General features: G+C 40.0%; 6 protein-coding genes across 12 annotated transcripts in view; 2 read left to right on the forward strand and 4 right to left on the reverse strand.

The window, feature by feature from the left end:
* Positions 1–5135, forward strand: part of asap3 (ArfGAP with SH3 domain, ankyrin repeat and PH domain 3) — a 22468-nt gene extending 17333 nt beyond the window's left edge. For both annotated transcript variants that reach the window (XM_042388906.1, XM_042388904.1), the window contains 9 exons: positions 202–287; positions 407–522; positions 618–685; positions 1652–1759; positions 1901–2123; positions 2502–2790; positions 2950–3160; positions 3315–3446; positions 3583–5135. In XM_042388906.1, coding sequence (XP_042244840.1) covers positions 202–287; positions 407–522; positions 618–685; positions 1652–1759; positions 1901–2123; positions 2502–2790; positions 2950–3160; positions 3315–3446; positions 3583–3657 — 1308 coding nt within the window. In that variant the 3' untranslated portion in view covers positions 3658–5135. The remainder of the gene's footprint in view (positions 1–201; positions 288–406; positions 523–617; positions 686–1651; positions 1760–1900; positions 2124–2501; positions 2791–2949; positions 3161–3314; positions 3447–3582) is intronic.
* A 4788-nt stretch (positions 5136–9923) lies between these two features.
* On the reverse strand, positions 9924–11846 carry LOC121881403 (syntaxin-4-like). Its single transcript, XM_042389169.1, has one exon. It carries the CDS (start codon positions 11703–11705, stop codon positions 11070–11072), a length of 636 nt encoding a protein of 211 aa, XP_042245103.1. The 5' UTR covers positions 11706–11846; the 3' UTR covers positions 9924–11069.
* Positions 11847–20399: 8553 nt separating this feature from the next.
* On the reverse strand, positions 20400–71717 carry rps6ka1 (ribosomal protein S6 kinase a, polypeptide 1). 4 transcript variants are annotated; one of them, XM_042387886.1, is made up of 22 exons: positions 71574–71717; positions 58015–58059; positions 29348–29464; positions 29114–29195; positions 27938–28018; positions 27697–27776; positions 27434–27540; positions 26655–26692; positions 25935–26077; positions 25777–25847; positions 25567–25655; positions 25338–25402; positions 25132–25234; positions 24654–24784; positions 23890–24015; positions 23530–23619; positions 23279–23437; positions 22823–22984; positions 22568–22644; positions 22354–22471; positions 22106–22243; positions 20400–21333 (listed from the first exon to the last, which is right to left on the reverse strand). In XM_042387886.1, the coding sequence occupies exons 1-22, from the start codon at positions 71715–71717 to the stop codon at positions 21211–21213; spliced, it is 2289 nt and encodes a 762-aa protein (XP_042243820.1). In that variant the 3' UTR covers positions 20400–21210. The 4 variants fall into 4 exon arrangements, with proteins under 4 accessions (XP_042243820.1, XP_042243822.1, XP_042243823.1 ...); XM_042387888.1 differs by lacking the exon at positions 71574–71717 and adding an exon at positions 65129–65799; XM_042387889.1 differs by lacking the exons at positions 58015–58059; positions 71574–71717 and adding exons at positions 32710–32763; positions 34238–34397.
* cnksr1 (connector enhancer of kinase suppressor of Ras 1) lies at positions 71681–100554 on the forward strand. 2 transcript variants are annotated; one of them, XM_042387883.1, is made up of 21 exons: positions 71681–71767; positions 72641–72798; positions 75350–75552; positions 75996–76080; positions 85176–85217; positions 85384–85503; positions 87774–87833; positions 90436–90504; positions 90714–90836; positions 92263–92390; positions 94559–94704; positions 95674–95843; positions 95971–96004; positions 96142–96317; positions 96629–96702; positions 97192–97263; positions 97681–97751; positions 98219–98280; positions 98374–98464; positions 98768–98949; positions 99343–100554. In XM_042387883.1, the coding sequence occupies exons 1-21, from the start codon at positions 71716–71718 to the stop codon at positions 99781–99783; spliced, it is 2559 nt and encodes an 852-aa protein (XP_042243817.1). In that variant the 5' UTR covers positions 71681–71715; the 3' UTR covers positions 99784–100554. The 2 variants fall into 2 exon arrangements, with proteins under 2 accessions (XP_042243817.1, XP_042243819.1); XM_042387885.1 differs by having other exon boundaries at positions 98374–98458.
* A 1229-nt stretch (positions 100555–101783) lies between these two features.
* cldn23l (claudin 23-like) lies at positions 101784–106265 on the reverse strand. Of its 2 annotated transcripts, none has more exons than XM_042388892.1 (3): positions 106023–106265; positions 103873–103917; positions 101784–103770 (listed from the first exon to the last, which is right to left on the reverse strand). In XM_042388892.1, the coding sequence occupies exon 3, from the start codon at positions 103493–103495 to the stop codon at positions 102743–102745; it is 753 nt and encodes a 250-aa protein (XP_042244826.1). In that variant the 5' UTR covers positions 103496–103770; positions 103873–103917; positions 106023–106265; the 3' UTR covers positions 101784–102742. The 2 variants fall into 2 exon arrangements, with proteins under 2 accessions (XP_042244826.1, XP_042244825.1); XM_042388891.1 differs by having other exon boundaries at positions 103873–103921.
* A 582-nt stretch (positions 106266–106847) lies between these two features.
* On the reverse strand, positions 106848–116807 carry grhl3 (grainyhead-like transcription factor 3). Its single transcript, XM_042387966.1, has 15 exons — positions 116667–116807; positions 114958–115132; positions 114777–114835; positions 113852–114128; positions 113481–113720; positions 112645–112756; positions 112340–112434; positions 111514–111672; positions 111317–111395; positions 111085–111209; positions 109943–109968; positions 109740–109825; positions 109501–109586; positions 109195–109259; positions 106848–107863 (listed from the first exon to the last, which is right to left on the reverse strand). The coding sequence occupies exons 1-15, from the start codon at positions 116681–116683 to the stop codon at positions 107746–107748; spliced, it is 1719 nt and encodes a 572-aa protein (XP_042243900.1). The 5' UTR covers positions 116684–116807; the 3' UTR covers positions 106848–107745.
* Positions 116808–121896: the final 5089 nt, after the last annotated feature.

Genomic DNA, 121896 nt, shown 5'->3' on the forward strand with positions numbered 1-121896 from the left:
ACATAAGTTTCACTGTAGTCTTACACTGGTATTCTAGTAACATGTCCTTAGGCTTAGATACAACGTGCAGACACTTTAGTCCAGTGACTGACAGTAAACTATATGGATTCTAAAGGCAACAATGTTTTGCACAGATGGGATATCTCTTGAGGGTGAACAGTTTGGCCTTACTTATACTCTTTATTTTTATCCCTGTTTAAGGGGATCAAAGAGACAGCTCTCCATCTCGCTGTGCGTCTAGAAGAAAGAAGCTCTCTTGCGCTAGTGGATTTCCTCTGCCAGAACAGGTCAGACACTAACAAGTTGTCAAGTATAATCCATACCTCATTTGATAGACTTGTGTTGGAAGTTGCTTGTTCTCCTTTAGTAAAGTTTGACATCGTCTGTCTGTATGTTCATTCTACAGCAACTGTCTGGAGAAGAGAACAGCAGAAGGAAACACGGCTCTCCACTACAGTGTCCTTCATCACAAGCCTGAATCTCTAAAGTTACTGCTAAAAGCAAAGGCAGCCCTACACACAGGTACCTTTTTAGCCTTTAACCATTTACTCAATTTCTCTTTCAACCGCTGCAATCAGTAATTAATTAAACTTCTTATTCTTTCACATTTCCTATAGTGAACTCAGCAGGAGAGACGGCTCTCGACATCGCCAGGAGGCTGCAGCACACGCAGTGTGTTGAGCTGGTGAGAACTTCACTTTCCCTCTTTTAATTCAACTTTTTAAACATTTTAATTCATACATACAAAGAACACACACAGCCAGGAAGTAAGTTCAGCTAAGGAATCAAGTTGCAACATTAAAATACCCACCACAAAGTCAATTCAAAAACAAAGCAGGACAGCTTCCATAGCTGGAAATATTACCTTAAAACAACTCCCTGTGCAGCAAAGCTTGGCTAAGGACTCACTCCCAGAGCAAGGAATCCTATTCTCATCAGGTCCCAGAGTGTATCATTTATAAACTGGTTTTATTTTCTTACCGGCCATCTGCTCTCCTGAAGCCGACCTGTCTTGTGTAATATCCTGTTTTATTGTGCACAGTGTTGTTTTATAGTCTTGGTGTGTAGAAACTGAAAAAGGTTACACAAGTAAGCTGCTTTAAAATGTACCCTCTTCCTAATAGACTAAATTAATTTATTTTTTTCTAGAGGTGACTGTTTATCCAAAAACTGCATTTATATCTTCCAGTGGTTTAATTTAACCATCTCTGAAAATTGATTTTCATTTTCACTTTTTGAAACTTCCCCTAATTTAAAAATTGTCATCTGCTTAACCCATGGCACATTTATGTGACCCAAGTGATTTCCCTAAAATTGCTTAGTTGACCATAATATACACTTTCCATTGTCTCATTGTGTTGACCTCAAAAGCTCTGCCAGCTAATAAAGAAACAATAAAATATTTGTACTTCCTTCAGCCTCAAACCAAAAAACTGCAACCCAAGAACAGCCTACAAGCAGAAATAAAACAAGCAAACTGCAATTAAACCAGCAAAACTGTGGGGGTAGTTAGTTTGAAGCTCATCAAAAAGTACACAGTTACTTCACCATAGTTGATCCTGACTATTATGTGTGTAGTACTGAATAAGTGTAATGTGTGGATAAGAGTATTCTGAGTGTTTGTGTGTGTGTGTGTGTGTGTGTGTTTTAGTTGGAGCTGGCCCAGAATGGGAAGTTCAACTCTCAGATCCACGTGGAGTTCATGTGGGAGACTCAGTCTCAGGAGTTCTATGACAGTGAGGATGACCTGGATGAGAAGGTAAACATCACACCCACCCAGCTTATCTCATTACTGACTTCATCTCTCATCCAAAAAAGCCTGTAGATAATTTGGAGAATTATATTATAGGGGTTTTCCAAGCTAGAAATGAACTTTGTGCTTCCTCCCACTCTCTTCCAGGTGAGCCCATTACCTAAAAACCGGTCCCCTCTGTCCTCAAATGGAGGTAGTGGAGCTTCTTTCGCCTGCTGGAGTGTGGCTAATTGTGCGAACGGTAATGCCGGTAGCAGGCCTTGTCAGACATATGAAAACCTAGACTTCCTCTACAGAAATCCTCCGGCCAACAGCGCCCCCGCTGGAGCATCAATGCCACCACCACTGCCTGCTAAATCCATACAAAGAGGTTAGCTGGATCTGAATTATTAAAACCTTCTATCCTTACCAGTCCTCCTTTATCTCAGTTAAACCTTTATTCATCACAACTGTAAACAACAGTTAAAAAAGTAATTAAAAGCAAGTAAAAAAAATCAGATATCAACAACAGGTATTTAAGTGAGTGTTGTATCATATATTCATGGTACAATTTGCATAAAAAGGTTGGAGGAAGTGGAATGAAAATCGAGTTAAGAAAATGTATGGTGCCAGTTTAAATAAAAGATTTAAAGCTTAAGGCTAAGCTCTGTATCACACTTGTTTTAGAATAACTGGGTGACTCAAACAAAACTACAAATATACAGTGCTGCTTTTGTTCTACTCTTTCACTTCTGTTTTCCCTCTACAGGTCGCTCAGACCCCCAGATCTCGGTCACAACACAGGAAGGCAACCCCCATCCAAGACGCAGCTCTAACCCGGCCTCCCACTCCTCCAGTCCCCAGACACAGGCCAGACACAGCCCTCCTTCACCCAACACAGAGAACCAAGGCCAAGGTGGAAGACCTCCTAGGTCTCCCCACGGACAGGGAGGTCTGCTGAGGGGACAGAGGCAGACCTGGGAGGTTCAACCTGGTGCTAGTTCTGCATCTCAAAGCGTCACGCCAACATCCTCTCAGAGCCACATAGGGCCTGTCAGGTAAGTCAGCACAGCTATGGTTTGTGTACACATTTCTGTTAAAAACCATCCTTAAGACAAGCTTTATTAACACACAGATTAAAGAATTTATCCAGCTCATCCCAGTTTTGATCAGTATTAACAACTGTACTTTCATGTGACTTCTGCAACCTTTTGCAGTTCAGAGAAGACCACATCATACCGTCGGACCAGCAGTGGAGGAGGCAGCCAGGGAAAGTGTGGTGTGTTGTCTCCCAGCTGTGTGGGCAGCCAGGAGGAGCTGTACTGCAGTCTGGTGGGGAATAGTCTAGGTCTCGCCCCAACTCCCGCTGCACCCCCGTCATCCTCACCTGCTGTGACATGTGCCCCACGACCTCGCAGGAACGCCATGGTACAACCACACAGAAACATCTTTCTATTGTGTTCAGTCCTCCATGTCTTCAATTTGAGAGTTCTGGGGGTTTCAGAGAAAATCTTGTGAGATTTCACAGTCAGTATAAATTTGCTGGTGGCACACTGAGAAATATATTACATGTCTCCTCCAGGTTTCTGGCAGTAGGCCTCATCAGAAGCGTGTCAAGGCTTTGGTAGACTGCAGAGCCGTCAGCTCTGAACAGCTTGCCTTTTTCAAAGATGAGATCATAGTGGTCACAGCCACTAATGACTCCCACTGGTGGGTAAGTGCAACTACAATTTCAGTACAGTACCTTGTTCATTGCTCTTTCTGTCACACTGTGACAGACTTACTCCACAGTAACTTGCATTGTGAAATATATAACATCAACTTTTCATATTTGTTTTTTATCCTAACAGGTTGGTCACATAGAGGGGGACCCATCCAGGGGTGGGACCTTTCCTGTCAACTATGTACACAAACTGACAGACTGAGGAAACATGGAAATATGAAGGTACTGTGTGGTATCGTACTAGAGGAACTTAACCAGCATGGGATGCTTCCTGGAACCTTATTATCATCATCACAAAGCAGATTTTATCTACAGGAGAGAACCATTCTGTTCTCCTGGATCTAACTTGGATTTACTCAAACTTGGACTGATATTTTGAGCAAATTCAGAATACTTCCACGAGGATATACCAGCCATGGAAACATGAGGATATAAATGACACTGTTTTAGGGATTTATACCCTTTAATATTTTCTCATCCTGGAAACCAACAAGGGAGCGGAAGGCTTGGACAGCTCCATAAAGCCTTTTACTCCAAGGACAGTACTTCCCTTGTTGATATATCCTTGGTTTTCTATCTGCAACATGTTTCTCCAGTTGTCTAAACCTTGAATCACTATTAATAAGTACAAATGTATTTGTGGTTGGGGTAGAAACTGCTCTCATGTCAACTTGACCATTAATCACACATTTGTATTGCAGATTTTTTTATGTAGGATCTGTGCTTAGAGGCAAAACGTACCTGCAGGGCAAAACCCTTTGAGGCACTTTAAACTCATTCAGAAGAAATCTTCTGAAGAGTTGGCAGAACTGTAAATATGTGCAAAGCCAGCTGCTGTATAAAGATGTAGCTGCTTTTTGTTCTGAATGGAAACTGGCTAGTCGTATAACTCACAGTATACTGAGACTTGGATGCGAGATTCAAACCAGCCCAGTGTCTATTACTGCCTGCCATGGGACTCTGAAAAGTGGCTTTGTGCCTGCCAGTCTGTCTCCTACAAAAACGCCAGGCGTCTGGGCAGCCCAGGATCCAGATCTGAAACTTTAGCTCAGCCATCTTGATTCTGGGCACAACTCTCTGACTCCAAGGTTAGGGGAGGATCCAGTTTCTCCTGGCTCCAGGAAAATGTCTCTAGAGAACCTGGAATAACGACATTGTGTTAGGAAAAAAAAAAAGAGACTCTCTGTTCTACCAGGAAATGGCACTGAAAGAGGGCTTGTTAGTAACAGCACCCCACTGCAGTAATTTGTTCAGTGAACACACACTTACTATAGGCACGTGTCTGTCACATCAGATACACACAAGCGCACTTGCACTTATTGTACACAAAGAGTAACTGCCAGGATTTAGGAACCTTAAGGGAAGAAAGGGGAGTTGGGGTATGACTGCTCCTTTTTTATACTAGTAACAAATACCCAAATGTAACACATTTCACAGCAATTACACACAATTTGTTGTACATAATTGTCTAAAAATTTCCACTGATGTATATATCTCCTGCTTTCTCATCTGTTCTGCATTTTAAAAGATTGTATTATTACAGATAGTGTTACCAGATGTTGTTAACTTGATGTCATGTCTCTTTTTTTCTGTATTATTAGCAGTTTGAATGGCTGTCAGAGGGTGAAAACACTCACTGTATACAGCAAAGATCCTGTCTCATTAAACTGAAAACAAACACTGATGTGACAGTGATGAGTAAAGGAGGGCAGGCAGCAGGTGTTCTCTTCCTTTAAATCATTCCTGAGCTTACACAGACTAGTCTGTTTGCTTGCCAGTTTCTGCTGATATGTCTCGTTACAGTGTTGACGAATAAGCAAACAAAGCCCGAGACAGGTGTGTCATCAGATGAACATGAGGCAGTAGATGTAATTACTGTAAGTAGAAAATCTGTCAAATGATGTAATCAATAGCAAATTAGCTCATTTAGTGAGTATGTAACATACAAATTTAACATGTCTAATAAAGGAGCATACAGTTTTAAAGTGTAAATTAGGTGATATCTTTCTGCACCTGGCATCATTAGAGCCAAAAAACGTATTGTTGCTGGCTTAAAGCCAGAGAGCTGATACAGACCAAAGGTACTGAGTGTTTTATGTTCAATGCAAGCACACATTGCTTCAATAATTTAGTTAGTGTGGCACTGGGCATGCACAAAACCTACTTCCTAGTAATGTGTATTATGTAACTCAGTGTAACAGGGGTTTTGCAGCCATTACTACCTTCTGCACACTTATACAAATTCTCACTTTTGGACAGCAAAAAATGGATCAAAATTTAGCTGGATTTTTCAAAATACTGCCATGAAAGTAATGTAATTGTGTGTAAAGTACACACAAGCATGCCTAGCATTGGATATCCAAGTATTATAATTCAAATTCCATGGATTCAAACTCATTTATTAGTTTTAATTACAGACAAATAAAATGTAAGACTGTCTCATTTTCTTCTTTCAAAAGAAAGGTAAGACTGTAAGACCTGTAAGACTATTTCAAAATGTGGGAGCTTTAGCAGGGCGTTCCTGAAAAAACAGCTTTACTCTCAGCCAGACCACCCAGAGTAAATAAAGATTAAAATGCTCTGGTATTGAATTTAACAATTGGTGCCCATATAATTACATTTTGACAGTTGCATTTGCACCTCTCCTGGTCATTTCTGATGTCCTCCCATCTTTTTCCTTCTCATACCCATTATACCTCCCTAAAACTATCTCTCCATTCATCTTTCTTGGCAGTTTTCCCTGCAGCTCTTCGTCCCTCCAGCCTCATTTTGTCTCCATCCGGATGTTACTTAGCCCTGACCCTGTGTCCCAGAGCCACGATGATGAAATTCCAACCTGTCACTTACATAACAGTCCACCTCACTAACAGCCAGGATAATGATGCTGCTATTCTCTCCTGCCATCAGAGTAGCCCATACACACACCCATATGACCTCATCGGCCTGCCTGTGTGTACTAATGTATACAATGTAAAAAGCACTCTCTGTAAAATGTTACCCCCAACACATACTGTATAGTAAATGTATTCACTAATGCTCTTATCCATTATGTGTTTATGCCTGCACACACACTATAACACAAATATAATTTAATGTAATGTACACACTGTGGAATATAGTAGTAATCCATTAAATGCAGAGTAAACCCTTTACTAATCTCTGGTTTTATATGGATTCCGGGTGGAGGAGAAGTGTTGCTTTGGTCTGTTATTAGCATTTTTTTTGCGTGGAAATATGTCGAGTATGTATGCATGACCATCTGTAATCTCTAAAAATAAAATATAATAGAGAATGTTCTAACTTTCTAATACCCTAGATACTCAGATCTGCCTGTCTAAAACCCATCTGCATGGATAATGCCCTTCATTATGTGAGCAACAGCTGAAACATCAGCTTAATGTAACTTCACAAATCCTCGCTTGCAATAATGAGCACTTGGAAGTGGGATATATTTCCAGTAATGCTGCCCTTTCTGTCGGAACACAGGGTTATCTAACCTCCATTTAACCAAATAATCAGCTGCAAAGAGCCTCTGGCGGACAAGCAAATGACTGAATTGCACTATATGACTACGGATCGAACAGATACAATATAAGGCATGCTAAATGTAGCTTTTTCAGTTTGCTCCTTCCTGGCCTGAAGCATTGTGTTACATCAAAGAGGTTTCTGCTGACCAGGCACTAAACTGCTGTGCTGCTGTGGGGTGCTGCAAGGTGAACCTGATGCTTCCTAGATCTCCCGTGCAGCTGCAAAGGATGTAATATTTAGATATCCCACCTGAGAGATGAACACTTTGTTTTAGTAGTTTCCCACAGAATCTCAAAGAGAGACTATTTAGAATTTTCTCTTCAGTCTGAAAACAAGAAACAATCAATTCTGTGCAACATTTTCATCATTTAGTCAATTTATTCTAATAATTCAGCCTATTTTACAAAACCTGATTATGCTTAAAATGAAATCTACCCTTTAATATTTCTTGTCTTGTACATTGTAGCTCTGTGCTCAAGTAAATGATAGTGTCAAGAAAGTGTCAGCAAATGTAAATATAAAACATAGCAGAACATTCATTCTTTTACTGTGCAGCAGAAAGCAAAAGCCTTTTCAGAAGCAGTGCTAGTACATTATAAAAGGTTTGGGGACAACTAACTTTCAATTCAATCCAGCTGATTTTTAATTCAATTTAGAAAGTGGAAAGTTTCCTGTCCTGTGAACATAGTCCCATAACCATAAATCTGTCAGGAATTATGTGGAATTAAGGCTCTGTAATATTAAGAATAGCGTTTTTGTTTAATATTTGGAACTGAAAGCAAATTGACTCCAAACCTGCTGTTACTGTTAAGCAACATTTTGCTGAGTAAAATTTATCCAAACATTCATACTAAAGTAGAATATACAGTACAGCTCTCGATCAACAACAAAAAATATCATATTGTGATTAAAAATTAAAATATGTGCTTATTCCACCAGAACATAAATATGTACCATATCACATATCACATATCAACAAACACAAAATATTAAAACATTTAAAGGACAAATCAACATCAGAAAGCGTTTGGACTTGTGATTGGCCAGCATTTTTGACAGTAAAGGGCTGCGAGAGTTAGTTCCCAGTGCTCCAAACATTTGTCGGTTTTGGATTTAAGGATTGAAATCTCTTGTATCAAAAGTCATGTGATCTTACATTTATTTTCAGGAGCAGGGAAATGAATACAAGAGGATTTATTGCCAACCACAGGTTCAAACAAGATAGATGAGATTATACTGTATATTCAATCTTGAGGGGAAAAAAAAACAAACACTTCAGAAATAATTAACATTACATTCATTCTGCAAGTGGGCCCAGAGATCTTTGGGTAATGTAGTCTTTTTCATTCATAGAAAAACACAAAAGGTGCAGTCCGACAAGAGTGTATGAAGTTGTTTTTGTTTTTCTTCATTCTGGATAATGTTGTTTCTGGATGAGGTTTATGATGGTCATGAGTTCGCCAGTTTACCATCACCTTCATCAACGGTATATCACCATCATTACCGTCACTGCCGATGCACAATCATTGCATAAGGCATATGAAAAGCAGTATATAGGCCAGCTGTATATTCAGTTATAACTCTAGCTATATACATAGGACCATGAATACATGTTTAAGGCCTACTAGACCCTTTTATTTTGCACAAGCTTTCTGCTAGCAACTGTCTTAGTTTAATATTGTTTGGTATACTGTAGATGTGCACAAAGCTGGCAAGCAGTAGTTCCCTTGGCAAGGTGGAATGCTTATATAGAGTTAGTCAACATTCAATGATAAGGTCATCACGGCTATCAGAAATCTGAAAGCTGAGAACATCAGCAGTAACATTGAAGCTGTAACTTGATCCTTGCTTAACTGTGCTCCATTTAAACTTAGACAAACTGATCCTTTGAGCCCTTAAAGTTAAAACATGAAATTTATCAAAACTGACCTGTGGCCTCATTCTATTCAATTTGCATCAAGCAACATCATTAAACTTATGCGTTTAGTCCTCACATCACATTTCACATGCACCGCTTTTTTCTTTTCTCACATTGCCTGCAGGGTCCCTGATACAGGCAGCCTGGTGTCAGAGCAATACATCAGCTTTATCTGCCACCCTTGACTCGACAGAAACACAGCAACAGAGTCATTGCTAATGCATCTCAAATGATGCAATAACATGCCTGAATCATACATATCTTTGCCACAGGGGAGCAAATAAAATTGGAATATCAAAGCGCGCATGTTGACTTTATGGAAAGCAATTATACAGTAAAAGCATGTGCCTGTCTTGTTAACATCCTTGCTCCTTTGTTCTTCAGTGAGGTCATTTACGACAGGAGAGCAAACAAAAGCACCATCAGGGACTCTGCACTTTTGTAGGGAGAGAGAGAGATTCCCTTTCGTTCTTTTGGAAAGTAGCACACATACAATAGATGGATACTAACATGCACTCGCATTGCTATATGTGCTTTTCCCTACAAAAGCTGAGCTGAGATTGAATGCCTGCCTCTCTGCCATAACCTTCAAATGCCAAATATAGATATCCCTGGTGTATTGGCTGCGCTCCTTACAGTTGAAGCAAGGGATTGGTGGAGCAGATGAATGCTAGAGATACTTAGTCATTCCTAATCCAAAGAGAACAGAAACAGGAGGAAGAGAGAGAAGAATTAGGCCAAAAAAAATGTGTGTGTCTATAAGTAGAAATTAGGTCACATACTGCATGTAGGATGAAGACATCGCTGTGCATGTGAGGTGTCATCTAACTTAATCTAACGTCCCTATATGCCACAATAAAAAGCTGATAAGAATTATATAATATCAGTAAAACTGCTATTGTGCAAGCTATACACTATACTGGTGCCATTCTACAGATTTAAACAGCTTGCCATTGTCACAAACTGTATGTTACAACACCAAGACCCAATCAGCAAACAGTGATACCTTCGCTTTCCTTGCTGATGCATGCATGGCTTAACCTAAGTGCAACCCTTAACAATCAAATAAATGAGCAGCTTCAACAACAAGCTTCTGCTAATAATATTTTTGACTACATAGCCAGTTTTTTTTTTAACAAAAGCATCAGAAATTCCAGCTCCTAAATCCCTTGGGGGACATCTACAGCTGTCTAGTACTGATGTAGTTACAGTGCACTGCTGGATACATTCTGAAGGTTTGTGGAAGCGGATTTTGGAGAGACGAGTGGTTGCTAGGTGACAGGATAAAAAGAGGCCACAGGTGGAATTGTCCCAGCATTAACTCCTCTCTTGCCTTTTCCTCCTTTATGCCACCGAAAACAGAAAGGGGCTGTGGTAGTGGACGAGTGGTCACAGAGAAGCCAAGGCACATTTTCTGTATATGTCTCAGCCATCTAGGTTCCACATTTTGTGCATTCTCTCGTTCTCAGACCTCTCCTCGTTGCAATTTCCTGCGCCTTCTCTGCATCCTTGGTTTTATGTAACAGTGCAGCATCACTATCACAGCTTCACCTCTCGTTCTCTTTCATTGCCCTTCACTTCTTCTTACTTAACAGGTTGGAGAGGCAGATTGTTCAAAGCTTTCTCCTCATCTTTTTTGCTTTCTCTCTTCCTCCTCTAAAAAAGGTTAACATTACATAATCGTCATTGGCTTTTCTTTCTTTGCTGCATAAAGAAACGTACAGTAAAGCTCTTGTTGCCTCGCAGGCCAGACTGAACCTCTTCTCTCTCACATCACCTGAAAAATGACTCATACATGCACCATGGATTCAGTATCAATAAACAATCTCTCTTATGCCTACCAAACTGAGAGCAGCAAAATGTCTGTGAAAAGAATGAGGACAAAAAACACAATCTGTACACTGCACTACTAGTTTGATTGGTTTGCTAGCCAGAGAATTTCCTAAGAGATACACAGTGCTCCGACCAGGAAGCTCCTTACTAGCATTTGTGATTATTGTAGGCACTCTAAAAACCTGGAGGACCAGCCTCAGGATACAAGAGCAGAAAGGTGGAAACCGAAAAGTAACTGTGTTAATGAGTGATAGCTAAAGAATGGAAGTCTATCTTCCCGTTTATGTAAAGCACACTTCTAAAGCGATAGTGGAAATGCAAGCCTCCATTTCGTCCTATTTGAGCTTCACAGGCCAGGGGAGGCACGTGCGAAGCCCGAGCATGGAGGAGAAGACAATGGTGGGTCGATGTTTCTTGAACCGCAGGCCTTTCTTTAGCCGTTGACTGTTCTCCGCCACGTACAGCTCCCCCTGCTGTGCTGCACTGGATATCCGTGACACCAGCTCCCCATGGACCACCACTTCCTGCTCTGAGCGCACAAACACCTCCCTGAGCTCTTCCAACCGCCGCTCCATCTCTCTGATGACACGCTGACGCTCCTCCACCTCCAGGAGGCGCCGCCGAGCTGCCTCAAACTCCATGCTGGAGCTGGGGGTGACAAGCTTGGAGGAAGGGGCCGTGGCTGAGGTCGATGGGGGTTCAGAACCAGCTAGCAGCGCCCCTGTCACCCTCCGGAAGTCCCCCATGGAAATGGAGCGCCTGGTGGCTGGAGAGGCGAGTGACAGGAGAGCAGTGGCAGATGTAGAAGGTGGCATGGCTAATGGAGGAAGAGGGGGAGAAGAAGATGATGATGAAGAAGGTGAACCTGGTGGGTGGAGATCAGGATGAGGGTCCATGTTTGTAATAGCTGCTGCCATGTCCTCAGTTGTGTCCTCATGATGGGTGTCTGTGTTCCTTTGTCGTCCCTTCATGGCCAGTGTTTCTTCTGTTTAACTCTTTCTGTACAGCTGTTGTCCTTCTATTCGCTGTTGATGTTTTCCCCTGTCTTCCTGTGTCAGAGCAGAGAGCGTTTGAGCAGAGAGCGTGGAGATGTGCAGTGATGTAGCCTGGGAACCGCTCCATTCATTAATAAGAGATCTGAGCCAGGCTTTTGCTGTCTCTACGTGTGAGTGGTTGTGCTCGGGAGGCGCCTCCTAGCAGCTCATTGGCTGCTGAGCTCATGAGCATGTCAGCTGATGATTGGGCAGCCTGCCTCTCTGCTGCTGATGCTGGCAGGCTTGTTGTGTCCTCTGCTTGACTGTTTTGCTTGGTCGTCGTCGTCATCTGGAGCTCTGCTTTGATCAGCTCTCTTCAGTGAAGCGAGGCAGAGTGAGGTGAGAGATGCAGAAGTCTCAGGTCTCTCTCCTCTTTGCCGATGCTGTTTGGCTTACGTTGCGTCCCCTCAGCCATCCCTCTTACCAGCTGGTCTCTCCATTTCCCTCTTTCTCCCTTTCTCTTGCTCAGATGGTTGCCCCTAGCAACACCGCCTCGACATCAGATGGCAAAAGAGGGAGGGGTGATGCTCCAATTTCTCTCTCCCCTCATCACTTTCCTGCTCAGTATTATCACCCTTTCCCCGGTACACATTCTCTCTCACGTTCCCTCCCTCCTTTGACCCATTTGAGAGCTCACAGCCTTTCTGCAAACTATATATCTCCATCTGTCTATGAAAGTCACATATTTTGTAATATATGTCAAAATAAACAATACAGCACACAACCATGCACATTAGTTTCACTCTAGTGCCAAAAAACTATTGGTTACCGTAGACATTTATGATCATGAGTACTCAAATGCCAAACAGTGAAGACTTGCTGTTGCTAAGAAACAGCACATTTGCTGGCTAAGAGAATAAAGAAAGTATTATTCTAATTCTAATCAGTTGTAAGAGAAGTTCACACTGTTCTCTGGCACAACACACAAAGTGCATTAGTGTATGTTTGGTACAAAGAAACAAAACCAGGCTTATAAAACGTTCTCTCATTGCACTGCACTGCACTTACTGCTGTTTGTATCCCAAAATATGTCAATGCCTCTGTATGCTTGCATCAATCCTGGCCAGTGTTTACTCTCAGAATCCAATTATTTCAGTGTATATTGATCGATCTATGTAACAGACGCATTGTGCATCAAGTTTCCTAAAGCACCATTAGGGTGCCCAAATGAAATTTTCTCTCTAAACAGTAGTTAAGTGGGAAAATAGAGGGTGAACTGAAAAAGGCAATCCTATGATCTCAGGAGTCCAATTTTCCAGAGCATTTAATCCAAATTAAATCCGCTGTGATGAGTTTAATCCTGAATCTAAATACCTTGTCCTGAGTGTTGCATTTTTATCTGTTCTGTGACGTACTGAAAGTGCAGAGATACACTTGAGGTCTTGAGTTGTTCAATCACCTCGTTATTGCAGTGCTGCAGCATTCAAAACTGAAATCTGAACACAACTGTTGCAGCAACTGTTGCCGTAGTAATACGAGTTACTGCGTTACCAGTTCTAACTTGGCTGTCCTCATTGTTAGTTACATCATTATGACATAATACCTTAATTTTTCCTTTTCTTCTTCTCCTTGCTTTAACATCTATTCCCAGAACGGCTAATCTTATGTTCCTTGTCTAGACAAATATTGATTGGTGGTGCAGTGGCATTGTAGAAGTGATATGATCAGAGTATGAAGTAAGGCACAGTATCAAATACACTCATAACCACACACACACGCACACTCATATACACTGGAGCACTAAGAAGTGATGTTTTAAATAACAGCTGTATAACTGCCTTCAGGCGGAGTGAACCGAAACAATGAAACTTTTAGCAGGTCAGAGGTGTGCGTGCTTGTTTGTGCATGTGTCTGTGTGCTTGCATATTTGAGTGTTCACTTAGCTCTGCGCTTTTATCTCATGGATTGGCATTGCATTAGCAGTAGAAAGAGCTGCTCTCCCCCTGCTTTTAGCTGTATTATTCTCCAGAGAGAAGAGAGAGAGAAAAGCAGAGAAGCACAGAGAAGAAAAAAAGGATGGCATACATTAGACAGACAGTAGATAGTTGTATGAGTTACAGGAGGGGTAAATGACAGGTAACACTTGAGATGCTCTGCACCTAGTCATCCTGCTATTCAAAAAGCAAGCCAGAAAGGAAAGACCATTGCAAAATTATTAGAGTTATAACGAGGACTGTGCTGCTGTGAAACACAATGAAATTCAGAAAACAAAGGTACAATGTAAAGTTAAATAAGAAAGATAAGTTTTGTGATTCATTTTGAAATATAAATTCATAAGAAGCTTTAATTTAGCATTATACTACATGAAACACTGGACATCTCGAACACTATTTTAAGAAACAAAATTGTTGTTTTGAACATCAAGTAGTTGAAGTAGTTCATATTGCATGAGGTTTACTTGCATGTGTTACTCAATTTCCCCTCGGTTTATACTGTTGTGCAATATAAACATGATTGCCTGAGTAACTAAAGATTTTAGGGATCAAGACAAGATGCTTCAGTAGTGTATTTTGTGTATTACATGATGCCCATTTTTGGAAGATTCGGTTGATTGCACAACATTCCCACTCACTGGAAACTAATCCCACGTGGTGCCTACAGTGCTGCAAGCACAGATTGCCATCATCATTGGCAAACATCTTGAACAGCAGGACTTGGCCTGCCTGCAAACACTGAACAAAACTGTTCTGCTTTGACAAAGTCAAACACACACACTTGGACACATTGTTCTGTATTCAAGCTTAGAGTCTCTTCATCAACTATGCAGAATTAATTTAAGCATTAAATCCTTTCATTCCCTATTCCACCTTCCATCCCCATTTATTTCTTTCTCCTCTCTCTTTATAGCTAAAATTGTGACAAAAGCCTGTTCTCAATCTCTCAAAACTGCACCCTCCGTTCCAGATTACTTTAATCTGTGTTGAGTGTGTTTGTGTGTGTACTCGGGGTTGGCACGTGGAGGAGTGAGTGCATCTGTGTGCCTATGTTGTCTGTTTTGTGTTAAAATGGTTGTGACTGAGTATTTTGACTTTCCCTGAGCTGCTTGGTTTTCTGCATCAGAGTTGTGCAGTGTGAGTGTATCTACAGAACTGCATGTTAGCAGGGTTGCTGTTGGGCAGTAGTTATTGTGAAAGGATTGCATCATAAGATTGGAGTTTAGATAAATAATGTCTGACCTGCAGAGGTAAGAGTGGGGAAACAGCTGTGGCTCACATTTGACTGAGAAATAATCTGGGAGACAAATGAACTAGATTGGATTTCTTAGAAATTATACACTTTAATAGGAAAGGTTTTGGGTGAATCTATGAAATCACAGAAGTTCTAAATTTTAATAAGCTAATCTAATGACATACTGTATATTGTACTGTATATATAATGCATAATAATATTGTATCTAATGTATCTATTGTTAATACATGTATGATTGCATACTTAAATAAATGAATACATTTAAAAAGTTAAATGATTTGTACAGAGAAACAACCAAAACTTTAGTTTTCACCTCCTCATTCCTGTTTTCTCTGTCCTAGCATATTTTCTTCACATTAATTATTTTACTTCTGATATGATAATATGAAGAGCATGTACAGATGTGGCTGAAAATATTGGTTCCCTTCCACCTTTTTTAAAAAAGACTAAATTTACCATATACTTCTGTCAGTTTCAACAGAAATATATGGTATCCATCATTCTTTATTTCACATTGAATATAACTGAAACTTTGCTTTTGATTTACAACTTAATATATTATTTAATACAATAAAATAAATGAAAATGGCATGGCTAAAAATGTTGGTATGCTTAACTTAATATTTTGTAGCACAGCCTCTGGAAGCAATAACTGTGTGAAGCGCTTTCTGTAACTCTGAAAAAGGTTTCTACACTCCTCCACTGGTAGTTTGGCCCACTCTTCATGAACAAACTGCTCCAGTTCTCTGAGGTTTGATGGGTGCCATCTCCCAACTGCAAGTTTCAGCTCTTTCCACAGATGCTCAATGGAATTCAAAGGACTCATTGCAGGCCACTTCAGAACGGTCCAATGTTTTCTTCTCATCCACTCTTGGGTGCTTTTTGATGCATGTTTGGGGTCATTATCCTGCTGGAAGACCCATGACCTGCGACTAAGACACAGCTTTCTGACACTGGGCCGTATGTTTCACTCAAAAATGCCTTGATAGTCTTCTGATTTCATTGTGCCCTGTACAGATTAAAGGCACCCGGTGCCTGTGGCAGCAAAGCAACCCCCATACATCACTTAGCCTCCTCCATATTTCATGGTAGGCATGGTGTTCTTTTCTTTGAAGGCTTCATTTTTTTTCTGTAAACATAGGGTTGGTGTGATTTACCAAAAGCTCTGTCTTTCCAAAGCACATTTTCCCAGAAGGACTGTGGCTGGTCAACATGCATTTTGGCAAAGTCCAGTCTGGCTTTCTTGTATCTCCATCTTAGAAGTGGGGTTTTTTTTGGCCCATTTTCATTCAGACAGCGACGGATAGTGCAACTTGAAACTATTGAACCTTTAACTAGATGATCAGCTTGGATCTGTGTTGAAGTTTTCCTTTGTTCTCTCTCGACCATTCGAGCAATCCTTCTGTTCAATCTTGGGCCAATTTTCCTCTTGTGACCATGTCCAGAGATGGTGGCTACAGTTCCATGGGCCTTAAACTTCTGAATAATATTGTCAACAGTGGTCACAGGAACATCAATCTCTTTTGAGATGGTCTTGTAACCTTTACGTTGACCAGGCTTGGCTATTAACTTTTTTCTAATGTCTTCAGACCTTCTCTAGTTTTCTTTCTGTTTTTCATGTTCAATGTGATGCACACAGTGGCACAAAACAGCAAAGTGAGTAATTTTCTCCTTTTAAACTGGCTGCATGACTGATTATAAGATTGAAAACACCTATGATACTAATTAAAACACAATAGTCTTCTTAAAGTGTCACTACAAATCAACTATTTCTTACAACTTCAAAAGGGTACCAATAATTTTGTCCAGGCTATTTTAGAATGTTTTTGTAGAATAAGCATGAATTCAGTTATTTTCACAATTTTTTAATTTTGTTCCACTGCAAACCAAACATAGACATGCATTGATAATAAAATATATTTTAATTTCAACACTGTTCAGGGCGAATGGGGCATTATTTTAATAAAATGCAAGTGTACCAATAATTTCGGCCACATCGGTGTGTCCACGGTAGAGATTGGTCTCGAGCCAGTGTTGAACATCAATAGTGAATAAACGCTATGTCATTAAAAAAGGAGTGTGTCACAATGGGAATGGGAAACAATTCCATGTGCATATCTGGAAAATGGGTAGATTAAAAGCAGAGCTTTTACATTTATTTATGTTTGATTTACATAGGTGCTTTAGCCTGTTCAGATACAATAGACTGCAATATTGTATAATATTTCAATATTATATATGCGACTCTAGCAGCAGAACTTTTGGTCAATGCTGAGTAGCCTTCATAGCTGGTGCAGCCATTATCATATACATTGCATGTACCTTGTCATATTATATATCACATGAATCTAGTTCCTGGATGACTGGTGCGCCAGCATAATCCCCCCCCCAGTATGAATTATGCTGCATGTGTTCTATGCAAGAAAGGAAGCATTATGTCTGTGTACATGTGCAGGTTAGAATAAATTATGGGTGAGCATTTGTTGCCATAAAAATGATACATTACCCTTGGAGACATGTTCTGCAGAGAAAATAAAATTAAGTGTCAGTCTTAGATTTTGTCCTTGCTTATACGATTTACCAGAACAGGCAATGCTATAAGCAGCACACCATAACTCACATCAGGTATAATAAAACCTCAGAGAGGAAATATTCTATGCTCTTATACAGTAGATCAGATCAGACAAGGATCTGCTTCACCTCTCACAAACACCCACACACCCTCCCCACTGTTACAACCCCCCCCCCCCCCTCCAAAAAAAAAAAAAAAAAACTGCCTCCATCTGAGCAGAGCTGCTTCAGCTGTCAGCTGCAGTAAACTCAGGAGACAGGCCCTGGATAAAAACTGCACTACTTTCTTCTCTTCAGAGACTGATGGTGGTGATGATGCTGGTTTTCCGTTGCTCTGTAATCAATATCAGCAACTTTGTTCTCCTGCTGGAGGCTGAGTCAGTCAGTCAGTCCGTGTGCGTGTGTGGGGGTCTTAAAAGAGCAGGAAGTCATTCAGAGCAGTGTGAATTACTGGCATGATGATGTCAATGTGTAGAGAACTGAGCCCAATGGGGATACATCAGAGAATGTGTGTCTGTGTATGAATAAGTTAACACTGACTTTCTCTCGGACATAATTTTGTACAGTGTGTATTTTCAGCAGAAATTTTGTCAGTAGAATGCAGATGAGTGAGAGAGACCTGCAGCCGAAAGCAGGAGAAGCAGCTACTGTGTGATTGTTTTGTAGGTGAGTGCTATTTTGCATATAGTATAGAGGCAGGCAACAGCAGGTAGAGGTATATTGTGATACTACAAGTTGATACTGTAATCCAGAATCTGCTGCATGCTGGAGGAGAGAGAGCATGAGGAAGAGGATGAAGAATAAGATAACGGTTAAAATGCTACAGGCAAGAAGAGAGATACAGAGGCGGCAAAGCAGAAAGCTATTTACATGCAAACACTGTAAGCAGTCCCCACTGTACATGTATAACTATAAATATTTTATATTTAACAAGATTTTAGGCAATCACAGATGCTACCCCATCCCATACTTTTCATCATGGGGTAACGATTATATGAATTATATATATTATAGTGTCATTTTAAGAGTAAATATACATCAGTAGGCCATACTTACTTACTTGCATCACAGTGGTTAAATGAACAGTAAAGAGGAATCTGCGGTGGTCAGTACTGAGTGCTTGGGCAGAAAAGCATTTAACTAGGTTGGCCAGGATTCATTTCACTTTTACATAAACAAGCTTGCACTTTATCTCCCTCCAGTGACCAGTACAGGAAACACACCAAGCTGAGAAGGAAGCATGTGAAGGTCAGACACACAGGTGCATAACTGTTATTTGCATTATCAACTAATCTGACATTTATTTTCCTGTGTGATCGATGAACTGTTTGGTCCATAAAATGTCGGAAAGCAGTAAAAAAAAAAAAAAAAAAAACCCCATCACAGTTTCCCCAAACCCAAGTTAACATATTCAAATAGCTTTTTTTGTATAACCAAAAGTCTAAAACCACCCAAACACTTGCAAATAGTCACTTTTTTAAAGCTGGAGCCAGTACTTTTTTGGCTTCTTTGCTTCAAAAATTACTTAAATGATTAATTAATTATCAAAATAGTTGCCAGTAATGTGCTGTTGCTCAACTAATTGATTGGTTAATCAATCAAGCTCTTATAATAATCATTATTTCCTTCTTCTCAGTCAAAATGTCAAACCTCATTTACAAGAGAGTGTCATCAAGATGGGACAAGCATTAATGAGAAAGTGTTTTCACTCGACTGAAAAAGTATTTTAAGGCACAACTAAAACAAAAAGAGAGACGGTTTGTTGTAGCAACTCAATTTTTAATATTTGTAAGATATAAAAATCTTCATCTTTATCATACAATAACATCTGACCATAGATTTTGTCAAAGGAGGGAGGGCGTTGCCATCAAACAAGAATTATATAACTTTGATCCCTTTTGAGGTAAGACAGCTGGTTCATAGATTATTCAGCCACACAGATCTTTCCCTTCTCCATATGTGTAGTATCTTCTGGCCGTTTGGTTGGTTATCATGTGTTTTCCTTGTAAGACATTCTGCCTCACCTGTAGGACTAGGCACCGAGCTGAAAGCAGGACCTACACTCTGAGGCTACTTACAATGAGACACATTGACCTCTTACTCTTCTTTAGGATGTCCCAGATTGATTGTAAATCAAATGAAAACAGGTCAGCCGATAAACTGAATTGATGGAAATTCAAATATCATGAATGGAAAAAAGTTAAACACAAGACCGCTGAAGATACTCCACACTAAGGGCAAGTCTGCGTGATATTAACAACCAGTGACTTGACAGAGAATTTAAAGGGAGTGAAAGGCTGCCTTGGAGTGCTCAATTCCATTAAGACAACATTCAGCCCTGCCTCCCTTTTACATTTCAAAACAGAGACCTGTACTGCGTTAAGTCCATAGACTGCGATGTGCTCAGCGAATCTTTCACTATTTTTAAATCACACCTTTCTTTGGACAAAAAAGAAAAAAAACAAAACAACAACAAAAGCAGCCAACACAGGAAACAGCATTCAATATGCATCATCTGAGAACCACCGTGAAAAAAAACAGCAACAACAGAAATACAAGAAAACAAAGCAAATATAGATTTTAACATGCCGCATTGTTTCTGGGGCAAGTTTCTTTCACAGAAAGCCACCTATTTTACTAGTTTTTGTAGTAATAAAAATAACAGACTCAAATGGTTGCCAGCAGGTTGACCAAGCAGAGAGAAGGGAGATGAGAGAAACAGGGAAGCCACATGACATCATCACTTCGGACCATGCACATGACCCTGCAGCATCCCGCAAGACGGCACACACACACACGCGCACACACACACACACACACACACACACACACTGCAAGTCATGCAACTGGCGCACGCACACACGCACACACACACACACACACACTCTGTAAAACAAAATACAAGCATAGATTGACATTAACCAAAACATCAGCATTTTTACATTTCCCAAAATCCACATATTCTGGCTGTACCAAAGCCAAAGAGGCATTTTTGGTGGAAATGTTTTATATTCATATTAATAATGCTCTTTCAAAAACACTGAACAGCAGTTGGACAGTACTGTGGTTTTGTGCTGTCGGCACAGGTTGATTTGGCAGCACAACTGGTCATATAAAGCTCATCAACTCGACAAAAAGAACAAGACGACGGACAACAAAAACAGGCAGACAGATAGGCGTGCAGCAAGCTGAATGACAACCAATTACGGCAATGATCAGGAGAGAAAACTTTCATTGTCACAATCCAAAGCATGGCTGCACCCGCACTATGGCAGGTCATGCAACGCCCTCACACACACACACACACACACACACACACACACACACACACACACACACACACACACACACACACACACAATCACACACTCACACAGCACTAACATGTCTGCCAAAAACCTGCACCCTTTTTTTTTTTTTTTTTTTTTGGCCTTCATCGCCCCCATCAATCTTCATGATCTTTCTCTAGACCTAGGAGATTGGACTACTAACAAGCCCAAACAAGGTGGGGTGGATGATGGCAAGAGCGGGACAAATTGATGTCACAAGATGGGGGCAGGACCACAGTCAGTGTTCCTTGGCTGGTAGTGGCGGGTTTCCCCTAGCAAGCTGACTGAGTAGTAGGAGCCAGAAGGTGCAGTTTTGGTCAGTCTCCAGTGAGCTGATTGGTTGTTTCGAGTCTCTACAGGGAGGTGGAGGGAAGCTTCTTGACACGCCTCTGAGCTAAGAAGGAGCTCTCAATGGGCTTGAGCTCTGGAGTGGGTTGGGAGTTCTTCAGGGCGGAGTAGGTGGCTGCCATTGCACCCTGCACATAAACAGATGATTGTAATCTTCAGATCTAACTGGCCATCAGCTAACAATATTTTTTTTTAAATAAGCTGATAATCACTAAGTAATAATTTCAGAGGCAATTAAGCTATTGATGATTTTACTCCTTGGTGGCTTTATTAAATCACAATCTTATTCAAATCCTTTATTTTAACTCACTGTGGTCTGTCTATAGCAGCTATCTAGTGCCAGTGCTTTGCAATGTAGCAATAGCAACTACTTTTAACTAAACTAATATGATGTAACACCAATTTAAACTCAAACTGTCTTAAATATTGGTCCATGTTTTTATTATAATTATTACTTTTTGATCACAGTTTTTGCATTTGCACATGAGATTTATGAAATAATAAAAATATTTATTTATTTATTTTTATTATTTTTTCATTCCGTCTGCCCAGGAAGAGGGTTCCCCCCTCTGTTGTTCTTTTCTCGCCACTTAAAGGTTTTTTTAGGTGGGGACTTTTTCTTTATTTGAATCAGGGATAAAGGGTGTTGAAAGCTGTACAGTAAAGCCCTTTAAGGTAAATTTGTGATTTTGACATGACATGTAAAAAATGACATGACTATTCTGTTAAAAAAAACAAAAAACAACAACAAAAAAAAAATCTAACCAATTCTGAGCTATTCAATTTTCAAGCTTAAGAAAAAAATCTGATTGGCAGATATTCAATATTAAATGGCTCAGATATCTCTACTTGGAGAATATCATTTTGGTGATAAGACTATTTTGAGAGAATGCACCTTACCTTGACCAATTTGGGGTCCTGGTGTGGGAGCTGACTGTTGGGTAGTTTGTCTCTCTGGACAATCCAGGGGTGTTTGAGGACCTGCTTAGCAGTCAGTCTCTGATGGGGGTCGACATGAAGCATCTTGGAAACAAGATTCTAGAGGGAGCACACATTAAATATGAAACCGGTGGTGGGACAGAAGGAGACCAGAGTCATGTCTAAAGAACAGGAGAAAATGAGCTGTCAGTCAGGTGTGTAGATTCTACCTTGGCAGATTCAGACACAGTGTCCCAGTTGCCTCCAGTCAGGCTGAAGTGACCGTTTCCTATCCTGTTCAGGATCTCATTTGGGGTGTCCTCGGGTCCGTTGGCGAATGGAGTAAAACTGGTGGAAGAAAAGGAGACAGATGATAGAGTGAATATGAAGGAAATTAAGAGGGAAAAATCTTATGAAGAGAGGAGTTTGATTGTTGCTATTCACCCAGCCAGCATGGTGTACAGTAAGACTCCCAGACTCCAGATGTCACATCCTTCATCATAGCCCTGACGCTTCAACACCTATGATGAAGACAGATAAACACATTTTATTTCACTGTCTAAAACTGTTAACTGTTTTAATTTAACATCATTCACGGTTTCGGTTTAATCTGTATGTGAACAAATTTCATCACTTTATACTAAATTTCTGCCAACACTGACGCTGACAGGTACGAGACTGACCAGCGACTCTGCTCACCTCAGGAGCTACAAAGTTAGCAGTGTAGCAAGGGGTCATCAGCAGACCGTTGTTGGCGCGCAGCTGCTTAGCGAAGCCAAAGTCACAGATCCTGATTGACTCTGGGTTCCCTGACTCGTCCACGTAGAGAATGTTGCTGGGCTTCAGGTCTCTGTGCACCACCTGAAGAATACGAGGACACAGATGAGTGAAGAATAGAATAAGGAATAACGAACACAATAAAAGAAGATCAATATGGAAACTGAATATGAGATTAATTGGGGAAAACATCAGAAAACACAAGGCATCATGTGCTTTAACAGTTGTTGTGTCCAATCTTTAATAGTTCCAGCAAAGGAGAGAAACCCCCAACAGGAAAATATACAGTACCAGTCAAAAGTTTGGACACTTTCTCTTTCAAGGAAGGTGTGTCCAAACTTTTCACTAGTACTGTATGTGAACAAATGTCACCCTCACCCCCTGTGAGTGCAGGTATTCTACAGTCTTGGTGATGGTGTGAAGCACAGCGCTGGCCTCTCTCTCCGAGAAGAACTTCTGTTTGAGGATCCGATCCAGCAGCTCTCCTCCACGCATCAGCTCTGTCACCATGTACACCTGCTTACCGATGTCATACACCTGAGACAGAAATACAAGCACACGTTATCACTTTATGTCAGAAGCAAATAAAAGTGTGATATACGTGTGTGTGTGTGTGCGTTTATACTCACATCCTTCAATGTTATAATGTTGGGATGCTGTCCATATCTAAGCAGAATCTCAATCTCCTCAGAGGGGTCTGTACTGGTCTTGTCAATCATCTGCCAAACACAAAAACAACAGTGACAAGACATGAAACTGACATTTTGAGGGGGTGTGTTCAAGATCGTCTGGATGAATGGTTTTGCTTCTTTTGACTTTCTAATCCTCATTTTGCACCTATAATTCTTTGAATTTCAGGAATAATTATAAAGGATTCTTGTTCTGCATTTTCACCTTTCAAAAGGGTTTCTTGATAAATTTGCTTATTTTCAGTGCTGTATAACATATAACAGGTGTATGTGTGTGGGTGTGTACATGTGTTTTCATACCTTAACAGCGTATTCTGTGTTTGTGGCTTTGTGGATACATCGTTTACAGACAGAAAAGGAACCCATGCCAATGTCTTCTTTCAGTATGTAGCCATCACTGAACAGCAGGTTCTTCCCGTGTAATTGCTGCAGAGGAAGAGTTGAAGAGAGCGGTGGTGAGTGGAAATGCGGGGGACTGACAGAGCAGAAGAGATAGAGGGATGTTGGTGGTTTTCAGGGAAAGAGTTGAATCTATTTAAACTTTCAAGCAACATTCTCTCTCTCTCTCTGTCTAACTGTCCCTCGCAATCTACCACACAATGTTAATTATGTGTCTGCCAGGCATGAAACAGGATATGAGGCAATTTACCACTGTTACGCCATTTCATCCCCTTCTTCGTTTCACACTTTGCACATCGTCTCAGTCTTTTTCCTGCTTTGCCTTTCATGTCAGCCAACAAAGGTAAGCCACAACTGCATACCACTCAAAGCTGGCAATGTAACATGTTTATACTTTCACTTTCACTGTGCATCCTCAAATACACAAAAACTATATCACCTTTCAGAGCTTCATGTTTTCTTAAGATAGTTGTAGCTTGCATATTCAGTGATGATTGCAACACAGTAAGAGTGAAGAAATCGCTAGACTTATGACTTAAAAAGGTGCATTTTTAGTAAAGTTCATCTGCACATGTCCATCCTTGGAACAGTGTTGTCTTTTCCTGCTCTCCTCCTCCTCATTTGAATCAATAACGGACATGTCCCCCGAGAGACTGAGGGCTCACCTGGACCACTGGGTGTGGTGGGGGCTGCACTGGCTCTGCTGAGCCTTCTTCCTCCAACAGAGTTGACGCAATGAAGCTGAAGCCTCTGAAGAGCTGGTGAGCTCCGGCACTCGGGGGCACACCAGGGGAGTCTGGAAGATTATCAGGAAAGTTGAATATTGAAATAAGGGAAATAAGTGCCTTGGGAGTAATGTTAGAGATGTCATATTCTAATAAGCTGCTGCCAACCACACTTTCAAATGTATGTATCTTTTTATTTTCCAAAGCACTACTATAATTAGGTGTTTATTGCATCTTAATGGTGTTGAAATCACTACCTCGAAACAAAAATCTTGTACTGAATTTTTTTTCAGTCAAGAGAGGAAAAGTAGTACTTCCACTGAACTGCTTTCAAGGAGCAAAACAAGATAGATAGTAGCTGACATGGAGTCAACCAACAGCACAGCATTAGGTGAAACTTTCAGCTTTGACCTCTGACCTTTAGGGGTGCGGGAGGTGAACTCAGAGTCAAAATAAAACGTGTCGTCCGGACGCGCCACCGCCGGTCTGAACGGAGGCTTTACTTCTCTCCGGAAGAGTTTCTGAAAGGAATAAAGTACAGTTGAGGTGTGACAGCTGTTCTAACCAAAACATTTATTTGGACTTTGCATATAATAAAATATCCAGTAACAGTCAGACACTCACATTCCAGTCTATGGTGGAGAAGAAACCATGCCGTTTGATCTCTTCAGCACCGTCAGCACCAGATCCTGTTGATAAAACATCAACAGTTAGCAGGGTGGATCTCAACTAAGGCATGTTGAGAAACATCTACAGAAACAGAGCCAGGCTTCGGTCGCCTTCTTTATGAAGTTGTATCAAACTGTGTATATGCAGCCATTTGTGAAAGTCGTCTTCATGAGTTGATACTAACCCAGTCTGTTAGAAGGGTTCCTCTTGAACAAAGCCCTGAGCAGAGACTGGGCCTCCGTACTCAGGAACTGAGGCATTCCCAGACGCGCCCTGCAGGAAGAGACAGGCACACAGATTAAATTATTTCACCAGATATCAAGCGGAAACATTTTGAATAGCTGTAATATGTGACAACTGAGTTAGAGTTTCCTTCTATCCAGAGGATACTCACTTCAAAATCAAGTTCATCGTTTCTTTGCGGTCCTTCCCTTGAAATGGCAGCGCTCCTGTCAACATCTCAAACTGGAGGAGAGAATATATAGCTCATCTTTATGTACATAACGCAACAGAGTGTGTGTATCATCGACTATGATTATTTTCCCCCCTTACCATCAGTACTCCAAATGACCACCAGTCGGCACTGTGGGTGTGTCCCTGTCTGTTCACAACCTCCGGGGCCATGTACTCCACAGTACCACAGAAGGAATAAGCTTTCTGCTCATGATCAATGGCTTCTTTACACAAGCCAAAATCTGAAAAACACACCACATGAAACAGTGAATAAATTACTCAACAGTTTCATAAGGTGACGCCTTGTTATTCAGAGGAAACTGTTTTTTCATGTTTGGGCTGTACTACCCTTAAAGAAATAGCCTTCCATTCTTTGTAGCTTTGTAGCTCTTGTTATACAGCATGCTTTTACATCTTTAAGTACCCCTATTCTGAAGTTCATCAAATTTCACAAACATTATTTCACATTTTCAACAAGATGCAAAACGCAGCAAAACTAGCTTAAACATCAATCTTATCTTTGGCGGCATTTGTCCCTCTGCAGCCCTATCAAATTGTTCTATTGCCTCTCTATGACCTCCTAAGGTCACCTTTGGTTCAATGACGGTAAACAAACGGCTGTGATTATGGATGACGATAAGATAAAGTGTAATAATTAACTCGAGAAACATATACAAGCTCATATGCAGATATCTGATTCAGCAAGATAAGGCCTGTCAGCATGCGGTGAGTAATGAAGATCAACAAGAGAGAGGAGGGGAAAGTGTGTGTGTCTGTGTGAGAGAGAGAGTAAATGAGTGAGGGAAAGAGGAGACTCACCTGTGAGTTTAATGTGTCCCTCCTCATCCAGGAGAATGCTAGAGGACAACATTAGCAAACATGAGAACGATGATGTGTATATAGATAAAACTAATCTAATCTGAGTATAATAATAAGAAAAGAAACTTTACAACATCACATTAGTCTGTGGAGTTAAAAAAGGCTTTGCATATGTTTTATGAGGTAGAAAATGCATTAATAATGTTTGTTAGGCCTAAAGGATACACACATGTGATGTGTGTATCCTTGTGATGTGATGTGTTTCGGTCAGAAATGATAATTGTAAATATTTCTAGTGCAAATTGAAAATTATGCAGGGTACTTTTAAAGTGCAATAACAAAAGAATAACTTCTTATATAATGGAAAGATTTTTTTATAATTCCAAGCATTGAAAAAAACATCATTGTTTGTCCAAGTTATTGGTTAGTGCATTATTTATTAGATTATTCCAAATAAAAGCCTCTTATGAGCGCACTGTAGCAGTGCTAAAAGCTTTTTCATAAAGACTGCAAGTATTTATATATATATATGAGTAAATCCATAAGCCCTCTATTGTAGATTTAGTTTCTGGGATTTGGCATTACAAATATGAATCTTTGCCAACTTTCAGGAATTTTTTGACCGATGGCCAGCGCAGTCTTATATATTTACTGGGTTGAGTGGATGGTCACTGATGCTGTGGTTCACTGCAAAAATCCATCCAGATTGTTTTTGATCCAAGGCATTGCTATATGTATGTTTATCTTACTGTGAATTCAGTACGTCAATTTGTTCTTACTTTTCAGGTTTGAGGTCTCTGTAAATGATACCCAAGCTGTGGAGGTGGTCCAGTCCTAATGCCAGCTCTGCGAGATAAAACTTCACATCCTCCTCTGTGAACATCACCTGGGAGGCACAAACACACACAAGAGAGCAAAGAAATACAATGAGAAAGAATAAGACCAAGAGAATGAAGAGACACATATTTGTAAGTAAGGGAGATAAATGACTCATGACTGAAAAAAAGAAAACCGACCTGTACTAGAAACACACAATTCTCACCTCTTTAGAAAGCCTGGTGAACAGATCTCCTCCTCTGAGAAAGTCCAGGATCAAGTATAATTTCCCTTCAGTCTGGAATGCTACAAATACATACATGGAAAGTCTCAATCCATTTCACTGACTCTAAATCAGGCAACATGAGTGGTAAAACCAATAAAACTAAGTAATTAAATCTGTAGATTCAATACAATGTCTTCGAGGTTTGTGAGTTAAAGCGAAATAAAGTTTCAGGCTGACTCACCATAGTGCAGTTTGACAACAAATGGGTGGTTGACATCAGCCAGGATGTTTCTCTCCATCTTGGTCCTCACACGGTCTCTCACTGAAGGGTGAATTAGAGCACAGACGTTAGTGCGGCTGTGTCATACTTTAATAAAGTGGATTTTAAAAAAAAACTGCATAAACTTTAGGTTTTCATTAGTGATTTTAACATTCAAGCAAAAAAGTAGCCTGACAATGTTATCTAACTTCCACTTTACCCACTGATCTAGCAACAGAACAGATGAATGAGCTTTAAACAAGTTCAATAAAAGATCAGTGTTTTGCTGATTCATAGTTGTAGAGGCTGTAAAGCCATCCAGAGTTTCAAATCAAGTTGATAGAGCTGTCTGACTTTAAGTTTTGGATGAAAAATGCAGTATTTTGTTCTGATATCAAAGAAAAGAAAGTCACATAAAGTAGACAGTGACTCACTGGTGCACATTCAGCATGTTCAATGAGTTCTCTTTGTTGTTCCCCAGCAGGTGGGTTTATAATAATTTGGCTGAGTACTGTCTATTCTTACTGAATGGTGAGTAAAATGAATCCAGCAGTATAATTCCTATACTACTGCATACTAAATGCTCATGCCAGTAAAACTAGAAGACGCTAGAGATGCAAACTGGCAACTGTGTGAGCAATAATGCCCTGGTGTTTGTCGGAAGAATGAGACCACAAAGTGAGAGATCAACTGCAAGCTGTGGTGGTCTTACTTTGCTAACAAACCTCTACTGTTCTTTGTAGTTCTCTTCGGGTTACAGGAAAACCGTAACCCTCTTACTTGAAACTGAGGGTATTGCCACTTAAAAACAGACGATGACAGCACCACAGAAGCAAAAGAGAAAGCTTTCTGAAATTGTATATGCTGGGAAAAATGCAGTTCTACGAATCGATGACTGATTCTGATCATTTATTTTCACTATCGATTAATCTCATGATTATTATTACTATCATTAAAATGAGAAACCAGTGAGCCTACAGTGATGACTTTAAAACGTTTATTTTGTCTGACTGACTCCAAAACCCAAAAGTACTGAATTTACTCAGATATAAAAACAGAGAAAAGTAGCAAATTCAAGTTTGGTATTGTTTCTTGCTAAATGACTGTATACTGTCCCACTGTAATGTCACCAGTCTGGCACGTTACAGGCTCCTCTACCTTTGAGTGTGGCCTTCTTGAGGACCTTCATGGCATAGAGCTGGTTGGCATCAGGAGGGGTTACCTTTCGCACCAGGAACACCTGCAATTAGTGCAACAAAACACACCAAAAAACACTGTTACTGTATATCAGATAAGCAATTAAGAGTCTGAGAGTGTAAAAGAGGAAGAGAAAAAGATATATGCAATGTTGAAGAGGGCCGCATATGAAGCAATTATGATTATGTGTGTTACCTTGCCAAATGATCCCTGTCCCAAGACTTTGAGCAGTTCAAACTGAGAGGCGTCAGCCTTCTCTGAGCCCTCTTTGACCACATGGGTGATATTGATCTCTTTGATGTCTCCATCTTCCTACAGAGTGAAATCACAGAGGGAAAAAGCATAAATAGTCAGTCAGTGATTACAGAACAAATGGCAAAAAGGATGAGGAAACTTTATATTTTAAAGGATTGATTCTTTGCTTTGCAAAAGGCAGCAGTTCTCTCATAGGAGTGTCTTCTACTGTAAAAAGCGATACATCAAAATAAAACGATATAGAGGAAGAGGAAGCACAGCAAAAAGTGAGATGAGTGGCTGAGAACAAGTGATGACATAGTCAATGTGGTGTGGTGTTTTTATAGAAGTTTTCTGGAAATGATGGTGACTGCAATGTTACTTGCAAGAAACTGTAACAGTAAACCACCGCTGCACATTTTAAACAACACAATGCCTTCCAGTGGTTCATTTTTCAGTTTGTGGACACAAGTTGTGTAACCTCAAACTCGACTTTTGTGCTGGGACTTGTAAGACAACATCTCGGCTTTACAGGGTGGAGCAGCACTGGCACTACTGCAGCTGCACCACATGAGAACTTGCTTGCTGACCTGGTGTCAACCTCATCTACAAATCACCAACACCCATCTGTAAGGCACCAAAAACATCTCCAGCAAGTATCAACAACAACAACAACCCTCTTTCTAGAAATCAGCTCTCTCAGTTCTCTGTACTCATAATTACACCCCAGGCACATTACCATAGTTAACCTGCAGCTAACATTTAAAATTTAACATTGTGGTTGCAGAGGACATACTTTTTCTACATCTTCTTCTGAGTTCACAGCTACTTGCAGGGTTTATTATCACAATTTGGGACGTAAAAGTAGGACATGTTATTTATTTATTTACTAAATATGTCATGTTGATCTTTATCACAACTGGCAATGGCAGCTCATTAAACACAGTTTAAGTAGTGCTGAAATTATTACATGAAGAGAATTGAAATGATTGGTCGGTTAATCAAGTAGTTGCAGGAGGACACATTTATGAATTGTATTTTTTTTTGATGATCAGTAATGAAGTACAGCATTTAGGCTATGGAGTAAAAAGACTGACAGATTTGATTGTTCCAGCTTCTTGGGGATGTGCTGCTAGTTGTTTGCTGCATTTTGGATTGTTGTTCAAACAAAATAAGCAGTTTAAAGGCAGTATTTTTTTGTCGATAAGTCAATCAACAGAAAATGTATTAGCAAACATTTTGCTACTTGATTATTTAATCAATGTAGTCATTTAACAAGAAAAATAAATGACAAACATTCTCAGGCTCCGGCAGTGAGAATTTTTTCTTTTCTGTTTTTGTATCATTGCAAATAGAGGAACCTGTTTTAGACTGTTGGTTAAACAAAACAAGCAATTGGAAGACACCATCTCGGTTTCTGAGAAGTTGTGTTTGCATTTTTCAGTATTTTCTGACATTGATAAGACAAAACAATGAATTGATTTACTGAAAAGATAACCACCATAATTAGTTGCAGCCCTAAACTAAAAAAATGATCTGTTAATCTGTCAACAAAAGGCTGATTAATCACTAATGACAATGTTTCAACCACACAGTCAACACCACAGATAAGTTAAGTCTGTGACTATTTGACAACAGGAAACCAGAGGTGGTTGAACATGCAAGCAGCTGCACCCTGTATCTAAACAACTACCCATGACAGAGAGTACTACAGTAAAGCCTCTTCTGCACTTTGCAATATTAATAAATCCCACTTGTTTATTTTAAAATGACATGCTTAACACCATCATAATGCTAGCAATAGCTCGCTGGAGACTACTCAAAGTTTATCAAGATGAGGATTGTCATTTTACCGTACAGTGGTTCCTTGGTGCAGGTGAAGTACCTGTGCTGTCGCTTGTTGCAGCTGTTGATCTGTGGCTGCTGCTGTGAGTAGGGCTGTCAGTCAAAGCTTTGTTCTTTTTAGGCAGGTAAAGGGTCAGCAAGCGGCTCAGGTTGAACTTTCTCTTGTCTTTCTCCATCTCAGCATTGCTCAAACTTCTGCTTCATCACCATACCCATTTGCAAGCCAAAGTAAACACCCTACTGCCTCATATAAATCATTTTAAACCTCACCTCTTCTCACCACGACTACGCTTTAGACTCATTTGTGCAATCATGTTAGGATTAGTTCTGTGGACCGCAGGTAAATATGGAAAAATCTCCTGGCCTCTGCCCTTTAACTATTCTCTCTACAAGGGCCTTCTGCTATCATTTTTAACTCTTCATCTTCATTTTCTCTTCCATTATCTACCCCGACCTCCCTCTCTCTCACTCTCTGTCTGTCTGTGTTGGTCTGATTAGCCTGGCGTGTCCTCTGTGACTAGTGAATGCAGCTGACAAGTGAACGGGAACCAAAGAGGGCAGGAAGGAAGAGCTTGCTCTTATTCTCGTAGTCCCGCATCAGGTCCCACACACATAAACATGCACACACACACACACACACACACACACACACACACACACACACACACACACACACACACATCTGTGGCTGAAAAAGTGAGAGATCAACAGAGATGAAGGGAGGCATATTGAAACTGAAACAGCACAGGAAAAAGAGTGTTTGAGACAGTGATTAAAAAAAAAAATTGCTTTTCTGCACTTCTGATTGGATATCATACAGAATGTCACTGCATATGTTTCTGTGCCATTACTGATTGTCTTGACTTGACTAAAATCTTCTCTTTACCCACAATCCAACAGAGTAGAAGCTAGAGGAAGGCAGAGAGAGGATGAGGTGTCCCCTCTCCGTGTCAACATGGCAGAGACCATTCCTACGACTCGGTGCCTGCGGATGACAGAGATTTTCCTGTCTGTGGCCCGGCATGTCCCTCTCTTTCCTCCCATAATGGTCTATTCCTGCCCATCCTGTCTCTTAAAACAGCCCTTACCAGTCCTCAAGTTCCCTTTAATTATTTTTCTTTCCTCCATCTCGCACTTTATTGCCCTTTATAAATACCTCTTTAAACAAGAGAGAACAGGCCAACAGGATCAACTTCTCTCTTGACCAAACGGTAGCATAATTGAGCTGTCATCAGACCTGCATTTCACAAACATCTGAACACGCTGCATTGCAGTCCTTAGTCATTTCAGCATTTCTGCTGAATTCACTTGTTAGGCTGAAGCGGATAAAATGCAGAGATGTTACTGTATGTTTTTTATTAGGATGACTAAGCATAAGCAGCCAAAGCAGTAAGCTGGAGTGTGTTTGCTTTGCGAGGGAGGACCTGCAGATAGGCCTGGTATACAGAAGCAGTAAAGTACAAGTGGTCAGAGCTTACCTTGAGTCTAACTTTGGCAAAGTCCTTCTCTATCCAGGTGATATGAGAGTCATTCTAACAGGGGAGAACGGTTGTGTTGGAATGGAGATGTTAATATGGCTGACAGAGGACAAATTATAATACAACTATGGCGGTACTGGTTCCCCAGACTTCAGCTGATTGGGGGGAAAAAAAAAAAAAAAAAAAAAAAAATATATATATATATATATATATATATATATATATATATATATATATGTATATAAAATATTAACTTTGCTTCACCTTTCTAGTTGAAAGGTGATTTTTTTAAAATTCACTTAAACTAGGCTCCAGAATGCTCAAAATCACCCTCAATCACAAAAGCAATAGACAGCAAATAAGTCTTAAAAAGGCCTAAACAGACCAGAGATTCTGGCTGACAATATCTTCTAAAATGAGGTCTGCAGTAAGTCGAGGAAGGATAAGAATGACATGAGTGTACAATTCCCCACCCCTCTTAAGCCCTAAAAAAAAGGGCGTCGTCACACCCTGACTTTCTGAGAGGGTAATGCATCCAGCTGCTCTCAATTATTATTTAGGAGCCATTCTCCCCACGCTGCACAACAGGTGATATGAACAACCCTCCAATCAGATCAAAGGAATTTTCAGCTACAATGAATTAGGAAAAGGGAAATGACAGCAAGCAGCCAAGAATAGGTGACTGCTACAATATGATCTCCTTGTGTTTTATGGAAATACAAATCTGGACACAAATGCATTGCAGGTACGCTTCATATACATACACAAACACGCACGCACACACACACACACAGGCAGAGGGGGGTAGAAAAGGACAAGGTGATTTATGGTTGCCACACTGGTGGCAGGAAACCTCTCTTCCCTCTTATTTCTCACTTCCTTTTTTTCTTGAACCGATCTCACTTCCTCCCTGTTTGATATCCCCAACATGGCAGCAGCAGGGGGGCTGTGTTTCCCAGCGTAACTGCTACTCAGTGAGATTTTCAACTAACTGATGTGGCACAAAAACACACGTGGGTGTTGGCGATATCGAAAATCTAGAATATATGGGGAAGTGAGCAAGTACGCTCAGTACCCATTTGACAGTTTGATGGTGTTATATTGAGATGCATAATGTCTAGATTAGGCTAGTGAATCTGGAGAATGCTGAACTGTAAAAGGGCTCCACTGGATTAGCGATAGCCTTGAAAATGAAGTGGACATGAGGAAAGATGGGACAGAAGTTGAACAAGCGAAACTAACCGCTTGCGGTGTGTTTTAGGGTCAGAGGAGGTGGAAGATAAACACGTCCTCCTGTGCTTCCTCTCACTTTACAGCTCAGAAGATGGCAGCTCAGCATCACATCCACACTCACATTAGAACCCCCTTCCTCTTCTCCCAAAATATCACACCACACACACACACACACACACACACACACACACACACACGGTTGCCGGTTTCAGGCAAGTCCTCAGTTCCCAACACACCCATCACCCGTACTCACACAGAGACACTCAAATACACATGAAAAAAAGTGGCCACTTGCCTCTCGTGTACGGTGTTTGACGCGGAATAGTAATCTCCACATGTCTGTGTCCAGATTTTTCCATGTCACGGATGCTGACACTGGTGTAAGTGACTTTCCGTGACACTTGCTAACTTAGAAATACACGGCATCTGAGTACGTGTTAGCTAATACCTTCTGTATGCAATACTACAATGACAGATGCAAGCTGCATGCTAATGAAACTAAAATGGGAAGTGAAGTTATAAAAATGGACACGAGCAGCTGACTGACTTGTATTAAGCGGGAGGAAATGGTTCCAGAACAGCAGGAAGAGGCTATTAATCATACTGACAAAGGAATATAGCAAAAAGACACAGTTGCTGGAACACAGAGCGGTTCCAGACAAGTCAACTCAACCGCTTTACACACTTTGATGTGAAGTCAAATAAAATAAATATTCATTCTGCATATTTAGGCACTCTGTATGATGATACAAGCCTCTGTTTGCAACCCCAGGGGTTCCCAGAGCAGGGGTGGAAACACATTGCATGCTGATGCATGCTTGTCAAGAATCTGTGTTATAACTGCCTCTGACAGACAAGAGAAAATGGTGGTCCTGTTTGAAGTCTGCAATTCCTTTGGAATCTCATCTGGCTAAACTCCAATATGACTCCAATGGCTGGAAAACAACTGTTTGATGCCTTTCATGACAAGGTTCTTTTAAGTATTTCACTACCAAATCAACACCAAAACAAATTAACCAAATGCATCAGTTGAAATGAGAAGTTGTATTTGAATCATCTCTTGCATCTTCAGTAACTTCTGTCTTTCTGAAAGTGTGAAAACAAATGTACTTCCTGTCAGTGTCAGAAGTGATGTAATGCTCTACAGTAGACACAAGGGGCCAGTGCAGGTCTACAGCCAGGCTAGTGGCCAGTGCTCCAAAGAAGAGTGTATAGGAGATAGGAGCTATAGCCAAGTAAGGGCATTTTCAAGCTCACGCATCCTCCAAATCTCACGTGTTGCTTCTGACATCAATTACAGCCAGGGAGACAAAAGGTGGGACAGACAGGTTCACGTGGGAGATGTAAGAGGCTGGCCTGCTGCTCAAAAACTGTCCAATCACAGCAGCAAAGGTCAGACAGGTTTAAGCCCTACAACAACCAGGCCTTGTCAAAGTGTCTCAAGGTAATACACCGAAGCCCTAACCTGCTCCATATGACACAGAGGCAAAAGAAAATGCCTGTTTAAGGTCAAAATGGTGCTTGAACACTAAAAAAGAAGTTCATTCAGGCTACAGTTGTGTGAATAACACAAGACAATTACGGTATTTGTCTCTGTGGGTCTCGCTGTAGCTTCTCTTCTTTCCTGGAAAACAGAGCAGCAGCACCTGCACGTTTTCAAATGCATGACAGCTCTGACTGTTGGAGCGAAGAGGAGGTGAAAAAAAAGAGAGAAGGTCCACAGTGGGAGACAGCGTAAACGACCAGTGTACACAGAGGGAGACAGAGTAGTCTAAACATCCATCCAACCAACCGTGCTCCATTCTCATTACTGTGAAAACAAATATCCTACACTAGATTATGTCTGTGTGAGCACACACACACACACACTCAGGGGTAAAATACACTGCATAGGTATTCTGCAGCACTGACTAAAATTACATAATTATAGCTCAGGACAAGAAGAAACTCGTAACAATATAGTAGGCAGGTAGGCTGAAAATTAATACCTCTATCTGTATCATATTTTTAGGTGTGACTTTCTAATTAAAACCCTTTCTAAAAAGTTGTAATTACTACATTTATCATTGGTTAATAAACAATTTACTAATCTTTTATAGAAGATCATTAACAAACCATCATAAGACTTTGAGTTTAAACACCAACCAACTTTGAGTTTGATTGGTGTTTATCCTCAACACTTGCTTTGTCTTTTTTAGCTCTTTAGTTTATCAGGAAGACCACTCTAATGGACTGTTTATCCACTTACCTTCTGGAGAAGAGCTGCTGAACATCCACACCAAAATCAATTTATTAACATCTCTAACTGCATGAAAACAAATGCAGATTAACAACCTTTTTAAGTCCTGCTTGGACCCCAGTATACTTGCCTGCTGGTCTAGTTTTACATAACACAACATAACATTTTAACATTTATAAACAGCAGACTTGATCACTTATGTGAAAGTGAAATGAGTATTTATTAGTGCCTTACAAACATTTAGAACTACTTTATTACATATAAAAGAAGATAAACACCACTGATGGGATTTCTTCACCACCTGGTGGCAACCCAAACGTTGTTCCTGATAATAGCATTGGTAAATCATTTATTGACCATTAGTAAAGCTATTAGTTACGACTTCTACGGCTACCTTAGTGGAAGACATTACCTATTTTTGCTTTTGATTTATTATGCTTTCAACACAAAAGACCCTACAAAGAAAATATCTGATGTCCAATAATATCGTTTCATGGGAGAATAAAGGTTGAAACAGTTAGCTAGAAATTAGGAATGTGCATCTACAGCTCTGCAATTTCGCTGTACATATGCACTGACTGATTTAGGGAAATTCTTGTCCGTTCCCAGAAAAGAGTTGAATCTGTCTGTATGAGTGTCTATACACTTGTGTCTTTGTGCACAAGTGTCCACACGTCTCCAGGCCGGCACCCAAATCTGTCAGATGAGTCTCAGGAATGTCTCTCTATGTTTTTAATCAGACTGAAACTCTGTCCTCTCTCTGCCTTCCTGAACTATGAAGGCACGGACCAAAAGTGCTGCTATATTTTGGACGGCAGGGCTGACTCATTCATTCAACTACTTTCTTTCCCTTTCATTATCTTTTTTTTCCTCTTTGATGAATAGGCTGGTCCAGTGCCCAACAGCCTCTCCATCTGTCCACCTTCATTTTGTCCATCCCTTCTCTCACTTTCTCTTTTTGCCCTCTAGGAACACATGCTGTGACAGCCATGACTGACACGAGAGTACAAAAAAAAAAAAAAAAAGGGAAGGTTGGAATGAAGAAGGAAGTGGGAGAAAGCAGTGCTGCAGACAGACATTCACCTGGTCCCAATCCAATCCTCAGACTTCCCATCATGGTGCTTTAATGCTAGCTTTGCCTGGGGCAGACAGGCGGTGAAGAAATTTAAAGAATGTCATAAAAGAGACAAATTGAGAAAAAAATAGAACATTTAGGTTGAAGCTGGCAGACTAACCTAAGGGGTCACAACAAACAACTAGCAGCATTGCAAATACTTAAAGTCTTAATCCCTCACTACTTAATGTGATTATCTGTGTCTTTGCCAGTGCAGTCACATTTATCCCACGGAGAGATTAGACAAGAGGTCCATCTACAGTATAGCATTCAGAATAAAAGTAGAAAAAAGACGATTTCTTAGGAAAACTAAAAACACTAAAGAAAACTGACAACAAAATAATAATAGTGACATCCATTACATGTGACAATATCTTCATTTTTTAAACAATGGTTGTCACAGCAGCACATTTCATCAATACACAAAAACAAAGAAATGCAGATATAGAATGAAAGGATATAAAAAAAGTAATTCCGTTTGGTTAGAGGTTTGAGACAAGTCACAGGTTGTCAGTCCCTGTTGAGACGTAACCTGTTTTGACCCTCAACCCCTTGATGCAGAGAACCACTGTGGTTAATACCCAACCTTTAACAGACTGCCATCTGTCCCATCTATCATCCAAATACATCTATGGCATCCATACACCCACAAATACACATATACTTTTATAAACAGATTTGTAATAAAAAAAAAAACTTTGTAAAACTAGGCGACCACTACACTGACTACCACTAGCACAGGTGCTAGTTTTATATCAAATGTCACGTTGAAGGTGGATGCTATAGCAAATGTACCAGAGGTAGCACAAGATTAGCACGGATGCTACCGGAAATCCTATGTCGGCATCTGTAATATTAATAGCATGAGCAAGAATAGCAGTAAGATGATAGGCATGATAGGCAGTTCAGTGCTGGGACGGTTGACATGAGGCCATAATGGCCTTGTGTGAAATCTTCAGAGGCAGGGATGGTCAATAAATTAAAAAAAAAAAAAATTATAAAAAGGGAGGACAGAAATGGCAGGAAGGAGTAAGAGACAACAAAAGGGAGGGAGAGAGATAAGGGGGAGGGAGAGAGACGAGGCAGAGGGAGAGAAGAAAGAGTGGATGCTGGTAATGAAAACAATGAGGTAATCTGAGTTTAAACTAAGCTGGCTGACTGCAGTGGAAATCTGTTGCACTCTACGGTATGTTGCAGTGGCATTCATGTATACACACACAGACACACACACACACACACACACACACACACACACACACACACACACACACACACACACACACAGGGTACAACCTATAAACACACAGACAATAACATTGCCAAAGTTTCATGTCACTAATCTCTAATTTCTGTCATCATGTAACAATTCCCGCTCTCATAGTTCAAGCTCTTCACACCAGCCAGAGCAATCCAAAATAGCAACATCATATCTCAGTCAATACTTCCTGCTTCCTCCCTCTCATGGTTCTCCTCTTTCCTTAAATATCAACCAATCTGCTTGCCAGAAACGCACACTCAAAACACACTATCTTCCCTTACTTTAGCACATATGGGGGTAGTTTTTGATTTGTTTTGATGACTAAAATAACAGCATTATGTATATTTTTTTATTTTTATTGATGACTACTGACATTAAAACCTCTATGACACAGGGAATGTATGTATTTGAATTTCATTAATACTGGATTAGTTAGTTTTCATCTTTTGCAGCAAAAAAAGCTATAAACACAAATCAGACGTATTATCAACTTATAAAGTTGTTATGGTGAACCTATGAGCAAACTCGCACATCAAGCAGATACTGAAAAACATTAGCATTCAGCTGGAATTGCGTTTCTGCTGACCTCATGAAATATTTACACTATTTGTAACTCTGTTTTGGTCTCCACCTACTCCTGAGGGAAGTATGTGGCTCTTTAGCCGCTAAATGCTCCATTATGTTCACAAGCTCGTTGCTGACTGTGCCTGTCTGTCATTTGGTGCTCACCATATATAGTGTACACTTGGTTAATCAAAGCTTGTTAAGCAGAAAAAAGCTGCCTTCTGCGGCTGGAAACGGAGCTGATAAGAGCAGTGAGATTGAACCAAAACAGTAAATTTGTGGGCAATAGAGCCAACTAATGAGCTCAAACACACTAAAATGCTCCATAAAGCTGAGATGAACTGTGGAGTGAGTCAGATGTTAATTCTCTGTGTTTTCATCATTTGTGACTGCTTTCACATTACAATAGTAATTTGACCCACTGTTAATATAAAACAAATGTTTTGTGAAGCTTCAGCTTTTCCTTCTTAGTGCCATTTAAGGAAATGCACAATAAAATGCAGAAAGACAAAAGAAGCAAAAATACACATTTTTGTGGAGCTTACTTTAGCTGCCGAGGGGGCTTAGAATAAAAAGTGTCAATGGGGTTGACTTGTCTACTTGCCAAAGCTGCTAGAAATATGACAGATGGGGAAGGCACAGCCACAATTTGCCAGCATTTGGTTGATGGCTGGTGAAAATTTGGAGCCCTGCCAGCGGCCATGTCAGACTGTGTTAAATCAGTGTGAATGAAATTCCTTCTGAAGCCCATTTTACCATTAATATTCTGTACCCTTACACTTGACACTCAAATATGAATATGTAGCTCTGACACAAAGAATAAAAAAGTCCAGGAGTCTATATTTCATTGCGATGCCAAAAAATGAAGTAGATGGAAAAAAGTAACTGCAGCATGGCTTCATCTAGCAGGGATAAACATCTTTGTGTGTTTTTCCAACTCATTCAGGAGAAGAAAGACTATTAATTCTATGTTGCTAGAATTTTACATTTCCTCTACTGCACAACACTGCTCCCATGGCAACCAATGTCAAAGGTTATATACCTTCTCCTCCAACACTTAATGCTGAGAAGGAGAAAGAGATGAGAGAGAAAAAGATGAATCAAACACAGAAAGAGACAGAACACACAAATGCAAGACTTTAAATGGAAAGTTAAACCAGCAAATGGAAAATATATATATATAAAAAGAACACAACAGCAGTTTTATTAAATCAAGAGATAGACAGAAAGGGCAGAGCAGAGAGAATAAACACCATCAACATCCATATTAATGAGAACTATAACGGATAAGAGGAAGCGGTCGCAACATTTTCCTTAATCGACCCTGAGAGGGGGAAGCATGAAACTATGGCAACTGTGTTTTGTGTCTCCATCTTCCAGTATCCTCTTTGTAAGACAAGAGGTGGCACAAGAGGCAAGGCCTAACACACACACACACACATACACACAAGATGATGCTTCCAGGTAACATTTGCCAGTCTCCATCTTCATAAAATGGAGCACTTCTGTGCTTTCACACACTTCAATATGCAATTTGACGCTGGGATCCTCCTCTCCTCACCATCTATACTGCATGAGACTGAATTCATCTACATTTATCCTGGAAGTGATATATTATGATGGCCTTTAAAAGGTCGGTAGCTTGTGATTGTAATATCAGAGACCTTTCAGGATACACAGACTTATCTATGAGACAATGTGCACACATGCTGGATGATTAATGGGGCTGACTTTGTGTCAGAGTAGGCCTGTGTGTTCACTTTACTGTACTGTACTAATGTTTTTTGTGTGAGTGTTTGTGTGCATATGTGCTTTAAGCCCGACTGACATACGAATGAAAATCCCTTTAAGTGTCTGTTTGTGTGCATCTGCTCTTGTGTGTATACGTGTTATCATAAACCTTTTTTCCCCCTCCTGGCAGCAAAAGGCGCGATCCAGGCTTAGCGACGCCGAGGACACGGTAACCATGACAACTAGGCCCATAGCAGCCATGAATGGATGGAGGAGGGGATGAAGTGAGTAGATGGATGGATCACGAGTCTGAGGGGCATCTGGTTCAAGCCTAGTAGGTTTTTAGTCTGCTCTGGGATGATGAAACCCACTGATATCGCCGTTTTGGACTTGGACATGCTCAGCACACTCACACAGCCCTGCTGCACCCATTCACAGAAACTCTCTTTGGTTGTATTTTTTATTCAAATGTCAACATCAGTCTGACTTATTGCACTCATTATGTTGTACTGGGAAATTTTATAGTCTTCATAGTTTTGGCCATCGTTCCTATTGGCAATAATGACACTGTACTCTGAGATATTGCTGGAAAAGCGGGGACAAAGAGACGATCAGGAAGATTTTATACATACCCCCTGGTTGGTCAAACTTGCTTGGAGGTGAATAGTAAAAATATTGCCCAAATTGTAAGGGATAATTAAGACATTTCAAATGTGTCACTTTTGGTTTGACCTCCGAATAAAGTGGTTTAGATCAGCGTTTCCCAACCCCAAGGCGTGGATTGATACCAAGCCATCTGGTATCAGACAATGAGCTGCAAAGAAATTATATGATTTGGCGAAAAAAGCTGCATAACAATAATTAAATGAATCCTTTGAGATCTGAAACACACTTTATGAAAAAGATAAAAGATTTGTTTAACAGCATCCTGCGTATACAGTGAGTTATTATAAAGTGAACTATATAGCTGATAGGCGAGAAGAGGGAGAAAGAGGGGGAATAACAGAGGTTAGACTGTGTACAATACAATCAAAGATTTAGAGCCCTTTCCAGCGAAGAGGCAGGCTGGGTAATTGGGCTGTAAACCATGTCCCAGCCTTTGTGTGTGTGTGTGTGTGTGTGTGTGTGTTTGTTTGTGTGCCCGCGAGCACCCCATGCCACCTAAACAACTGCTGCCATTAACATCAGTATCTGTTGATACTAAACACAGATAGGAGGACACTCGCTTGACAGATACTTCAATCAAACACTACCAACCTCCCCAACACACACACACACACACCAAATTGCACAAACACATCACTAAAAATTACTGATTTACTTCCTTCAAGCACTACCGCACATGGACACACACACATTAAAATGCACACATTGCTCCTGGGCCTGCAGAGGCAATCATAACAAGGTCTGTTAGCTACTGCAAAGTATAAGGAGCCATTTTAATTTGTGTTAAAACCTTCTGGAGAGGCTCAATTAACTTGGCGCATAAACACAACTCTATGACTCACACTCTGTGAGATGTGAACGATGGTGTTTATATATATGTGTGTGTGTGTGTGTGTGTGTGTGTGTGTGTGTGTGTGTGTGTGTGTGTGTTTGTGTACCTGCATTCAGATAAGCCTAGGTAGGTAATAGATTTAGTTTTATTGTAACCAGAATATTCTGTGTGAAGGTTTTGTGGGTGTTAGAACAAAGTCCGTCTGGCTTGCGTAATGACACTGATTTTCCATTCCACACTCTTGGTAAGCCACTAACTTGCCGTGTAGAAGTAGGAACACTTTAAGTTGTTTATACATAACAGATGAGCTGAACACAGCTCCGACTATTCACCAAAAGCTACTGATTTGCCGAAAGCCATTCATTCAATCAGTTGACACAATGTCAAACATCCTTTCTGCAATGCTTCGTATGACCTTGCTGAAATACAGGCATTCAGGATCTGACAAAAGGCGCTAAAGTCTGAGATGATTTCAAACTGTCCTCGCCTTTGACTGACGAACTTCACAGAGAGAAGAGAAGTTTAGTGCAGAAACTTTGCAAGAACAAAAGCAAGGAGGATAAAACGGGGCAGGACAGTCAAGGGCACCAGCTTAAGAAATCATTAAATAGCCAGGCTTTATCTCGACTACAAGACATAATGATGTATTGGACTTTAGGGAGGAGTGCTGAGGAGTAGTGATGAAAGATAGGGGGGAAGAGGAAGGGATGATGTACTGGAATGTACTGAGTAAAATGATGAGGGGCAGTGAGAGTGAGAGCCTGAAAGAGGGCATCTTCAAGCCTCAACGCCTTTTCTCATTTAGGAGGTGTGTGTGTGCGCGCGTGCATGTGCGTCACCAGGGTTCCCTGTCTTTCGTCATCTAAAGGGCTGCAGGAACACCAGAGTCCATGCACTACACCACTTTGACAGTTCCACTTGTTATCACCATGATTTTTATTGTTTTATCAAGCAAGAATTAAAGCCGTAACTGGCAGGTCTGGTTGTTCCTCGTCAGCCTGCTCGGGGAAAAAAAAGAAAATCAAACAAGCCAGACCTCTCACATTCAATCTCATTACCATGTGTGATGTAAGGAGATGAAGAGGCAGAGAGTGAGAAAGTGATGCCAAAACAGACAGAGTATGGAAGAGAAAAGCGGCATTGTGGACATATTCAGTGTCGACACCCACATTAGAAGCCTCATAATGTCAAGTCTTTGTAATCAGATGTAATTGAGATGACAAGGGCAACCTTATACAGTAGTAGGCTGAAATGTTGCTGCAATGTCGTAGTCATTATCTACAACGCTTAAAAGTGAAAGTGATCATTCTAGGACTTGCACTAGAATGATTAATTTTAACAACAATTAATAATAATTTTGTCTGTAAAGTAAAAATATTCCTTCTGCTATGATCAAGGCAAAGAGTAACAGCAAATCCTCACATTTGACAAGCAAATATCTTTTTTTTTTTTTTTTTAAACTTAAAAAGGACTATGACTTTATTTATATATGTAAAATAATTTAGTTTGTAATATACTTAGATTAAGTTAAAGGTATCTCTTGTAAAATGTACTCAGACTGGATGACACTGATACACAGTTTAGAAAGTAAAAGATTCAAAAGGCTGAGAGAGTTCAGTTCAAACTACACTGTTTTACATGGAAAAACATGGAAAAGAAAGCCAGTTCTTCTCTTAACTGACTGACGACTCATAGAAAATGGTTCAATAGTTGTCTGATGCTTATGGAAGCCAATTTCTGCCAGGAAAAGAAAAAATAAAATAAATAAAAAATACTCATGATAAGTCAAAAGTATATATATATATATATATATATATATATATATATCATGATTCTGAGACAATAGTGTTGCAAATCTTGACTCAGTAATTCATAATTTTGGCTTGGAATCAAAAACCTTTGACTTAATATCACATAATGTTGACCTTGTATATCATCATCATCAGTCAACATTTTGAATTACCAATTTTACCAAGAACGGAAAAAATACATGAAAAGTTAGGTATGAATAGTCAAAATCTTGACATAATAAACAGCAAAGGTAATTTTTTTAAGCAGAAATTACTCAAGCAATTAATTGATTATGAAAATATGAGCAGTTTAATCAACTAATCATTTCAGCTCCTTTATCAATATTACTGATAGTGCCTCTGCTGTTATGAAGCAACAAAGATATGGTGTAGGTTGTTTCATTTAAGAACCAATATAAAATGTAATCAAATCATAAAAGAGCACTGAACAATGATTAAAAAAAAACAACAAATGATAAAACATTTCTACTATATTCATCACAGCTCGATTGCTCCAAATGACTAAATGTTAGCAATATTCATGCAAAGTGAGAGCCGTTATATCAAACTACATGAGCTTGCCTCTTAAAACTAATGGAAATCAAACACCTGGGTTTCTATGAAAAGGGTATCCACCCCTTTTCAGTGAACACAGAACAGAAACAGTCCAATATCTGAAGGGACAATCAGGTAGCCACTAATTCATGATTCAGATCACATCATTGCCAATCACTTCAGAAGCTTTTCCACAGTTAAACGGTTCTGTTGCAGCACAGATGCTGTGAGCAGGGCAGTAATTAACTTCCATAGAGGCAACACACGTCAGATTAACAGTACAGTACATTACCGCTCAATACGGCACAACTTTCTGCAGTGGCGACATTAAAAGAGAAAAGTCTCAGATACATTTTGGTTGGTTGAAATTATATGGTGAAATTCGGATCTGTTGTCACCATCATCTGTTACCACACTTTTACAAATAAAACCTGTGTGTGTGTCTAGTCCTCGTTCTCTCACAGCACTGGTACAGTATACATATTCAGGCTGGTATAAAAGTTTTTCTGCTGTTCAAGGAAAACAAATTTTCTTCTTGCACTTATTCTAATAAATAAAACCTTCAGCACATGGATTAGGTGTGAATGAAGACTATGAGGTGTGTGCTAAAAATAAAGGATCAAGATGCATTTCACTCCCTAATCCCTGCATTTTCATTCCATAATCCTGGTTTATTCAACCTCTCTTCTCTTGCAAAAGGTAATTTGTTCTGAACGCACACACACACACACCATGCCTATCAAACTTTACATCGAACTTTGAGGTCATCTTTCAGGATGTGGTTGACTTGTGTGATGTAAGAAGCATTTGCAGAATATCTGAGAGAACTATCGAAGCCTTGCAGTAAGCAGAGCTAACTATCAGCGTTCTTGAAAACAAAGTTGACTATATTTTGTGGCAACAGCTTCAACATTACCATCACAACGTTTCATCCTTCAATGCAGTATTAAGGGGGAGTTCTAGTGCTGACATTAATAACTAAAATGATGTAAATAATTACAAAACAACAACTCCTCTCAAGTAGAAATTGAGACATGTGAACGCTATCACTAATTTCCCTCCTCTCTACATCAAAGTATCTTGTACTTATTCACATCTCATTAGATCATTGATCAGTCTCATTAGTGATTCTCTCTCAACTCCTGCACTTTTGACAGAAATTACCATCTTAAAAGAAATATGGGGGTTTCTTTTTAATCTGCATCTTAATTTCAGTGTGCAGGCAGAGCTTTCCAGTACAACAGGGACACTCAAAAAGTATTCAAACTTAAAAAAAGTTGAGCCCCAAAGCACTTAAAAACATGCATCATTCACACTGCAGTATAATCTGTCACCATCTGATTTCTGATAAGTCATGGACTGAAACATTTGAACTCTCATAAGCTAGTTAGCAGCTAGAAAATTGAGGTACTCAGTTTGGACAAATCAGACAAATTGGACAAATCCAATCCATCCATCATATTGGATTTCATGTAGTAATTGCCAACTGGGGGAAAACATTACACAAAACCTAGTTATAATTACAACTGCAATAAGTGTAAATTGTTTTGCAAGATCCAATATCTACCACATGGCAGTATGAGTGGAGAATTGATGAACTGATGCTAGCGGACTGAGGTAATTAAATTCACAAGGATCACGTAGTCACACTTTTACAAACCTGACCCTGCGTACATCATGCAAGCAACACCTGCACATCAGATGAACTATTAAGAGGCCGTCACATTGACATAAATGTTCTTGCAGACCTTCTTAAAACACAGTGCTACTGTTCTGAAAGGTCATGTTGTTATGGCATTTTTGGGCTTACCATTGGCCCTTTTCAATTGAATTAATAGTTTTGCAGATATAAAGTCAAGGTGATGACATTTTGATCAGAACACACCAGCAAGGTAGTTAAAAAAGGACCTGGATTAAATTGAAAAACCCATTCATGTTTTGCAGCACTTCTCTCATCCCTCCTACAGTGGAATATTGACACCACCAATATTGTAAAATGTTTCACAGCGCTTTTACAGCAGCAGCATGAGCTGCATTAACATTTCTGACTTATTTCAATAACAACAACAACAACAACACCATTAGTGTACTTCTCCATTTATTCAAATGATGTCCTGTGAGAGCAGTGAGGACAGCTGGTCCAATTAAGAAACAATACAAGGAGTGAAGCTGAATGAGCAGAAAATAATGTGAGAAAGTGAGTTACTGTAAGTGCATGCAGTACACAGAAAGAAATACAAAAGCATACAGTATGAGTGGAACCATAATGCTAACGTTCACACAGACTCAAAGAGTCAGATGTAAATGATGCATGTGCAAACAAAGTAATTATAATCTGCTTTCTATACAGAAAACTGAACACAGACTGTACCAGTTTTCAAGTTATCATAACTTGAAAGACTTGGGAAGACTTGGTGATATTTAATTGTTTCACTACTGTACGTTAGGTCTCAATATGTATATGATAAAAGACCTACAACTGCAACCAATCATTGGGCAATTAAGCCTCATAATATATAGCTGTGCATGATCACTGTGTGTTATAATACATTGGCTGCTTTAGCATTGTTCCAAGACGTGGCAAGATGACACCGAGCATAAATCTTAAAGGCACTGTGTTTACTTTCCGGCCTAAAACAGAGCGGAAAAGAGCACAGTATGTAATGCCGGCAAGGTTTCCAATCTCAATGTAATCTCAGTCTTAAAAGCTGTTTTAAAAGCACCATAATTTGTTCTGCGAGGCAAAGGTTGATGTTGAGCAATCTCACCCCCTTCCAAGGATAAAAAGTACAACGGTGAGTTCTTCCACACCCTAATGGTGTTCTCTCTAGCCCACTTGTCTTGTATTAATCCAGCCTGACACGATCCCAGAACTCCTATGGCTTCAAGAGATAAAAGGAGTATATCAGCTGGTGGTCTTTCCGGCACCTTTGCCCTTATTGTGACAAGAAGGTAAAATGACAAGAAAGAGAAATGACCAACACGGAGGTGAAGAGTCGTGAGAGAGGGGCTTCATCAGTCTCTTTGATATGCTAAATCTCATTTTAAGGTTCTTATAGTATGTGCGCAACTACAGTATTCTGTCTGGCTTAATTGCAGAATAATTATTTTCTATTATTTCCAGGGTTAGATGATAGTCTATCATTGTGGCCTATGAGGGTGACTGGCATTTAAGTGCAAATCAGGTTAAATTGCATTGTGCTGACACCCAATTATGGTTAATTGTTGGTGCGGGCAACACGATTATGCACGGGTACAGTTTTAGAATAAGAGTGAACACAGCTGAAACACTGAGTGAGCAAGCTTTTATTATTATGATAATATACTGCTAGACATATTTCCAACTGAAGCACACACAGACTTTTATTCAAGAATAAAGGTTTTATATATCTTGCTCAGGGTGTACCCTTGCACATAAAGACATGTACTGTATATGTACCTAAATAATTCCAAAATCCTTTTATTTACCTTATGCTGCATTTGTAGATTTTGATCTAAGATTTAGATATTCAGAATGCACAAGAAGATGATATTTTAATCTCTAAATCTAATTTTATGGAAGCATAATCCTCAAAAATAAGCTTTTTCCTTAATCTGAAAATATCGTTTGATGATGAGACCTGCAACTGCCATATTCCTTAAGAGTAATGCAAATATATAAAGCAAAATCCAAATAAAAAAAGAAAATCCTCACTACGCATTAGGATATGGTTGATAACATCAAAATAAATTATGTCTGACGGACCTGTTGTGTAAAATAAACTAAGCTACTGGCTCCTGGCATATCAGCCCTTGGGTGTATTTTTTTATGAGCAGCAGCTCATTAATATGATAGCTAACTAGCAGCTAATCACACACTCAGGAAATGAAAGGAGGTGCTGAGACATGAACTGTAATGATGTATGTTATCAACCGGAAAAAAAGAGAAAGAAAAAGCAGTGGGTCACAGGGAGACTGTGAAGAGCAATAAGTTCAGTCAACTCTGAGCCAAACACATAATCTTGTTCCACAGTCATTTTAGACGCTTCTTAACTGTCTGAGTCATGTACGAACGGGAAGACAGTGCACTATAGTGCATCAACGGGCGGGAAAGGATGAGCAGTCCAACAGAAACAAAACAGAGTCAAATATTCTTACTTCAGAGGCAGACAGACAAACACTGCACTGTCTGTGTGTCTGCTATATCTGGGCCCTGTGTGGCTATAAGCTGCCTCCTAGGTGTCCTGTCACAAAATGTGATCCAAGACAAAGCTCTCAAACCACTGAATAATGACAGAGCTGTCAGCAAAACAATGCTATAAAAACACCCTGCTTACTATTCTTACTGGCTGTCAGGGTGTGTGTGTGTGTGTGTGTTTACGAATGTGTGTGTGTGTGTGTGTGTGTGTGTGTGTGTGTGTGTGTGTGTGTGTGTGTGCTGGAGCCAAATCTGTGATGGGCACAACCAATGTCACCTCCGAGTCTGTGACACAATGCTGCCATCAGCAATTCCCCCTATTAGAATGTAAAAGTTGACGTTTTCATTTCCCCTACTGCTGCACCCTGTCCAGTCAAAGTCACTTAAGTTTTGGAAAAGTATATATGTGCACAAAACACACACACACACACACACACACATACATAAAGGACCAAGTTTTGAGACACTAACAGATCTGCATGGCTGCAATATTTTATGGTTTATTTTGGAAACAGGGAGAACAAACTGAGCACATTTTATATATTTGAATCCATGACAATTCTCAGGTTCATCTGGAGTTAACGACTAAAAACATCACACTTAAACCCAGAGACACATACACACACACTCACAGACACGCTACTGCATCTGTGCACTGACTAGACAATAATACATGAAGTGCATGTTAGACTACATCCCGAAGCCCAAATTGATGTAATCAGTCATAGATATCTCTATTCCCTTTACCTCCAGCTCCTCTCCCTCCGGTAATAACCCCTCCTCCTAACCCTGCAGAGGAATGTGAAGTGTTTGGTTCTGTGGAGCTCCAAGGCGTGCGCAAACCCTGTTAATACAGGCCTCTGCTCACTGGGGATCACAGCCAAGCAGATGCTGGCATAACGCATTACTCTAGAAGGACTTGCACTCTGTTGCAAGATGATGATCTGGTTTTCTAAGAAACATATGATACTTTCCAGCTCTAAAAATGTTTCTATGGTGCTGCACAGAACAGGAAAACAAAATAAAACACAGGGTCAAATTGGAATTACAGCTCCACAGCCTCCCTCTGGCATGATCGCCGCTCCTTCCATAAAGTTTAATTGTATTTATTTAACCTTTATTAAGCTCAGGAAGGCCCACTGAGCGTGCATGCCCTATAACAATATCCTGTTATAGAGTTACACACATTTACACCTTAGAGCTACCCAGTGTAGGCTAAAATCTTTCAGTCTTGATCTCAAACAGGACAACTTAAAAAGGGTGTTTCATGGTTTTAAGGAAAGGGTAAGCAAAAGGAAGGCAGGAAGTGAGATGCTGATAAAGCATTAAAAATTAGCTAAAGTCAAATTTAGACACCAAACTCAAATGAACTCAAACTGATGCAGGATAACAGGTCTGGTCATGTGATCATTACAGTAATTTCAAATAATTCCTGGCATTCACTGAACTTGGCAAACAGGAGCAACAGATGGTTGGCAAGTAGTACCATATTTAGATAGTGTCAGGTTATTTATTAAACACAAGAAAACTGATGTGTGTTCCATGTTGCAACCTTCAGCTATCCGACAATCCCTGTAGGCTAACAAAAATGCTATGATTTGTTGCAACACAACTGTTTTTTTATCCTACTGTGACTAGGCTATATCAGTTTCCTCACATAAATCCTACTATTAGTCAGCAAAAACCCAAAAGGAACAAGAGAGGGAAGCTTCAAATGATAGGATGCATCTCATCAAGAGGTAACATGCAAACAGCCCCTGCAGGGATTGAGCTAAGAGGAAAAAAATACAGGCTCAGGCTTTCTGAAGAGTATTCAGTAAAATTGCCGATTGAAAGCCCTCAAAGGGGCAATACTTGCAGTATGCCTACTAAGGAGAATGCTCCTCACAATAGACACACACAGAAGACAGATAGGAGCGGATAAGGAGGAGGGTAAGTCCCACATGAGGAGACTTCTCTTTACAGCTGGAAATAATGATTATTTTCATCACTGATTAATCTACCGATCATTTTTACGATTCATATATGTATTATTTGTTTATAAAATGTCAAACTAGAAATACCACCTTGCGGTTGTATGCCTCTGCCAATCAGTCAAATTGCAGTTTACATCTATGTCTGTCCAGACTCATATCATATTTGTAGTGAAGACTTTGAAGGAATTTAATAAAAAGGTATTAAGTGTATTTTCCTTGTTTGTGTTCACTTGCTTGGCCAATAGAGCTGATTCTGATAGAACACAAAGTTGTGACAGTAGACGATGCTTCAGATGTAAATGTTGCTGCAAAGAAACTACTATACAAATTCTAAAATATGGATACTTCACACACATCTTCAACCCGGCAGCACAGAAGATCTATACAATCACCACAGTTTCAAAGTGGGAACCAAGATTAGTGTCACCAATTCAGTATCTGGCCAAATGTGAAATATGGTCACAATCTCCCCTTCTGTTCCTGAGTTATGGCGTTGAATAATGGCCAGAAAAGTGTTTTTGCAGAACATTATGATGTCACAGTGAAGTTGACCTTTGACCCTTTGGATATAAAATGTCATCACTTCATCATTTTATCCTGTTGGACATTTGTGTGAAACTTTGTCATAATTAGCATATGAATTCTTGAGTTATGACCAAAAATGTATTTTGTGAGGTCATAGTGACATTGACCTGTGACTACCTAATTAAATACACTATTTAGTTAGCTTAGTATTAAGACTAGAAAAGAAAGGAAACAGTTAGCCTTGCTTTGTATAAAGCTAACAATATCTGCATATCTAAACACATGATATGTTGTTTCTTTAAATCGAATAGTAAAACCAACAAGATTTGGTTTTAAAGTGGGTTATGTACTGGACAAGTTAGCCATTTGACCTTGTTTCCTTACGTTATACGCTAAAGCTAAGCTAACTGGTTGCTGGCTGTAGTTTCAGATATGAGACAGACTGTAATTAGTGTCATTGGCAGTAACTTAGCAACCACAACTACTCATGAAGAGGCAAGGAGTTGTATTTCCGAGCACCTGCACAACATATAGGCTTATACACACACATACTGTAAATTCTTGCAGTAGTATCCTACTCCAATAATGTGCAGAGTTAATTCTTCATCAATCAGACTTTCAAACAAGACTTTGACGTGCAGGATACACAACCGATCACAGCAGCAAACAGATGGTCCATCAATGTATTACCTCATCTGGACAATTTCCTGTACAGTATTAATCCTAACTCCATCCAGGCTTTTAAGATTACATACAGACTGATACAACAGGAATTGGAGAGGAGGGCTTAGTGTGTCTACCTCTGTATGTGTGTATGTTTAAGAGTTCCTGTGTGTGGGGGGTAGGAGGTGGGTAACGCCATATAAATCAACTACAAGGTCACGTTTGTGAAAGAAAGAGAGAGCAGTTGCCATGCCTACAATATGCATGTGCACACAGAGAAGCTTTACAGTTACAAAAACAAACGCCGTGAGGCTACACAGCCTTGACTTTCCTATTTCCTGACTCGCCAGCACTACGGTAGGCCAGAGGTCAAAAAGCTCATTGTGTAGGCCACAATCCCTGCCTACACACTCTCTCCACTGGTAAATATTTAATCAGTCCTGGAAATGCTCAACACCAAGGCTGCACTGAACCTTCCTTCTGATTAACAAACACATGACCAGCAAGGGAAAGATGCACTGCACAAGAAGCACTGTACATGCGCGCCTGCAGTTATCACAAAGTGTGTGTCTGAAAATGTTGAGTTATTCTGATACTTCCTCTTTTTTGGTTTCTTGCACACTGAGAATTTCTTCAGTCATAAAGCTCTGAACTGTGTGACTGTGTCCGTGTCCACATCTGAGTGACCGGAGGGAGAACTATGCAAGGGGAGCCTACTGTTCACTCTCCTCTCTACTCCTCTCTGTGCTTCTCCCTCTATCTCCTCACGCTCCCGACAAGTCCCGCGCTCCCATCTCGGCTCCGCTACGCCTTCTTGTCACTCGGTCAGTGAAGCACAAATACCACTCGCTCAGCACCTAGCTGCGGTAAAAAGCCATTATCTACATTAGGGGCTCCAATAAATGTCACTGACACCAATGGAAAAGGCATTACCTATTTCTGCTTTCTGCCCTCAGGCTTGGTAGGTGGGAGTTCATACTGCAGTGGGAAATGCAGCAACAGAATTATGACAAAAGCACACACGAGAACACAACAAGCTTACAAATAAAATTCCAGACTACGAATAAAATTGGCCATATATTGTGTTCTTCTTAAGATTTAGTGACCATATATGTATATATAACCATGCTTAGTTACACTCAACCCATTTTTTGATTATGAAACCCTTGCCTCATGTGAGCTTGCTTTAAAAGTTTGTAGTTTCCTCTTAAAAAGAGTTACAGGGGAACTGAGAACAGATGGTGTAGTCAGCCTGATTGACAACAGTTAAGAGTTTTTGTATTTGAAATGATAGAAGATTATATCAAAATATCCAAACAAATACCAAAGAAGTACTATGATTAGCCTAAAAATGTAAAAATGAATAAAAAAATAAAAAAATAAATAAATAAAAGTAAAATAAAAACAAAAAACATACATCACAGTTTCCTACAGCCTAAAGCCTCATATTGCTCATTTTATCTGACCAACAGTCCAAAATCCAAATATATTCAGTTTTACTATGATGCAAACCTGAGAAAAGCCACTTGGGACCAGTGAATGTTTGGCATCTTTGCTTCAAAAATGACTTATCAGAAATGGCTGTTTATTCATTTTCTGTCAATTGACTAATTAAGGAATAGTCTTGTGAAAATAGGAGTAAATACACCACTCCCGTCTTGATCCTCATGCACAACCACACTAAGCCAGCTGCACACCTTGGAAATATCAAGGTAACTGTCTACAGTGGGAGGAGCACATTTAAAATGTCAAATATACACTGTGACATCCCACATTGCTCCATCAAGGGACTTTTCTTCCCATGGGTGTCTTGGTTTTTCTCTTATTATCTTCACCATTATTTAAGTCATAATGACAAACACCACAATGGTTCTAGCGGCTTCCTTGTGCTTCCCCCCCCTCAACCGCCTCCATTTACAGTCCAATTATAACCCTGCTTGCTTTTGCCGAGCTGGCTGTCAGTTGCTTTGATGTGAAACCATGACAACTAATTCGCCTCACACTGAGGAGGTTTTACAACTTCTTGAGTCGGGTCAGCAATTATTTAATGTTGCAGTAAAAGTCGTAATAAAAAGAAAAATCTGATCTGTCGCAATCTGCTGTAATAAAGTGCAAGGCCTGAAAGGTGTGTCCTCACTGCATTAATGGGAGGACATTGAGAGTCAAGCTCTGGCTGATTCAACATGTTCATCACTTGAAATTTATAGTGATGATTGAGTAAAGCATAAAAACTTATATATCATTTGCGTCTTTACAAGGGCCATCATTTTCAATCTGGTTCTGCCGTCTCTTTGTAGGTACTTCAGTGAGTTATTCTGTGATGTTGATTGGCAATCATTTGACTTTGTTAGTCCACAATCAAATCCTTGTCTCATTAGTTCTGCTGAAGAAAATCAATGTGACACTCATTTGCCAAGGCAGAAGGTTTGACGGATTAGGGCGGCAACTAATGACTGTTTCCATGATTGATTAATCAATTTTAAAAAGTCAGAAGACTGTGACAAATGCAAGTCATTGTTTCCTAGAGTCCAAGGGGATGTCTTTAAATATCTTGCTTTGTTTGACAAACCCAAATATATTCAATTTACGACTATATAAAACAGAGAAAATCAGCAAATTGTTATATTGGAGAAGCTGCGACCAGCTGTGCTTCCTTGAAATGTAACTCAAAGCAATTATTCAATTATCAAAATTGTTGCCAATTAATTTTCTTTTGATAAACTAATCAATGGATTGTATCACTTCATAATCATTTCATCCCTACAAAAGGACACAGCTGTTTTTAATAAGCACACCTGCAAAACGATTGCCAACAGCAGTCACCAGACCAAATGAAATACCAAATATGGCTGCCAGCCAGCTTTATGTCCTGTAGACATTATTTAAGGTCATTCTTGTCTGCTAGGCTTATTAAATCTCGCAGTCCTGTGGTAGACAGACGAACTCCCACCACATACAGTATTTGATGGGTTTTTCCAAGTCACCTTTCTGTTGCACTCGTATCCATTGTTTCAGCTTTTCGAACAAAGCCTCCTTATCCTTAAAGGAAAGGAGGTTGATGTGATTTGTTACTAGAAATAGGCCAATTTCCACACTCGTTGTGGGAGCAGATCATGGTAAGCCTGGCTTATTGCCAGGTGGTAAATTGCTGGGTAATATAATCCCCCTGCGACGAGACAGATCAGTAAAGTACCCTCTCAAGTGTCTGTGCTCTGCTGTCTGATCATCCCATCAATACAGCTCACCAGAGGCCAATTGTTGTTTATGGCGACTGCACTTTTTACACCAGAGGAAATTTTTTTTTTTAAACTGTATAAAGATGATGAGAGTTGGAGGGAAAGCCAAATAGAGAAATGTGCAGTAAAACAAAAAATGGTTGCTATTACCATTAAAGTCAGTTAACGAGCAAAAACACTAATCACTCTGGTTCCAGCTTCTCAAATGTCAGAATTTCATAGTAAACTGAGTATTGCTGGATTTTGGACTGTTGGTTGGACAAAACCAAGAAAAGAAAAAAACATCTTGTTCTCTCTCAACTTGTGATAGGTATTTTTCACTATCTTCATAGACTACAGCATTGGTTCCCAATCTTTTTTTGCAAAGAAAAAAAGGCTAACTGTGGTTACAAAGACAAAAAAACAGCAACTGAGGCGCTGGCTTGCAACCCTGTGAACAGCAGCCTGCAGGGTGCCTTACCTTTGCTATCAGGTTAAAGGCTCAGAAAAAGAATGGAAGGGACAAAAGCAACACTACTGGGTGAGTAATATGCCTTTTAGTATTTGCCAATTTTTATACCATATGAAGAGACGGGGGGAGAGAGAGAAATGTCAGGAGACAATAGATCGCTCATTAGTGCTGTGGATGTTTTCTCTGGGGGCAGAGGACAGACTTAACCTTACCGCCTACAAACACACACACAGGCACACATACACTGTAATGCTGAGGATCACTTTACTGTATTTATGCCTATTTCAAGTAACATCAGTTTAGCCAGCAAGGGCAGGTGCTCCCTTCCTCCCTTTCACTCTCTCCACTGGTCTCAATCCTCACCTCTGTCCCCTCCCCCTTTCCCCTCACCGTCCCTCCCATTAGGTCTGCTGGAGCCAGGTAACTCCCATGGCTGGAGTAGATAACAGCAGCCATTATCAGATTCCCTGCAATTAAACAGCAGCTCGGCATCGATCGCTGTAGCGCCTGGTTACAACTACCCTGCCTGCATGGTGCCAGAGCGGCCGGGTGACGGTGTCTATCCCCATCCACAATTATAACCAGGATCTGGCGCCTCAATGCCACATATCATTTTTAAGTTATTTAAAAGACTATGGACTTATTTTCACCACATGCAAAATCCATTATCACATATTCCTATCTCATACTGTCTAACCATTTTGTTTTAGAAACATGAGCTACCACTCCTGTAGAGTCAGAGGCAGAAAATCCACTCGCCTGTGCAGAGGACATCCTAATTAACAAGATTACATAAATGATCAGATTACTGAAATGCTCCCCAATCAATTAGCACAACATGCAATGTACATAATTACAAAACTGCCCAGCGATAATTAGATATTACCAATTTTTTGCAGAGTCATATTGTGATGATATGATCAGGGATGTACCAATTGGTACCACAGATGCTGCCCTCATCATACAGATCAGGTATCTTCCATGATGTGATCAATCCAGGTCTTTTTCAGCTTAAAATATGCAATTTTGTGTTTATGTTTTTAGTACCAAAGCAATTAGGCCTGGCCTCATGTTACCACACATAAAAATAATCCCAATTGCTGTGAGGTACATAGATTTGAAATATCAGGAACATGGTACTCGGTATTGGCAAACACTCAGAGTTTTCCTACAACTTTTACCCTGATAAAAACTAGTTACTGAAGTTTTTTTTCACCAGTATGAAACATTTGGTCTCATATAATGCATAAAATTGGAACAGAATTCATTTACATATGTGATTTTGCACAAATTTGCCATATCATACATCAATATTGGAAAATATCTTAATATTGTGATAATTATTTCAATGATGATATTATCAAAATTAGTGGGGGTGCATTTTCTTAAATACTGCAAAAGCTAAGAAGCCTGTATCTTCTTTTTCTTGCCATCAAACATTAATGGCTTTGACCAGCGTGGCCCCTGTGCACTGACTCTTTGACTGAAACCCCTCTTTCTCATCCAGCACACTCAGCTCAGTCACAGGACATTGTTCAGCACTGAAAGAAAAGATGTTTGGCTTTGCTCTTCAGACTCTCTCCCCCTTGAGAGTGAGGACAGAAAAAAAAAAAAAAAAAAGGGGAAGCGAAGTGAGAAGGAACATTGCTTTGTCCTCTGCTACATGGCCAGAGAGTAATAGTCAACAGCAGGGAACAGGATCATGTTTCAGGGCTGGACAATAACACACAGAGGCCAGCCAGGAGGCAGGAAAAGGGCTGACTCAATGATTCTCAGCAAGCGTGTGTCTGTACGTGCAAGCTGTGTGTATTTGTCTTTGTATGACGCGTTAATATGCTAACAGACACACCACTATACATGGTAGCTGGACATCGCTCGATCTGCCTCACTCAGACTGTGTTCAACACATTAAACTCCAGCCAGCTAATGCCCTCTGAGGGTTGTCAATGCAATTGCTAAATGAATAAATCAACGCACAGTCACGCATTTGTGTGCACAAACATGTGAGGGCTTTCTTCTCCAGCTTGAGTAATAAAAACTGAAAAGGCTCCAAATGAAGATTCACACAAGAATTTGCCCTTTAATGGAATTTTGCCTTCTGCTTCTCGTCTTCATAGAAAAGCACTAACAAAAGCAAAGAATTCAGTTCAGTGCGGAGTTGTGTCCAAGTCCTCAGTTTGATTTATTGGAAGCTAAGCTGCATGGATATTGAGTCACATTTGTGTGTGTGTGTTTGTGTGTGCGTGTGAATCTGCATTTGTGAGTGGATGTCTGTGTTCCAAAGATGCCATGTACCTTGACAGCAGGCGTGACTCCATCTTCAGCTGTGCTCTGCCCATTCTGTCAAGAAAGCAGATGTGAGACACAGTCAGTGTGTGTGTGACAGTGCATGTATCGTGTGTGCTTTGTGTGTATGTGTAAAAGAGGGAGACACAGAAAGAGAGGGAAAGAGAGATGCAAGAGAATATTTGCAAGACTGCGTGGGTGGGAACAGTCCATTGTATCCAGCACTTTGCTCCTTCTCTGGCAAACCTAATAATCTTAGGCTGACACGCAAATACACATCCTTCATCCGTTCCCCTGTAGGTAAGTCTCGCTGAAAAGGGTAATCATTGTTATTTGTAAAACAATGGCTTGCCAAAGGCTTTTCGAGAAATAAACATGCTGTTCAGATAGCAGAAGTGGGAGGCAAACTTTGAACATACAGCAGAATTTCAGTCAGAGTACATGATTAGATGTGTATCATACTGTCTTGCACACAAAGCAAAAGAACAACAAGGAGGATAAAAAGCAAGGGGTACAAGAGATTATTACAGATACCTGTGATGATATTTCAAACAGTAGTGGCCATTATAATGTCTAGTCACATTTGGATCACCTGTCATTGCTCATGTAAAGTTTACAGAAGTCAGACAGACAATGAGGCAAAAATACATCAGCATCGGTTGTATCGCTGACTCGTTGCATTTAGACTTTTAGAAAAGATTATTTGAAGATACAGGAGTGCCTGATCACATTTAGGACAAGAGAAGAGGTTTTGTATTTTTTCTCTGGATTTCAGCCCATTTACCCTCAGAGTGTGGTACAAACAGTATGATATTGTATGAAAACTGTTTTCTAACTCAGGTGAGGTCCAGAGAAGCAGTTTTAGGTACAACCACACACTGGAAGTCAAACATTACCGGTTGAGTAAGTCAGATAATGACTTATCACGGTAGTGTTGTCAAACTTGTTCTTAGTCAAGGAATTTATTATTAATTTATTAGTATACTATCAGACTTTTTGCAGTGTATTTGATAGGTGCCTTTTTTAATTGGCAAAAATGTATTACCCCATTCCAGAGGGATAAAAGATCAATGAGCTCACTTCCATGGTTCAAGGTGTATATATATATATATATATATATATATATATATATTTTTTTTTTTTTTTTTTTTTTGGACAAACTTCTTATCCAATTTTATATATATATATATATATATATATATCTCATGTTAGTAGTCCTACTAACATGATACAAGCAGTGATGAAAATCACTTATACCAGGGTGTGTGGTTCATATATATATATATATATATATATATATATATATATATATATATATATATATATTCCAGCAGTTTAATACTGCATTTGCATAAAATTGGATAAGAAGTTTGTCCAAAAAAAAAAATCAATGCTGAAGTCAAGATATCCTGGGTTTTAGTCCCTACGAGAGGCCACAGTGATGTCTTCAAATTTCTTGTTTTGACTCACTAAAGAAACACGGAAAAACACATTTGAGAAGCTGGAGCCACCAAATGTTTTGCTTAAAAATTGCCAGTTAAGTTGCCAATTGATTTTCTGATAATTTACAAAACAACTAATCATTGCAGCTGTAATCTTTTGGCAGACCCTCCCTTTCTGCTAAATGCCTGCGTCTCTCAAACCCCACACTTCCAGTTTGTAATGCAACCTGTTCTCTCCAAATCTGAGCCGAGACTCAAGCGATAACACTTGAGTAATTTTCTCAGTCTTACAGCATCAAAGCTCCTCTGTGGCCACAGAAGACTTTACACAGCTGTTTTCACAAGCTGATAAAAACTAATAAAATGACTTGTAAATCATGTTAAAACATTTAAATCAGTGGAGTTCCTCTTTAATGATGTGTTGTATCACTGATACATGTGAAAATAAATCTATGATGATAATCGACCCCTTCCATTGATCAAAGAAACTGGACTCAGTCCAGGGTCAAGTATTCTGGCCAAATGTGACAACACCCTAAATAACAACCCCCCCCCCCCCGGCCCCTTTTCCGCTTTTTGCTTTGTTTTTCCATCACAGAAGGGCGACCCTCAGGTTGTTCACTTCCACTATACCCTCTACCCTCTTCCTCTTCCTTTAGACTGCACAAAGTAAGACAGGCAGTCAACACAATGACAAGCACTGGCCTTAACAATCAACGACTAAACAGAAAGGCTATATAGTGCAAGACATTGAAGGTGGCACAGGCAATGACAAGGGAGAAAGGTTCTTGTACACTGAAGGGGAAACATAGACCTTCTGAACAGAAAGAACACAGACTGTGGATCTAATTTACTGTCGCTGTAATACCTCACAACACATTCTCTTCTGCGTCCAATGATTGAATGCGTTTGGCAACTGGATGTACTTCCTTATTTTCTGCTTTGTGCTTTATTCTTGCAACAACCAACAGCAATAAATTGGATGGGTTCTTCAACCCCGGGCATTTTTACAGACCAACAGTTCATCTGGTTGGACTTTAATCATGATCTCGAGGGAGGCAATTTAATTTAGCCAAACTGTGCCCGTCATAAAAGCTGCAAGAGCCGTAATGTGAGGTGACACGGGAGAAATGGAAGCAATTAAGCAGCGAAGTGCAGTTCGAAGTCAGCCGCAGATGTGTTTTAGGAGTGCTAATTTAAAGAAAAGCGAGAGGAAGTTCAGTGTGTTGTGTGTGTGATCTGACTTTCAGAAGCACTAAGTGGAATCTTCCCACTTCACTCCACTTTCTGACACTTTACTTTCCTTCATCTCATATTCCATCAGTGAGGTGTAGCCTGCTAGTTTTCTTTAACCCAAAATGATGAGAGATCCTACATGTGTGAGTGAAACTGTCTGAGCTTGTGTGTGTGTGTGTGTGTGTGTGTGTGTGTGTGTGTGTGTGTGTGTGGTCAGCAATGCCTTCCTGACGATGCTGCTCAACACATTTCAACCTCATTAGCTCTGCATGGCTGATCCAAGTGGCCCAGTTAATGGTGCTTTCCCTCCCCTGGGCTTCCTCAATGAGAGCACAAGCATGCACACACACACACACAAACAGCCCCATAAATACGCTCCAAGTCGAATACATTAATGGGCAAACGTGATTTCCAAATAAAAACTGAGTACGTAGAGTATACGAATTGCGCTGTGCAAACACAGACATAGAAAACAAAAAATGCACACGTTTGTTCACTAGGAGAAATTTACAGGCCACAAGCATACTGTAAACAGATTTACAGACCAACCTATTAAAACCATAGCCACAGCCAGACAAGAGAACTTTTAAGTTCTCACAGGACTCCTATATGATTCGACAAAGTAAACAATCTCAGGGCACCGCGCTGGTGTGTGTGTTTGATAGATAAATCTGTGTTTAAAGAGCATGATTAGAGCAGTGCTGCTCTGTATCCTGGCAACTAAGAAATACAATGATGGTTCTTTTGTTGGTGCCTGTAATCCTATCTGACTGAATTTCTTGTAATATCAGTGAGTATTGACAGCAGGTTACTAATGTCCTCTGTTCAATGCCAGAAAATGGACCTTTGCTATTTCTGTTTGTGTTTTAGCCTGTGCTAAGCAGTTCTCACTAGTATCAGCAACCATAAAAAAAAGAGAAAAGCTTTTAAAATCTGATATGAGGTATGAAGGCTGACTTTCTCAGGGCACCTTTCAAGCAAAGGGCTCTGTTATCACATGCCCACCCAGCCCTGCTCAGGTGTTCCTCAGGGTCACACCCAGATTAGCTGCAGCTAAGCCTACGCGCACGCACACACACGTAGAGAAAGGCGTGAATGTGAACTTTACATGAGTACAAGTACTTGAGTGTACAGTGCTGACTACGCCTGGCTAACAAACATGGCACACATTCCATCTATTAACCCTACGTTCTCCTCTACGCAGCCAAGTTACACAATAACCAAAAAGACTTGACGCTAGTTGTACCATGTTTCTGTCTCTCTCCTTCACCATCTGGGCTTGTACAGTCGTGCGCTATAAATCCTGGCTTGTGCAGTCCTGCTATATACAAATATTTTGGAAAAAACTTTTGAATTTGTGCTGTCGTATCTCCTCTATCCAATCAGGAAAACAGAATTTCATCCTTTTTTTGAAATATATAAAAGGTACAGAAACTTCTTTAAATGACAGTGGGGATATTACCAGTGTAAATCAGTGAAAGTTACACAGTAACACTGGAGTTTCAGGCCCGAAGGGGGAGGAATTTTTATGAGTCAAATAGCTTGAAGGAATGTTTATCCATATAGCATATCTGTAGTGGAAATCAGCGGTAACTAAACACTGACAGAAGTATGATTCATATCTTTTGGAGGACCTCCTCTAACTTAGTAATGATAGTGGCTGATGCAGGTGGTTTTGACTCAACTGGGACAGGATGGTGGTGACTTGTTGAAGTTCCTTTATCAGAAATGATTCACTGAGGATCAGTTAATTAACAACCAGCATGTTTTTGTGTTGAATAAAAAGGGACTCAATCAAATAAAATAGTTTTGAATAGGTCTCTTTGCACATTTCTGTCTTGCTTGCTTGCTTTCCCACAGCATCAAGCAAAAAAAAAAAAAAAAAAAAAGGCAGTTCATCTGATTTCCATTCATGACAGCTTCTCTTTGATGACTTCTCACAAACTGTCATATCATAGCACATCATTCTGTGCTGCGGGTGTTTCAGTTGATGCTGATGAGAAACTTCTGTATATGAAGTAGTTTTGAGAATGATAGATGATTTGTTTTTTTCTTTCATCTTCGGATTTCCAAGCCCAGCTAACTCTCTCTCTCTGTCTGTCCCATCTGTCCATATCACCAGCCAGACTCCCGTTGCTGCGCCTCCCTTTTTTGACTCCTCCAACATGCTCACTGGGATGGCCTCCAGTCTCACTCTCTCTTTCTTTCTGCTCAATCAATCTCAGCCCCGAGCCGTCTTCTCCTGGTGCACCATCAGGAACCGAAGTGTGCAGCTTGATGGTAGGTTGGCGACAGAGATAAATGGCATTCTAGCTGGCAGTGACTGGTGCGATCAAATTCGACCTGTACTGGATTTGGCGGGCTGATTCTGATATTTGGGAGCAAAAAAAAAATTCTCCATATACACACACACACACACACATTATATATATATATATATATATATATATATATATATATATTCTTACATCTTACCCACATATGCTGCATTTTTAGCACGCATCTCACAATTTTGCTTCTCAAAGAGTTATAACCAACACGCGTACCGTAGGCAGGATATTTTTACACTATAAAACTTAACACTCTTCACAGACTGAGCAACACCATCTGTTCAGCTGTAATACGCTACTCAGCCAACTCACATGCTGCAGAACACCGTACAAACTAACTATGTCACCATGACACTGTTTCTAAATTACCCAAAATGCTTCTTTCTGCCTTATGTGCAGATTTTTTCATTCATCATATTATGCACAAATACTGACATTTGTCTACTCTGAAATTAAGTGTAACATGAGTAAACACTGTTGTAGTAGTAGTACTCATGGAGTTAATTACATGACTAAATGAATCAAAACATCATTAACTGTCTTTGGAATTTCATCAATTAGGTCCAAATAGGCAAATTCATGTCAATTTGTCACTCAATTTTTCAAAAATCATTTCTTCAGCATCTTTTTCTTCATGCTACATCTATCAAATTTTTCACTCCCATCAAATGAGAAAGGTTATCTAGGCTGAGAGATAGAAAAATGAGCCTCAATTATAATCACAATGATGTTGTGCAAAGCTGATTGAGGACACTGTGTAATATTGTGCACAGAGCTATTCATCAGCGAGATCAGAGACACAAAACGTGGGTATCACGTACCCGCTTCACCTGCTTAATTGACTGATTCAAAAGAGCCTGTTCTTGCAGCCAGACGGTCCTGCAGCTATCGTATTACAAACAGGGAAGTGATTTACAGCCTTATGTGCCACAGGTTGCTAACATGCGGACGTAGGAGTGAGCAGACAGCCTATGTCCTGCGTTTTTTTCCCTATGCAACAGGGAGGCATTTTAAAAGTGCAAATTTTGTAAATGTCTTCAAATAATATGCATTTACTTTGTGCTATTTAACAATAGATTCACAAATTCCTTTCTTTAATGTCCTATTTTTTTTTTTAAATAAAAATCTTTACACATTCAGCTAAGTAAATAATCTATGAGAGATTCCATGCTCGATAATGTCAACCTATATCTACTGTGTGGTAATCAGACACTTCTGAAAAGACAGGCCTGCAAAGAAAACACAGACTGGTGACACTACTGCCAGCATGCTCAAACTGTAAATTATTAGCAAGGTAAAAGAAAAGACAAGAAAAAAATGATCTAATTCTGCAGCCAACATTTGAGGTAACTCCACTGACGGTGAAATAAACTTATACATGACTGATTTTTTTTTGATGTTCTGCTCAGCCCATAGGTTGCAGAGAAGACCATGTCCCTACCCAAAACCAATGAATAGGTGAGAGCAGTAGGTTATGAGCCTGAGCATTTCCCTTACATCACAAATTTCCCAGCTTTAAAAAGAAGTCCCTTGTGAGTGTAAGTGAAAGTAGAAGGTAGATTATTTGTTATTGAGCTGTGTAAGCTACTTTTGAAGCCAATTGAAAACTCTCAAGTAAACGAGCAATGAGGAAACATCTGCTTCTTGGTTGAGATTGCAAATCATATAGCTTATAAAAAGGCCCCTCTAGTATATGACTGTTTAAAAATACAGATTATACGTGTAGTTTGAGTGTCAAACTGACATTTCCTCTGCAAAATGCACAGCCTATATTCATCATATATTGACTTACCTCGATTAAAAATGCATATGCATTCAAAACATAGACACACATTGTGAATTATTTATGATGGCTACACTGTACACCGCAGCTGCCAACAGTTTAAAACAAACTATTCAGATATTCAATCAGTTTAGTAGCCTAACTTTTCTACAAAGTGACCACTGAACACCTTAAATTGGGGGTTTTGGTGCTCATTAAAACGCACACTTTGCTCACCATTTTTTAATTTCCCCTGTATCCAAAAATATCAGACTGAATTTCACAAAAAAAAACCCAAACTGATGCAACAATGCATGCAACACAGCGTTGGACATGATTTCACCTCTCATTACCTCTGTCTCCAGCTGCACTAGTTCCATAGTGGGCCATGGCTCCGCGATCTGTGCGAGAGGCATTTTCGCAGGATTTTCAGTTCCCCCTTCAGCTGGATGTGGTCTCCCCCAGGTTTCTCCTGACAAGTGCAGTCCACTGAGAAGCTCCGGTACTCAGGTCCCAAACCCAGGTGGAGCAGATTTATCAGCACTTTGCTCTCTTTTCAAACAGAGAGGAGGACGCGCATACAGGCACCGCAAGCACCACCAAGAGCTTTACAAACAATTGTAATCCCTTATTGACTTCAGCGTCGGCTGGCCACTGGTGAATATTTGTTGAAAGTGGTAATCCAGTTGAAAAAAAAAACAAAACAAAACAATAAACACAAACTAAACCCTTGTTCCTGCGGGTAAGCGCCTTGGCTACTCAGGATTTGGGTTTTGACAGGCGGGAGAGGAGGAGAGGAGAGCAGTGCCCAACAGCGTGATCCAAGCTCCTTTAATAAAGGCTGTGCAGGAGTCTAATGCCACCTAAAGGAATTAACAGGAGTCCGTGCTGTCTTTGCAGTCGACGTCGTATCAAGATCTTACGTATTCCCCTCTTATGTGCCTGTGATTTCTTGTTCCCGGCAGCGCGATGCGGGCAGAGACCTTAGTGTGGCTCTGTAGTAAGAGCAGGCTCCAACTCGAGCTGTTATTGGCAGACTCCAACAGGATTTTATCCAGCCCCCTTTTTTTTTTCCTCCACTTGGTCCGCCCCGGTGTCTGATCATGCCATCATCTGGCGGAGAAATGAACTGCAAATACGTAATGCAGACTAGAGTCTTCCATTAATGGACGAGCCTGCTGCTTTCTTTGATGCCCTTGGTGCAGCAGGTGCATCTCAAGGGAGCCTGTATCCTACTATCCTCTGCTTCAATTAAAGGATAACCTGTCAATCATCAGTGGCTGCATAATGGTTGCATAATGTCTCCTGTAAACTTAGACTGATCTCAGAAGATATAATTGAAGGGCAGCGTGCGACTGACTTTTCATGTCTGGAGTAGCACTGCTTTCCCTGAACTGCAGCATTACATTTTTTAATTTCATTTATTGCACAGCGCTGCCTTTAGACGCACCATCACTCCCTCTGAAGACAGCACACACTGTTGCCAAAAATACACAACATAATCCATTACACAATAAAATGCAATACAAAGACTAGATGAGACAAGAAAAGAAGAGAAGAGACTAGATTTTAGGTTGTGACCAGTGCTGTTTGATTCTGTCTGTCACATTAATGCAGCCCCCTTTTCATTGAGCTTTTATAACGGCCCCTTGTTATCCTCGGCAATATAATACACCCCTCCACCCTCAACACTTCTCTGTTTCATTCACTGCCGAGTGGGTTTTTTTGCTCTTGGCCAGCTTTGGTTACTATTGGCAACTGGTGAGCATCAAACCACCTCGCCGTGGATGGATCAGATAGGTTTTTTTGATTCAAATGAAGATGAAGGCATGGCATTTCATGGAAACAAAAGTGAAAAATTAAGTGGACCTGGAAAATGGAGCTAATGATCTGGTGCCTGTCTATTGTACCTGTATGCAAAATGCTGCTGCATTAATAGCTAAAGCTCATTCATCATGCCAACCTGCCCAATGCCAGTCTGAGCTTTGTGACAGGTTAAACACACTGATCTAAACTGAAGAGTGAAGCATTTCTTATCTCGTGTAATTGCATATCATGTTCCTGACACGACACTGATGTTTTTTTTTTTGAGGGGGGGGGGGGGCTTTGTATCCGAGCTGTTAATATGCAACACCTCGTCTGTTTACTCCAGAGCAACTGTCACATCTACTCATATAATGATTCTGTCTTTCTGCAGATGGTTTACCAGTATTTCTGCGTCATAACATGCATAAATGATTTTAAAGTGATGCTATATATTTGCGCATTTGGAAACAAAAGATGTATATTAATGCCTGTTTGTTGGCATATTATCCGTCATATTTCCACACACCAGGAGCAGAGAAGGAAGTCAATGATAAGGGGGGAAAAAAGGTAACATACTGCTTTCCTTTTCTCTTTAAAGCTCTTAGAATCGACGTCCAGCTAATTCACTTTCTAACAAACCCACACCACACCACTCCCCCCTCATTCTTTTCTCTCTTTTTCTCTCCGTCCATTATGTATAGGACAAACTGCCACTCTCCCCTCTTCTCTCCAAGGATACCAGTAGATTGATGGTGAATATTCCTCTGTTTATAGCTCCTGCTGTATGGTGTGATGAATGATTCCAGACATTTAGTTGGATCCTGTGGTGAAAGTGAAGCGTGTAATCAAGACAATTTATGGGAAGATATAAGAAGAGGACGATCACGAAGGGTGAAAAGTCACGTCAAGAGGCCTGAGAATGGAACAAAAGCACTTTTAAAGCTATTCTGTTTTCCAAAAATCAATACGCTGGAGATGCGGGTCATCAGTAGCCAGCGATAAACAACGTCTTGTAAAAAAACAAGCAATCAATCAACCAACCAATCATATTGATTGACACAGGTTGATGCTGGAGCTGTTGCTATTCTGACTGCAGGAAAGCTTGTCGTCTATTTACGATGCTCCAGTGACATCACAAGTCACAGCAATGACTCAGAGGTGTCTCCCGTCCAGAGACAGAGGCTTCAGGGATACCCTACCCCCACCTTCATCTTGACATGAAGCATCATGGGTAATATGACTCAGACCAGCTCGCCATGTGTATGCAATGGAGCAAGACTCCACCCCAGACTTGTTGGTGTATTGACGCACGGATGAAGAGTGTGTTTGTTGAGGAGCTGTTAAACAAGGACATTAGCCGAGCTGCTTCTTGACAAAATAGATTTAGTCCCAAAATGACAGGGCTGCAAATTAGATAAACCGACGCAGAGATGACACTGTTGTTTAACCTCATTTTCAGTTTGAGTTAAAAGCGCAGAGGTGGAGAAGAGGGAAAGTGATGTTGAGTACGCAGGAAAAACAATGAATCATACGACGTCTAAATACACACAGCAGTAAACAGAGCTATTAAAATGTAAATACATTCATACTAAAATTGTGAAGTGGGAGCCAGCTTCTGAAACAGCATCTGAAAAATTCCTCTGTTCATTTATTACTCTTGCTTTTCTGGGATTTGTCATTTCCTTTAGGCTTTGTCACACTCATATGTGTATAGGTATGTTCATTTGTGTAACTGTGTTTATATTTGTGTATACGATATTCAGTTGCCTGTATGATGTTTAGTTTATTTCTGAGTGTAATACTTATGTGTCTGTATCTCAGAATACATCATAAAAGCAGGATACATATAAGAATGTCTCATTAGACAATAACCAAAGGTGATGCTAACATAAATATCATCATTCTAGACGCAATAGACTAATCCAAGGTAATCTAGCAGCCTTTTTCTGAACAAGTTGATGTCTGTTAAGGTCTTATTTGCAGCAGACTATTTACATATATTCCCTGAAAGTCTGACAACTGCAGGCCCACATTTATTTTGCACCAAATCTGTTCCAGGAAGCAGCGCAGTGTATTTACGTATGCATGCGTGTTTATAACTAGTAAAGGTTAAAGATAGGTTTTTTTCTGTTTTGCTCCACTTTCCCATACACCATTATAAGGATGATTAAACTTGCAATGCATCTAAAGTAGATTAAAATAGAGTTTATGTATCAAGTGAAAGGTTTAGTTAATCCGAGGGATTAACTTGTTGATGCAACAGAGGCAATAGGAATTGACTCCACTTAAAAACATGGCATCCCAACATCAAAGCAACACACTAGATATAGCCAGTATAAGTAAATACAGGACACACGGACCAATGGACATCCCAGTAGACCTCATCGCAGTACTAAATTTAATACGCTGGGTGTGTCAGGTTTCAGCAAGAATACTTTCAGGCTTTTGAAAATAATTCGTACTCAGCTCAATGAGGACATGTCTGCGATGTGAGGATCAACGCCATCAGTGAGGCTGCAGCATGGAGCAAATTAATTAGCTGCTCAACAGTGGAGCAAGGGTAATTATCCAATCTCTGCCGACTGACTACGGCGGGAGAAGATGGCATTGTAATAATTCAAAATCCACTCCGGCTCTGTGCCATACAGAAATGATGAACAAATAACATTATTATATTTCAAACATCAGTGGAATTATCATTTGTCACAGAAATGACTGATGGGACAGTGTGGTTGCAGATGGACTGGGAGGATAATATTGACTGATAATAGTAATAAAGAGATGGAAAGGGATAGAAGCTGTATTATTATCCGTTGCTGGTTGTTATGTAGTCTTGTTCTCCTTTGTCATCCATACCATGTTTTGCAATAAGAGCTTCTAATGCATAACAGAGACTTCTGAGTCCAAAATCCTATGACTGACGCAACGGGTGAGTCGAGCAAAGCAGCATGTCTGGACTTGAATTTGTATCTCAGGTATTCGGGCTGGGCAAAAAAGCAAGCCAAGCACTAGGTCTTTATACAAAACCACCTCTGAGACCAAGTGCAGCACAAACAAGCAAAACAGCAACACATCATCATGTCATTGATTTTCACCAGATGATTGATCAAGCTATTGGAAAGTATCGGAGCATCCCGAGTCAATAAATACATGATGAAAACAGATGAAGACGTTGAGTTAGACTGGAAAACAAGAAAGAGCAGCATAAACTTGTATCAATATGTCACACAAGGTGCTGCTATCTTTGGAAAGAAATCACAGCAGAATACTACACAAAAGCATGGGATTACATTTTACAATCCATTGGTTTTCCATTATCCAAGATCGGTCAAGCTTGGTTATTTTCCTCTCACACTTTCAGCTGAGAACATCTTGACACAACAGAAGATCGGTAGTGATTCAGTCAACATCCATGATGACTAACATTGTTTTTTGAGCTGCAGTTTTTACACTTAATTTGTTGTTTTTACATATCCATGACTAAATAATGAGTCATATCAAACCACAATAATATACCTATCATGTTTTAAATCAAACCACACAGATTTTAAGTATTATAACGTTGCTACAGTATCTCATGTGAACAATTCTTCTCTAAACACAAATGAACAAAAACAGTTTTTTTGTATGTGGCCTAACATATTTTCTCTAGAGTATATATCTAAAGATATTGGCATGATTCATACTATATATACCACCGTGCCATTTTGCCTGCTGACATAAATCCAACTTTCCTCCACACCCTTTCCCCTCCCTCTGTCTCTTTTTCTTGGTTGAAAGGGAATAACAGCAGGGGGTGCCAGATATCAGAGGGCAGCTCTTTCATGACTCATCAGGCGTTGCCCTCTACTTCTAGGGGACCATTCAACCTCAGATGATTTTATTGGAGCTTTTTGTGCAATATATAGTATGAGACATTAGCAATGATTTCCGTTTGGAGCTCACAGCAGATTCCACAATCCATTCGCAAAATCCCTTCCGGTGTTAGGATTAATGTAATAAGCATGAAGCGTACACTGCTTCATAGACGCATTTTATGGTAATAATTCAACATAATAGGAACTTTGAACCCTAAAGCCAGTGATTGCTTAATTGCTTCTTTGTTATAATACTAAGTTCTTATGGAGTTAAGCAGAAAGGCTCTCCAGGCCTTTTAATTCCCAAAGAGACCATATAACACAAAACACAATATGACACATAAACATTATTTCCTTGTGTTTCCTCTTTGGTCAAAAACTGAATGGATATATTATTCATAAATGAATTCCATCAGTAGCATGATTCTGATGTAATTATTGATGCTGTAAATAATTCAACAACCAGAAATGTTCCCATGAAAACATCGGACATGAATAGAATATTGATAAAGATCTGGCAGTGTTTTCTCCAGGCGCCACACCAGTGCACTCAGAAAAGAGGATTATGTAGATCTGCTAGTCTTTACAGGGAGAACAAGTTATTTTCCCTTTTAAGCCTTGTGACAGTTCATGAATGTAAAGGGAAACACTGAAAAGTTGTGTGTTTGTGTTTGTGTGTGTGTGTGTGTGTGGGGGGGGGGGGGGGTCATAATCATATTTATACAGGCACAGTATTCCTTCTATTCCTCATTACAGTCATAACTTGTACTGTAATACAATTAAATGCAGCTACATAACAAACTTTTGCAAGCTCAAAAATGGCCACAGAGTTCAATTCAGGATCTTTCTGACACAGTGAAAGTAGCATTGTTACATTCTTGCTGTACTGGTTCACATACAAGTGCTGCAGTTATTGACGCCCCTTGTGATCACCTTTTTCGTGACGTGATTGAAAGTAAAACTATGAGGGAAGTTATGAAGCCTTAAAGCTGCAGCACCTTGCACTCATACACTGTTCCTCCAGGTAAGGAGGGGGTGGGGGTGTGTGGAAGGGGGGGAGTAGGAGGGAGGGGTCTTTGCTCCGGATCGAGTCTGAGAGTTCCGCACTATTGGTTGACAGCAGGTGGACTCTTACCTGTACCTGGGGGAAGGAGTGCCAATCGTCATCGTCGGACTCCAAATCAGGATCGACTTTTCCTTCTTCCAGTAGTCCGGAGAAGTAGAAGTCAGCCAGGACGGCTTGAAACTGAACGAGCGACTGCAGCAGGACTCCGAGCATGGAGCCTATAACGTCGTGGAGCGAGGAGAGAGTCTGCGAATGGCTTCAAGGTGAGGACCATTGCGCTTTTCTTTTTTTTCCCCTCTCTCTCTCTCTCACGTCTTGATCGCCTCACAGGTACTTTGGCTCGGACAGTAAAGTCAAAAATAGAAGCGCCACACAAATCCTCTTGGAAGTGAAAGGTGGAGGTGGAATGAGGAAGTGGCCTGTGCTGAGGGAGAAGTCACAACAGTCTTGTTCTGATCAATGTCAATAACTGAGGTAGTATCCTCAGAAACAAAACGTACAGGGCTGTTTGTTTTCTATTTCTTGGACCTGTTGCGTTTACTCTGCCGATTGTTCCATGTATTATTTCACCCAGACTGTCATATAAACTACTGTCTGGAGAGTAGGGACTTGTAACTTGAAATGTACACTAGTCACTGTAAAGTGCATGGATTAACACTTTCTTATGCTGTTATATAGGGAAAATGTATTAGAATATCGGCTTTAAGGTACAAGTGAGCTATTACATGTAATGACACATTTATAACAGTGAATTAAGCCCATTTTGCTTCTCATCTCGAAGTGGTTTTTATAAAGTAATAACTTTAAAAACTGATCAGAGGCATGATATTCATGTGGTCATTTAGTTTGAAAATCACATTGAACCTTTTAATGATTAAAAAAACAAACAGATTGTTATTACATAAATGCAGTATTAGCTATTCTGCATGTTTTTACCACAGAGCATGTAACGGATCAGAAGTCTTTTTTTCAAGCTTCATAGTTTATTCAGAATGCCGCCAGCCCTACTTGTCGTTTAGTCCACGTTCCCTCTGCATGTCTCTGCCTGTATGCCTATGTGGGGTTTCCTTTAATACTCGTGTTCCTGCATGTGGTTGAAGCCTAAGTATATGTGCTTTTTGTCTCCCCGTTGCTAGGTCTGGATGCCCCTTTGCATCAGTACCCGGTCTCGGAGTGGCAATTGTCGGGTCTGGACCTGCTCCAGTTGACCTCTCAGGACCTGGAAAAGTTGGGAGTCCATAAGATCGGGCACCAGGAGCTGATACTGGAAGCTGTGGAGAAGCTCTGCTCTCTGGTGAGGGGAGGAAGCGGAATCATGTGTGTTTGTGTACAAGATGTGTCCATAGCAATACACTGTGTATCCAAGACTGTTTGACTTGTGTGCGGTGCTGTTACTGTGCAAGGAGAGGCGCGTTCTGGATATTGACTCAGCAGTCATCTTTCTGTCTTGCTGGTTTGTTGTGTAGGCCCATGTTCTCATATTAAAGCAGTGAGATGTATTTTTTACCCTCATACACTGTTTTTAGACCCTTCTCTTGTTTGCACAGTGGAACAAGGAGCTGTTCAACAATCTTTTAGCAAATCCAGCCAGAATAAACACCAACTCTTGTTGCCATATAAGTCCTGCTTAACTGACGTACACTGAGAGGCTTTAGCAACATGCAGCGAGTTTGAGTTAATTGCTCCACTTTGCCCTCTACTTTAATATCAAAATTCTCCCTAGTCAAGCATATCATAGTAAAATAGTTATTATATTTTTCAAGTGAACATCAAAGCACTAGTCATGCTTCAACTGCAACCAAAGCAGATTTGGTGTACAAAAGCACTAACTCTTCACATGCAAATTTCTGGGAAAGTTTGTAGTTGCCTAGAAAAAACACTTCCACCTCCTCTTTGATTCTCTCTCCCATTTTTGTCCTCTGCCTAATAAATTTTCCTCCCCGTCCAATTTGGAGAGGGAGGTTTAGAACACTTAAATAATCGTGTTGGTGTGTGTGTGTGTGGGGGTTGTTTGTGTGTTTCCAGAATGGCCTTTGTTTCAATGGAAGGACTAATTGAGTAGGACAGAACCAGGCAATGTTCCAGTTCTGGCGTAACAGCCTGTGAACATCAGGCTCAGACTGCTTAAACTGCTTTTTGTCGAATTATTGAAATAACTGTAATACTGATTCAAATAGTCATTACAGCATTAGAATTAAGTATAATTTACCCCAAAAGTCTGAATGAATGAATGGATGAGGTCTGTAAAAGTTTAATATAGTAAGTGCACTAATTGAAATTGTGTCCCAAAAGACAGATTTATAGTGTAAATTTTTACATTAAGGACAGTGTGTATGTGTGCATGTATATATCTGCCTCTCTTCCTCTCCTCTCTCTCTGTTTTGATGCTCCGTGAAGTGCTAACACTGCGTTCATTCATAAAAAACAACCATCAGACGCTCACATGGAGCAGACCAAACGCTTTCAAGTGCACGGTTACATAATTAAGGACCACAGTGTTGAAAAGGCCATGAAAAATTCATGTCCACTCGTTGACAGGGGATTATTCTGGCTGGTTGATATGTAACAACAAAGCCTGACCGGACCAAACCTCTTGACCACTGATGAGTGGGTCACGACAATAACCTGCCCCTTCCTCAGTGGCTGTGAAGAGTCACGTCTCACACCGCTGGGCGCAAAACTGTGATGACAGGCTCATGAAAGACACACTAGAGGCTTTCTCTCATTCTGCGAGGGAGGTTTCATGTTATTTCAACATTTATTTCTATTTTACAGCTGCAGCTAATGATTATTTTCATTATTAATTCATCTGCAGATTATTTTCTGGGTTAATCAGTAAATGTTTTTTCTGTAAAATGTCAGTAAATGAGAAACACCCATTGCAATTTGCCAGAGACCGCAAAAGAGCAAAGTAGGATAGGATAATAATTCATCTACCATTTCTAATATAAATAGGGTGGACAACATATTAGAAACACCTTGCAATGTAATGCAAAACAGTTCCACCACAAACTTAAGCATCCAAAATTGCTTTTAAGTTGAATCAACACCTCTCTAAAACAATTTCAAATCATGAACATTAAAAAATACATGAAGGTATGATTATCTGCAGGACTGTTGTAATAGGTTGCATCAGTAAGTGTAATCAATTGGCACATCAGTGCGGCTCATGGCAGGAAAAATTGCATCTTCATTGCTCTTGCAGCTGCTGTTTCTGCTATTGTTAAAAATGTTTTCTTACTGTTTTTGAATATTGAGCTAAAAATCTACATTATGATGTCATTACAAGATTTTTCCAGCTCAGCTGTAACATAGCTTCATAGCAGATACTTTTCAGCTATCTAAGTGTCAAAAGTAAATGTCAAATTTGCATGTCCGACCCTCGAACAAAATGCATTTCAACCACAAAAAATTATGTACTTTATATAAGGAGCACAGCTTTCTCTCTGTCTGAACAAAGAAGAAGTTGCTCTCTTGCTTTTAGTTCAAAATACATTTAAGTCAGTGTCATAATTTCTTTTTCCACTTGCTTGCAAAACCCACAGTTATGTTGAAAAGGCCTATTGTGAAGTGTTTTTTACGCATTTTCTAGGTATTTTATTCCTTTATTCAAAAGTGGACAGACAGGAAATGAGGGGAGAAAGGGATGACATGCAGCATAGGGCTCCAGGCAAATATGGTACAATGTGGTATATGTCTTAACACCTGAACCACAATGACTCTTGCATTCTGGAAGAGGGAAAGTGATTCATTAAACATCTGATTGTGTGTAACAATGTTAGAGCATCTCAGCAGTGGAATTATCCTTTAAAAGATTAAAAGATTAGAGTGTGTGTGCTCTGCAGACGTACGGTATAGGTGGGGAGAACCTACGCGGTTTGACAGAGAAGCTGCGTGCTGTTGCCCACAGCCTCCAGATGGGCATCCAGGGCCGATGGCGACACAATAGCTACGATGGACGGAGCGCCATCAAGCTGCCTCCTGGTGTCCTGCAGGCTGTTGTGGAGCTCATCGCCTCTGCCAAAGGACTCTTCTCTTTGCTCAACAGGTCTGTAAAGAGGGAGTTATCTAACTGTTATATATACAGCACTCAAAATTCTTTTTTTACCCAGAAAATGCCATGTGCTCTGTTTTGTAAAAAAAAAATAGTTTGGCTGTAATTTCTTTTTTGCTGTAGGTTTTATGTAAAAGGCACGACTGTGTTAAAATCATTGAACAATGTAGCCCCCCAATCTGAATGTTCTGGTGTACGCATTGTCATGCTGTTTACATGTCCTTGTTCAGAAAGTCGATACCTGCTCTTTAAAATTCCTTTCCTGTCCGTCTGTGCTCGCTCTCTCTCATTTTCTCTTTGTGTAACTTTCTGAGAACATCTATTTGTCTTTGTTCCTTTTAATTACCAATGTGATATTAAATCATTGTAATGATTGCTTTCAAGGCCTTCCAGTCTTGATCCGCTTAGTTATTTGAATTTAATTCATGTCTTTTCAGGTATCAGTTATCCCAGCTCAGTGGATACAGCACCAGCAAGAACATATACAGCTTCTGCAGGGAGCTGGGAGAAATTGTTCACAAGGTTAGTCTGTTCAATGATCTTCTGGTGCTTTTACATTTACACTGTGACAACCTGAAGTGTATGCCTGGGCAGCATTTTGTGGGAAAATGCAGCATTCAAAAATATTTCTCTTGCATTCACACTTTGAGTGCTATTTTGACAAATTTTGCTGCACACATGTTCATGAAAACCTGATGTGTTTTTATCTCTGGAGGAACCACACATGAGCAAAGCACGGTTGTAATGCTATTGTCATGCGCACTAAATTTTGCATAGGAGGAACTACAACCTGTTGTGCGTTTTGTCTTGTTTTTTTTTAATCAAGCCTTAAAATACAGAAACAAAAACAGAAGCGCCAACACACTCCCTGTTCCTCAGCTTAGCTTGGGTAATGCATTCTTTATCTTTACATTCCTGGCATATTTGAAGGCAGCTGTACCTTGAAGAAGCTTAGGTTGAAAGGATTGCCAAAGACTAGGGCTGGATTTTGTTTGTATTTACTCCTTCACGGCACGGTGAAATGCTGTTTCAGAAGAAATGTGAGGAGAGGGAATATTCATAACTGCATGAATGTTAAGTGGATGAAAAGTGTTCACAGGTAGCAGAAGGGGGACAGGCCTGGATATGTTGTAGTGCCTAGGGGAGGGAGGGGTGGAGGGAGGGAGGGAGGGAGGGAAGGGGGCGAGGGCAGAGCGGAAATCAAAGGGGAAGGGAGAGAAAGAAGGAGGAGACTCAGTGAGGGATTACACGGTGACTGTTAAATGACTTTTGACTCCTGGGGGAGTGCTTGTTGCTGAACACTCAGCAGTGAGCAACAAGCAGAGAGAGACTATTAACTCTGAAACGACACTGAAGCGACTTAAATAGCCTGACAGAAGTGAAGGGGAGAAGTCAGTGGGACAAAAAGAAGATAGAGCCGCAGAGATAGCAACAACAAAATGAGAGGTAATTAGAGGAACGCAGCAACAGAAAAAAGGTGTAGGGAAGCTGTGGGTGAAAGAGGAGGCTCAGTATTTAGAGGAGTTTATATATAGACCTCTATAGCCAGCTCTCTGGACGCCTGCCCAGCACGACAGGTACGGCTCTCACCTCTTTGATTGGATAATTCTCTACAAGGTGATGTTGCTTTTTCAGCTGCTTAAAAATAATACAGTTACATAAAACAGCAAGTGCTATTTTTTGCTGGTTAGTTATCATTCAAAGTTTGAAGTAGCGTTGACATTTTATAATCTTGTGTCTTATAATAATATTAGAGATTATTCAAGCCTCATTTGAGATGTATCCTAGCCATATAAGGTTAGTCGGAACCAGCAGTTTTACCTGTTTAGCCATCGTCAGGAGTTAGAACAAGATTTTTTTGTGTGAGGAACAAGAGTTGCAGTGTCTGTGTTGGTGTACAGAAACAGTAATAATATTCTTATGGACTCACTGCGTGGAGAGAAAGGAAGGAAGTATGGATTTCAGAGAGTGATGGAGCTGATAGGATGTTTTGCCGCCATGAAGTGAATCAGATTTGTGCCAGTTGACTGTTGTTTTCATTCAGTGTTTGCTTCATACGCACGGAAGAAGGAGTGAGTGATTAGTGAGAAACCTTCGCAGCTGCATCTGAGGATGTTATATCGTCTGCCTCTCTCAGACGTTGATCATCGTTTGCTAATGGCCGGCTATTGTTAGCTCAATTCCTGTTTTTGAACGTTGTGAGCGTGTGCGTCCATTTCGTACAGTGAGGTGCGGGTCATTTGTTTTTGATAGGCTCACCTCCCGAATTGGCTTGTCAATCTTTGAAGTGAAAACAGTCGGATGGCTCGTTTTTCGGACTTCCCCTTTCCTCGAACATCACTCAATGAATGAGTGTACAAGTTTCAAATTACCGTCTAGCAACAAATTTCATTCACAAAAAAAGCATTGGAAATGGATACGGTTATTCTATATTTATAAAACATGTATGTCACCTGTCTTGGTAGGTGCTGCACAGACATTTATTCATAAATCAGCTCTTGGCAGATGAGCTAAAAGGTCAGTTTTGGAAGGCTGAGAAGCAATCACGTCTATTCAATAGACGGGAGAAAATGAAAAATCCTCATACACATGGGTTCAGGCTTCATCCATCCAACTGTCATCATAGCATTATAAACCTGCAGGCTGTGTGGAAAACCACATTGATTCACACACACTTGTAGTATGTCACATTACACAATTCATGTGTGTGTCCCTATACCGTAGAAGTTACATTAGCAGCAGAGCATTTTACCAGTCGTGGCATCTATGAGTCGCTTGTGGTTAGTTGGGGCCGGTGTCATGCCCTCCCGTGACGTTTTACTGTGTTGTCAGGAGGCTGTGGCTTCATCATGACATCCTTTTCTGGAGAACTGCTTTGCTTTCACCGAAGCTGCACCGCACCTCTCACACTAAAGAAAGGACTCTTATTTCCTTTTTGTCTCTGTGTGGGAGTGTTTGTGTGTTTCTTCTCACACCCCGAGGGCTACCAAGGTCAGTAGTCAGCTGGTGTTGCTGGAATCCCTCACTGGCATTGTCAAGTCTGAGTTTCGCAGTAACACAAACTCAGTCTGCTCTTAATCAACCCAGCCGCAAGCGAAGGCCATGACAGAGAGAGACAGAGGGAATGATAGAGAGAGCTGTGTGAACTATGAACTCGGATATGAGAGCAAAAATGAATAAGGAGGCATTCCACTAAGGTATGTGATTCAATGAGATACGGGAAAATGAAAAGATAATAGAATATATCTTTTGAAAGTGTTTTTGACATAAAAGCAACATGTAAAAATTTAACTCCAAGTGAATTTAATGTTTAACCTCCATTTAAAGAATCTGTGACTGTTTGACTTTGTGACTCTCTGTGACTTTGTTTAAAAGGATACATTTTGGTACTGCAAGGTTTTTGTTTTGTCAGTCAAGATATTGTAAGACAGCACACTGTTTCCAAAGTTCCTGTATCTTTTCCAGTATCTCTCCATTCTCATCCCCAAATCCCTTTTTTAAGCCTTTGACTAATAATATCCTACATTTGGAATAGTTAACACCATTGGTTACAGAAAGCATTACTATAAAGACCCCAAGCAGGCAGGGGGAACGGCTCTGCCTGATTTCCAATACTATTACAAGGTAGCAAATATTCATTGTTTGACGTATTGGATGCATTCCTACCTTGAAACCTTATACTCAGCCTGGGTAGCAATGGAGGTCTGTGCTTGTGGCCCAGTTTCTCTACCTGCCCTTTTAGGCACTGCACTTCCACTTGCCCCTGATACTCCCAACGCTAACCCAGTCATAGAGCATTTCCTACAAATCTGGGCCCAATTGCAGCTAGTCATCTTTTTGCTCCCTCAATGGCCAATGGCGCATTTCAGATCTGGCACGAAAAAAGGCTTGAAATGCACTGGTGATCTATTTATTGATAATCACTTTGGTTGTTTTTTAAAATTGACAGAAACACTTTTTTAGATTTTTACTAGTTAAGCATTGTGTACAGTGTTTAATATCCCAACTTCCTCATAAACCTCAAGTCAATCCTGTTGATACATTTCTTTCTGCCAACCCCATATCAAAAGGTATTATGTCTAACCTTTGTAACCTTATTTCAAAATTATACTGCCCCTCAATAGCTGCTGTAAGGACTGCTTGGGAACAAGACCTACATTCTAACTTTACGGGTGACACGCAGGACTTAATCCTTAATCGGATACACTCCGCCTCCATGTGTGCTCGACATGCAGTCTTGCAATTGAAAGTAGTCCATTGTATCGATTTTATCTAAAACCAAATTAGCTCAAATGTACCCTGATGTTGACCTTCATGTGATAAATGTAAAAGTGCACCTGCCTCACTCCTTCACATGTACTGGACATGTCCCTTTTTGGTTAAGTTTTGGACATCAGTCTTTCAAATCATTTCAGAAAACCTTCACCACCAAATTGAGCCAAATCCTTTGACAGCCATTTTTGGCATTGCTCCAGACTTGGATTTGCCTAAAGCAAAACTGAACGTATTGGCTTTTACTTCTTTACTGGCTGGACAAGATATTTTTCTTAATTAGAGAGATTATGCTCCTCCTTCCCACTCACACTGGATTAGACACATTATGTCCTGTATGAATGTAGTGAGAATCCGTTATACTACCCAGGGAACAAAGAGTAAATTTTACAAAGTGTGGTGCCCCTTCTTGACATTTTTTGAGAAACCCACTACAGTAATCTCTAAGTTTCCCCCCTATTCTTTCGTATTTTTATTATTATTTTTATATTATTCTTCTGTTACTGTCAATGTATTCAGTTACTGTTAATGTCTATCATTTTAATTTTAGGCATCCATGATTTAGAGTATATCTTCTGTGATCAGCTGTGGTTGTCTGTGTGTTTGTTGTTGTTAGGGAAGATAGATGTGTTGTGACATGGAAGAGCATTGTTCAGAAAAACAAAAAATCCTTTCCTTGTACAGTGTCTGTTCTATTCATTATTGACAATCAATAAAAAAGACCTTAGGGGAAACAAAGAAAAATGAACCCTTCAAATTAGGAAAAGGCATCATCCATGTGAGCTGTCAGAAGTTAATGACTGTTATAACTTTAATTATTTATGGGGCTGAAAAGAGAGGACAATTTCAAGGTTCAGGAGTGGTAAAAGGCGAGGAAGAGGACGTGGACGAGAAGGGAAGAGGAAAAGAGGGAAGTAAGATTTGGATGGAAAGATGAGTAGCAGGTGTAAAAGAGATCTATCATAGCTATGTCTCACAGCCTTTTTATAGCAAGTGTGTGACCTGGTAGCAAATATAAAATAGCTACTGGGAAAGTCCAAGTCTGTAAACATACACACAGAGACAGACAGAACATTATGTGGCTTGACTTGACAAGGCTTAGATAAACTGCATTTTAGCCCACACATTAAGTTACAGACAACAACAAATCAGCAGTCTGTGTGTGAACATGTATGTTCATTCATATGTGTTATCACATCTGTTTGTGTTAGTTTGAGCCCTGCTGTGTTTGTGTGTTCATGCATGCCTGTGTACATTCTTGTTGTGTGCTTTCTTTTTTCAGAATGTTACAACCACATAATAGCTTGTCTTTATTTCCTAGACAACTGTTGAGAAACAGCTTTCAGGCACAGAGCACTGCAGTAAAGTTAGCTCACCACCTGATCAAGCCACATACCATGCTTCACAACACAACACAAGACCTTTCTTTTTATCAAGTGAATGAGTAGATGCATGTTACTTGACAGTGCAGAACTCAATGAAATAAACAATTTGCACCTTTATGATCCTTCTTGTCATTTAGCTAAAAGGTAAAAAAAAAAGTTGAAAGATTTACTTTTGAAGTTCTATTAAGGTAACTTGAATCTTACTGCAGCTCATTCTGCATGAGATTGTCTACCATTTATTGAAGCAGTAGAATTGTAGCTAATCTATAACTAACCTAGTTAGAGTCAAGTTGAAGAAAAGGTCATTCTTGAAGTCACAGTCGGTCTGCAGCGTAGACTTATTGTGCTAAAAAGGTCCATGATTTGAATATTAGTGGTGATGAGTGGCATATTACACTTACAGTCTTGTATGTAGGGCTGCAACTAATGATTATATTCATCATCGATTGATCTCCATTAAGTAATTAGTTGGTGAAAAAAATGACGATCACTGTTTCCCAAAGCCCAAGGTGACGTCCTCAAATGTCTTGTTTTGTTCCAACCAATAGTCAACAGTCCAAAGATATTCAGTTTAATATTGGTGAAGACTAAAGAAACCAGAAAATATTCATGTGTGTCATATTATATTCATTTGAGAGGCTGGGACTAGAGGAGTTTGACATTTTTTCTTTAAAAAATACTAAAAATTATGAATCTGTTATCAAATTTTCTGTCAATCGACTAATCAATTAATCGACTAATCGTTTGCAGCTCTACATGCGTGCTTAATTGAAAGCCCAGAGCTGCATTTGTTTGAATGTTTCCGTTTTGTGACCCCCCGGTTCTGCTTTAGTTGATGGAGAACTGAAAATGGTCCATCGGTACAGTAGCATCTCTGTGTAATGTGACAGTTTTTAAATCTTGTGTTTCAGAACCTGAGGGGTTCCTTTTAAAAAACACAGCAGCCGATGTTTTCCAGTGAAGGGTTTTAGTTAATATCTTATTGAGAGCGAAATGAATAGAAGGGCATGAAAATGGAGCGTGAAAATGCTCGAGGCAGTTGGGGACTAAACATGTTTGTCCCACAGTCAAGCTCATCTTCTCTCCTCATGTCTCATCTCTTCCCCTAATGCCACTCCCTTATAACTTCTACAAGGCATCATATCCTTCATAAGTATAATATACCATGATATCCATGAATCTGTGAAAATAACTTGTATGTAGTTTAAAACTGAGTATGGCAGCAGATATATTGTGAATGAGCAGTATATTTATAGTATTTTATTATATATTTTTTCATACTTTTAGATGTTTGTGGACACTTAACTTTTATTGATTTCTATAAATGTATTATAACCGATTAGTCAGAAAGTGGTTATGTGTGCATGCATTTGTGTTTGTAAGCATACGAACACAATGTCTCTTCTTTGCGTCATCCTCACTGAGGAACCGGCAGTGGGAAGTGTAGATTCGTGCGCTCTGTTTTCCCAGCACGCCCATCAGTTTCAGGACAGAAGTGTACCTGTCGCCCACCTCACACCCAATAATGTGTCATTTCCTGTTCTGGCTGAGCTAGAAAAAATGCAGAACAAGCTGTACTATTGTAGGGAAGCTTCCCGTGGCAGAAAGCATAGGTGTGGATATATATATATATATGCTCGGTTTTTACCTTTTGTCTAAGTGGTAAGATGCTTGAAAGAAAGCGGTATTAGTTAAGAGAAGGCAGAAGTGATGGTAGTATGTGGTAGGAAATGACAATGAGATTAAAACCACAGCTACTTGTACCACAACTGACACTACAAGATCAAATTAGAGCATGGATTTCTTGAAGTCATAAAGGTCTGCCCCATGTTCAAACCCTTGTTTCAGCATTTACCTGCACTGCTAAAGTGTAACAGTGAATCATACCTGCATCCGACTTACCCCTACAGTCTGACCTGTCTTTACAGCAGGTGAACATTTGTTTTCCTATCCCTAACTGGTAAAGTTTTTTTATGAGATTTATGATGTCTATTATTACAAAGTATATGAAATATCTTTTAGCCATGCTAGTGGTGTGGCTCTTGGGATGGCAAAGTCATTCTGTTGGTTGGTCTGTCTACTATGTTGATCCAGATTGAAATATCTCAAGGATTATTTGATGGATTGCCATGAAATTTTGTTCAGACATTCATGGTCCACAGATAATGAATTCTGACTTTTTCCTTCAGCTTCACCATGAGGTGCACATTTGTGTTTTTGTATGAAATGTCTGGGCAACTATTGAATGGATTGTCATGAAATGCCCTCCTCAAGATGAATTGTAACAAGTTTGTTGATCCCTAGAACAGTCATCAGTTCAAATTTGTCCAATAGTTTGGCTTGTAACCAATTACTTGCAAAACTAATACCATTCCCATAAGCCTCAGCTGTAGTTTGCGTTTAGTGCTAATTAGCAAATGTTAGCATGTTAATATGCTACAATAAGTTGGTGGACATAGTAAACATTATACCTTCTAACATTATCATTGTGAGCATGTTAACATGCTGATGTAAGCGTTAGGTCAAAACATTGCTGTGTCTATACAGCCTCGAGCCGCTATGGCTGTAGTCTTCTGTCAAAATCCTTTTTTGTAATTGACTTAATTTTCTTATTGGCATTATAATATGGGACAAACTCCTCTCAGTGGCTAAAATTAACCCTAAATCTATTTACCCAGATCTAGTTTCCACCAATGACATGGTTTAAGAACAGCTCTGAGAAGGGCAGCCTCAGTTTTAGCACCCAGCTCCCTCGATAATTTAATATTTTTTTTAACTCAACCTATGTATGTCTTTTAAAGTCAAGTCAAGTCAAGTCAAAGTTGGTTAACTAATTGTCTTTTTTTCTGCTATGAAAGAAGCCTAACTAACTAATTTACTAGCCAACTGACATCTAGCCAGTGTGCCATGACAAGACTACTTTGCTTGAGTAGGGATAGAGATAAAGATCTAGAGTGGATGTCTTAAAGTGTTTATACACAACATTTTACAATTTGTTTTAGTGTAAACCAGTATATTGCATGTTCTTCTTCCCAGTAGTTATCCACACTCAAACAAATACATGAGGGCAAGACACAAACACAAGCAGATAACTTGAACTGACCAGCAATCGTGACAGGAACCTCTCCACGTCATTCCTCTCCCTGCAGCCTTGTGTCACAGCCTTTAATTAGCCCAGAAATCCAACCTTGGTCACTGTTGATCCCTTGTTACATTTCACAGGGATTAGTTTCCCTTTACAATCCTTTATGTAACTCATCACATCATCAGGCATTACAAATTAGTTTAGACAATAATGGTATGTGGCATTAGTCTATTCATTGAATATTCTGTGCTGTGTAAACATCTACCCTCCCTTCCTACAACCTTCCTATTGTACCTTTCATCATCCTCCTTCATTCAAAGCCTTCCTCTCATCATGCAGCTCCCAGGTCAACTCAGTTGCTTCGTAGTAATGCCTGGAGAATTATCAACACCTTCCCCCCAGAAACCAGAGATTAAGCAGTTTAGTTCCACTCTGTTGACTCTTAGCCATGCTTAGTAAATGTGCATGTATGTATACTCTTGCATAGGCATACTGTATGTAAGCATGTGTGCTCTTGGGCATTATCCTTTGATTAAGTGGACATTATACACTGTGCAAGAGATTGCTTATTTGCTGTACTGCCAATTTTGTAGAATATGTGTTACATTTTATGTATTTATTCATTTCTACAACACAGCTATAATAAAAGCCAGTAAAATATCACTAGAGCTCTGGACTGATGCGTCTGTGCCTTTAACTTCCTGATTCATGCTGTGAAGAGGAAATAGGACATGAGTTTTGAGTCAGATTGTCTCATTTCCACAACATTCAATCAATATCATCTTTATGAAGGTCGCTGCGGGATCCTCTCTGCTATTGTGCTTTGTGAGCTGTGTAGTTGGCACTCATCTCATGTTGTTTCACTCGTCCAACAGGATACCACAGTCTATGAAAAGGAAAAGGACATCATCCCTGTGGTAAGTCTGTTATAATTTGTGGATTTTCTACTGTATCTATTGGTAATTTCAGTAGTTTTTTTTTTTTGCAAGGAATGAATGAGATATTCTTGATAGTATGCCAAATATACTGTAGTCCAAACCGACTTCTCCTCCAAGTAAATCATGGTTTTGTTTCAACCTCCAGTGCCGTCAGTTGGTGGCAGTGTGTGATGAGATCCTGAACTCCAGCCCCGAAGCACTTCTTACCCACACTGCTCAGCTCCAGAGTGTCGACCTAGTGCCTGTGTCACCTGGCGATCAGCTGGTAAACACGTCTTTTTTTTACTCTTAATATCTCTGACCTTTTGTCATTGTTGCTGTCATTGAACATAGAACCAATGAAAAGTTGAAGTTTAACACGAAAGCACATTTTACTTCAGCGCATGAAGAAAAAAAATGTACAGTCTGCATGGAAATACTGAATTAGAAATCAAAATAGGGGTTGTTGTCCTCGAGGATCCCAACCAAAGCAAGGAATTGTTTTGATTTCACTGTAATTAGTTAAGTAGAAATAATAATAATGTGGATTATGTACAAGAAGCACAGGAAAATGATCATTGTTTTTACCCTTCCCAAGTATTATCCCTACATATACAAGTTGTCTTTTACAATTAATCTGTAATACTTAATTACAAATAACAATCAGTGATACAGAATTTGAGTAATAACACTAGTAACTCTAATCTGAGTGATATGAAAATGAGAAACGAAACCATTCAAGATTAATCAGAATTAGTGACTGTTTACTTCATCCCTTTAACTATTTTCAAGCTCTTTCTTAAGAGTTCTGCTTCTTTACTTTCCTGGTCGCCTCTTTGTGCATTTCATCTGTTCTTCTCATATGTGCAGCATCTTACCATCTCATTATTACATCATTTTTAAAAATTCTCTTACCACTCTTTGTCACTTCATCAGTTTCTTGACAATCATCTCTTTCTCTGTGTCATATTTTCTCTCGCTCTCTATGTCATTTTCAGTATTCATTTTCTGCCTTCATCATTGCCCAGAGGTTTCCATCATCATTTGGTTCCACTCATCACTCCTTTTCATCTACCTCAAGGTTCTCCCTGTACCCAGCTTTATTCTTTTTATTCTCTCCAAAACCCTCTCTCACATCTAGTTGTTCATAAACAACTTTGTGCTCCTGCCTCTTCCCCTCTCTTAATGACTTCAGGCGGTACATTGAGTACAACAATTATAGTCCTCTCCTTTGTGTGTTACTTACATCATCTAGTGTCATTTTCATTTTGAAGGAGCAATTTGGTTCAGTACATTTCCTCAATTTCCTTCCCTTTTGTGTACTCATCCCATTAGGTTAAAATCTCTCATGTAAGATGGTAATAGCAGTCTGATTTCCTTGTGCGGGGCATTTATCTGTTTGCTTGGCCCTCCAAATCATTGCCAGTGTGTTGTCTTTACAGCTGTTTGCACATGTTCTAGCTCCACTTCATCACCTCTGACATCTGCCACAGACAAATACATACAAAGATTAATTTTGTTTGTGTTTGTGTCCATGGATACGTAATTTGTGTGTGTGACTGCAGGTGTGCAAGAGGAAGTGGGTTTAAGCTAAACTGTCGGTGGTAATTCTGTGTAATTTTCTTAAGTGGAACAAAATCATTTTTACAAATGCGCTCAACAACCAGCAGCAAAACCCGATTATCCTTTAAAGACACAGAGAGATCGATCGGGGCGCAGCACCCATAATGAGGTGAGCCCTCGAAGAGTTAGAGAGTAATAAGAACTAAAGACAGAAAGGGAAGTGAGTGGCAGGGGGAATTATAACTCACATACACTGGATTTATGGCATCATGTCATGAGATAAATGTGAATATAAAAGTAAAACATAGCACATAGATTTATTCTGGTCACAAAGGAGAAGGAGGAATTAAAGAGAAGTGTTGCAAAAACATAGTTTTTTTGTGAAGTTGTATCTAGCAACTACTGTCCATTGCCAAAACACTACAGAGTTAGTATCTAACCCCCAAGGTCTATAAAAACATCACCATATTAATATTGCTTATCAGTTTTTGAATTGTGTGTAAAGGCAACACGGAACCTAAAGACATTTGCAAGTTCACATTTGAATTTTATAGCTTTTAAGTACCGTAATAGTAAATGTCAATTAGTAATGTCAATGAAAATAAAACCCAGAGTAGAGTGATGGGAGGAAATCGTTTCTTAGTTGAAATCCGTTCATGTGTCTGTTGTCATGTGATGATTATTGATTATGTGATCTGGGGTTTCTGGGGTGTGATTAGTTGGCTCCCCCCATGCCTATTACGACTTGAAGTAATCAATTAGGACAGGCTGACGGGTGATTACACACTGACCCATCAATACATCTGGAGACAGACATCAATACTGCAGCAGAATCCGACAGTGATGACAGTTGCACGGCAGAGCAATGTTTTTACGCCTATTAGTGAGAATCAGTTTGACTCGGTGATGTGCAAAAGTACAGCAAAGGTCTTTATATGTGTTGTTTATCAGATTGAAATGTATATAATATCTCTCTGTCTGTCTTTCTCTCAGGGTATTGAGATAACTTCCACCGGCTCCATTAACCACTACGTGACCGGAACTGCTGCTGAGGTCAGTCTCTCTCAATTACTTTCCTTTTTTTTTTTTGTTTAGTGTTGACTCAGCCCACAAACCGCTCAGAGTTAACCATCACTGCCGTTTCCACGCTCTTAACCAATCTTCCGAATAGCAGCTTGACTCAAACATCTCCTCTTGAAGTCCAAACCAAAAGGTTGACTTCAGCTACAGTTTGCCTCTTTGCAAGATCCCCATGAAAGCACTGTGGGCTACTGGAGTCTTACACATGATTATTAGGTTTCATTTCTTAACTGGTTCTGTCTTGTTGAGAAAGTGGCAGAGCTCTGACATGTCAGTGCACTGAGTGTACCAAGTAACGAGCTATGACTATAATCGTGATGTCTGTCACATATTTTCTGCAGGAGAGTACTGTCATTTACACTTCTCCTATTGCAGGATTTTGATCTGCTAACCACAGACACGCACTTGTCTGTTTGTGTCTCTTATCAAGATAGAACTGAAAGTATATTCAGAGTTGCACAGAGCAAACATTTTAATTTTCAATTGGCTCTAATATTGACTCCAATATATTATTTCAAAAATACACTGACTTTCTTGTGTTTCTTACAATGAAGATTCATTTAGTGATTTTTCATCGAATCAATGCACAATGGTGTCTTTTTCAACCATGAATGCTTCTCTGCATAGTTGAAGTATGAAAAGTTGATTTTGGTTTATTTGTTATGAAAGCGCTTCATAGAAATCCCCTTGGAAGTACTTTTGTGTGACACATTATTTTTAGCTGATAGCTTATCTTTGCTTCTCTGTTTTGAAACTGATACAAATCTAAGCCCTTGTGCTGCAGATACTGTGGATTTATAAATATCTATTCCAGGGTGCTACTTGTTCCAAATGCTGCAGATTGCAAACTGCATGTAAACAAAGACACAGTTTGTACACATCATTGCTTACAATATCCATGTGTGTCATCTGCCATGTTTTATATTTATATTAAACTAAGTATTTGTCCTTTTTTATGCTTAATAAAGGCGATATCATAAATACATGTTTAAGTGTTTGAGCAGCACAGTGGCTCAGTGGTTAGTGCTGTTGCCTCACAGCAAGAAGGTTCTGGGTTTGAACCCTGGCTGTCCCAAGTCCTTTCTGTGTGGACTTTGCATTTTCTCCCCGTGTGTGTGGGGGTTTCTGCTGGGGGCTCTGGTTTCCACCCACCATCAAAGACATGTATGTTAGGGTTAATACTCCTGTCAGTTCCCCTGACAAAGGCACTGGCAGAAGAGCTGGAGTTGGTCCCTGGGCGCTGCACTATGGCTGCCCACTGCTCCTAGTGTGTGTATATAGGATGGGTCAAATGCAGAGGATCATTTTCCCCACAGGGATCAATAAGTACTTCTTGTTCTTCTTAAGTGCATAACATTATCTGTAAATCAGAGATAAATTGTTTTAAAATACTCTCCCTTTCCATCTGATAAAAAGCCATATGTGTTAAACAGATCAGATTAGTTACTTGTGCTTAATTTGATTGTCATAGCCATAGTAGCTGAGTATTAAACTCAGCAGAACAACAGGGAAATCTAGTACATAGGATTCATCTAATTAAAAATGATGAATTCCCTCAGTATGTTGATTTCGTTAACTATAGTTTAAAGTGATTTGGCTTTTAATGTGCATAAATGTGCATCTTCTCTGGGAAAATAAAATCATCCCATAGAAGGAGCACAGATGCACAATTTTCTGAGAAAGATCACTGAGATCAGGGGGCTTGTTAAATAAACAAGGGAGCAATGGAAGGATGGAAGAGAGGTTATTAGCCAGAATGAGGAGGGCTTGTAAAATGAGTGCAAGGGTAGCTCTCCTCTGGGACAGAGAGATGGAGATGTTGTTTTTCCATGATGTCAACAACATAGTACTCTACGTTCCCCTGCTACTGCAGGCTCATCGCTATGGCTTAGTGCTGCCCACAAATTCACACACAGAGTACATGTACTGTATTTGTGTATGATCAGTACTACCTCACACGGGTAGCAGCCGTATAATCATTAAATCTGGGCACTATCACTGTGCTCACAAAGTTTCTGTTCCATGTCAATGCATCATCATAGGATTTCCTCAGGCGATATGTCAATATCCTGAGACAATATAAATTTGACTACTGTCAGATTTTGTCATACTGTGGTACAGTAGATATCCCTTTTGTAGGTGTATTAAATTAAATATAATAATTGTAGTAAAGTTCTCATGATTTGTCAGGTACTATATTTAATTCAATGGATTAACCAAAAACAGACATTCCTATCTGGCTATTTTATCCATAAACAGTTCCTCAAATGATTTTTCCAGAAAATGTACCTCTGTATATTGTGATATATATTGATATTGTGAAAGAAAATTACATATACACTGAAAGTCTAGACAACATCATTAGGGACTTTTTTTTTTCAAGCTTCAAGAGACACCATGACTAACTGTCAGATTATAGGAAAAACATATTCTACTTTATGATACAATGTAATGTACTCTGTTCTTAGCTGTCTCACATCTGTTGATGATGTAAAAAAAAAAAATATGCACCTAAGCTGAACTCAAGTACTGTGTGTGGCAGGGGTTGATGTGTTGTTTGTTTCTCATTTTGTAGCCTTCAGCTGATGCCTATGTAAAGATCATCGCTGGTGATGAAGTGATTAAAGTCAATGACCAGATAGTGGTGAGTGTTATGTCTGTAGACACATGCTTGTATGTATGTTGCACTTGCGTCATTTCACTATGTGGTCCTGTCAATCTTAGACTTTATGTCAGGGTGGACTGTGAATTATCGTATCTTAAAAGTAACTGAGACAAAGTTCTGCACGTTTACTTTGCAAATAATGTTTCAGTGTCTAATGCTAGAATAATCGTGTGTTTTCGGTGCATCAGGTGGGCTGGAGCCGAGCTAACCTTGTGAAGAAGCTACGGGAGAATCCCAGTGGAGTGACTCTGGTCCTCAAGAAGATCCCTGGGTCAGTGAGGCGCGGAGACCAACAGCTCTCCTCTACACAGGTCAGGGATCATTAAAAACCTCCTCCACTCACCTCATCAGCCCACCAACTGACTGTATGATATATATATATATATATATATATATATATATATAAGAAAAGAGTATTATGTTGTTCTGATAAGTTGGTATTGCTATATTAATAGTTCCCAGAGGATGATGTGAGCAGATTTCCTTGAAATTTACTGAATACATTCATGTTGCCCAGCAGATAAATTCTATTTTGGACACTCAATAAGTTTTTTGTCTTGCACTCTTTTCAGCCCCAAAGTTATTTTTTTGATGAAATACTTTATCTTAAAACTTGCTCAGAACATTCAGATAAGCCATGTACATTTTAATGACAATCGGCCTTTGCTAAGGTGCCAACCTCAAACTTAACTACAGCTCCACTGCATGGAAGACTAGATACTAGTTCCATTCAAATCCTTTAGAGCTTTAGAATATAAATTTTCTTTACTCTATGATTCATTTCCTTTCTCATCCATGTGTCACACACAGTATCTCAAACACCACCAACCACAATTTGGAAAGAACATTAAGAAAAACTGCATATCATCACTGTATGCCAGTGTAAGTCATTATTAATCAGAATTTGTCTGTTGGGCCCACACAGTGACATTTTTCAGCGATTACTTTTTTTTCGGTTGCCTTTTTACTCATCCGTGCCACATAACCCTGTGGGCTTGAAAACCTCACTTGAACATTTTCTGATAGTATGTAAAGCTATTAGAGGAAGCTTCAAGCCAACAGTGCAATTATTGCACACATACAATTTTAATCACCTATTATTTAATTTTAGTTTATGATAATTAGATCCACGGGTGAAAGAAACTATTAAATCATCCTGCAGAAACTGGAGTGTTTACGTGGTGAAAGTGAAGGCAACATGTGCCCTCTCTTCATGAGAATCCACAATTTGATTTCCGTTTAACATCACTTGGGATCTGTATCCATAAACACTTACACGCTCTCAGCAGTCACTATGCCGACTGTTGTTCGACTTTGGACTACACACCCAATGACACACTGCATCCAAGACAAGCACACAGACACACACACACACACACTTTGCATTTCACACCCCCTTGTGACCATTACCATGTTAATCTCAAATCTAGTTGGTGCCGTAGGGTGAGAGAGCACACATAAGGAGATGTGAATCAGCTGCATGTAACAACTCCTCGTTGCTCTCACAAGTTGCCATGCTTTTAGCAAGGGTTTCACAGACTGTATGTGTGATTGTCTGTGTTGCTGTCTCATCTCCTAAGCCACACAGTGTGCGGATAGAGACCGCGGATAGAGGGCTGCTATCACAATTCGCATGACATCTGCTTCCTTACCCCTTTGCTAACCCCTAAATACACATACATACACTGTTGTGTGTGCACTCACATGCTTACATATCTGCTCATTTCTTTTCAAAAGGGGGACGAGGAGAAAGAAGAGAGGTCAGAGGAGGAGGAAGAGGAGGAGGAGGAAAAGGACGAGGAGGAGAATCCAAGGAACTCCATATTTGAGAGGGTAGCAGCTTCTGTCAGGTCCTTATCTTTTAGGTGAGAACATAAATAATTCTTGCTTGTACAAGAAAGTTATAACATAGAGCTGAATGAATCACTTGACCAAAATACGTTATACTTCAAAATATGAAATGTGTGTAAATTAAAGGTACCTTGATGAGTGGGACCGTGTTTTGTTTGTAAACTGTGCATGTGCATGAGGACCAATGGTTTCACTCAGTTCCACTGATCAACAGGTGGCGATGATGCCTTAAGAAGTAGAAATGTGCAGCAAAGAAAAAGCAAAATGCAAGGAAGAAAAAGACTACAAGCTAGCAAACCACTGTATTATAAGAGCTGGATAGGGCTCTGCTGCTCAGCCTTGCAGCCAATTTTTCCCAGCGGTCACTTGCAGCGCAAAATCCCTCCAGGGCCTAAAAAGCATTTTCCCCATAGACCACTATTGTAAAAGAGACGTCTGTAAAACTTTTGACAGGACACCTCAAACTGCAAATAAGGTCAATTATGATTCTCACTATTATGAATTTTCAATCCATGAAGGTTTTATATTTGTAAAACTTTCCTCGATCTGAGAAAAGCGATTTAAAAATATGTGATGTCATCACAATGTAAAGTCTATGGACTGAGTGGGAACTCGCGGGCACGGCCGACGGTAGAAACACCACTATGAATATTCAGTGGGCTGCACAACGCCGAAGCAAACCCAGAAGGTAGACACTTTTTTTGGCGTATGCGCCAGTCAAGCAGTTCTCATTGGATTGAATGGGCAACATTTTTGGTCCAGCATCCAGCTCTTATAATACATCCATGTAGCAAACAGGTTTCAAATTTCAAATGTTTGGTAAGGAAGGAAATGCATTCAACATATACATTAAACCTCAAGGGTATGCACAAAGCTTTTTTCTTGAGAAACACTGAATGTAAACAGATCTGACAGAACAGAAACAAAACTCCACAAGGTACCTTTAATTGTAAGACATGAAGAGAATATACAAAATTAAAAGCTGCAGACAATTCTGTAGAAGCAAATTATCTTGACAATCTAGCATCTAGTGCTTGGGTCTCTGAACTCACTGTCTTTACTATGAAAATCAAGCCTTTTAATTTCCTGTATAACCAATAAAAAGATAGACTTTGAAGATGGATAAGTTAATAAGTCTGTATACATGTCAGCATGCATACAGAGCAGAAGCCTGTTCTACAAAGCAGGATTTTGGGTAAGCGAGGTAACTTCAGGTTCACCTCTTACTTCTTTCTATTTCCACTCTGGTTTTAAAACAGAATTTCTAACAACGGGAGAGATCCTAAATACCTAATGATGAGTACTGAGTACATATCTGGACGGCCAATGTTCAGGCTCAGTGAAGCCAGCGGATAAAAAGATATCCTGGATATGTTGATCTTGCTTCGTAGTACAGGCCCCAGGTTGGACATAAGTTTGGTTCATGAACCAAGAATTTACTCAATAGATCTGAATCTAAACCTCCCACAAACCTCTTTGACCTTGTTTATCTCCCATGACCCGATTGGTTTGCGATGAGGTCACACTGCAAATGCCAGAAATTCTGATACTCACATCCTCAACCCACGGCTGACTGGAAATGAGAGAGAAGGAAAAAGATGAAGAAAAAGATGAATAAATGAGGGAGTTTTGGATAGATGAAGAAACACACAAAAAAGGGGGGAGAAGGGAGGGAAAAGAGCGATGGAGAGGCAGAAAGTGAGAGTTGATGGAGAACAGACACACTCAAACAAATGGAAGCAATAGGCGGGGAATGAAGCATTAAGGTTATAAATAATCCTGTCACATCCTAATACAACTCTACGCTAAGGAAAAATACAAGTAGAAACTTTAGACTTCTGGCATATCGAGTCATATTTAATCTCAAGTCGTTCATACTTTATCGTATTGTTTACCTTTTAACCACTGGTTTCACTTCATACCAGTATTGTATAAGAATCAACCTGAAAGAGTTAAAAACCCATCACCAAACATTGTCACCTTTATTTTGTTTCGTCACAGATATCATCACATGGTTTTGTGGTTGTGAACAGTGACACTTTTCATTCATTTCACTTCCGTGTTTGCACGTTTGCCTGTGAATCGCATGCTTTTGGCAGCCGATTCTCACATCTCAGATGCCGGAGTCTGAAAGCACCATCGAGTAGTTGTTTCAATTGTTTCTATATCTTCTTTGTTGCAGGAGAGCAGTTCAAGGGCCAGAGGTAAATCAGCAGCCTATGGGACAGGAGGAATCAGAGTTGGCTTTTGACAAAGAGCTAGAGGGGAGCCTGACTCTCACTTCATATCAAAACCAACAGGGGGGGTTGTCACCACTGTCCGCTTCAGGTAGGAAACTACAGGGGAATTCAAGACATCTGCAAAATGTCTCCTTTCCTCAGAAGTCCTCGAGTTGTCCTTAGCTTGTTTTTTTCTTGTTTCAGTTGTGTTGCTTGTGTAAAAATAAGCATACTGCAACAGTATATCAGATAAAAAGTGCTGCTTGGATCTCAGCATAGAACAGGCAGGACAGGTACTCTTATTTTAGTTTCAATTGTGCTGTGACATTTGAAGGAATTCAGACTGTGAGCTCATGTGGATAAAATGCCAACAAATACCAATAAATATCTTCCAAATATCTCTCGTGGAAAAAGATGTTCCGCTAAGTGATGTAGATAGAAAATCCATGATACGCTGTGTGCCGGTAAAAATAAACATTGGCTACAACAAGGGCCTTTGAAAGACTTATTGCCTTGAAATCTTAATCAGGGTAGACTTCGGTTGATGTAAGTGGGTCTATTTTAATTGTCTTTCTTTAGATCTTGTAGTAAAGGAGTTTTCAGTTTTCACTTTAAGACTGCGTGCCTGATTCTCACCTTTTTTCTTTATTAAAAGAACAGAATGTTTGAAGATTGTTCAGGGGAAAATGTTTTTTTTTTCTGTGACATTAAAAGGTTTTCAAACTGTGAGCACACGTGGTTGAGATGACAACAGATTGCAATTTTCTCTCTTAATGAAAGCCTAATCAGAGTAATTGTTAGCTCAATGAGTGGATTAGCACTTGTACCATGCACGCATGTGAAATTTGTCACCTAGACATAATGGAGTTGGTTGTATAAAAGAGTAATAAATGTAGATCACTGGCTGCTGACACAAATTCTGTGGGAATTATATTGCTAACTTATAATAGTTTTATTGTCATATAACTGACAACACCAATTGTACAATCATTAGCATTTTCATTCAGGTATACTGCTTCACTGTTGTTGACAGTTGCTGGTTTATGCAGGATGATCACCTACATGTGTGTTTTTCCAGGGGACTTTGAGAGTTTTGAAAGTTCAAGGGTTTCTCCAAGCATCCAAAGAGACCGCTCACTATCACCCAGAAGTCATTCGCCCCTGGGATCACTCAGGAGCTCTTCACCTCAGGGAGTCAACCAGGAAACAGCAAGCATCACCTCCTGCCCTGAAATGGTGGGACACACGGTGAGAGAGAACAAGAAAGACATGCAGACATTTACCACCAAGACATGAAAGTTTGAACCCTGCTAGTTGATGTTTTTTCAAACCACATTTGAAACACAGAATAAACTCTACCTGCTTCTCTTTTCAGGGAAATAAGGACTCAAAGAAAGGTTCTACAAAAGGTAAAGTTTCATGTTTAACAAGACTGACACCAGAAGCAACTACTACAGTCCTGTTCCAGTGTTTAATGATCTCTTTCAAAAACCAATTGCTCTTCCTCTCGTGTACCCTCCTCCTTGCCGTCCTTTCGTCCTCCCAGGAATGACGACAGCTCTGAGTCGGCGTCGTGTGTCCTGCCGTGAACTCGGTCGCCCCGACTGCGACGGCTGGCTGTGGAAGAAGAGAAAGGATAGCAGTGTCTTCATCGCCCAGAAGTGGCAACGCTTCTGGTTTGTCCTCAAGGGGCCATCTCTTTACTGGTACACCAGCCAACAGGTGGGCATACGGGAATAAACTGAACTCTTCAGAAGTACCCTTTAAACAACAAGCTTCAAAAATGTATTCAGCACTGTTGTTTTAGTATTTTTTACTGTTTTATAACTTTTGTTTAGCATGTGCTTTAATATGTGATATATTGAAGTACATGCTTTAATTATATATGACCCTATATATACTGTATATACTGAGGGCATTTTATTGAAGCTGTTTTGTGCTTATATTCATTTTGTATGAGTTGGGCCTCTTTACTTTCTAACTTTCTAGCTTTCTAACTCTTGAATTGTGTGTGTGTTTGCTTTTTTTTACAGGACGAGAAGGCAGAGGGTCTTGTCAATATAGCAAGCTACAACATAGAGAGCGCCGGAGAACACAAAAGAAAATAGTAAGGATGAACTCCGCGATGGAGTGCACTGACAGGCTTTTTAGTAATCTAACTAGGTGTATGTGAGGCTTTGTAAGTATTATGAAAGATACAGTGCTGTAATGAAAAACAGTTTTAGTATGTTATTCATAACTGAGTAGTTTGAAACAGAAGCTTTATTGTATCCGTGCACAGTGGAAGATCTGTCTCGGCTTTGTCCAGCAAAGTTACATAATCCTGGAAAATGTGCAATACATTCTTTTTTATTTTCAAAATTAACTGTTAAACTGAAAAATACATATTATACTGAATAAGGATATGGGGAATATGGGAGTTTTGTTACGTTATTGTGACACTTCATGCACTTGTGAATGTGTGTGTGTATATCTGCATGATTTATGTGTTTTAATTGATCTGTGATGAGTTTCTTGTGCCCTGAGATTCACTCCATGTCTGTGCCTCCCTCTCTCTCTCTCTCTCTCTCTCTCTCTCTCTCTCTCTCTCCACAAGTGTGTTCAAAATGTGCCACCAGCGATTTCAGAATTTCTTCTTCGCTGCCGACAACGTCAGTGACATGAGCAAGTAAGTTGGATGAATTACAGAGCATATTCAGCATATCTGTCTTTCTCAAAAATCATTATAAATAAGCTAAGGCATTATAATAGTTCAACTTTAGCCACTAAGACTACATTTCTTACATAAATGACACATTCTTAAGGTGTTGTTTGGGTGCTCCAGCTCGAATGTAGTGTCTTCATTCATTTTTTTGCAGTGAGAACATTAGAAGTGTCAAGTCATACTTTAACAAGTCTGCACTGCCCCCTGCAGTTTGATTTCAGGACACTTCTTTCAGTGTGAAGCAATGTCACTTGTGTTGAAATCTAAAGATGTGGAAGCCTAATCCTAAATATTACTAAAACAGTAAATGGTGTTAGGTGGTGTTAATTTTGTCATTTTGTTGTTGTTTTGAGATATTTGTTGTCATTTTATTTTCTCCAGGTGGATTAACTGTCTTATTACAGCCATACAGAAGCACAAGAAGTTCCATACGGGCCCAGATAGTGAAGAAGGTGAGAAAACATTCTCCTCTCTTTTTAATATCAATTTGTTGGACAATTCCATCCAAAATACATCTGGTGTTTTATCTGCTTGACCCTTTGATGGGTTGTCCTACTATCCCAAAATAATCATGAAGGTCATGTCATTTCCTCCCCATTCCCCAGTCCATTATTTTACACAGTAGTACTCTCTGCTTGTATACCATGGTCATTTATTAAGTAAAAAAAAAAAAAAAAAAAATTAAAGTCTTGTTAGTTTCTGGTTATGATAGTTTCACTAAACAGAGTTAAATGGTAACATACTGTAAGATGAAGCATAAACACTGTTGCCATGGTTACAAACAGTGCAATATATTCATTTAACCAAGTCCTGACATCTGATTAAAAATGATCAGAAAAGTTGAATGTACTACACATGTTGCACTGTATCCCAAATAATGGTAATAATATTTTAAACATCTGTGTTTATTTGTGAATAGAATGTTACAGTGAGACTGAATCGGAGAGCGAGGCATCTCCCTCTCCCCGCAGGAAAAACAAGGTTAGTACAGTCAGACATGTTGTTACACATGAATAAACTTATGACATGTACACACATCATCAGGAGTATCATTCAAATCATAATGTTTTTCAGAAGGTGCAGTCCAACACTCTGCCTCGCCCCAAGGGGAAGACAAACAAGGTGCTATTGTCAAGTCCTACGACAGGGGGCAGCAAAGGTACAGGTATGCAACACTCTGTCTCTCTCAACTCCTTCTCTTGCTTTCCTTTCTCAATGAATAATTTCTTTCCTATGTGAAGACTGAGCCCCTCTGATAAATGTTTTAATAATTGGTGTTTGGGAGGATCATCTTCCCCATAACATGTTGTTTTCTTGACTTTACCCTGTGGATATTTTTCCCAATATCTGCTTTGTGTGTTTGATGTTGTTAACCAAACCCTGCTGCCCCTTTTTGTTTTTCATCATGAAACCCCCCACCATCATTAATTTGCTCCTACTTTCCTTTGTTCTCCATCTCTGTGACAAGGTGGCGCAGTAGATGAGATGGGTATGATGTTAAACAACATAAAGGAAGGAGGAGTTTCTCTGATCGGCCATGAACAGCCATTTACGCACGACCACTTCAGGAAATCGTTCATTCGACGTAACAAGAACCCTGTTATCAACGAGAAGGCGCACACTCTCCGGGCCCTGCAGAGCACTCTGAAGGTGAGTCCAGGTCATCAGGACTGATCTAACACACACACACGCCCACATGTCTCATGTCCAAACACAAGCCATGTGATGAAATATTGAAATACTGGCTCACCTTCACTCTGCTACATTCAGTCATTAGTACACAAATCAAGTGAATGTAGCATTGGTGATTTATTGGTGATTGTTGGTGATTTAAATCTTGAGTCAAGTTTCAAGAATTGTCTTGAAGCGTGTCTTTTGATTTAAGACAATTCTACAAAGAAGTAGATGTATTAGAAGTAGTTTACCTATGAAACAGTGACACCCCTGTAGCACATTTTTTTCATTTCGTTCAAGTAAATTGTTCTGACAGTTGAATTGAGACAGTTTCATATTTGAGTATATCTGCATGGTCACTCTCTGCAGGCCAAAGAAGCAGAACTGCAGCAGATAAACAAGATCCTGGAGGAATCTGATCTCACAGCCTCTAAGTACCGTCAGTGGAAGGACCACAACGAGGAACTAGTTCAAGAAATCGAAAGACTGGCCAGACTCAGGGCCTCCAAAGGAGGGGACGACGCGGCAGCACAAGACACGCCTGCTGAGAAGGTTGCCTTGGAAACGGTAGCTAAGGAAACAGCCACCGCAGAGACAAAAGGTGCATACAGACTGAGCCTTAGCGATGGAGAGCAGTTAGTGGACGCGGAGCTGTCTGATGTTCTCCTGGAGATCCCGCAGGGTTCTCCGACCACAGAGTCCAGTCCAGTGTTAGAACTCTCTCTGGGATCGCTGCAGGAATCAATAAACAAACAGCTAAGTGAAATGGTGGAGAGCGGAGAAGCTGCAGAGAACTACTTCTACATTTAAGGCCACGCTGGAACGATCACACCCCTGCAAAGTTGCTCTGTTTACCAGAATTAGACAAACAGAAGAAGTGTGAGAAAGTTGTATTTCACTTGGGCCTCACTTGCTGACATTCACCAGAGACGATTAGTTCAAATTGACATTAAATCAGCTCTTTTAATCAAGTATGTCAGTGAAATGGATCAGTGCAGATTTGTTTGCCTTTTTTTTAAAGCAAGCAAATTTAGACCTAGACTTGCTCCACAACACATTTGACAAGTTTACAACAGAGAAAAGAACAATTTGCCAAGTCTCAATCTGAGTTCAGTATATATTTATGGGATTCTAAGGCTGTCTTGTTCCTCTAATGATAAACATTTTTAGAAGAGATTTTTCTTAGAATTCTATGAGAGTTTGTAATATAAATCATGCCTCTTGTAATGTGATATGTAAATACAGTTTTACTATAAATACTGTATGTATTTGTTTATTGACATTACCTTAATAAAGGTATACAGTTGAATATTTTGCACATAAAATGTACTTCAGAAACACTTGTGAGTTTTTTGAGTCTTGTTAGCCCATGTGGAGAACACTTTACTTTACCACAAACTGTGTGTGTTTGTGAACCATATGGCAGAGTGCCTCATTTCAGAACTCTTGTATATAATGGTTCAGTGTTCCTTGTTGCTCAAGTCTGCCATGAATACAGCAAAACAAGCAAGGACTCCTCAAGGCTCTGCTCCTTTTCACTGTAACACTCGTTGGCTTAATAAAAAGGGAGCGTGATGATCACTGAAACGTGTCGTGATGTTCCTGTCGTGGTTAATAGTTTATTAAGTGGACTGAAAGGGAATGACTGATGAATCTTGATGTGTTACTGTGCTTTTTTATTTCTTTCTCATCAATGATTTTATGCTTTTGTTTCATTTTTTTTATCTGTGTGGTTGTCTATTATGTCTGGGTAAGCAGATTATAAAATACTTGTCTGTAAATGTGTATGTCCCTGTATGTCTTTTGTGTATGTGCATGAATTGCTCTTCATGTGAGCGCTCTTAAAGCCAGCCAACGAATGTCTCTCCACTCAATAGATATACTTTGGAGTCTGTCTGCCATTGAACAGTGACCTTTGGACTTAAGGTCAAATTTATTTTCAGATTCAATTATTCCAATAAAGAGTTCAAAGTCTGAACTATTATTTGAAAAATAGTGTAAGGCTTATAAGTTTTAATATATAGTTGTACAGCACTGAGTTGGTGCAGGTTTGTGTAAAGGCTGACACACTCTTGCACACAAATTATGCAGAAATACATTCAAATTCAAAGAAATTCTTCTTCTACTGAAAAATAAAGCAAATTCCTTATAGTATGTGTGACTAATGCGTAAATGCATTTTCCTAATTACATTTACTGCACTTCCAATGCAAGACTCCACTTACTGCCTACAATTGTTGTGTCACATGTAACTAAAGTGATTCAGATTTGCACTAAATGCTTTGTACACTGTACTGAACTCTGCTAGATACTGTGTGTCAGGTGCTGCATGATATTTTCTACTGATTGAAGAATGTGAATTGTTCGCTCTCTTGTCAGGTCGTGAGCTGTTCACATAACGGAACTCGTTCTGCTAATTCAGTGGTTTAACCGCTGCGACCTTGTCTGCTGTGTGTTGGCTGAAGTGATCTCTCTGCCTCTCAGCTTTGTGTGGAGACAATGAATTTGAAATACTGTGCAAGAGGATCTATAAAAAGCCTCAGTATAAATAGGGAGAGCAAAGATGTACACATAGAGTGTAATGTGTGAAGTCTCAGTGACATTGAGTGCAGGAGCAATGTCTGTGTACACTCATTCTGCATTTGATGAATTATAAATAATCATTGTCATTGGTTTCTGTTCACTAGGGTCTTTAATGAAAAACTACCTAGATCTGCTTTCATTTAAAACAGTAGGAGTAGGATGCAGCACACAGTGGTACATTGTTGAAACTTGTTTTATTTAATGCAGAATGCACCACAGGTATGAACACACAATAACAACTTCATATCAGCAAAGAATTTACAAAGAATAAACAATAATCTGTGTAAATCCTCCTCCCCAAACACCTTTTTCCTCTCACTGTTCATGTTACCAAGTCAGTAATATAACATTCATTACATGAAGGCTCCTTAGTGAAGGTATCATACAAAGGTTTACCTGACAGACAGGCTACAAAAATGACAAATTATTTGTAATATGTTTACAGGGCTACTAAAACTGGTCTTTTTTTTTTTTTGCTTGCAATGACTGAATCAAGAAAACGTTACAAGCAGATTGCATCAAATGATTTAAAGATTGTTGTCTGCATTTCAAAGAACTACACTTTTTTAAAATATTTATTAATCTAACATTATTCTCTGTTAACAATTAACTTAAAACAAAAAAGTACAACTTTATATTCAATCTATAACGGAATATAAAACAAGCTTTTACAACTGATCTTATTTAAAGCCCTAACATCATCTAAACAACTGCTCTTATAATTTATCACAAGTATTTTACATTTCACAGTTTTGTTCGGACACATAAAATGTCATGTTTTTGCTAACAGTACGAACGCATGGCTACAATGTAAAAGGCAGCACAAAGAGACACTTCAGTCATGTTTTACTACATTTATGCAGTTAAAGGCAGCAGGAACTTGAGCTCTTTTCAACCACGATGCTCTTAGGAGATCTAACGATCGTCTGCTTTATCATTCATCACTTTCTATTTTAAAGAATATTTCTCAGGCAATTACATCAGTCATATTCATACCTGTTGTTAGAGTAAGACGTCTGTTAATCAGGTAGAAGCAATTATCTGTGGTTCAGTCAGTTATCAATTGATTCTGAATTTTTATCTGGCAGATTTAATATTGTAGCGGATGAGTTATAAGTGACTTTAAGAATGCTAAAGTTGAAATTTGCTCATATTTACCCATCTTGTCTAAATCTAAGGTTCACATTCTAACAGCTGACTTCATAAACATCTGTGCCTGGCTTGTTAATCTCTGGACATGAACGACAAGCAGGGCAGACTGGGAGCTCTGGGCAGGATGGACAGGTTGGGCATTTTGGTCGTTTGAAACTGAAGAGCAGAGCACTGCCTCCAAGGACCTGTAAACATGAACCCAGCCACCCAAAGTAGAGCGATCCGGCTGGACGCAGCCTGAGGTGGGGGAACCTGGAGTTATTGATCTCTTGACGTGGATCCTCCATCCCCAGCCTTCCAAGGTTGTGGGTGTACACCCCTAATGCGGTCAGACTTAGCAACCCAGCCATCACCACCAGGAGTCCACCTGTAGCTGCAACACCTCTCAGAGGTAGATCAGTCCAACAGCGGACCCCGATACAGGCAAGAACAATGCCGGTGCCACATAGGAACAAAGAAGTCAGCACCAAGCCCTGCGCCAGGCGAACCCTTTTGTCTCTCTGATATGGACCTGCCACAGGCCAGCACTGCTTCAGCTCTGAGTGCTCCACCTGCAGGCAGCTCTCCCACAATCCATCAGAGCGAACTAAGAGCAGTGTCTCCACCGACCCAGACCTGACGCCCATCCCTTGACCTTTCACTCCTGAACGGAGAAGAGACCCTGGCCCTGACATCCCCAGACGTGTCTGTCCCTCTCTCCACTGAGGGGTGATGGCAGCAGTAAAGAGAAGGACTAATCCCAAAGGGGCAAAGACAATCCCCATCACCATGGAAGCTGGAGTGTGCATCGTAAACCCTGATTCTTCTGGAAATGTTTGTAGTGCTGATTAAAACTCTCAAAACATGTAACTACTTGTAAATATAAAACAAACCAGGTGCAAAGTGGCTGCTACTCGTCCAGATAGGGTTGCTACTGTTTATAATCGTGTACAGTCTTGGTGGGACTCTGCAGAATAGTGTGGATCTAGTCTAAAAAATCTCTTCTGTTGTTTCTGAGTCTTCGCACTGAAGAAAATGTCTCACAAATGTCTCCTCTGGCGAGACACCGACGATCTAACTGTGCCTGTAAAGAAACACAGAACTTAAATCTTAAAATCTTTCCTTCACAAATTGGTATAAATCAACTAATAGCAAAATCAAGAGCAAATAAAAGTTCATCCATTACCTCTTAATTGTGACTCTCCTCTCTTTCAGCTGAGGACTCTTCATTCTGGCTGAGTGAAAGAGGAAGATTGAGAGAGCGAGGTAGTACACGTCAGATCGAAGTGATGGAGAGAGAGAGACAAAGATATGAGAAATGGCAAAAGTGTGAAGTGGAGCAAATAGAAGCACTCAAGCAGCCGGAGAAAGCAGAAGGAGGTTTGGCTGCACTGCTCCAGTGCTGGACAGGAAAAGACTGAACGGTCGATGCCTGTCTCTGTTGCTAGGATACGATAACCTGGCCAGTCTCAACGTGACAGTGTGTGTGTGGCTTTATTTATCACAAAACCTAGTTAGACTTCTCTCTATACAAGTCCTGATTGCTGTCTGTACTCAAATGTTGACGCACTTGAGTTCAGCCGTGAATGTGTGCGTGTGTGTGTGTGTGTGTGCAAGAGGGTGTGTTGTGTTGTTTTCTCAAAGCCTGACGATAGATGGTCAGCTATGACCTTGGAAGAATTCAGTTCAGTTAGTAATTATATCAGGCTAATGTCTGAATGCAGAGTGAGTCCATCTACAGTGTCTGAGTCTGAGGAAACAATGCCCTCAGGGACGAGGGACAAGACAACTGGAAGAGTCACTGTGAGTCACACAGACACGCACAAACACAAGTAGTCACAATCAGCACACATCTCTTCTAAACAAAACATTCACAATGGTGATAATATGATATGGCTTCCTTGTTTTAATGTGGAAAATCACCCATGCTCTTTTTTTTTTTTTGGTACACAGCCATTACAGATTTTCATTTTTACACTATTTTCCTCCCAAACCTACTTTCTAAATAAAAACAATGTGATGAGCAAATATGAAGCAAATGATGAATGTTATTTAGGTTTCTGTAATTTTTGGTTATGATTTAATACTAAAATTGTAAAAAAAAATATATATATATATCTGGAGTTCTACTTACCATGAACAGTTTTATGCACATTACCTGCTACCAACTGAAGACAAATATCTGAGATATAATGACTGGAGAAGTTTAAACATGCTTTCCAAAAAAAATTCACATATTTGAAGCTTTGAAGTGTTACAAATTTGTGAAAACATATGAGTAACCCCTGACCGGACATACTGCGTAACAAAGAACCTAGCAGGAATGTTTTTGTAAACATGTGGTTACGTATGTGGTTGATTGTGAAAATCTTGTTTAGTGTTTCTTTTACTGCAGTATTGCTGCACTATAAGAGTCACAGTGCAGTATGAAGTACTGCAGAGGATATTCAGCCTGTGTTAGCTGTAAATTTGACCTGATTAATGAAAGATGAAAGATTTCGCTCCTGAAAATGTAAGTGGAGCTTTGATGACATTTAACTCGAGAAGACCGACCAATCACTTTAATGACAGTGATGGGAAATTTCAATTTTTCAAAGGATCAAAGACGACTGAGCCGGTATCAGCCTACAATACTGGCATGGGAGTATATTTCCATAAACACATGTGTTGTCATCTGTCATCATGTCTGAAGAAATGTTATGCTTACACTGTGGGTATGATTATAAATGTGGCAGTATTTCCTGTTCAGCCATTAGTCTGTTTTGACCCTTTTGACATGACGGAAGATGAAAGAAGATGACAGACGCACTGATCTGAGACTCTGCTGTCAAGACATCATTCACTTCTCTGAATTAGGAGTGAATTAAATGGGACTGACAATCAGCTTCATTATAAAAAGTATCACCTCCAGCCTCCACCTCAAGGTTTAAGATATCCTGTGTGTTTTTGTGAACAGGTATCACTTTTGTTACCACTTGTTACAATTTTCCTTTTGTAATTTTTAGGAGCCAAAATTAGAGATGCACAGGGTAGATCAGAATTTTTCGGTGCTTCCTCAAAAAAATGAATTGAAGTGATAGCAAAACAAGTGCTCTGTGATATGTGCAATGATTTAAACACAGTGACTTCACAAGATGCTGGATTTGTTTCGATGCAGAAATACCAAGAGGAAATTATATGCAGAGATCATTGAAGAGGCTCGTCATGAATGCAAAATGATGAACATACAGTAGGTTATTAATAGCTCACATACACACAGTTTCTCTCATGCAGGCACATTTTGAGCGGACGTAAACACACACAGAGACACAGTCTATGAAAGTCACTGTCACTTACCATTCAGGAGGGGTTGTGGGTATCTTACTGCAGATCGCTGGCTGCCTCCCTGCTCTCGTCTGAATTGCTAACATGTTTCTCTCTTTGGCAGCAGATGGTGCAACCACCTCTTCATTATCCTTGCTCTCTGTTCCCTCTCATCTATCCTCGCTTCAACAGTCTCCCCACCTGTCTCTGCCTCTGTTTTCATGTCTCCGTCCTTGTGTCTGCCCCCTTGTTTTCCTGCCTGCCTCGCTGCCTCTCCCTCCGTCTGCTCCTCTGCTTCTCTCTCACCTCACTTTCTGTGTGTCTGTGTTTGTGAATCCCTCTGTCTTTGACTTGCTGAAGGACGTCTGTGTTATATCCAGGACAGAGTGCCTCCCTTCTTTTCCATGTCGGTGTCACCAAATAGGGAGAAGCGGTGAGCTCTTAAGCATATGCCAACACTCCAGCTCGTGTGTGATGCCTATTTTGGAGAACATGGAGCTGCTAGAAAACAATAATTGTAATTTGTTTTTTGTTTGTGTGACCATTTGCATGTGACCCTTTTCCCTGAACACCCACGAAAAACACATAAATTAGGGCTGGACCTCTCTTAAGCAGATGGGATCCTTGATTTTGTTTGATCTGTTAAGAGAGCTAATAGAGCAATCATCTGTTTTTACATTTCCAATATGCACTTCACCTCAAAAGAAAAACACAGGCACACACATGTATACACACATGGGAATCATCTTTCATACTTATCTTTAGTTTGTTAATCTTGGCAGAGCTGTGAATAGCTGGCTTTTCAATCAGATCTCTGAGCGTAATAACTGGAAGACACAAAACTTACTATGCATTTTCTTTATTTTCTTACAAAAAGGACAAGATTTGACTAATACAACCAGAATTGCCATGGTATAATCATGAAATATTACTGGGATACATGTTCGCTTTGAAATGATGCGTAACGTATAAGGAAAAAAAAAAATCCTACAACTTTTTACACACACACATACACCATGCACACCATGAAAGTCCTCTGGCAGGCATCAGGGGGTCTGGGGGGGGGGGTTGAACTGTTTCCAGGAAAACTCTGTGGTTACACCATACAGTCAAGAAATGTCCACAGCTTTGGGCTAAATGATGGCCAATACTAACTCTGCATGGTTTTACGGGGCGAAATGTGTGACATGAGGTTCTGAATATGTGAAACTAACAGGAACCTACAGGAAGACACTTTTGGCAGTGAAAAACATTGTTTGCAGGTTGTGGGTAAGAAAACGCACCATTGGCTCTTATGGAAGAAATGATGAGTACATTGAAAGCAGCAAGAATAGCAACCTCTGAAAATGCTGAAAATACACTGTACACAATTCATGTACAGAACTCTGTAAAAAATTGAAATACATAGCAATTTGTGGAAAAATGGATTGCCACATGCACATGGCTAGCTCATAAAACACTGTCATATTAAAATCTATTTACATTATTTATATACAGGTTATTCCTCATAATTGCTCTTACGTTACAATATTAAATTCAAATAACAAGATCATAAGAACTGGGGTGAGTAGTATTTACAAAATCTAGAAACGATTTGACATTTTCATCTGAAATCCCAGTTCAGTCCGGTTCTCTTAATGGTTTTCAGCAGTCCACAGCTTACATTGTCTCTGAGTGGGCAGTGCTTTTAGAGATGGTTTAAAATGGCAGCTGTGAGTTGTTTCATCCATCAGTGGAACGGGTGGCTGACTTGTTTTCATACTTCAATGAGGGTGACCTGGAACTGACCGGCGACCACTTCGGACATCTCAATGAGGAAAGCTGACTGGTTGGTGTAGTGTTCAATGATGTTGTCATCCATGTTGACGAAGATCCTGAAGGGAGACACAAGCAAACACAAAAAGGGTTACTCCGGTGGCACAAGTGTTTTACCACATGTTAGATTGTCTTCAATAAAAGGTGCAAAACTGGGACTTGCAAATTGGCTTAAAAATGTGGTGTGCGCTACTTTTCACTCTAGTGTGACATAAACAGGTTTCTTGTTTGGGTTAAGCGCAGCATGCCACTTGTTTGGAAGACGCTTCTCGGTTGAAAAAAAACACAGTGGCGGTATATCTCCTGCATCAGTAGGGGTAGTAAATCAGGTCACTCACTTCCTCCTCCTCCCCACCCTTGCCTAAACACAAACCTTTAAGTCTTTAAGGTTTTAATGACTGAACTAACCAGCGGCTCATGCTTTCTGCCTGCAGGGACAGGGCTGATTGAAGACAAGAGCGAACGAGGAGGGAGGGAACTGCAGGGGAGAATGTAACCCAACCTGTTAGCTTAGCTGCTCCCCCTGCAGTGATAGCTGCCAGCAAGCAGCAGGAAAATCGCCCAAAGGTGTTTCAGCTTTTGTCAGGAAGGTCGCACTAACATTTCAAGAAATGCCTTCTGATCTTCTCTGTTATTGTACAGAATGTGACCCAGACTCACTTAGAAAGCCATTAACTGCGTAAGATACAGTAGATGCATTAGATTTTTTTTGTATATGAAATAAAGGCCTTTTCAAAGCTGGCTAGGTGTAAATGCTCCCTGGCTATGATAATAATTACCTTACAAGTATATCTTTGTGAATCATCACTAAGGTGAAGAAAGCAGGAGACATTTTCATTGCAATTTTTTTGAGGAACACATAAAATTCTTTTTTTGGTGGAGCACCCAACGGTGATTCAGCACAGGAGAACTCACTTGACCTTTCTCAACGTTTAACTGAGGCGAATCGGACATGCGACAGTTTAAAAAAAAAAAACTTGACAAACGACCTATACAACATATCGACACATCTCTTTCAACACAACTGACTGATGTTTTGATTAGATTAGGTTATGAAAGCATAAATAAAGTACAGCAACAATAAAGTACAACAGATGAGCCGATGACTCATCTGCAGGACTTTTGAAATCTTTTCATCCTCCCTCAGTCGTATGTCTTTCTATTGGAGGAGCAGCCATTAACACATTCCAGTAGACCGAGCCAACTAACTGACCTACCCGGTCTGTCAACATGAGCTTCCTTAAAGGAGGATGAGATTAAATCACAAACTAAACCGTGGATTTATGCACATCGTTTGTGTCAAATGAACTCTCTTAATCCAACTTGTGTGTAAAGCCCATTGCATAATAATAGAGAATTAAGCATACCAAAGAAACAATAAGATACTCACCCTCTTTTGCATTTTTTGTAGATTTTCCCAATGGTGTCTTCTTGCATACCATACTTCTCTGAAATCTGAGAAAGGAAAGGAATATGAGATGACAGTTTAGCATTAGATCTCCTGCTTAAAGACAGATGATACACTTGCGACATACAGTTCAGTTAAAGGTATGTGAGCATGATGCGTGACACGATTACGTGTTGTTGTTGGAAAGTAACGACAGAGACGAAGTGGTGGTGCTGTTTATCTCCACCTCAGAAATCAGGTCAGATAAAAAAGGAATTATCGTTTTTGAAGTGATCGTGTGATACTTACAGCTTCCCGTAGGCCTGACAGTGTTGGCGAGCTGAGCATGAGCGCATCAAAGACCTCTTCAGCGCCTGTCCTCACGTACAGCAGAACTTTTGGAGAGCAAGCAAAGGAGAAAAAAAAACGTTTAGCATCAAAAACTTGACAAATGCTCATTTGCTCATAATGGTGTTACTGATGGCAACTTTTTATATATATATATATGTATATATATATATATATTAGAAACAAAATGTTTTGTTTACTTCTCTGTGAGTCATCTCTGCGGGGTTGCTTGCTGGGTGGAGAGCTGTTCTGATCTCTGTCTGGATACAACCTCTTGAGAGAATTCCTGGCAACACGAAACAGAACAGAAACATTTAGCCTAAAACAGCCACTATGTGTCAATTTGGAAATATCAAACTGCGATGGACGGCTGTTTATGCCGCTTTAGAAAATCGACACTTACCTTTCGATGTCCTCCATAGGAGTGGCCTAGAGAGACAGACGAAAACAGAGAGGAGAGTAGAGATCTGATTAGACACAGCTCAACAGATAAAGGCATTGCTTAATGTCCCCCTTCTCGCAACCGACTGTCTGTGCGTAACACCCTCAAAAAGGAATGTTATCATTACTTTAAGGCTGCATTTCCCATAACCTCTAACAGAGCCACATAAGCATGGACACTGATGGAGAGACACAGATAGGACCATACTAGACTTTATCATTCTGGCCAATCAAAGGTGTTTTCCACCTTAACCATTCATAGCAGACTGTCTGGTATTTTATTATAAAGTCATTTCAAATTGATGTTTTGGTATATTCTCCTCTTAAGAGTTTCAGTCACTGTAGGACATTTTTTGTTGCATCTAATTTGCATCTAAATCTAAATTATTTGTTCTCTTTTTATTGTAAAGCACGTTGTTACTGTGTTTTGAAAAGTGCTATATAAATAAAGTTATTATATTAAGTCTGAACAGAAATAACATCTTTCAGACGTACGGTTTCTTTTTGTATTGTCTTTTCCCCTCTCCACACACATACACACACACACTCACACATAACCTTCTAGACTCCACAGTGTGGGAAAATTGGCCTGTCTGAACAGTACTCTCTCCTCACTGTTTTTGCAAGTGTGTATGTGTGTGTGAGTAAAAAGGTGAAAGAAGATGAGGGTGGTGCATATGTCAGGTGTCTGTGTCTGAGTGCTGATGTGCCAGGTGTGTGCGTGTGTGTGTGTGTGTGTGTGTGTATTGTGTAAGCCCCCATAGCTTAATCTCAGTGTCAGCAGCTGTAGCTCCTTGTACTTGTGCCTGGTTTCGGCTCCAATTAGCTCATCTGATCTCAAGGTGGTGTTTCACATCACTTTCACTGATCCCCTCCCCTTCCCAACCCATTTTTCCCACTACATACTTTCCCACAGTTTTTTCCCTGCCTCTCTCATGCCTGTCCTATTGCCTGTGGGGATACCAGGGTCAGGAACATGACTCAATCAACACAGGGAAAGAGGAGAGAAGAGAAGGAGAGGGGAGGAGAAGGGAAGGAGGAGAGGAGAGGAGAAGGAGAGAGGTGAAATATGCACAATAATAAAATAGTAAAAGTGTGACCTACCATGCGCTGTAAGCTGGAGAGATGTGTCTCTGGAATAAAGAGAACTGGCTGGGTGATGTGATCATCCAGGGTCTGGAAGAAGGTACAGTCACTGCCCATGGAGCTGCTCACTAAACCCTTGTTGGCTGGAAATAAAGCAGGAAGGTGCATAATGTCAGAACGATCTGTTCTTGTATAATCTATGTGTGTTGTGTAATTTCACAAAGATGCAGCGCTTATTCGCAACACTCACTGTTAGCATCATTAGTGTTTTTTTGTCCCCTCCTCTTGGATCTCTTCCTCTCCTCATCACGCATCTTCCTCTCTGCACCCTGAGGGCAACAACGCACACAATCACACAGTTGCAAAAATGACTCCATTGCATGCCGGATTATATTAGTGTGACAACAAAAGTGAGTGGAGTGGAGTGAAATGACACCGGCGACGTACCTTATCACAGAAAATCTTGACCTGGCAAGCAGCTCTGTGTATGAGATGGTTAGTTCCCGAGCTGTAGTCGTAAGTGTCGATCTGGATGTTTAGAGGCAGGCCTTTCACTCCCTTCTGCGAGGAGAAATCTGTGCTCAGAGAGTTGATGCCAATGTACACCTGCAGAAGAAGAGGAGCACATATTTTTAAGTACATCATGTTGGCGTCAAGTTTTTGACCGTTGACAGCCTTTGTTCACATCATTCCTTCATTGTACACGTGTCCCAGTAGAGACATAATGACAGACTCGAAGCATATACAGGAAAGTAACGTATGCCAATGAAAACAAATTAAGAAGCCAATGACATTCATGACATGATGGCATGTTTGGAAACTCTTTGAAAATAGATACTGATTGCTTCGTGGTGTAGCAATTGAGAATACCTTGCTGTCTTTTCTCTGCCATGTAAACAGTTATTTATTTCTCATATTTTCTTTTTAATCATGTCAGCACTCAGTCATTCCTTTCTTTCTGCTTCTCTCCACCTGTAGCAGGTTTCGTGGCCCCACCCCAGCACCTTTGGGCCACAGAGAAGCGCATATTAGCCGCCGCGGCTCTTGCCTGCTGTGGTGACAGGAGCCTCAGGGCCAAACACATTTCTGGGATTCCTCCCCCTCCCTCCTCAGCCACTCCTTCTCTCGCAACCTTTTTTTTTTTAATCTTTCCTCTGCTTTCCTCTAAATCTTCCACCTGTTCTGTTCATTCGCTCTTCAGAGAAATGTCCTTACGTTACATAATAATATCTATGCATCCGGGTTTGATGTGGGTGAAAGAGTGTGTTTTTACCTTGGCCTCCTCACTGGGGTTCCAAATAAAGGAGAGCGCATTGAAGGCCACCTCCTCTATGTTGCTAATGCCGCTGAACACTTCCTTGTAGTCCGCTATGAAAGGAAACAAAGACATTTTTAATCTTCCTTCATGATCATTTGTAGAAAATTCTCTCCAGTTGTGTGATCAGATAAGAATCACGGGTTAATTCTTTTACGCAACACACGATAGAAGACAAGGGGACTTTTGCTGTTGTGTATTTGGTGTACGTATACAGGTGCGCAGTGACTTTGCATGTGTATCTTCATGTGTGGAGAACATACCGATGTCAATGACCCTCTGCTTGACAGTTGGCTGGCGGGCATGCCAGTGATTCCAAAGACGGAGCTGCATTTCTGGGCTTTTGTCATTCTCAAACACAGCCATCACGACTGTCTGAAGTGGAGGAAGAAAGAGAAAAGGAGAAAGAAAAGTGTCAGGAAAGCAGAGAAGAAGAGAATTAGATACATTTGTCTGACTAAATGTGATTCTTCGCAGCTGCCTCCATTTTCTAAGAATGACTGACTCTCGTTTATAAGCCATCATGTTTCATTCATCACTCCAAATCCCCCCTTTCTACTCACATTGTCATCAGTTATTTGCAGTGAGTTGGTGTGTGTTTGTGTATATTCTTATCCTCTGATTCGCTAGACAAAGAAACGGGTTGTCACCTATGTGTTCAAACCACACCACACCTCGTTTTTTTTCACTTGGCATATGTCAGATCAGACAAACGGAGCTGGGCTGAGCTCTGCTGCACTCATGGCCTTATTACACCACCATAAGAATAAATTATACAGGGCAGGACACTGTCGTTTTAATGGTATCAGCCCAGTGTGCAAAGTGTCAGCAGGGAATTAGTCACCAAGGAGCTGGCTCCAAGGGAGGGACAGATATATGGGAAGGGTTGGCTTGGTGGCACGCAAAAAATTTATGTATTCACAAGCTCGTGAATAAAGCCTTTAGGGAGGGATGCCACTTTAAACAGTAGTCACAAATTATTTACATGCCTATTAAAGATAAACTCAGTCACATGCAGGAAAAACAAAGCAAGAATAATTTCCAACATAAAAACGAGGCTGTACTCCATACAGTCCTTTTGTTCCTGATGATGTCTCACCTTGACTTTGGTGCTGGTTAGGCAAGCACTGCTGTCCACTCCCTGGAGAGTGATAGGGTAAAACTGCCCCTTGTTCAGGTAGACCATGGGCACCTCGCTGGATTTGTAAGGGGTCGCTGAGGGAGCTCCAAGGGAAAACTGAAAGTCACTCCTGTATCTCTCCGTTGGGGAGCCGGTGTAGGAGCCTGAGTAGACAGGGCTGGACTGCTCTTCAGGGAAGGGGTCACTGTAGGGAAGAGTCTGACATCCACACAAAACATAAGGACAGGTGTTAATAAAAGGAAAGAAGGGAAGGTGTAGAGACGGAAATGCCAAACAGAAAACTAGCTGCACAGGAAAACATGGCTCAGCTTTCAAATAATGAGGCTTACCTCGGTGCTAGGGTCAGGGAAAGCCCCGGTCTCTGGCCACTTCTGCAGCAAAGAGTCAAAGATGATGTTGAGCTCCTGCTTGTCGTAAGTGTCTGCCACCACGCTGGTCAAGGTGGCGTAGGTGTCTGAGTTGCTGGGAGTGGAGATGGGCAGGGGGGTGTTGTGCTTGGTTCCCAAAATTTCCTGGGGGTGGCTGGTGGGAATGCTCTCAGAGAGGATCTTCATGACGTTGGCGGACGTCTCCAGTGAAACAAGATCATTGGCGTTGGTTTGAGTCCTGACATGGTGGGGGAAAAGAGGGAATAGAGGAAGTGAGAGGGAAAGAGAAAGTGAATTAATTACAACAGCTAAACCACTTCAGTCAGGTCCGTTTGCTCGGTAATACTCCACCCAGGTATCAACAAAGCAAAGAAACAAACAACCTGAAAGTGACTGTGGTATAGAAGCCTGCAGACTGCCATATCTATCCAGCCTGTGCAAATACAACAATCAGTAAGGGCACTTCAACTGTCTTGTGTCCTTTAGCACACACAGCTACTGCAAAGTGAACTCATCTGGGTGGGTACTATTTGTATCTTAATCCAGCTTTTTTTCTTCTCTGTGTTTGAGTTTCTCTGTGTTTGAGGGAACAACACGGCGCCCCAACAATGACCATTTCTCACCCACCTAACAAAAAGAAGGAATAGGGAGCTCAAGGAGGAAAAACAACTGTCTGTCCACTAGTTGTGAAACACCTTAAGAAAGGCAGAGATGATGATAGAAAGACTGGAGAGGCAGACAATAATCCCCTCTGACTGTTTGATTTGAGGATTACCCACTCACCTGCTTCTGACCTCACAAAGCCCTACCTTTCTCTTTCTGTATTCTCTAATAAATTTGGCATCTATGTTGTAAAAATCCCACTTTTGAGTTTTTGAGCTCTTACCTCTCTGGTGGTTTGCAGATGTTGCGGTTGCAGGCAGCAATCTTCTGCTCTTTCTGGTTCTGGAAAAATAAAAACAAATTTAAAAAGTGTTCAAATTGAAGAGATTAGAATGTAACCTTTAAGTCAAGATTTAATTGGGTTTTTTGGAGGGGGGTTTTGGTATTGATTCAAAATGATCTACCTTGCACTGTTCATAAAGCATGGTTAAGGCTGCCAGGTCGTCTCCGGGGTGGAGTCTGGATTTGGAGTGGTTCTGCTCGGGGACAGGGTTGTCCAGGTAGGACCAGGAGTCCATGATGTAGTTTGTGTAGCGGTTATAGTTGAAATTCTCACTCTGAAAGACCAGTCCCAGAGTCCTACACAAAGGGTAAAAGATTTGAGAGCAATTGGTTAGATTGACAGTTTGACGTGTAAACATTTTCACACAGATAAGTATGGATGTAAAATTCTGCAGTGGTCCAATGAGGGAAATAAATGTATTTATGTGATAAAAAAAAAGTCTGTTCATGCATTTGACACACAGGGTTTGACAGAGGGATAGTAAGCTGGAGTTTACCAGCAGTGGCTGAGCCTCGGGGCACTGCACATACTTGCCTCTGAGCATGAAGGGTTTCGATTGCAAAACCACAGAGCTGAGTAACATTGCTTAGAAGCAGTGGTGTCAAAAAGGTTTAAAAAACCAAGGGCCACCCACAAACACCCCCCCATCCCCTCACCCCCTCCACCTCCACACACAACACATACACAATCACACATCTAGTGTTTGTGGTTTCCAGTGCTGTGAAAAAAAACCCCAACAATCTGCATTCTTGAATCCTGTATTAACCCTCTTATTTGATTGGATCTCAAAAGAGATGACAAGATTTTCTTACTAAGTAAATAGAAACCCACAACCGTCACTGAGGTGAGCTCTGATTTTCCGTATCACTTGCAAAAAATAAAATAAAACCAGGGATTCCGAGGACTGGATTTGTTTGGGAAGACTCGCGGTGACATTGGATTGTAAATATCCTGCCTACCAGGATAAGCCCCTCTTTGGAGTTTGTCTGAAGAAGCAAATGAACAAACAGCCACAGTTTACTCTGGATAAACAGCCAATCAAATGTGCTGACAGGAGAAACAGACCACAGGTGTGTTTCAACCACAGCAGAACCAAAGCTTAAGAAGAAATCCAAGCACTTCTCACAAGGATTAATGAAGAAGCATTTTAACACCTGGAAATTCCCTGGAATTCTGTACATTTCAACAACTTTTCATGTCTGTTTCCTTGATTTTTCTGCTACATTAAATGCTGAGAAAAAATAAAACGAAACTCAGATGCCTGCTAAGATGCACCTGTCTCCACCTCTCATACTCCATCAGCCGAGTGCAGATGCTTTTACACAGAAACAGAAAAGGAGGGCTGGGGGGGGGGGTCCTGTCTAAGGTTTCTCCATTATGTAATTCAATGCATTACATGCTGTCATTGCCCTCTGTCTCTGTCCAACACCTCAAGAGGAGATTCTTATTTCCCGGTTTCCTTTTGTGCTCTGTGGCCCCTAGGTTAGTGACTACACAACCCGAAAACAGACCCTCTACAACCATAGACCCGACTTTCTGTGTGTTTGTGTGTGTGTGTGTGTGTGTTAAATCTATCCATATCAATTTCCCCTCCAAAACACCCCTCTCTGAAAACAGGGTTCTTTCACATGGGGGTCTCATTGCAAATAGGAAGAAGGGGGGCTTCTGTCCCCCAGCCTGCAATCTAAAATGAACCACTTACTGTATTACACAAAGTCCAAGCCAAAACGTTTTATCTTAGTGGATAAAAGTCACATTTTGGAGAAAAAAAAATCTTGATGAAGCTCAATTTTACACCAAAACAGAAGAAAATATCCTGACAGAACTTACTCAGTCTCTTTGGTCATGTCTCCAGTCCAAGTCAGCCGGAATAGGTTCCTTTAATTTCAACTCTTCGCTGTTTGTATGTGTTTCTCTCTCTGTGTAAGTCTAGCAGAGAGGAGCAGTGACACACAGATGAGTCAAGTGTTGTGATTCTCTCTGAGCGGGGCCCAGATTTATTTCATGCCAGCAGAGCGTTTCCCTCTCTCTTCTGATTGGCTGAGAGGGCTGAAACAGGTGTCAGATAGGACAGGTGTAGGATCATTAACTCTTCCCAGGCCGGAGAGAAACTGGCTTGCATGTGTATGAGTGTGTGCAGTGAAGAGACCACTTTGCAAGACAATCCGAGGCAGGAGTCGTTTGAATCTCATTATCGTGCAGGATAAAAGAGTGAGACTGGGGATCCCAGAGGTGTGAAAGGTTTGGTAACGACTGGAACTCTGCTTAAAAATGTCAATAGTGTTTCAGTATCATTTTCCACTCTCTCTCTCTCCATTTCCATGTCATACACAGGTTGTGGTTTTTTTATTTTTGGGGGGATCATAGGTGTAATTGCTTTACTGTTGTGGCCAAAACTCCTGAGGGGAGGTGGGTTTAAGGGAAGTTCATAAAAAAAGAAAGATGTTTTTCAGCCAAACAAGAGTGGAGAAATTATAAGATTTAAAATTTCAGTATATTTAGCATTTAAACAGAAAAAAATACAAACCGATACCTAGTTATTTCTTAAATTTAGAATTGTACAGATAGTGTCAGTTCTTCAAATGCATTTGTAAAGTTTTGTTATTTAATCAGTACAATTGAACTCTCAGTAACACAGCAAAATATGCTACACAAGACCTTCTTAATACATATAAAACTCCCTAATTACAGTATTAATTCAAGAATTGAAGAAGAACAGAAAAGAGCAAAAACAAATTTATAAAAAAAAAAAAGTAAATAATTTTTCAATACAAATCATTATCCAGTCTATTAAAATCAATAAAACTGTGTCAATGTACTAGTGGTGGAAGAAGTACTCACATTCTTTGCTTGAGTAAAAGTAGCTATACCATTAAAATACAGATATTTTATTACAAATAGAAGTCCTATATTTAAATTCTTACTTAGTATCAAATCTAAAAGTTGTCTTTATGTAGAAAAGTCCCTTTTCGAGGTTTATATTATCATGTATATTATACTATTGGATATTATGGTTGTTGTTGATGCACTGACATATTCAGTAAGTAGCAATTGAATGCTGCAGTTTGTCAAGCTGCAGCAATTTTTAACTGCTTAATATAGTGCATCATATTTTATACAATGATATGTTTTTTATGAAAAAAATTAATCTGGAAAGTAACTAGTAACTATAGCTACAAACAAATGTGGGACTGCACACAAAATTTCCCTTAAAAGTGCAGTAAAGTATAAATAGTGGAAATAGTCAAGTAAAGTGCAAGTAGCTCAAACTGTTACTTGAGTAAAGGTACGTAGTTACTTTCCACCACTGCAATTTACTGCTATTAAAATAACAGCAAATTAGATATTGACATTTTCCATAACAACTAAATTATGTATATCTTTCTGTCAAAAGTGTTCTGAGTTAATAATATATATTTGTTCTGGCCAACAAGTAATGAAATGATTTCTAAATATATTTTGGCTTTGCACATAGAAGTGGGATTCTTTTCAGATGGGACGCCAAAGAAATGACTGGGGACAAAACACTGATTAGTATCAGTGCACGTCATAACTACAAAGATGAAATGATCACTTTCACAATGACTTAGCAGTTAAACACAATTTACACACTTAAAGTTCACACCTCAAACTATCAGGAATCCAAGAACAGAATTAGGGTTGTATAGCCTGATGTCAGTCAGAGATAATATCCTCCACCCACACACTGCTATACACTTATACACACACAAATGCATGGAATAACGTGCATGTGTATAATTGCATGTAGCTGTTTATCTGTTTACTGGTGTGTGTGTGTGTGTGTGTGTGAGCACCTCTTGCCGCTGGCACCTGAGGGAATCTGGCGTGGTAAACCAGAAGGGTGCGTGCTGTGCAGCTTGCCCACACACTCACACACACCCTTGTAGAATAACATACACATACACACGGAGACCCCGAGGGCGAGTTGGCATCGAATCAGAAGAGAAAGAGAAAGGACGGCTTTCTGTGTATGGCGCACCTTCATCACTCCACAGTATATGTATTGAAAGTACATCTACTGTCAAAATTAATAGAATTAATTGAAGTTAATGCTAGATCCCTGACACATGAGCTTTCTAAATGTAAACTAAAATATGTTTTCTTCCAGGTTCGTACATATCTACGCTTCTCTAAAGACCCATTCTGATATAGTGTTTAAACTCATGAGAGAAGAAGGCATTAACAGAGCAGACATGGTAACATGGATGTAGGTCTCAGCTCGTTGAGGGCGTGAAGGGCTTCTCTCGCCTGTGGTTTCTTTCTCTCTCATCTGGTCTGCCTCATGTTTCCTCAATCTCCCTCATTAGTGCTCTGAAATTACCACATCAAAACGTTACCTCTTTTATCCTCACTTCAGTCACTCTCTGTTTCTCTCTCTGCTCCACAAGAAAAACAGACATCTAAACGCCGACCTTTCAAACGCTCACTGAAACAAGCTGGATGTTCATGATATTGTTCACAACCAAATCTATACTTAGAGAGAAATTTGACTATAGAGAAATAAGCTGTTTTGAAAGATGCAACAAAGGATAAGAAGCAACTGCTGAATATTTTACAGCATTTTTCTACCTGCTTTCTACATTCATGTTCAATCATAGATGAACAATAGAAAGTTAACCATGATTTTATGATCTCTGGGATTAGAAAAAGGTGAATGACTGTAATTTCCAAATACATTCCTGACAATTTCAAAAACATTTCCTGTAATGTTGTACTCATTATAGGGAAATTGGAGACAGTTGGTTCAACTGGTCTACTTTCAGTTGATTAATGTCTTTTAATTACGGCAGCTGAACATGAACATGAACATGAACACAAAAAATTAAAATCTGTCTACAAGCAAGCATACATTTCAACATATACAGAGAATAAAGTTTTCAGTAATAGATTAATAATGAATTCATATTTACTTGGGTTTATATGGAGCACTATCTCTGCAGGAAAATGAGAAAGGTGAGCTTGCAACATTGGACGTCAAGTTCCTGTTTGTTCCTGTTGTCTGTAAGTCTTCCTAATTTATTAAACTTATTAAAAAAAACACACATGTAAAGAAAATATAACTTTATTAAGCATAAGTAAAGTTCAATCAAACGTATCTTCTGCTGTTCAGTTTTACTTTCATTTTTAATTGTGAACTTGCGTGAATGGCCCCATAAAGACCTCTGTCCCAATCCGACAGGGTGGGAACGATAAGGAAAGGGGAGACGGATGGATGTCACAAGATGTTCAAACGATTGCCAGTCATGCCTTGAAACTCACTTATGGAGTAAGAAGCCGAGACCCAAGTGTCCTGGTGCTTTGGTCTGTTGTGTGACTGTTTGTGTGTGCGTGTGCATGTGTGCATGCAGCCATGCATGGCAGCATACAAACACACGTCAGTGCTGGCTCTACGCACGACTGCTGCTGAGAAGGGGCTCTCTCATCACCTCTTTCCTCCCACTATATATCTCTCCCTCTCTTTTTCCTGTCTCCCGCTTACTCTTCTTTTCACCTACTTTTGCTGCTCCTCCTTTCCCTTACGACTGTTTGACCACTAAATCTTATCCTGATCCTACCGCTTGAGAACATTTTCAACATGACCTAAAGCCTAAATGTAAAGATCGTGTGAGTTTAAGCTCTTAAACTACAGTGACTAAGTCGTGCGAGGTGAAGAAACTAATGAAAAACTTTTGTTCTGCAGTGGATCCTTTTCATCAACTCCTACACAACATATATCTCTCTACATCTCTTTCTCTTTCTATCTCTCCATCTGTTCTAATGCCTGGTTTGTCATGGAGGAATGTGTGCTGAGCGTTGATAGAGATATAAGGAGCCCGGGGCCTGTTACTCTCCACCTGTTACCATAAAGCCCTGACATGTTTCCCTTAACTGCACTCTTTCCGCTTTTCCACCAACCACCACTGCTCCTCTCTTAACTACTTTCATTTTTCATCCTTTACCCGCAGTGCTTTTAGAACAATTTAGTGTAATTAAAGATAACAAATAATAAATGTATTGTTAAAAATGAAACATCTCAAAAATACAGAGGATTCAGGTTGTCAAAGACTACGCACTGCATTAACACATAACAAGCAGCTATAGTGAGGCTCTCAAGACAGTGCAACGTAGTATTGCTGTATGTAACACGGGATATTGTTCAACACTAAACTGAATACAAGTTTTTTGAAGAGACACTGACACTGAACAAATATTTTTCTTTTGAATATCAATCATGAAACTGGAAGCTTTACACACATTATACTGGTCCAAACCATTACCCTCTGCTCTCCTGACAGTAATGCTACAGTTTAAAAAAAAAAAATTATAATAGCATTTAACCTCATAAATTCTGCATTTTAAAAGTCATGTTTGATCGGCATGACAACTTCAGTTAGACCACCATAACAATAAGGAGCTTGGCTGCTTATTTTTACTGACAATCTACATTTTTCCAAATATTTTGTTTTTACACACAAAAAGTGGAGTGAATGAGAAAACCAAGAGGCTGCTATTTGTTGAAGAGAACCAAAACTTTGTAACTCTTGTACTTGTAAACTTTGTATTACAAGTACTGGGTAAGTATTGACTGCTTTAATAATTTGGTTGGCATTGTTGTGATGCTATTTGCCATCACTTTGATTTAGTCAAGTACTGCTACCAAGCCCTAACTGCAAGAGTGAGTTGGTGTGTGAGTTTGATACTAAAGCTAACTCTTTTTAGAACACTGTGTTGTTCTCTGAGCTCTGTGTGCAGCTAGTTTACCAAAGTGTGTGTTTGCATGATTTGTTGACTTCTGCCAGGTGCTCTGACCTCCTCAGATTTGTGAAACTGTGGTGAATGGGGAGACCTCTCTTTCACTTTGTTTGGCCTGGACTAGAGAGGCTCCAAGAGTCTGGAAAGACTCCTTAGCCCCCACCTCATCAGCCCCCCTCTCCTTTCTACTATTCCACCCACCAGCCAGCGGCAGCCACTCCCAGAAACTCCACATTACCTCGAGTGACAGATCAGAGCTAGGGGGAAGAGATGAGGGGGGATTTGGGTGTAAGAAATGAGGAGTAAG

The sequence above is a fragment of the Thunnus maccoyii genome, chromosome 16, assembly GCF_910596095.1.
Source record: "Thunnus maccoyii chromosome 16, fThuMac1.1, whole genome shotgun sequence".
In the NCBI taxonomy this organism is placed as follows: domain Eukaryota; kingdom Metazoa; phylum Chordata; class Actinopteri; order Scombriformes; family Scombridae; genus Thunnus; species Thunnus maccoyii.

Excerpts from the sequence above, each read along its gene's own strand:
- LOC121881403 (XM_042389169.1), bottom strand. The coding sequence starts at position 11,705 with ATGAAGGGACGACAAAGGAACACAGACACCCATCATGAGGACACAACT.
- cnksr1 (XM_042387883.1), top strand. The coding sequence starts at position 71,716 with ATGGAGCCTATAACGTCGTGGAGCGAGGAGAGAGTCTGCGAATGGCTT. Across the intron at positions 85,218-85,383 it reads AAAAGGACATCATCCCTGTG|TGCCGTCAGTTGGTGGCAGT; the intron begins GTAAGTCTGTTA and ends TTCAACCTCCAG. Across the intron at positions 95,844-95,970 it reads CTGAAATGGTGGGACACACG|GGAAATAAGGACTCAAAGAA; the intron begins GTGAGAGAGAAC and ends TTCTCTTTTCAG.
- rps6ka1 (XM_042387886.1), bottom strand. The coding sequence starts at position 71,717 with ATGCTCGGAGTCCTGCTGCAGTCGCTCGTTCAGTTTCAAGCCGTCCTG. Across the intron at positions 26,693-27,433 it reads AGAGACCTCAAACCTGAAAA|CATTCTCCTGGATGAGGAGG; the intron begins GTAAGAACAAAT and ends GTTGTCCTCTAG. Across the intron at positions 21,334-22,105 it reads AGGACCCCAAATTGGTCAAG|GGTGCAATGGCAGCCACCTA; the intron begins GTAAGGTGCATT and ends GTTTATGTGCAG.
- cldn23l (XM_042388892.1), bottom strand. The coding sequence starts at position 103,495 with ATGCACACTCCAGCTTCCATGGTGATGGGGATTGTCTTTGCCCCTTTG.
- grhl3 (XM_042387966.1), bottom strand. Across the intron at positions 113,721-113,851 it reads TCCCTGACCCTAGCACCGAG|ACTCTTCCCTACAGTGACCC; the intron begins GTAAGCCTCATT and ends TGTGGATGTCAG. Across the intron at positions 111,396-111,513 it reads TCAAGATTTTCTGTGATAAG|GGTGCAGAGAGGAAGATGCG; the intron begins GTACGTCGCCGG and ends TGTTGCCCTCAG.